The 138,457-nt window shown below is 40.8% G+C and overlaps 16 protein-coding genes, 1 long non-coding RNA gene and 1 other non-coding gene across 29 annotated transcripts in view; 9 read left to right on the forward strand and 9 right to left on the reverse strand.

The window, feature by feature from the left end:
• Positions 1–4,851: 4,851 nt before the first annotated feature.
• On the reverse strand, positions 4,852–5,639 carry LOC120290709 (protein DOUBLE-STRAND BREAK FORMATION-like). The gene is made up of 3 exons (XM_039307076.1): positions 5,578–5,639; positions 5,258–5,465; positions 4,852–4,953 (listed from the first exon to the last, which is right to left on the reverse strand). Exons 1-3 carry the CDS (start codon positions 5,637–5,639, stop codon positions 4,852–4,854), a joined length of 372 nt encoding a protein of 123 aa, XP_039163010.1.
• Positions 5,640–6,784: 1,145 nt separating this feature from the next.
• Positions 6,785–10,678, forward strand: LOC104432615. Its single transcript, XM_010045086.3, has 4 exons — positions 6,785–7,430; positions 9,521–9,684; positions 9,765–9,847; positions 10,332–10,678. The coding sequence occupies exons 1-4, from the start codon at positions 7,219–7,221 to the stop codon at positions 10,404–10,406; spliced, it is 534 nt and encodes a 177-aa protein (XP_010043388.2). The 5' UTR covers positions 6,785–7,218; the 3' UTR covers positions 10,407–10,678.
• Positions 10,679–13,961: 3,283 nt separating this feature from the next.
• LOC104432617 (transcription initiation factor TFIID subunit 15b) lies at positions 13,962–18,003 on the reverse strand. Of its 3 annotated transcripts, XR_723380.3 has the most exons (7): positions 17,607–18,003; positions 17,382–17,472; positions 16,439–17,147; positions 15,611–15,761; positions 15,452–15,533; positions 15,021–15,232; positions 14,531–14,904 (listed from the first exon to the last, which is right to left on the reverse strand). XR_723380.3 is itself a non-coding variant. In XM_010045089.3 (6 exons), exons 1-6 carry the CDS (start codon positions 17,920–17,922, stop codon positions 15,124–15,126), a joined length of 1,455 nt encoding a protein of 484 aa, XP_010043391.2. In that variant the 5' UTR covers positions 17,923–18,003; the 3' UTR covers positions 13,962–15,123. The 3 variants fall into 3 exon arrangements, 2 of the variants coding, with proteins under 2 accessions (XP_010043391.2, XP_010043390.2); XM_010045089.3 differs by having other exon boundaries at positions 13,962–15,232; positions 17,382–17,469; XM_010045088.3 differs by having other exon boundaries at positions 13,962–15,232.
• A 2,060-nt stretch (positions 18,004–20,063) lies between these two features.
• On the forward strand, positions 20,064–23,020 carry LOC104432618 (cinnamoyl-CoA reductase 1). The gene is given in 8 exon segments (XM_010045091.3): positions 20,064–20,255; positions 20,377–20,448; positions 20,451–20,548; positions 20,663–20,848; positions 20,955–21,117; positions 21,764–21,784; positions 21,787–21,949; positions 22,743–23,020. Coding segments are annotated over 8 exon segments (966 nt in total). The 5' UTR covers positions 20,064–20,137; the 3' UTR covers positions 22,888–23,020.
• Positions 23,021–23,050: 30 nt separating this feature from the next.
• Positions 23,051–27,439, forward strand: LOC104432619 (gamma-interferon-responsive lysosomal thiol protein). 2 transcript variants are annotated; one of them, XM_010045092.3, is made up of 5 exons: positions 23,051–23,804; positions 24,538–24,603; positions 25,031–25,171; positions 26,555–26,647; positions 26,783–27,439. In XM_010045092.3, the coding sequence occupies exons 1-5, from the start codon at positions 23,523–23,525 to the stop codon at positions 27,002–27,004; spliced, it is 804 nt and encodes a 267-aa protein (XP_010043394.2). In that variant the 5' UTR covers positions 23,051–23,522; the 3' UTR covers positions 27,005–27,439. The 2 variants fall into 2 exon arrangements, with proteins under 2 accessions (XP_010043394.2, XP_010043395.1); XM_010045093.3 differs by lacking the exon at positions 23,051–23,804 and adding an exon at positions 23,819–24,343.
• Positions 27,440–28,288: 849 nt separating this feature from the next.
• LOC104432620 (protein LIGHT-DEPENDENT SHORT HYPOCOTYLS 5) lies at positions 28,289–31,147 on the reverse strand. Of its 3 annotated transcripts, XM_010045094.3 has the most exons (3): positions 30,182–31,147; positions 29,398–29,546; positions 28,289–28,936 (listed from the first exon to the last, which is right to left on the reverse strand). In XM_010045094.3, the coding sequence occupies exons 1-3, from the start codon at positions 30,788–30,790 to the stop codon at positions 28,861–28,863; spliced, it is 834 nt and encodes a 277-aa protein (XP_010043396.2). In that variant the 5' UTR covers positions 30,791–31,147; the 3' UTR covers positions 28,289–28,860. The 3 variants fall into 3 exon arrangements, with proteins under 3 accessions (XP_010043396.2, XP_010043397.2, XP_010043398.2); XM_010045095.3 differs by lacking the exon at positions 29,398–29,546 and having other exon boundaries at positions 30,182–31,144; XM_010045096.3 differs by lacking the exon at positions 28,289–28,936 and having other exon boundaries at positions 29,419–29,549; positions 30,182–31,143.
• Positions 31,148–42,090: 10,943 nt separating this feature from the next.
• On the reverse strand, positions 42,091–55,552 carry LOC104432621 (rab3 GTPase-activating protein catalytic subunit). Of its 3 annotated transcripts, none has more exons than XM_010045098.3 (22): positions 55,036–55,552; positions 54,505–54,548; positions 54,335–54,398; positions 53,402–53,516; positions 53,258–53,325; positions 53,079–53,176; positions 52,262–52,433; positions 51,621–51,843; positions 50,825–50,951; positions 49,971–50,077; positions 49,753–49,845; positions 48,761–48,889; positions 48,450–48,583; positions 47,482–47,568; positions 47,301–47,374; positions 45,844–46,030; positions 45,677–45,748; positions 44,960–44,999; positions 43,925–44,202; positions 43,192–43,369; positions 42,767–42,978; positions 42,091–42,584 (listed from the first exon to the last, which is right to left on the reverse strand). In XM_010045098.3, the coding sequence occupies exons 1-22, from the start codon at positions 55,093–55,095 to the stop codon at positions 42,288–42,290; spliced, it is 2,859 nt and encodes a 952-aa protein (XP_010043400.2). In that variant the 5' UTR covers positions 55,096–55,552; the 3' UTR covers positions 42,091–42,287. The 3 variants fall into 3 exon arrangements, with proteins under 3 accessions (XP_010043400.2, XP_010043401.2, XP_010043399.2); XM_010045099.3 differs by having other exon boundaries at positions 47,491–47,568; positions 49,971–50,080; XM_010045097.3 differs by having other exon boundaries at positions 49,971–50,080.
• Positions 55,553–57,456: 1,904 nt separating this feature from the next.
• Positions 57,457–64,394, forward strand: LOC104432622 (ubiquitin-activating enzyme E1 1). 2 transcript variants are annotated; one of them, XM_010045102.3, is made up of 7 exons: positions 57,457–57,775; positions 58,016–58,404; positions 59,130–59,347; positions 60,928–61,722; positions 62,049–62,917; positions 63,006–63,438; positions 63,547–64,394. In XM_010045102.3, the coding sequence occupies exons 2-7, from the start codon at positions 58,029–58,031 to the stop codon at positions 64,141–64,143; spliced, it is 3,288 nt and encodes a 1,095-aa protein (XP_010043404.1). In that variant the 5' UTR covers positions 57,457–57,775; positions 58,016–58,028; the 3' UTR covers positions 64,144–64,394. The 2 variants fall into 2 exon arrangements, with proteins under 2 accessions (XP_010043404.1, XP_010043403.2); XM_010045101.3 differs by lacking the exon at positions 57,457–57,775 and having other exon boundaries at positions 57,879–58,404.
• Positions 64,395–66,284: 1,890 nt separating this feature from the next.
• On the reverse strand, positions 66,285–70,247 carry LOC104432623 (LRR repeats and ubiquitin-like domain-containing protein At2g30105). 2 transcript variants are annotated; one of them, XM_010045103.3, is made up of 10 exons: positions 69,887–70,236; positions 69,679–69,773; positions 69,288–69,449; positions 69,021–69,131; positions 68,807–68,907; positions 68,300–68,437; positions 67,939–67,987; positions 67,722–67,787; positions 66,856–66,975; positions 66,285–66,773 (listed from the first exon to the last, which is right to left on the reverse strand). In XM_010045103.3, the coding sequence occupies exons 1-10, from the start codon at positions 70,095–70,097 to the stop codon at positions 66,663–66,665; spliced, it is 1,164 nt and encodes a 387-aa protein (XP_010043405.2). In that variant the 5' UTR covers positions 70,098–70,236; the 3' UTR covers positions 66,285–66,662. The 2 variants fall into 2 exon arrangements, 1 of the variants encoding a protein (XP_010043405.2); XR_001984651.2 differs by having other exon boundaries at positions 66,756–66,773; positions 67,877–67,987; positions 69,887–70,247.
• Positions 70,248–78,128: 7,881 nt separating this feature from the next.
• Positions 78,129–83,027, forward strand: LOC104432624 (inactive receptor-like serine/threonine-protein kinase At2g40270). 2 transcript variants are annotated; one of them, XM_018868719.2, is made up of 11 exons: positions 78,129–78,437; positions 78,536–78,672; positions 78,786–78,924; positions 79,644–79,715; positions 79,812–79,955; positions 80,047–80,187; positions 80,374–80,981; positions 81,394–81,510; positions 81,595–81,785; positions 81,868–82,000; positions 82,164–83,027. In XM_018868719.2, the coding sequence occupies exons 2-11, from the start codon at positions 78,561–78,563 to the stop codon at positions 82,787–82,789; spliced, it is 2,283 nt and encodes a 760-aa protein (XP_018724264.2). In that variant the 5' UTR covers positions 78,129–78,437; positions 78,536–78,560; the 3' UTR covers positions 82,790–83,027. The 2 variants fall into 2 exon arrangements, with proteins under 2 accessions (XP_018724264.2, XP_010043407.2); XM_010045105.3 differs by lacking the exon at positions 81,394–81,510 and having other exon boundaries at positions 78,139–78,437.
• Positions 83,028–83,560: 533 nt separating this feature from the next.
• LOC104432625 (pentatricopeptide repeat-containing protein At2g30100, chloroplastic) lies at positions 83,561–86,822 on the reverse strand. Its single transcript, XM_010045106.3, is given in 3 exon segments — positions 83,561–84,127; positions 84,129–84,595; positions 85,337–86,822. Coding segments are annotated over 3 exon segments (1,527 nt in total). The 5' UTR covers positions 86,093–86,822; the 3' UTR covers positions 83,561–83,823.
• A 19,037-nt stretch (positions 86,823–105,859) lies between these two features.
• On the forward strand, positions 105,860–108,147 carry LOC104432627 (SAGA-associated factor 11). 2 transcript variants are annotated; one of them, XM_010045108.3, is made up of 5 exons: positions 105,860–106,065; positions 106,405–106,458; positions 107,170–107,481; positions 107,671–107,723; positions 107,816–108,147. In XM_010045108.3, the coding sequence occupies exons 2-5, from the start codon at positions 106,417–106,419 to the stop codon at positions 107,817–107,819; spliced, it is 411 nt and encodes a 136-aa protein (XP_010043410.1). In that variant the 5' UTR covers positions 105,860–106,065; positions 106,405–106,416; the 3' UTR covers positions 107,820–108,147. The 2 variants fall into 2 exon arrangements, with proteins under 2 accessions (XP_010043410.1, XP_010043409.1); XM_010045107.3 differs by having other exon boundaries at positions 105,865–106,065; positions 107,671–108,147.
• Positions 108,148–113,582: 5,435 nt separating this feature from the next.
• On the forward strand, positions 113,583–115,308 carry LOC104432628 (probable N-acetyltransferase HLS1-like). The gene is made up of 2 exons (XM_010045109.3): positions 113,583–113,995; positions 114,125–115,308. The coding sequence occupies exons 1-2, from the start codon at positions 113,810–113,812 to the stop codon at positions 115,130–115,132; spliced, it is 1,194 nt and encodes a 397-aa protein (XP_010043411.1). The 5' UTR covers positions 113,583–113,809; the 3' UTR covers positions 115,133–115,308.
• Positions 115,309–118,445: 3,137 nt separating this feature from the next.
• Positions 118,446–120,307, reverse strand: LOC120290904. The gene is made up of 2 exons (XR_005548685.1): positions 120,041–120,307; positions 118,446–119,972 (listed from the first exon to the last, which is right to left on the reverse strand). It is a non-coding gene; the product is annotated as an uncharacterized LOC120290904 (long non-coding RNA).
• A 4,832-nt stretch (positions 120,308–125,139) lies between these two features.
• Positions 125,140–127,708, forward strand: LOC104432631 (zinc transporter 6, chloroplastic). Its single transcript, XM_010045110.3, has 2 exons — positions 125,140–126,082; positions 127,234–127,708. Exons 1-2 carry the CDS (start codon positions 125,396–125,398, stop codon positions 127,549–127,551), a joined length of 1,005 nt encoding a protein of 334 aa, XP_010043412.2. The 5' UTR covers positions 125,140–125,395; the 3' UTR covers positions 127,552–127,708.
• Positions 127,709–128,556: 848 nt separating this feature from the next.
• On the forward strand, positions 128,557–128,630 carry TRNAI-UAU. The gene has a single exon. It is a non-coding gene; the product is annotated as a tRNA-Ile (tRNA).
• Positions 128,631–130,168: 1,538 nt separating this feature from the next.
• Positions 130,169–135,327, reverse strand: LOC104435295 (potassium transporter 1). The gene is made up of 9 exons (XM_010048073.3): positions 135,137–135,327; positions 133,841–134,084; positions 133,195–133,440; positions 132,626–132,676; positions 132,286–132,546; positions 132,150–132,202; positions 131,911–132,025; positions 131,576–131,830; positions 130,169–131,473 (listed from the first exon to the last, which is right to left on the reverse strand). The coding sequence occupies exons 1-9, from the start codon at positions 135,179–135,181 to the stop codon at positions 130,467–130,469; spliced, it is 2,277 nt and encodes a 758-aa protein (XP_010046375.2). The 5' UTR covers positions 135,182–135,327; the 3' UTR covers positions 130,169–130,466.
• A 2,659-nt stretch (positions 135,328–137,986) lies between these two features.
• LOC104432632 (ran-binding protein 1 homolog a) overlaps positions 137,987–138,457 on the reverse strand; it is a 3,493-nt gene continuing 3,022 nt past the window's right edge. Inside the window, exon 4 of the mRNA XM_010045111.3 lies at positions 137,987–138,457. This exon is cut by the window's right edge and continues 215 nt beyond it. Within this exon, the coding sequence (XP_010043413.2) occupies positions 138,440–138,457 (18 nt within the window). The 3' untranslated portion in view covers positions 137,987–138,439.

A 138,457-nucleotide genomic window follows, 5' to 3' on the forward strand; every position in this document is an offset into this window, starting at 1 on the left:
AATTGGAATTGCTGGTGCTTCCACCTTAGAATTGAACAAGGATTTGGAGACAGTGAAGGACAAGTATCACATATTCTTGGGTGGTTTGTCATGGGACAGTATCAAGCATTAACACAAAATAGCTTTCGGTCATTTTGGTAAGGTTATTGAGTTTCAAGTAAAGTCATTTTTTGGAAACTCTAAATTAATGCTTGAAGGGCGTAATTACCATTTTGGCGTGCTGTTTCCACATTTTGAAGAATCATCATCACATAGGTCAAGATCCTTTCATTCTAATATTTGAAATTTGGCGTCACCAGTGTGTTCTCTTTAGATTTGATTTGATCTTGTTAGACATATTCCATGAATGTGTGCTCTTATACTTTTACAGAAGATGCTTACAGTTTTTCAAAATTACCTATGTAGAAAATCTTTAAAAATGGCATAGTGATTCCATGTGGCTACTTAAAAAGAAATAGAAAAGGAAAACCATAAAAGAAATGGAAAGAAATCGGGTTAATATTTCTTTTATATATTTATTTTTATTCTGGGGTTTCAATACCTATACTTGTTTTTGCAATAGAAAGTCGGACGTGTGTAGGTGTTTTCTCTCTCAAGTTCGTGATTATTTTAATAATCATCCATTTAGGATTGGAAATCGGGGCGCTCCTCTATTACTCAAAATAGTTTCCATTTGTCCTTAATTCTTCCTATTCTCCTGCTAAAATTTGTTTAATGTACATTCATGAAGCCAGTTTATAACTATTTTTATTTGCTATTTAATTTGTGTTTGGCACCACCTCTACAGAATCTTATCGAGCTTGCCCATGTTGGACAAGGTTATATATAATTGTTTTCAGCGAAATAATGAATGATGTCATGTGGGATTTCTGTGTTTTACCACTAAAATTACACTCTTTTTACCTTATATTATTGTGCTTATAGATTTTGAAAATAAGTGTCATTTGACTTTAGAACAAAATTCTTCAGTATTCCTCACAGTGTTGTCCCATCATTCTTGGGAATATGCTAGAGTGCATACAATCATTAGTCGGTTGGTGATGTCCATGCTAATATGCTCAAGTAAGTGTAGACACAAGCCTATGTTGGTATTTGGTGGCATGTCTTTATTTATGATTGCTTGGGAGTGCAGCGTGGGCCTCTATCTATGTATATGCTTATACATGTGTTGGTATTTACTGCATGACAATGTGTATGTTTGATAAATACATGAAGATATGATAATTCTCTCTCGTTCACGCGCATATAGAACTTCTCTAGCATTAGAATGGTGGCAGATTCTTGCCTTTTTGACGACGTGGAATTATGCTTGGTAGAAACATAGGGGAATGGAGACCCAATTTAGCAAGTACAAACTGAGAGAATAATTGGGTGACAACTATTCAATTGACTAATGATACACCCCAATATTTGCCATTAATTACTTTTCTGGCTAAATTAACGTAATTGACATTTAGTGAGTATGCTTTTTGCATCTTGCCTTTTGTGATATTTTTATATTTCACATTTCAATCATTTAAATGTTGCTTAAAGAGTTAAAGTCTACTTTTAGTTTTACATGTGTAAAACATTGTTGGTATTATATTTATGACTACTAAAGTTTTAGTCCAAACATTTTTCTTGTCAAAATTGTCGTAATTCTATTCCTGAATTTATTAGATTCACACTTATGATTGAAACAACCAAAAATGTTTATATTTTATAATAGTCACAAATTTATGGGTTAAAGATTATAATGTCTCTTTTGCAATGATCGAATTTTTCATGCATAACTTTTGATAGAATTATTAAATATTATTTTATTGCATAATTAAATTGATTACATGTTTTGTATTGAGTATGCGTTGTTGAGACATTTTTGGTGATTTATATATAACACTAAGAGGAAGTCTTACAATTATTTTGTGAAATTATTAATTTATTTTGGATTTCTACTAACCTCTGAGTTTTGGTTAACATTTTTGGAGCAACATGTACTATTGACAGCAGTAATGATGTAAAAAAAAAAGTTCTTTGTAAGAATATTTACCTTGCCAATTTATGTTGAATGTCCATTCATGCATGATGATAATTAGAGACTTGATTGGCTATTGCATTGGGAAAGAGAATTTCCTTTAGCAATTGTTGTGGAGATGCAATTTATATTTTTTTTTGGCATTTGTAGCCAACATAGATCTATATTGAATAAGATTGATATCTTTTGTGAAATACTTTGTTAAAGAGTGACTATTGTCAAGTTTATAATATTTTACATAGTGCATTTTCCATTGTATCATAATGAAACAGTGATGTTAACTGGATCTTGGATTCAGATGAAATAAAATCCATTAATGAATATGTGTTCACTTGGTGGAAGTGCTAGACATAAAAGCAGTCAAATGAAATCATAGGGGAAATGTCAATCCTGCTTAATCAAAAGTCGACTTGGTTGAAGTAGATGATTTGACTAAATAATTGCTATAGTCATTCTCATGCCAATATTATGGCTAATCGAAATTATGGGTGGTAGACTCAAGTGCTACTAGGCATATATGTGTAAACAAAATGCTTTATCCTCCTAAGCTCCAATGGGTGAAGGAGAATAAAATATTTACTATTCTTTGATAAATTGAGAACTATTCAAGTTCTTGAGAAATATTTCCTTGCATTACGCTTCTTAATACCATCTCTAAACAGAACACTTGCAAAAGGTTGGATTTCTCTGAATGTAGAAGCTTGCTGCTTGCTTCTCTCCATTTCTTTCCTCTTCAAATATTTCACTGCCTTTGCCTGAACTGTACATACCAGGATGAGTCAAACTACAGCATGACTATGCTTAGCATTATTAAAATGCAGTTGAAGGTACTCACCAATCAAATAAGTGCTAGTAGTTCCAAGTCAAGATTGAGAGAAGTCCCAAAAATTCTTATGGTAATATCCAAGACAAACTTTCGACATGGAGAGTTTAATCAGCAGAATTTCACATCCGACACTCCATACGGTCAAATATTTCCCTAGACACACTGATTTATCTGATTCAGGCTTCACATTGATAAACATCACTGCTGACCTAAAGATGGTGAAATCTGCTAAAGATGGAACATATGACTCCACAAATATTGACCGGCAAATTGGATGTGCAGCAGCACCATCAAGTTACTGCATGGTTAACTCAAAATTGGGAAGTGTTTCAATCCAAGTGCTAAAGTATGCCCAAGATCTGGCTACCTACAATTTTTGCTTTCAACAAAAAGAACAATTTTGCATGTTGAGAATCAGAATTGATCAAAAAATTTAAGGAACTAAACTAGATAATGCTGTGTAAAATCTTTAACAACGATGTTGTCTTATAGGTCAAGAAAGGACATCATTAAATAATACAACCAGGGTACTTCTTCATCATCACATCTAATTTTAGGTTCACTTTCTTAGCCATCATCACTTTTGTGAGCCAAGGGATACATTTATCCCTACTGGCAAAAGTTGGAAAAGGTAAAAGGAATAGGCTCTGTTTTAGTGAAGTTACATTATTTTTGGATGCATCATTTAAGTTGCTCCATTTGATCAAGTCTGTATGCAAGTATTCTTAGCACTGAGCGGTTATGGAGAATGGTCGTGGGAATGGAAGAAATCAACTGTCCTCATTCTGCTGTATTTAAAGACTACAGAGCTTTGAGTGGAAATTTCATTTTTCATGGAATCTATTAGACAAACTAATATGAGTTTGAACCAACATGGTCGATTGTCACTGAAGCACCATGCCCCTAAAGTGCATCATAAAAGAAAATTGAGCGAATTCTTTTATGGACTATATCCTTTCGGTAGCAGTGTAAAGTACTATATCAAAGAGAGAACATTCATGGACCACCGGTATGATAGAGGCAGGACAAGCGGTAGAGATAAGATCAGATTAAAATTGATAAGACTAACGCTTTACTATACAACATACCACTGCATGAACCAGTGGATGCAATAGCAACGTCCTTGAGACTTGCTATACTCCGGACATCTCCAGTGAATTTTTCTAAGCTAGAAGTGTCACACCTCCGTAGACATAGAAGGGCATTTTCACATGCCTGATTGGCAAGGAGAGAAAAACCAAAATCATAGTGAAGACTGCATGCTATAATTTCGGAAGCATTGAAAGCAAATGGTCCACATCCATATAAGTTAGACATGCCCCTTTTAAAGCGGAAAGTCCTCAAAAACACTGGACTGTAAACAAATAAAAGACTGGCATGACAAAAGTAAGGAAACTGCTACCGGCTGTGCATTATCGAGTATAATAAACATTAAAGAGCTACAGTACATAGTCCTGCGTTCTTGTTGACTGTCCTAGTTTGGATTGTCAATGCATAGCAAAGGGAAACTGCAGCAAGCAATTTGTCAATGTAGACACTATACATTCATAACTAACTTCTATACACGACGATGCTTCCTAAGTATGCAGCAAAATATAGTTTCATTATGGATGGAGTTCTCTTAAGGAAGTCCGAAGTAGTCGTCTTGATCTACCACTTCCTAATACAGCGGCTTACTTGACGAGTCAAATAGAACTTGAGGCACAGACCAGTGAATCTGGTAGATAAGATACAACAGCATTGGAATACTAATATCAGCTTGAAGATGCATAGTTCCAAATCTAGTCATCCAAACTGCTACCAACCTAGACTTGGAAATAAGATATCAACACCCATCCACCCTCCGCCCCCCCTCCCAAGGGCGGTGTATGGCAGTGGCATTGAAGAAATGCACATTGCTTCATTTTCCACTCAGTATTACATTGAAAACTTTCGCAGGTCATTGGGACTATTGCAGCAATAGTATGCTACCTTCGTGGCAATGGGATAAAAACCATTGTCGAGCGCATCCTTAGCGAAGTTCCCCATTCGGTATGACCGACTTGTAGCCATTGATGAACTCCAGATTTTTCTCCCGAAAAACGAGCGTTTCGTACCTCAGCGCCATGCAACTCTGATAAGAAAAGACAAACCAAACTCAAAAGGGCAAAAAAGAAAAGGCCCGTCAAAGACTGCACCCAAGGCTGTAGGAACGCGATGAGCTTTCGACTAAGGAAGCCTCTATATCATCCAAAATTCATCAAGGATTTGGCTTCAATGTCGTCGAATGGTCGTGATAGGAAAAAGAAGAAAGCGATGACATAAAATCAGCTCATCAGTTCGTCGTCCAGAAACATCCACAGAGCAACTCGTAGGTCCCTCTTTCAGGTTTCTTTATTCATGAATAACAGAAAGAGGGACACGTCCCTGGAACTCGCCTCGAAATCGCCAACCACTGCAAAAGCTCGAACCAGGAACTCGAGGACCGAAAGCACGTGGACGACGTCCTCTTCCACGATGTTGCGAAGCCTGCGAAGAGCCTCGGATCTCAGGAACCGCTCAAGGCTCGATCGCACTCGGACCGCCGAGCACGCGTCCTTGGAAACCAGCGAGGTCCGGAGAACGCCGAGGGTCGCGTCGTCGAACCTGCGAATGGCGACGGAAGTTGCGGTTTCGACAGGAACGAGACGCCGGCGGCGGGCGAGCGTGCGTGCGTGCATGCGTGCATCGGCGTCGTGAATCGAGTGCCGGAGCGAACCTTCCGAGCTCGATGAGGGAGAGGAAGAGGGAGGCTTCCGGCGACGAGAGCGCGCCCGCCATTGTCGAGATCGCGAAGGGAGCTGCTTCCGTCGATGGCGCCACTTTCTCACTCTCCCTCCCTCTCCTCCTCGTGCCCTGGGAGAGAAGGAGAAACGCGAGAGTTTGACTGAAAATAATGGTCGGCCCGGCTCCACGTGGAGCCACGTGTCGCTTCCTGATTGGGCCGGCCCAAGGTGACTCGGCGTGGCCGGCCCCATTCAATATTTTCTCGCCTTGTGGTCTTTGCCGGCTTTGCGTCGCCTTGTGGTCCTTATGTGTCATGGGTCCATCACCTTCGTAACGTAACTAATGAATAAAAATCCTGACTGATAATTGATAAAGCATCACATATTTAGGAGCAAAGTTGGCCTATAACATTTTGATGCTTTTCCTAAAAAACTATTTTTCCAGAGAAAATATTTTCCACTTTTTAAATTAAAAAATTCATTTTCCTAATTTTTAGTATGCAGATCTTTTTAGGGTACATACCCCCGAAAAACCAAAATTAATTTTTTTATCATAAAAAATCTCAAACTAGTATATTTTTAACAAATTTGTACTTGTGACAAATTTATTGTCGGTTGATTTCCATTAATTTTTACTGTTAATTTGCTAAGTTTGATGATAAGCGAAAGTTGATTGGTGTACCGGTTCAAAATTTTACTCTCAGTTTGTTGAGATTATACTAATTTTGTGATTTTTTTATGGTGTTAATCCAATTGAACAGATAGTATTTTATAAAAAATGTACTAATTTTAAACAGTCAAAAATTAATTTGAAATAAATTCGTCACAAGCGTATTAATTTTAAAATAAAAAGTTAGACATTTAGGATAAATTTATGAGAGACATACCGATTTGAAATTTTTTATGGTAAAAAACTAATTCAAAAATTAATTTATTACATATATATGGATTTTCGAGATATTAACTCATTTTTTTTTTTTATCATGAATAATTTTTCCTTAACTGATTATTTTTAGCCAATCGAAATATCGAATAGTCCAGAAAACCGATTCGCATTGGAATGACTTCAACAGGAAGCAAGAATTTGCGCGCTCTCGAAGACCAAGACTTCCGCGGCGACTCAAGACTTCAAAAATATTTTTTTAGACGACATCCGCGGCGACTCAGAAAATAAAATAAAATTAATGGAATTTTAAAATAGCGCAAACCGAGTCAAAAGAAAGAAAGAAAGAAGCTCGGCGTCGCGGCGGCGGAGACGAGACAGCAGCGTCGTCTTCTCCGGCGAGGGGAAAAAACCGCAGCGCACGCGAGCGTCGGCCGCAATCGGTACTTCCGGCGATGGCCGGACGCAATTATCTGCCGCCGCAGAACGCCGCCAAGCTCCGCCACTCCTCGACGACCCCCGCCTCCCCTCCCGCCCCCAGCTGGCGGCGCTCGAGGACCGCGCCGCCGCCCAGCGCCGCGAGATCCAGTCCCTCCTCGGCGAGAACCAGCGGCTGCACGCCACCCACGTGGCCCTCGAGCAGGAGCTCTCCCACTCCCGCCAGGAGCTCCGCCGCCTCTCGTCCGCCGCCGCCGAGGTCAAGGCCCGGAGGGACGCCGAGGTCCGGGAGGTCTACGAGAGGTCCTTGAAGATGGAGGCCGAGGTGCGCGAGATCAACTCCATGGCCGACGAGCTGGAACGGGTGAGCCGCGACGCGCTGGAGCTCGGCGCCGAGCGGAAGGAGCTCGCCGTGCAGCTGCGGTGCCTCGACGAGGATGTCCTCCGGGCCGCGGCTGAGTCGGAGCAGGTACCCCTGGTCAAGTCCGAGATCGAGGCCATGCGTGAAGAGATTCAGAGAGGAAGGTAACTCGACTCCGCCAATGATTTGTTCTTCTTCTGAATTTTCTCGTTGAATTCCAATTCCGTGACATTGCTACAAATTCATGTGAATTAAGGGTTTGTGCTTGATCAAGGACAAGGGAGATTTTTTTTTCTTTTTCTTTTTCTTTTTAGCCTTTTTCGCAAAGCACTATTGTACCTTTTATCTCGGATGATGAGCTCGCGGTTCGTTATGTCCTTTCTTGACTGACGCTTGTGGCTGAGGTACTTGATTGGCTAGCTCTTTATGTGATCACAGCAGGTTTAGATGGTGTTTGGTGTTGGCTCGCTCAATTAGGTTTGCTGGAAGGTTTTAAATTGGTTGAACAGCAGTCAGGATTTGGTTGGACTGTACCTTGGATTGTTCGATCCGCTTACCATCCCTTCCATCTTTACAATTGCTGCTTGACTTGAATGTGGTGCTTGCAAGAAAAGAACAATAATCAAGCCTTTGTGGGGTCTTCCATTTTGCTTGATAAGATGGAAGTTAAGATCTTTCTTATAGTTTCATCCACGTCTTTCCAGACCTTCTTGTGCCCCTTTCTGGACTACGTCACTATAGGTTCACATCTTTTATGGAGACCTTTTGTCGGTGTTGTAGTTCAGAAAGTCTCCTTTTTTTTCTTTTTTTCCTTCTTTCAATATAAAGAGTGGGGGAAGTTTTAAAGGTTGTGGTGGTTTAGTCGCCGTACCTACACCAATAGCTACCACTAATAGTGATTGAATATGGATCCTACTCCTAATGAAGAATTTTCTTGTGAGTGTGCTATTCTGTCAATAGCTTCTCAGGAGATGTTCTTCAATGAAAAACATGCTGATCAGGAAACACTTTGCTTGAATTGCAGCCCTTTTTAAGCTTCAGGAGGATTATGATCTTAGAATGAAAGATTTGCTAGAGATTCTGGTTAACTGGCATATGTGGTTACCGAAATTACAATAATTTCCAAATTGTAACTGTTCCCTTTCTGGGCAAAACACTTAGAAAAAATTAGTATTGAATACTCAATTAGAAATTCGAGGGAGAATCATTCGGATCACCATAGTTTTGTAAGGTAGAATCCACCTCTCTTGAAGTGCTGAGGAAGTTCTTACTCTCACTATAACTGAGAAAACATTTGTAGAGGCTGGCTGATGTTGAAGTAAGTTTAATATTTAGATTTGCTTGTGGACCTAGTGGAAGAAGACTAAGGAGGAGAGAGATGATTTCTTTATTCTAATTGTTTCCTGTGTCATGCATTTTAACAAGCTTGTAATCGCTCTTAATATACTAGTTTGTATTATATGAATCTATGATGTCTTCACCGCCAGGTATTGTATGTGGTATTTTCCTTATGTATGGAATTGATCTATTGCATTGTTCACGGTTGAATGCTTGTTGCATACTATTGTAGCCACAAAAGTAGCTTGCAGGTGAAGGATGCATTGTTTAGTATTTTGTGAGGCGAATGATCAAATCTACCTTTTCCCGGTATAATTATCCCCCATTTGTCTGAGACTTTGATATGACTGCAGAGCCCTATCCCATATCTTTCATTAGCTGGCTTAGAGTATAGTGGCACCACACCACATGAATCCACCAAAGCATTAAATGAACATAGAGGGTTCTTTAAAAGCAGAAAATTTTGTGGAAGAATTTTTAATATGATATCACATGACTTAAATGTCCCTGACTCAAAGCCCATCCTAGAAGAATATCGTCGTATCCTTTAAGAAATATGTCATGAATCTTTTTTCTCCCCATATGATATAATTAGAAGAATATATTTGAAAATGGATTCAATTAAAAAACATCTGATTGACAATATTGCAATGGATCTTCGTAAGGAATCTTTCACATGTGACTCCATTGGCATCTTTGTCTGACCTGGAAACAATTTAAAAGGAATAGGTCTGTTCTGTGCAGAACATATCTAAGAAAATCCAATGCTTTCAGTGCCTGCAGTTTCGGAGTGTATGTTCCTCCTAGTCACAGGTCGTTTGAAAAAGCTTAAGATGTTTACTTCTGGCAGTAGGAAGATCACTTGATTCTACTGTTCTATATCTTCTGATGTACATTGTTTTTTCGATCTGGGTAGAGCTGCTCTTGAACGTGAGAAGCAGACACAAGTTAGCAATCTGGAGCAAGCCAAGGTGATGGAGAAACATATGTTATCTTTGAAGCACGAAATTGAAAAGCTGCATGTTGAACTTGCTAATGCAGAGAGAAGATCAAGAGGGGCAGCAGCAGCAGCAAATCTAAGTATGTACATTGTGTCGGCCACTTCCTTTTTATCTGTGATATCATTTGTTTGTACTCAATTTTCCATCTTCCAATTTTAGATCCTGGATATGCTCAGAACTATAGTTCGCCCGAGATAGGATTTGGAGGAAGTACTTACCCCAACACTTACGAAATGCATCAGGTACATGCTCTCCCATTTGATTCTCTTCCTCGATTAATTTTCTTCTATGTCGCTCCCCGAAACATTTCGCAGTTGTTGCATTTGCTGGAACATTACCTATACCAATGTCTCTTTCTGGTGTTGTTATTTTTGTTTTAGCCTTCGTGGTAGATGGTTTCTTTGAAAGGGGGGATCAAGATGAAAGGAAAGCTGGAATGGGAAAGATACACTTAACGGAAGCTAATGTTTGAAAATTGATTGAGCTGTTTTCTTGACGTTACTGCAACAGATGGTTTCGTTATTGATGTATAGCATAATCAAGTTCGTCCATAATGAAGCTGCCTTCAGGATGAGGAAGCATCTTAGATGTAGGATTGCCGCTAATAGTGAAATCACCCGAAAAATAGTCTTAAACAAACAGCTCTATGATGTGTTGACAAGATTCATGACATTAGAGGAAGATCTATGACTTGACTTTCTATTGATTATCGATGCATAATTTCAGGGTCATGTCAACCCTGGAGGAGGTGACCAATATGGGCCTGGAATCATGCTGCAAGAAGGACATGCACATAGATGAGATCCCTGCGATGATGTGGAGAAATCAGGATTCTCGAAATATGTGAAAATAATTGGGTCGATTCCTGAAAAGGAATGTGTCGATTTTTTTGCTCCCACAAAAACTGATCGAGCTCTGCAAATTTTCTGCGACTTCTTCCTTGTATATCCATGTGCACTTCATTTCACAGCCTCGTTCTTCCTAGAGGTGAAGGGCATGCAGCTTAGGGTGCGCATGAGAACATTTCTTGGCTGGGGAACAATTTCTTTTCAGAAATAGTTCTTTTCTATTTCTATTCTGGGGAACAATTTCTATGTGAAAAAACCCGTTTCGTAACTACACAAAATTTTTACTCTAGAAATAGAAAAAGAATAGAAATGCGTTTGGTAAAAAACAGTTTCTTTGTTATATTTATTTGTTTTTTATTGTTACCGGTAAACCGCCGCTACCGCCGGACGCCGCCGCCGCCGCACGTCCCCGCCGGCCAACTGCCGCCGCCGATTGCCGCCGCCGTCAACCGCCGAACGCCGGCCGCCGGAGGCATGGAAATAACGCTTTGACTGATTCCGTGTTATTAGATTTAAAGGATAGACAATCTTAAGACACTCTTAAAACGCATGGAAATAACACATGATCCTTGAAATCAAATCGAATGTATAATGTTGTCTCTAAACTTTTAATTTGTTTAATATAATCCTTAAATTATTGATAAATACTCAATATAGTTATTCTGTTTGTTCATTAGATGTTATTTGATAACGTAAATTATATATGTTGAGTTGTACTTTTTAAAATTATGAGTTAATATGTTTATTTTATTTTTTTATCCATCTACTTTAAAAAAATGGAAAAAAAGATACTATGGTGCTAATGTCTCATAGATTATTATATCTCGATTTGAGATGAACTTTTTTTTTCTATTGTTCAGCATTAAGACTTAATGAATGGGAAGTCATAAAAAAAAAAAATTCTTCAACATCGGATATTTTTATATAATTCAAAGATTACATTAAACATTTTATATATTTTAGAGATTATATTGAACATTTATTAGTAGTTTAAAGAAAAAATTAAATAAATTAAAATTTCAAAGATGACGTTACACCCTAAATTATATTGTGATCATTTGTGCCATTCTCTCAAAATTATCTTGGGTGTCTCATATATTGTCTCAACTATTCTTCTTAAAAGGGAAAAGATAAACGTAAGCATAACTTTTTTTATGTGAAGGAAAAAAGGATAATCTGAACCATCGTATATTGTCGCGAATCAAGATTAAAAACAACTGAAAGGGCAAAAGCAAACACAAAAATCATCGATGGTTCACTTTTCCTCTTGGTTGCCGAACAAATGCTTCACTTTATCAATGCAAACACAAAAATCAACGCTGACTTGGTTCTTAAGCAATAGCTACAAGAAATGAAAAAGATTATCAAAAAAATCATAAACTTATTGTAATGTCAATTCAATCATATATCTTCTTTTCTTTTTTTGTCAATTGAGTCTTAAATATATTACATTGATGTCAATTCAATCAATTTTAACTGAAAATTTATGACATAGACACAACTCATTTTACGTGGCGTGATCTACGCTAATCTCAGCAATTTTAATATATTTCAATATTTTTTGATTTTTTATTTGTTTTTTTTCTTTTTCTTTCTATCCTTTTTCCTCCACCCGATCACCTAAGAGCTCGTTGGCCCTTGGTGAAGCTCACCCCCACCAACCATTGGCAAGGCCGACCTTGACCGATGACAACAAGGTCAAGCCTCGCCAAGGCCCAACAAGGTCGACTTCATCAACCCTTGTCTTGGCCAATCGTTGTGGACGAAGGAAGGGAAGGAAAAAAGAAAGATCAAGAAAAAAAAAGGGAAAAAGAAAACAAATACATAAATTAAAAAAAAAACTATATATTTTTAAACATTATCCATATCAATATCAACCGCACCATATAAGATAGCCAACGTCCATGTTAGAAATTCTCAACTACCGAATGAACTAAATTGGCATAAATGTAGAATAATTGAAAAAAAAAATAAGTTAGAACTATATTAACACAATTGCAATAAATCTAAAGCTTTTTTGATCATTTTCCCCATGAATGGCTCATCTTTTAGAGACAAGCTTACGCATTTCTTATTGAATTTCATGTCCAATACAAGATTTTTCACATAAATGTCTAGTTTGTAGAGGTGGCAAATGAGTAGGCTTGATTAGATTTGGGTGGGTTGTAAATGGATTAAATTCACCCATTGGACTCACACCGATCCATTTATTTACTACACAATTTTGATGACTCATACCTAACTCAATCCAGGACCAACCCAAATCGACCCACATAACTCTTTTTTTCAAAAAACTACAACAAATTAAGCATTCAGCAGATTTAAGATATATTAAAATGAACAAGAAAACATCCACACAAATAACTATGGTGCGACTCCGCCCCTTCCTCCAACCGGCACCGCCGTGAACACTGGGTTCGCAAAGGCCTCCTACCGACCAACCCCACTTTTCACCTGCCGTCCGCCACAGCCCCGAGCTGACGCTCCGGCATGAACAACCAACACTCCGTCCTCCACAGAACTCGCCCTCTTTGCTCTAATTTTAAACCGCAGAGAGATCCTTGATGCTCTAGCTAACACACGGCACAACGATAGACCCGTACAACATAATATGAACAACTCGCAAAGTTACGAACAAAATACATTCAGAAAGTGGCACTGCGATCGAACCTAGCTTGAAGAATCTGCTAGATCTCATCTATAATCGAAAAACCATAGAAACTCCAAACCTTTGTCATTCAACGCCAACTAGCGAAAAGAGACCATGAAATGCCTCCGCCAAAAGGAAAGAAAGAGGTGGTATTATCCGACAACATTAGAGAGGCAAGCCTCTGTTGCTAGTCGAAGTACTCAAAACTCACGGGGCTTCAACGAGAAGTGCCCATTGGTAACTTGGGCCATCGAGACGCGAGAGGTCGTGCGGGATTTAAGGGACTAGCCAAAAAGTGATCGTTGTTGCTAGGAAAACAAATCGCGGAAGCAAAAAGAGTCCAGGGTTCTGGAATCTAATTAGAGAAGACGACAACAACCAGCGAGAAGGATTGCAAAGAGGTAGAAAGATGGAGCCTGAGTCCCTAGCGCTAGTGAGATGCAAAAGAATTCTAAACTGAAACCATTTGGACCCACTGATTTTAAACTTTAAATTTTAAAACCCACTAAGGATAGGTTCCTTAAATTTGAAGTGCCCCATACATAACAAATAAAATAAAATTGAGTTATATGAGTTTATAACCCATTTTGATAGGTCTATATAATCACAATAGCCACACATGCGAACTGGAGATTTCCAGCTTGATTCAACAGGTTTTAACATTATGATTGGCTTCCACTAATCTTTTCAATCTAAAGAGTGGTGGAAAGACGAGGAGAAAGAGATCGAGGGATTAGGAGAAGCGATCACACGCACAAAAAAGGACTGAAAAACAATACAAAGAGAAACAATTGAAGTAAGACGACTTCCCATTGAACTTCGGTGCCACGAAACCTCTAGTTTGACTTTACAAATAAATGGAACTAAACCCCTTATTCATTGTCTTTACAATATTTGAGGATTCCCATACATCCTAATATCCTATCTGCCATTACAGAGAACCAGCTTGGAAATTTTAACTCCTGCAGCAAACTGCAAAAAATGGCGCCGCCAAAAAGAAAAAACCAAGAAGACCCATATACGGCAGAAAATGGAGAAGGTTAAGAACCAGTATGCCAGCCCCCCGGACAAAGATCTATTAGCTTGGCTTGGTATTGAAGGCATCCATCAAAGTCACCCAACGACCGTGGATGCCCATCTTGTCCTGACCCCCAGTTGATTCACGTCGTTCTCAACAAGCCTATAAATATACAATGATCATCGTTGACCGCTTTTCACAGTCGGTCACATCATTTAAAAAATGGAAAAACAAAATTCCTGTGTAACCCCTGAAAGATGGGTCAGACTTTAAATTTCCCGCAACCGATCCCTATCCCTGTAACCCTGACCCAATACCGAAAATAAGATGATTTAAAGTTCAAAAGGAAGGGGTGTAGAGACCAGTTATCATAGTCATCATTACCTACCAGCTAAATCAAATATGCAGCTGAGTAACAGATAAAATCAACCTGAAAATAACAAAATTACGATTTTCTGAACCATCGTAAGCCCAAGATATAAGATCGAAGATGAGACCGCCCATTAGAGAAATGTAAAGTGGTTTATGCTACAAGCGATGTGTTCATATGTCGCCAGCTAAAATCATATGTCGCCTACCTACTTGAGGTAGGCATGTGTTCATGCCATCTAGTTTACCGATTACACCAGCATCTTACCTTTCTATGTGATTAACTACGAGAGAATACGACCATCCATTACTGGACCACTTCCGGGAAGAAAATTGTGGTTTTGAAAGAGCAGTACTCACCTGAAGACACTACCTACCTTAGCAGCAAGCAATTGGGGACTATTCCACTTGCCTCTAAAAAAAAAAAATTCACACAACAGAATCAATCCAACGCCTACTGTTAAAGTCCATCCAACTATTCCAAGATAAAAGGAGAATAGTGGTATTGCCCAAGTAAGTGAACAACCTACCTCTTAGTCTCCAGTCAAAGAACAATCCAGCCAACGCAACACACAACTAAACTCTCGAACCACAATTTCTAGTATACATAATATCTCCCATGCTGAAGTATTATCAATAAGGACGTGAACGATTTCCACTATGATAATGTCGATCTGGCCCAGAACCTCCACCATCTCTGTTGCGTCTATCCCCACCACCACCATAGCCACCTCTACCACCCCTGTTGCATTGCAAAGACAAAATATGAACCAAGATGAGTAACCACAAACACTACCACAGGAATAACAAACAAATCCTTTGGCCCTGGCTCCATTAGGCACTACTTTCAAAACATAATAGCTCTATTAGGCACGCACCAGTACAGTTCAAAAACATTGGATTTGAAATACAATGGCCTGATTATTAGAGTTCAAACATATGTGCATAACATATGACTTACCCACGATCATATGCAGGTGGAGCTTTTGGAGCTGACCTCTCTGCCATTGCAACATTTATTGTGTATCCCCTCATTTCATAATCTGGAGGGAAAGAACAAAATAAGTTCTTCTACAGAGGTAAGAAGATTCAATTAGTTCACTAAAGAACTGCCACGTACTGTTAAAGAAACCGCCGGCAGAATGTGCAGCGGATGGATCTTCATATGACAACACAGCATCCCCTTTGTTGTTCCCTTCCTCATCAGTGTAAATTTTTACATTCCATGGCCACTGGTCCTTGTAGCCTCGCTTCTGCTTGATTCTTCCAACCTGCAAGGTAGGTACAGTATTATCATGCTTCTGACTAGCATAAGTAAATCCAAAGCACGTTTCAATAACAGTATAGTTACATAGGGACAGAATATAAGAATAAGTCGCTGAGGAGGAATCAATCATTGAAAGCATAAGTCACCAGCATCTCACTATATATACCATCAAACTCAATGACAAGTTGATATTAAATATTTGAGTCTATATTCTCACTAATACCATCGCCAAAGACCATAATTATAAAAATAACCCATTTTAAAGTCCCTAAGAATTCGACCAAAAAAAAAAGTCCCTAAGAAAAGCGCTGGAGAACATAACAAACAACAGCATCGAAGGGATGCTGCAGAATGTGCTGTCAACATCATTGAGGAATCAATCATGGAAAGAACATAAGAATCAGTCACAGAGGAACCACTCATCAAAAGCATATATCACCGGGTATCCATACCATCAAAATTAATGAAAGTGGATATCACATAAGCATTTATTACTAACATTGTCACCAATAACTAATTACAAAAACAACCCATTTTAAAGTCCCTATGAAAAGCATAGGAGAATGGAACAAACAATAGCATTAAAAGGACGTTGCAGAATGTGCTGTCAAAATAAGGGACGAAAAGTTCACTGCTACTTTGTGCAATCCATGTATTCGACTCAAAGAAAAGGAATATTACTTGACCAATTCCTCCAAAGAGGTCCCTCAGTTCATCAGTGGTCACATCTGGTGGCAAATTTGATATGTAAATCCTTGAGTTGTCACAAGTATCCCCACAGTTCTCATCACACTGCTTCACCTTAGCAGGGGCGGCATCAGCAGCAACAGTTCCACCACCTCCATAACCACCCCCATGGTGCCGGGGAGCGCCACCGCCAAAGCCCCCATCAAAGCCTGAGGGTGGACCCCTTCGACCTCCAGTCCTTGCATCTCCCATATCACCACCACCACCATAACCACCGGGTGAGCCACTGTACATCGGAGGGTATGATGTTGGCCCCCCACCATAGCTTGATGGAGGAGGAACAGCCTCAGTACCATAATTAGCATTTCCCCCATAAGCATTTGCAGGAGGCAAAATATCTGCACCCGCCCCACCATAAGATGGGGGTGCAGGTGGAGGAACCTGGCCAAAACCGCCATCTTCTCTCCCCTGATTACCTCCATAAGAACCACCACCACTTCTTCCGTCATAGCTACCACCTCTGCCACCCTCGTAATTTCCACTTCGGCCCCCTCGATTTCCACCGTATCCTCCACCGCTACCTCCTCGGTTATAACCACCACCTCCCCGGTCATTACCATTACCACGCTCACCGGAACCAGTGGGACAAGCCGCTCCACATTTGTTGCACTCGACTCTTCTGGCAAAGTTCAGATTCCCACAGCTACAAAATGTGCATCGACAAATAGGTTATGCCAATCAAAAAGGAAGCTTGAGGTTTAGATTCGTTGAAGATAAATTACATTTCCCGAACCATTACATCCACCCGGAGGACCATAGGTCACAACAAGGGGGAAAGGTTTTGATCTGTACGTACCGGAAAGGTGTTCGCATCTAATGAACTGAATTTTTACGCTAAGCGAAACAATCGGCTAAAATTTAACAAAATTAAACATACCCGGGGTTAGGACATAGCCAATCGCCATCTCGGCCGCCACCTCCTCGGCCCCCTCCTCTGCCGCCACCGCCTCGGCCACCGCGATCTCCTGCTTTACAAGCGGAATGACAGAAAATCCAATGGAAATCAAAAGTAAAAAACAAATACAGAACAGCGGAACAGAGGAAACAGAAGAGAAGGAATCAGATCCGTCAATTGAACACGCAAAAAGATAAAGACAGGTACCTCGATTCCCTCCATATCCTCCACCGCCGCCGCCACCGCCTCCCCTACCGCCGCCGCCGCCGCCGCCTCCGCCGCGCCCTCCGCCGCCGTAACCACCTCCCCGAGCGCCGCCACCATAGCCTCCATCGCCTCCCCCATAGCCGCCCCCTCCACCAGCGGCCCCGCCATAGCCACCGCCACCGCCACCGCTGCCCCCATGGCCTCCCGCACCACCGTAGCCTCCAGCCCCGCCTCCGCCGCCATAGCCACCGTCGCCGGCGTATCCGCCGCCGGCGCCGTAACCTCCGTCGCCTCCTTGGCCGTACATCCCCGACATATCTCCGAGACTTCTAGGGCTCCCTCGATAGAGAGGAGAACGCGAGATGGAACTGGCTAGGGTTCTGAGCCGAGTCGGCCAAAGATATTTCTATATAGCCAACTTGGAGCGGCCAATTAAAAATCTCCCCTTGCACAAATGACCCCCGTATTTTCCACTATTTGCATTTATATTTTCTTTTTCCTTTTTTTTTTCAATTTTTTGCCACTTGTCGCGTTCACATTTCTCATCTGTCTGAGTCAATTCCAGATCGAGGTGGGTAGAGTAAACACCGGGCAATTCCCTTGGCCAAAAGAATTCTGAACTTATTATTTATTGACCTAAAAGGGGCTAAGATTTATTCATCTCACCTTAATATGATCACAGAGCTTTACAGAATTTCATGATTAAGGTTTCATTTCCTTTGCGACAAGTATTTTTTGACATTTAGATCACTTAGAAAAATGAATTAACGAAAAATCTATACTTAGCGAGGGCGGCCTTTGTCAGTAGTTGCCTTTGGCTAGCTGTTTGATTTCGCCTAAGCTTGGTGACTAGCTAAAGGAAGAAAGAGAGGAAAAAAAGAAAACAAAATCAAAAAAAAAAAATCAAAATTTTGTTAAAATATTTACTAAAAATTATTCATATCAACCAACTATGCCAATAAGATGATTTATATATATGCTAGCGATTTTCTGAACGACCAGATGAATTGACAAAATGTAAAAATAAATTGATAAAATATGAAAATATTTATGATTCAATTAGAAAAATTAAAAGATAAATAACTAAATTATCAAAAGTATAATAGATTTATAATTTTTAGATAATTTTTTCGCATCTTTAAAGTTTTGTGGAGCTCCTCCACAAGCCAAATGACTAGATTCGCCATTCGACAATGACTTATGTCTAGTCAAAAGAAAAAGGCGGAAAGAAATGTGTGATGAGCTTTTTGCTCCACCTGTCATTTTGGCCCTGCATGTTTTCATTTCTCAAATCTGTTTATGAATAGATTTTTTGTTTTTATGTTCCTGAAATACAAAAAGAACAGAAGTGAGAAACAAGAAAAAAATTGTTTTGTTCTTAAACAATTTTGAAGAAATGATTTTTGTTTCTCCTTTCTTCTTCTCTCTCTTCTCTTTTCTTCTTCTTTTCTCTTTGGCTGGCCGCCTCGGCCATGGCCGACGGCCAGAATGCCGTCGAGGGTCGGCGACTCGCCGAGCATCGCTTGACCCCAGCGAGGCCGAGCCTCGCCGTCGTTGGGCAAGACTCGGCCTCACCTGGGAGGCTGCCTGGGGCCGAAAGAAGAAAAAAATAAAAAAGAAAGGAAAAAATGAAAAATAAAAAAAAATTATTTAAAAATTAAAAAAAAAAAAAAAAAATATAAATTTACCAAACGTGTTTCTATTCATTTTTTATTCTCGGAACAAGTTTTTACCAAACGCATATTTTTATTCAAAAATTGTTCCCTGAAACAGAAACATTTTTTTTTATTTATGTTCCTTGGAATAGTTTTTGAACAGAAACGTTACTAAACGCGCCATTTATTGCCAGACTACACCATGATATTGTCTTTATCCTTTTAAAAGTTCAACATTAAAATATAAGGCAAAAGTCATAAAAAAAAAAAACTCTAAACCATATTCTTCCCAAGACATTTAGCCTAAACTTTTTTTTCATGATATTAAGAATCTCAAACTCACACCTATATAACACATTAGCTCTCCGTCAAAATTCTATGAGAACAATTAAAAATCTATCTATATGGACGCAAAAAACTTAATATTAGCATGGTACTCATGTGGCTTTAGTAGAGTTATTTTAACAAAAAAATTATTTAATGGGAGATAAATGTGTTATATAAATATAAATTTGAGATTTTTATGTCGAGAGAAAAGGTGGGATACAATGAGCATATTTTGAAATGCCTTTTTTGCTTTTTCGCTAAAATATAATAACTAGATAAAGATAAATCAAGACGCGTGAAATTTGAGAAACTGCAGAGAGCTGTGAAATAAATTTAGAAAAAGTAAGATCAGAGGCCCACCATAAGCCCGTACACAGAAAGCAATGATGACGCGAAATGAATTCCAGAAAATGCCACCGGCGGATCGTAGGCCCACGTGTAAACCCGGATTAAAGAGCGATGGGCGATATTTAAAGGAGCCACGATCGGGTCGGAGGTCCCAGTGCAAACGTCGCCGAAACCCAGGTTGATCCGCCGGCGAATTCCGCGATGTCGAAGCAGGGAGAGGCCGTGTGCGTCACCGGCGGCAGCGGCTGCATCGGCTCCTGGCTCGTCCGCCTCCTCCTCGAGCGCGGCTACACCGTCCACGCCACCGTCCAAAATCTCAGTTCCTCTCCCTTTCCGGCGTCACCTTTCGCGTCGCGTTTGCTCGGTTCGTTCTGTCCTTTCGTGATTGCCGGAAGCTAATCCCGCATCGGTTTTTTTTTTTTTTTCCCGCGGTTTTGCAGAAGATGAAGCCGAGACGAAGCATCTGGAAGCCATGCCGGGAGCGGCCTCCCGCCTCCGCCTCTTCTGCATGGACTCCTCGACTACGACTCCGTCCTCGCCGCCGTCCGCGGCTGCGCCGGCGTCTTCCACCTCGCCTCTCCCTGCATCGTCGACCGAGTCCGCGACCCCGAGGTTCCCTTCTCTTCTCTTCCGCCCGTCTGATTACGCGGATGGATGCCTTTTCTTGGCGCCCTTGGCATTTGGAAAATTTCTTACGTGATTGCTCTTGAACCGGTCATTTGGCAGAAGGAGCTTTTGGACCCGGCCATCAAAGGGACGACCAACGTCTTGACGGCGGCTAAAGAAGTCGGGGTTCGGCGCGTGGTGGTGACGTCCTCCATCTCCGCCATCACGCCGAGCCCTTCTTGGCCTGTTGACCGAGTGAAGGCTGAAGATTGCTGGACTGATCTTGACTACTGCAAGCAGAATGGGGTGAGTTGATTAGACCCCCTTCATTTTCATCGATTGTGAGCTGGATGAGAGTGCCCATTACATTCCCACTGTATGTGACTTATAGTTTCCCCTGTTTGAGCTATAGTTGTGGTATCCCGTTTCCAAAACACTAGCCGAAAAGACTGCTTGGGACTTTGCTAAGGAGCATGGATTAGATGTGGTTGTGGTGAATCCCGGAACGGTCATGGGTCCTGTCATCCCCCCGAGACTCAATGCGAGCATGTTAATGCTCCAACGCCTTCTTCAGGGTAACTTTCTTCCGCTATTCTAGACTCTCGATGCGACCATCATCTGCTGCATCTCTGGTTGTCTTCATCTGTCAATTGTGCCCTTAGGAAAGTCGATCTTTCTTATGTTTGAGTAGATGTAAAGTCGATGCCAGGAGGTTAAAATTCCAAGTTTTGTACCATAGCTGAGGAAATGAATTGACGTCCATAGATAAGCTTAGAGATTTTGTTTCAACTGTTCATAGGCACAGGCTCAGTTATCTGTTATGTACCACTTGTTAAGTTTTCTTCTTATAATTTCCCTTAGATACTAGACTAGATTATCATATCTTTCGCCTGCTGCTGGTGACTTAATTAGGGAAAATAGAAAATAATCATAAAGAATGTTGGGCAGGCACTATGGTTCTGCCAAATACTACAAACAAGAATATATGCTTTTGCTGGTTTTAAGTTTACACGACAAATGTTGATTGATGAATGTGATGTTATGAACCAAATATTAATGCCAGCAATGCATCATTCTCTCAGCTAAGTACTAGATATTTGAAGGTGACCTGCAAAATGTGATGGAGATAAGTCTAGTAGTCCAGTCTTCTGAACTTAATGCCTTTTACTTCCACATTGAATGAGTGTTAATCTTAATAAGCAATTTCATACCTTTCCACAGGGTGCACTGACACATACCAAGACTTTTCATGGGATCTGTTCATTTTAAAGATGTTGCCTTAGCACACATTCTGGTTTACGAGAATGAATCAGCCAAAGGAAGGCACTTGTGCGTTGAGGCTATATCACATTATGGCGATTTTGTGGCCAAGGTTGCTGAGCTTTACCCTGAATACAACTTGCCGAGGTAACTAGTAACTAATTTGACTTCCTTCACATGCAAAACAGTTCTACTCCAGTCTCATGCAGGAGTTCTAGCTCCTTTTTAAACTGCATCAGGATCTTCAAATGCATCTCTAAGACTTGTAGTTCTAATGATCATTTTTGTTTTCTTTTCTTTTAAGCTGAATGTTTACTTGGGGAGTGTTCTGGTCTTACAAACAGAGCAAATTAAATTTCTTAATATGCCTTATACCAGTGAGTCATGCCTTACTAGTTATAACCTGAAACATTTGGCTGTCAAATAGATTGCCCCCATCATTTCTTGTGTCCTGATTTTGAAGACCCAGAATTTTGGTCAGGCTTTTGTGTTGCCTTAAAGGCTTTAATTTTTCCTTTGGGTTTCAAAGTCTAATCTAATGGACAAGAGACAGCTTCCCTCACTAGTCAAATTCAGACAACTTGGAGACTAAATGTGTAATGGCCTGCCTATAATTTATCGGTAGAAATGGGTAAGACTTTCTTATTAGCAGCAGCCTCTAGACTGTTATTAAAGAATCTTCCCCATAGTATGTTAATTGCGAAATGGGTAAGACTTTCTTATTAGCAGCAGCCTCTAGACTGTTATTAAAGAATCTTCCCCATAGTATGTTAATTGCTGCTAACGAAATTGATAGGAAAGGTTCAGATGCAGATGCTTCTGTTTTCAGTCTGTTTTGTGTCCATTTCCTCTGTCATTGGTAGCCTAGTACTGTACAGGATGACTTCTGTAGGATTTGTATGTGGCTGATGTTGCTAAACTCAGTATTCTGTCTCGATAGATTACCCAAGGATACTCAACCAGGGTTATTGAGGACGAAGAACGGAGCTAAGAAGCTGATGGACTTGGGATTGGAGTTTATCCCCATGGAACAAATCATCAAGGATTCTGTGGAGAGCTTAAAGAGCAAGGGCTTCATTTCATGAACGCATCTCAGAGAATTCTTGGGAACCAACATATGTAGTGATGTATCCTAGCTGTGGCCTGTGGTGACGCCGTACTAATGTTGTGATGAGCGATTGAGTTATAATGGATGAATTGCCAGTGCCCTGGAGAAAAGGGTGAAAAGTCTTTCAACGTTATCTTTCTTGCACGGTCCTAGCAATGATTTCATCGCCGATATTCACATGTTAAGTCGTGTCCAATGGCGTATTCGATACTCAAAAGTGATCGGCGCCAAGGCCGTCAAACTACGATAAGATGCCATGTAACTATCATAGGACCAAAGCCCCTTATCCACCCAAGGTCGGAAATCGGGCTACATGCATTTGTACGACCGTGATGCTTCTAATAGATGTATGTGGTATAAAAAGCGGGCCTGGGACATTTCTATGGCAGCGGAATGGTAATTCTCTCGCGTCACAAGGGGACACGTAGTTCGCGACGAAATATTTCACGGTCCAGATTTTATCCTCCCGATGTCTGATGGATATTTTTTTTGGAGCTTACTCCTTAAAAGAGCAATTTATGTGCAAGAGGCCAGAAGGTATTAGCGGGACTTGGCAGCCGAGTTGGTAGAGGGATTCGGCCGGTGGTTAAGCCTAATCCTAGGCAGTCGCGAATGGAGAACCGATCGGCGGCCCGTCTCCGTGACGCTATCTGGACCTGTTCGTGGCTGATCCTGTTGGCTAGCCCATTAGCGGCGGCCGCGGTCGGTCCCGGTCGGGAGGGAGGCAAGGTGGAGCTGGCGCTCTACTACGAGACCCTCTGTCCCTACTGCTCCAATTTCGTCGTCAACCATCTTTTCAAGGTCTTCGACAGCGGCCTCATCTCCATCCTCGATCTCAAGCTCGTCCCTTACGGGAACGCCCGCATCGGTGCCAACGACACCGTCACTTGCCAGGTCCGATTCAGTTTCGCACGCGCTCATTTCGTTTTCCTCCTTTCTGCCTTTTCCTTTCGTCTCGCTGAATTTCCACGATCGTCGCTCTGGCCGGCGGACACCTGTCGATCCATCTCCGCTCGTCACCGAACGCTCGTCACGTCGTCATCGTCATCGTCATCGTCGCATGTCCACTGGACTCGGAGCGGGTCGATAAAAGCCCCGACCGAGCCTCAAATCCTCGAACGATTTTAGCTTGATCGTAAGCGCGATCCGACATGCATTCCGCGTCTGACCTAGCCCGCCGCTCTCTCCTGACCTGCCTGTGCTTGATCGGCGTTCTCTCCACTTCTTCGTCTTCCGAAATCGCCTTACCTTCAGAGTCCTCCAATAAGGTGTCCTTGGGTTTGTATTACGAGTCCCTTTGCCCTTACAGCGCCGATTTCGTCGTCAATCACCTCCCCAAGATCTTCGACAGCGACCTCGTCTCCCATGTCGACCTTCACCTCGTCCCTTGGGGCAATGCCAAAATGAGAGGCAACGCCACCTTTGATTGCCAGGTCCCGACTTGCATTTTCCGCCCGACTTTTCTATCTTCCGTGATGCTCTTTGTATTGATGAATATCTGGACTTCGCATGAACTTTTTTCCTGTTTTATTAGTGTCTTGGGCATCTCCGGTTTATCGATTTTTGTATGTATTTCTTCCGTTCCGCGTCCTGTCTGGCTCTTATGCTTGTCCTGTGATTGTTGCAGCATGGACCGTGGGAATGCCTGCTCAACACCGTGGAAGCATGCGCAATCGACGTCTGGCCCGACTTGGTAGGGAACCGGCTCTCAATTAGTCGATTTTTTTTTTTTTGTTCGCAGCGCTTAATTTTGTGGAATTGTCTTTGCGCGTTTACCATGTTGTGTGCTACCTTGCAGCCTTTGTTTTTTGGATCAATATTGTCATGGAGTATTGTAGACATGTCTTTGCTGCTGCTCTCTTCACTACCCCATACAAATGCTGGGTGTTCCTGAATTCAGAGGGTTCATATGCCTGCAAATTAGATGCTAATCATGACCATTGCGATGTGCATGCCACCCTAATGTGGTTTCAGACCTTTAGGAGCATGGCACAATTGTATACATCTAATGCTCATTACATAGTCATCATGTGGTGTAGACAATACGGGGATTGGTGTTTGATGTATGTTTCTCCATTCAGCTTTCTTATAAGTTGGTTATTGTGGATCTTTCACTGCAGAGCGAGCATTTTCCTCTTATCTATTGCATTGAGAAGTTGGTGTATTCGCATGACTACGCCCAGTGGGAATCCTGCTTTGAGCCTTTAGGATTGGATTCAAAACTTGTCTCAGACTGTTATGCTGGTGGGCGAGGGAAAGAGGTTAGTTTTACCCCATTTATCTGCTATCGTTTACACTAGATTATGCATGTTAGTCTTGACATTTTTGTCTCCATATGTGAGAGTATATCTTGTAAGTATTTACAGCGTAGAGTCTAAGAGTGTGTTTGGTAACATTTCTATTCCTGAGAACAATTTGTTTTCAGATATAATTTTTTAATATTTCTTTTCCCTGAAACAGTTTTTGAGCAAAACACGTTTGATAACTATGTAAAATTTCTACTCCTAGAATAGAAAAAAACATGAATGTGTTTGGTACGACCTTCAAATTTTGTTGTGGTGTAGAATTTCTTTTAATTTTTTTAATGATTTTCCGAGTTTTTTTTTTTTTTTTTTTTTCTCTCTTCTTTTTCCTCCTTTAGTTGGGGAGGTTGCTGGAACTCGTCTCTAGCCAATCATCAGCCATGCCGAGGTTTGGCGACCAATTAGAAGAGGAAGAAGAAGAAAAGAAAATAAAGAAAATGACTTGTTCTAGAAATTGTTCCCAAAAACAAAAAGCAACTTTTTTGTACTTCTTGTTCCTGTTCCAAATCTATTCTCCAGCCATTTTTCTATTTTGAGGAATAAAAAAATTAGCTGATGTTATCAAATAGATTTTTTTTTCTTTTTCTATTTCGGAGGACAAAATAATAGAAATTTTAAGAAATAGAAACGTTAACAAACACACCCTAAAAGTTCAGCTAGATTCATGTGTTCTAAGGAGTTACTGTTTATTCTTCATCAGAGTAGATCATATTTTTTTGGTTATCCTTTGAAACCAAATGAACATCTGCCATAATATGTTGACTTTGACAAATTGAGTAATGATGAGATGTGGAAATTTGTAGTACTCACCTGAATTCTGATTTCAACACTTGGACATATAACTGTGGTAAAAATAGAAGGCACTGAAACCTGCTTGTGATGAATGCTTCACTTATATCTTCAATTAGCAGACAACTTTGTTATTGGGAGAGAGTCTTGTAGCAATTAGATATTTAGGAATTAATTAAAGTTCATGATGGAATTATCTTTTGGCACTTGCAGTGGAAAATTGCAGTCTTTTTAACTTTGCAAACCATATTTTCATCTCTTATTTTATATATCCCCAGTATCAGCTTGTTTTTATTATTTTTATTCCGGAAAAAAAAAGTGATGTGTAACTGCACCAAGTCAGTTGCACAGTAGTCTTTTATAGACTAACAGAAATGAGAATTGCACGATCTCGTGGGTTGTACAGGTTAATCATTGAGTAGTTCTATACACTGTCCTAGTTAGAGCATATACAATTTTATTATTTTAAACAGTTTGCTGGTAATATTATGCACAAATTATGTGGTGGCACTTGAGGCTATCCTCAAGTATCCTCTTTTAACTGATCTGCAGCTGGAGCTGGAATATGCAGCTGAAACAAATGCACTTCAGCCCCCTCATCAGTATGTTCCTTGGGTCGTGGTGGATGGGAAACCGCTTTATGATGTAAGTTTTATCTCTTTGTTTGTTAATATTGGATTCACTTCTTCTCATGGTGAGGAATTGTGCTTAACGCAAAGATCAGTATCTTATTTTCAGAATATAAAAGTAAGCTGTCTCATCCCATCTGTCTTCCTGCAGGATTATGTAAACTTTATGAGCTACATCTGTGAGGCTTACAGTGGTACTGCCAAGCCCGAGGCATGCAGTAAACTCTCTTTGAATCGGGTCCAACTAAGGGAAGCACGTAAAAGTCTCCCAGTCTGTTACCTGAAGGAGAAAATGTCATCACCGGCATTTAAAGTAGTGAGATCAGCTGTGGAGTCAATGATGGGTTGGACAAAGATGCTGCTTGATGCGTAAGAGGTTTGCGGCCCTCTATGTTTTCAATTAATCTCCGTGCTTGAACTTGTTCGGAAGCAAGTCCCATGAGAAGGGTTAAAGTTCTTGAGTTGTGTCCTAGTACTTTCTGGATCATAGTTGTTGTCTTGAGCTGTAAATGTTTGTGCTGTTTTGCTGATCTTGACTTTGTTTATATCTTTATATGGTCCACATATTTTAGAATTGGCATGGTGTTCAGCTGCCTCCATATCCTTCTACCCTTGCCTGGTTGCAAGTGAAGGCTAAGGTTTTAGGAAATTGGACGCTTTTGAATTTGAATATGTAGCTTTGATTAGTGCAGATTACAGAATCACTAAAAGCTTTTCAGAGCTCCAATGACCTCGGCGCATGTGCCTATTATGCATGTGTACCCCTACCGAGGAAGAAGTTTGAATATGACGAACCCAGGTTACTGAAGCTTCGAACTCACGCTTTATATTTTTAGTAATTTGGAATTCATGGTGCTGTTCATGACCTTTCATGACCGTTGATATAAATGTCTGTCGAGATGTCACTGCTTTTGTTTTGTTTTTTATATGAAACGAGTGGTCGATCCTGAAGTACCAAAAGAGAGAAAAACATGGGTTATTTCTTACAAAACAAGTCATGCCATCTTCTCGGCACTTGTTGGCATTTGCTTGAATTGCTTTGCCAACATATGTTATGCGACGTCTGACCCGCCTGCATTCTAGCCTTCCCTTCCATCTTCGACCCTCTAATTGTTGAATATTCGATGTGCACCAATAGCGATCAAGTTTTGCACTTAATTCTATGGTAAATCGTGAGTTGCAGGACCAGGTGTCCTAAGATTAGAAACTCGTATTCCGAAATGATTGAGGAAGAACCCCTTTCTTTGTTCAACGCAAACAATAAATTGCCCATCCAAGAAAACCTCAAGGACAAGATACAACTATTGGGGGTTAGTTTAACTTTCGTTGTTGTTACTGAATTTCAACTTCGGTCACTTGCCGAACCGGATTTAATTCTTTTTGCGACATTTTTCTAGCTCCAACGAACGACGAGACAATTGGGAAGACAAATCTTTAGCAGAGAAGATGCCAATGGTGAACGAGACAATCATCACATTTGTGATTGTCACCGGACAGTAACCTTTACCGTAGGTAGGTCACGATGGTTGCATCGTTAGATACTTGTCTCATAAATCCGTTCAATAAGCTAATCGCGAGGCATTAGCCTTTGTTGGGAAGTGCAAAAGACGTCGGGAGTGGGTCTCGTCTCATTGCAATGTGACATCATATGAACCAATCATGTAATGTGGGGCATAAATTATATTAAACTAAGCTCAGTGGTCCGTGTGAAATCAAGGCACCACCCCACTCACTTTGTTTATGATAAGACATAATATGATAATTGTCTTCTAGAACGATTTCGCCATCAATGATCGGAATTGTGATGACAGCTAATCTTTAAATCACGAGACATGATTCTAAACCCCTCCCAGTCACAGGCCTTCTATTAGCAGTCGGTAGTAATACAACCCCATCACTTCCTTTCTTCAGTTTCACAAGAGCTAGCCTTCTTAATCAGACTTGCCGATCAATTAAAGATCTTGCCTATTCGGTTGAGCTTTGGTTTAACGTTTTTCTTTCCCACCAAAACATCAAACGTTATCTAAATTTTAAAAAGGGGAAAAAAAACTTCAAAAGATGTTATACGGGAAATTACGGGTCAAATAATTATATATTTTTGACCAAAATTAAAAAGGCAAAGTGTGTTCCTCGTCAGAATTAGGTTGAACTAAAAGCGAAAAGTAAAATCCTATTTAAACATTGTCCAATGTGCCTGCCTCTTTGTATTCGACAGGCAATTCAACGTTCCTAGATGTTATCAAATTTGAGAAGACCCTCCAACAAACGAAGATGAAGTTCCTGCTTGTCCCCTGCACTGAAGCTCCTGCAAATCCATGAACAAGAATGAAGGAACGGACATTCCTCTTCATTGGAACCGGGAGACACACAAGATGATAAGTTTTATTAGGGAAAAAAAAAACCGTCAAGAGGCCGACAAAAAGAGGGGGGGAAAGCAGAAGATATTATAAAGAACTCAAATCATTGGAAGGTTTTAAATGAGCAAAAACCAATGAGAAATTAGGTGAGTTGGACTACGAAAGGAAGAGTAGTATTGTTAAAGTAGCCAGAAGAAGTCGCATTCGCGACTGCATTATACTTTTCCGTTAACATCAAAAGGGGCAGAAGAGTGAGAGCGACCCGATGCCGAGAGAATTAAACTAAACACGATGATATTATCCGAGTGACATCAACATAGTAAATATAGTTATGATAGTTATGATAGGTTGTATAATCTGATGCAATTGGATGGGAGACTTCACTTGAGAAATCGATCATGTCAAGAACCTTGTTTTTATGTCTTGCTTGGGGGGAGTGACTGATGGAAGCGTCTTCTTGGTAGACCAAATTAGAATAAAATCAAGGATAACATCCGGTGGGCAATCTTGGAGTCGATGGTTGGCTACAGTTCGTTTATCCAAGTGTGTTGGTTTAGACTACTGCAACAAGACCAAGCAAACACGGCAAGAGTAAAAATAAGGTTGTAAAATGTCCTCTCAGCTAGCAAGCGTTTTCATCCATTTTATGACCATAATAGAAGTGAGGACTCATTGTCCTCAATGAGAGAGTAACAAGAGACCGCCAAAATTTGGCATTAGGGTTCTCGGTCACCTATGTATCTACGTCTCATGAAAAGATGGTGGAAACCAGATCGACAATGGATGGCTGAATAAGCAAGGCTTAACCCGTGTTGCTACCTTAGAAGATGAAACGTTACAAATTACCTTGCCTTACGTTTTTCTTCAAGTTGGATCGTTTTGTAAATGCATTGGGCACTAATTAGATCATTGGACTATGATCCGACCTCCGAAACCTTGAGAATTGAAGGAAACTTAGACCCGAAGTCGAATGAGCTCACTTTCAGGAGTAAAAAGGTAATTAATCTTACTGAAGGAATGCACACGAGACTAATCCGCAGCACTAAATCTTTACTTGGAATGATTGCCAAATGATCCACAAGAGCATACCCTATGCTAACAAATCATAATATCACACCAGCACCAGCACTACTGTGATCATCAGCCTCTGAATTATTGTTAGTCATTTTGCTGCTTTCTCCACTACTTCCTACCTGATCACTCCCGGCGGCCACCGGCGCATTCCCAGCGGTGACCTTCGCCACTGCCACCGCGGCGACGGCAGCCCGTTTCCGCTTCTTCTTCTCATAGGGAATCCCTCTGGCCTTGGCCTGGCCTTCCTTGACCTCCCTCAAGTATATCCGGACCGCCCTCGCGGCGAAAGGGTTCAACTCGGGCCGCCCACCGTTCTCCTCGAAGGCAGCCCGGAGGCGGCCAATGAGCGCGTCAAGGCTGCCCCAGGCCTGCTTGAGAGGGCAGGCGCAGGGGCCAGGCGGGGTGGGATTGCCGAAGAAGGGGCAGCCGTTCATGTGGACCTTGGTCTTGCCGAACTGGTCCAAGTACTTGAGGAACTCCAGCACCTGGGCCCCGCTGCACCGGGCCAGCGTTAGCGGAGGCTTGTGGTTCTGGAGGTACTGCAAGAAGGTGTTCCAGTCTCTCCGCTTCTGCGACTCGTACCTGCTGGGTGGGGATGCCGCCGCCGCCGCCGCCTCCTGTGGCGATGACGGTCCCGGAATGGTTTCGGCAGTCGTCGAGGTTGTGGGAACTACTAGCACGCCGTGCGGGTCGGGCGGCGATGCTCCAGCGCCAGATGCTGAATCCATGACGGATCAGTGATCGGCGATGTGGAATTGGAAATGATCGGTGTGTGTGTGTGAATTGCTGGCTTTCGTGTTGTTCGCTCTCTCGACCAGTTTATAGGACTGACAAGGCGGAGAGAATCGTTTTCTGTGAAAAGCATGAAGGGGGAGAGGCTGCTGATGAGTGGATCCTTTCACGGGCAGGACTCGTTCTCTGATCTTATGCCTCTTTTCTATTCTTTTTTTCCCTTTAGAGAGAGAGAGAGAGACTAGAGAGAGAAGTTTGACAGGGGAAGCAAGAAAATGAGGGGAATCAAGAAAATGAGGAAAGAAAGGAAGGCCTGATGATGGGTGTGAAACGAGAGCCGTTTTAGACGACTAACGAATGGAAGTACATAAAAGAAAAAAAGGAACATTAGCAGCCAAGAATGGCGTGTCCTATACTGATGAATTAAAGCATGCGTGAGCCGACAATCCCTCGTTCTTCTAATCAGCATGTGATGATGATGCAAAACCGTGAGTCAAGTGGTGAAACCCACTGCCCTTAATCCTCGGCATCATCTGGACCAACACTTTTGAGAAGGTTTTGAGCACACGACTCCAAGTCCAATCCCAAATTATTATTACTTATTTATCATGTCTTGACAACCCACATTTTGTTGTAATGCTCTTCAGATAATGTCGAGAGATAATATTTCCTTATTAACAGAAAAACATAGGTATTTGTTACATTTATCTTCACAAATCCTTAGAAGCTAATGCTGATTAATCATGAATTAGTTACACAACAGTTTAAGTCCTTCCGTTGAGTTTGAGTGAAAAGACTTTAATTCATAATATCGATGAAAAGCTCACTGGATATAAATCATTAAATTTGATAAGCGTCATGTGGGATCTCAGTAATATTTGATAGCAATTCTACCCTTCCATACGAATGAACTCACCGGAGTGGTAAGGACGAAATGAATCACCGGGATTCTAAATGATTAAGGGATGTCTAAGAAGAAGGTATAATTTCGGAACATGAACTGAACCGTTCGGCTGTCATTGGGACAAGGAGTGCTTTCTGATTGCGCAAAAGGTAGGATCAAGAACACGTGTATCACGGCTATTACGGGAGAGGGCTCATGGAAAAGTCTTCGCCTTTACTCCGGTCAAACGAAAAGTCAGGCAGAACTCATCTTTCTTTCTTTCTTTTTTCCTTTAAACCTGAAGGGGAAAAATGAGATGCAAACACGTCTGCCTTCACCTCCTGGTACTTGCCAGAGCCGACCGTGTCCTCAAGTTTCTTCCTAACAAGACAAAAACTCCTCTGGAAATCATTTCATCGGAATTTGGGAGAACGAGGATAAACGTTTAAGTCCAGAGATTCCTTTCTGGGGGACAGATGCGCTCTTCATCGGACTTTTAAGTTCCATACATGTGCACTAATAATATGAGCTCGTTAATACAGGAGATGCACAAAGGACATCAACAAGGAAATAACTCATCTTCCAACAATGACGTGTATCCAATCTGAGACAGCATCTTGCATCAAAACTAGCTAGCTAGCTAGCTAATAAAAATCTTAATTTCCTTTGATATCGGGAAAAGTATCAAAAATGTTTTAACTCATTGGACAATTACAAGTAGTTTAACCTTAAAAGCTTCTAGCCGTTTGGTAAATTACGCTTTGAGAAGCAACTTTGAGAGAAATGCCGTTGGATAGAAAATGCATTTGAAAAACTCTTTGGTAATTAATATGTTTTTTTTTAATTTTTATTTGTTTAAAATTAAAAACAAAAACAAAATCAAATATATAATAATAAAAAAAAGACCAAACCCTTCACAGGTTTGACGAAGGGCTATAGCTACCAATGGCCGTTAATCGAGGTCGCTTGATATCGAGCGACCTCTACCAAGGGTCGTGCAACTCAAGCAATGTGCAACCCAGGTGGTCATCGTCTAGGTCTCGTGGCCTAGAGCAGCCCTTGGTTGAGTCTCACGAGGGTCGCACGCACGACCAATTGTCACAAGACCTAGGTGACGGCCACCTAAGGCCACAAGACCCGAGTGGCAATTACTTGGGTTGCGCGCTACCTAGGTCACCCGACCTTAGGTTACCTTGATCAATGGCCACTGGCATCAGATCTGGCTTGCTGGCAGCCATAACCCTTCGCCGAACCAACAAAGGGATTGACCCTTTTTAATAAAAATAAAAATGATGAGGGATGAAATAAAAAATTTGAAGAATTGGTAAAAGTAGTTTTGGAAGAAAAAATGAGTTTAGTATTTGACCAAATACTAAAAGCCCAAAGCTAGTCTCTACTAGCATTGGGCTTTTAGCCTTCCCAATGTTATTTTAAGTGAAAGTTCAATTAAAATAGTTATTAAACGGTTTAGCATTTCTTTAAGAGGCTTCTTGGGAATGCTGAACCAAACGCACCCTAAATCTATTTCATTAATACAAATTCAGTCATAAAATTTTCAATTAGATCAATTTCATCATAAACATTTTTACATCGGTATCAATTGAGTTCATCTACCAATTTAGGTCATAAATTATAAATTTGGATGTCGGCAACCCTACATGATTTAATTGATGCGACGTGGACAAAATTTAGAATTTTTAATAATTTGTTCAGAATTTTTACATTTTTTTATTAATTTTCTCTTCTTCTTTTTAAATATTTTTCCTTAACCTTTATGCCGACGTTGGAGAGGTTGTTGGCTAACCATCACTAGCCATAGGCTATTTTGGGTGAGGGCCTCTGCACCCTTGCCAACCACTAGTGAGGCCCACCACGCCCTTGTTGGCCACAGGTGAAGGCTCTTGCCCGAGGCATCACTGCCCTTGCCCGCCACGAGCGAGGACCCTCGTGCCCTTGCTTGTGGCCGACAAGGGCACAAAGGCCCTTGCCTGTGGCCGGCAAGACTCGTGACGCCCTTGCCTGGTTTGGACGAGGGTGTGGTGGCCCTTGCTGGCCAACAGCTGAGGGTTTTGGCCCTTGTCTAGATCTAGAAGGGGGCTTGATGCCCTCACTAATTACCGACAAGGACGCAAAGGCCCTTGCCCAAACCAACCTATGGCCAACAATGGTCAGTCGACAAACTCGTAGGCACTGGCCAATGGGTAAGGAAAAAAAAAGAAAGAAAAGAGAAAACATTGAAAAAAAATTGAAAAAAATACTAAAAATTATAAAATTTGTTAATGTCAGCGTCGATTATGCCACATAAGATTGCCGGCATCCACATCAACAATTTTTTGCCTAAATTCGCTAAATAAACTCAATTGGTACCAATATGAAAAGATTTATAACTAAATTTGTTTAATTGAAATATCTATAACTGAATTGATACAAAATATAAATGCAATAGGTTTATGACTTTTTTTATATTTTTCTCCTTTGATATCGCATAAGAAAGTTAAATTTCTGTTTGAATGACCATTCAGTAGAGCCTCCAGTCCAAGATATCTCGCAGTTAACTCCCAGCACCACCATTTGTTCTAAGCATACATAATACGGTCATCAACATGAGCACAGCCATACATCTCTATGCTCTCTTCCGTTTGCTTTTCCAAAGATGCATTTTCGGTGGGGGATCTTCCGTTGATCATGCTGGATCTTAAGATTAGGGCAACACGTGATTAGGGTTTTCGCTGTGGTTAAGTAGAGAAGCTCCAGGGGTGATTAATTTCGATGTTGGAAAGCTGCAATCGGTTGCCCGTGATGTGCTATGTAAATAGTGCCGCCTTGGTTTATCAAATTAGCGTTTTGTAGCTGTCTAACCTATGATGGATTCACGTTTGGGGGTGTTTTTCCAGTGTATGAGTCCAAGAAAAGATGCTGCAATTGTATATATAATGCTTTCTTTGGGGTACACTTTCGCGATCCGGACACAGCATATTTCGTAATAATCCAGGAAAGCTTTTAAAATGAGGAAACCAACGCCCTTGAAAAAAAAAAAACTACTTGCAATTGTAGGTACTATTGCCAAATGCAAGGCACTAAACATAAAGATGCGAATATAATAATGGAGCAATCAATCTCTCCACGTTTTAACGTGAATTGACTGCTAGGAAGTTGATGAATTTAGGACCTTTTAGCCCATAGAAAATTAATTGAATAGTACGGTACGTGAGATTCCTTCTTTTGAAAAATCCCCAATTGCTCAAAAATTCTATTTAATTTATTTATTGCAATTTAAAACCTTTTGGTTCCAGGGCAAAATAAGAGAGACGGGCAGTGACTAGCCCGCTACCCCATAGCCATCGGGCGTTTGTCGAGATTTCCATAGATTTTTTTTTTTTTTTTTGGTGAAGGCAAGTAATTAATATAATGAGGAAAGTCAATGTGTACAAACAACCGACTCCAAAAACTTACACTCAAATAAACATGCTCAATCTGAGTTGAAGGGAGCCGAGAAGAAAAAGCCAAAAGGCACCAAATCAAGTGGAGAACCAGGAGCCAAGCGGCAAAAATGCCAAGCAAAATGACCTAGCTACCAATAAGATACCTAGCCAAACGGACTAGAAACAGGGGAAGAGAAGATAATAGGATCCAACTCCCACAAGCACTGTAAACACCTGTTTCTAGCGGAGTCCTCCACATTCCTGTAGGTAATAGCCTTATCTTGTAGATTTCCATAGATGTTATTATTTAAAAAGTATACATTTTACCATTAATTAAATAAGATATAAAACATGTCGAGTTCCACGCCTTCTAAAAGAAAATTTTGATAAGTCCATCATAAGTACTTCCACCTTTAGATTTCAATTCAATTTCCCCCATTGAGGGTTGACTTGTCCAAAGAGGATCTCCCAGCATGTATAATATATATACTGATTTTGAATCTTTTGAATACAACTCATCACTAAAATTTCGAGCCATGCCTTTTTGCATGTGTAGCTTGTTACGACTTTATTCCAATCTTTAGCTCTGCCTTCGGCATCCCCTCCTTATGGTTAGGGAAAGGATATTCTTATTCAAAAAAACCGAGCAGCTGCTACACCTCAAATTTGAGCGTTTTTAAGGCAAGTGAGCATTCTCTTAAATAAATTCTGACTCTAGTTTCATGAGCAAGAATCCTCCTTGGACATGCTCCAGAAAGAACTTTCAAGAGGTTGCAAGTTCGTAACCATGGTTGAACTCTTCCTCAGAGCTCACAACAAGTTATGAAGTTCATCCGTATGTATGGGGGTAAGTACACTATCAGTGCTAAAAGTTGTGTACGATACTCACTTTAGTGCCAAAAGTTTCCATCGAATCACTTAAGTGCAAAATCGAAGAAAAAATGATCAATTTGGTAGAGATTTTGGCTAAAATGATTAAGGGGTTTTTATATTTAAAAAAAATAAAAATCGAAATGGTTTTTAAACGACATTGTTTTCCGTTCTCCTTAAGAAAACGATGTTGTTTTGCCATCCTACGTGGATGGCCTCACAAAAATGACAACGGCACAACTCATTTGAGGATTTTTTTTTATTTGGAGATTGAAATTAGGGTTTTTTTGTCCGATCCTTGCCCAACGCCAACCTAGCTTGCTCGGCCACCATCACTCAACCTCCGTCGTAGTTGCTCACCACAGCAAGACCAAAATAAAACAAAAAAACAAAAAAAAAACAAACAGAAAATCCCGAGAGGACCAAATCTCGCGTGATGAGACATCTGCTCAGCATGAAAGGAAAAACACAACACGCGAATCAGCCAAAACCAAAACCTAAGCTAATGAAATCACGACAAATGATAGGAATGCGAGAGCCGGTAGGGGAAGGGGAGGGACACACAACACAAGGAAACATTTTGGGGAGGGAGAGGGAGGTGTTAACAGCGAGGGCGGAGGAGGGGATGGTGGGGCCACGGCCGCCACCATCGTCGCAGCTGGCTTCACCGACGATCTCCATGGCATTCTAGATCTTCGCAGCTACCATTGGCCGGATCGATCATGCTTCTAGAGATTCTTCGAGCTCACGCTTTCTCTGCGCTGGCGATATTCCTTGGGAAAAGGTGGTGGTGGGGCTGAGATTCGGGGATTTGAAAGGTCAACAAGGTGATTGAAAATGAGGGAAAACTACTAGGGGAGGGCGGAGGCAAGTGCGTGGTTTCTTTTCTAGAAAACTATTGGTGTTGTGCTGGTGCGCTGTTGGTGTCACTGTCGGCCGGTGTTGGTATTGTTCTTTGGGGAAGAAGACGATGGGAAGCCCATGCCATGCCCTATATAGCACCGATATGGAACACGCGACATGCGACACGACACGGCACGATACATGTTATTTTTCAAAAAATAGAGAATTTCGACACGTTTCGACACGTTATATATTAAATATATATTTATATATATGCAAAAATAAATAATAAAAAAGAGCATATAATTAATTTATACTAAAAATATTAATCCAACATTTGTTAATATCATTTATTATTTTAATTTGATAGAGATGAATGAGAAATTCAAAAATTGCCAATACAAAAGAGTAAATTTGAAGGAACATGTCCTATTTTCTTACATTTGTTGGAAATTAATGAGATTTCTTATAGTGCCAAACCAAGTTCGGAGTTCATGATATAAATTGGCTTGAGCTCCTCTGCAAAACAAAAACAAGGTTCGAGAAAAATGAAAATTCAGGACAAGAACTCTCAAAGTACAACCAAAAGAAAATGAAATAACTAAATGCGCCATGGAAAATGTGACCAAAAGATATAACTTGCAAGTGACGCCTGTGAGAGGTGGAAAGAAGTAAAAAAAAAAATCACAACTTTAACTCTGCGGGGGCACTAGAGCGACACCGGCAAAAAGAGGGGTGTTCCATCGTCACTCATGAGAAAGTCAAAACTTATAAGTGAGAAGCTCATTCAAAGACTTTAAAACCATACGTGCCGATTGCATAATCTTCTATAAAATTCCATCATCACTCATTCTATGTTTCCCTAATAGAATAATTTTCAAAACTTCAAATCAATGTCAAGTAGAAGCTTGAGAGTGGAAATTTTCTTCTTTTCCCTTTATTTTTGTAATTTTTATTATTTTTTCATATATTTATATTTTGACCCCTTAAGTATTGAAGATTTTTAAAATTAACCCTATGCGTGTCGGAGTCACGTGTCGGAACTTCGAACTCGCGTATCGGAGCATGTTGGGAAGAGAAGAGTTGACCATGTGTCGGATTTTTCGACACTCATTGACCATGTGTCGAAACGTGTCAGAGCGTGTCGAAGTGTCGGATATGACACGAAAGCTTCCGGAGAGTGTCGGTGCTTCTTAGGCCATAGGTCATGCCTCTCTCTCTCTCTCTCTCTCTCTCTCTCTCTCTCAAATTGGGGATTTAGGATTTTGAATTAGGGGAAAGACACCAAATGGCGTCGTTTTGTTATTTAAATGATGACTGTGCTCTCCGGCGAGCTACATTAGCTTCAAAAATTAATATAAAAAAATGTCACGTCGGATTTCTGGCCAATTTAATCAACATTGTCACTGAAATAATTGTTTTTCAAATTTGTTGGCACTTAAGTGATCCAAAATAAATTTTTGGCACCAAAATGAGCGCCATACACAACTTTTAAACCTATCAAAGATGAGCTAGACAATGTTACCCGAACTTGTCTTCGTGCTATGAAAATTTGGATAAAAGTACACTTGGAGTGTCAAAACTTGATACAATGGAACACTTTAAGCACTAAAAATTAAAAAAATGACATTTAAATGCCACTTTTTTTCAAAAATAGAACACTTGAGTGTCAAGTTCGACAATGGTGGCCTGGCAATTTTTTAATAATTTAACTCCCATGTGGCATGCTGGAAAATTGAGTCAACAATGAAAAATCAAAACGATGTCGTTTTGTCCTTTTTTTTTTAATTTTAATATATTAAATTAAAATATTTATTAAAAAATAAAATTCAATACATTTAATTATTTATTAAAAAAAAAAAAAGAGGAGGAAGAGGAGGCGAAGGCGAGGGTTGAGCCCTTGCCGCCGCCTCCCCACTATCACCGAGGAATAGGGGAGGGTTGGCCGAGGTCAATCGGCCTTGGCTAAGGGTTGGCCACCTTGGCCGACCGGCGGTGATGGCCTATGAGCCCTCCCTAGAAGGCGGCAACCCTTGATTTGGCCGGGTGAGGGTCGACAACCCTTGCCGAACCTAGTGGAGGGCGTGACCCTTGCCCCAAATATTGGTGAGGGCTCGCAAGCCCTCACCGTTGGTTGGCTAGGGTGGTTGGCCCTTGGCCAAGGCCTAAGACCCTAGTTGACCCTTCCCCCATTGTTGCTAGCTCTTCTTGGCGGCGAGGACTCAGCCATCACCGCTTGCAATCTCCATCTTTTTTTTTTTTTTTAGTTTTAAATTTAATTTATTTAATTTTATATTAATTATATGCACATGTCAGCAACAAAACAATGTTATTTTTACACTTATCTAGTCACGTTAGCATACAAAACGAGTCATTTTGTACTTTCCTCGCCGAAAAATTGCATGGTCAACATTTTGACTTGATTTTCTCAACATTGACACTTCGTTTTGCACTTGCCTCATCGATAAATTGTCAGGTCAATATTTTGGCCAAAGTTTCTCACCGTTGACACTTAAGTCATCAATTTTACTTTGATTTTGGCACTTAAGGGCGCGTTTGGTTGTGTTTTGTTTAAAAATTGTTCCAGGGAACGAAATAAAAAAGTATTTGCATTCCGGGGAACAATTTTTGAATAAAAATACGTGTTTGGTAAACTTGTTCGGGAATAAAAAATAAACGAGAAACATGTTTGGTAAATTTGGATAATTTTTTATTTCTTTTATTTTTTCTATTTTTCTTATTTTTTCCTTTTTTTTTTTTTCTTTTTCATTTTTTTCTTCTTTTGGCGGTCGTCGAAGCCAAGGCCTTGGCCGGCGACCGGCGGCGAGGGCCGAGCTCGCCCAGCGGCGGGCAGGCGCGGCCTCGCCGAGCCACCACCAGCGAGGCGCGGCCTCGCCGGGCCACCACGAGCGAGGCCGAGGCTCGCCGGCCGCCGGGCGAGCTCGGCCTCGCCGGCACAGGGCGAGCTCGGGGCGGATCCGGGCGAGATCGAGCTCGCCCGGGCCGGCGCGAGGTCGGCCTCGCCTTGATCCGGCGAGGCCCGAGCTCGCCCGGAGCCGGCGCGAGGTCGGCCTCGCCATGGCTAGGCGAGCTCGAGCTCGCCCGGCCATGGCGAGGCCGACCCTCGCCCGGCTACGGCGAGTCGGCCTCGCCGGGGGCCGGCGAGCCTCGCCGTGGGTCGGGCGAGGCCGCCGGCCCCCTCGTCGGCCGGTCGCCGGCCGTGGCCGAGGCGGCGGCCGGCCTCGGCCATGAAAGAAGAACAAGAAAATAAAAGAAAAAAAAAAAAAGTGTTTCGATTTGTGTTAAGAGCAAAAACACAAAATTTGTGTTTCTTTGTTTTCTGTTTCTTTTTGTTCCGGGAACAAAAGAACAAAAAAAATGCGCAAACGCACACAAACGCGTTTACATTCCTTTTTTTTTGTTAACAAAGGAACAAAAACAGAAAAACTGTTTAAAAACAAAAAAAAAACGCAAACAAACGGGGCCTAAGTGTCCGTTCCTAACTTTTGGCACTAACTATCCCTCTTTGCCAAGTTTTGACACTCTAGGTGCCACTCTGAAAATTTGAGATTATACAATTCATGAATGCTTAACGGCTGGATTAATCCATGATGCCTGGCCTTCAAGATTTTTTCTCTAGGACCCTCTGCATTCAGGACAAAAGATGTTCAGGACAAAAGATGTCACTTTCATGGCCCCATTGTTTTACCTCGACCATTTTTTCTTTTACACATAATGTAAATTAATGACCTCCTAACTCCTAAGCCGGAACCAAATAAAAAACAAATGGAGTACGCACCGCGTCGTTTACTGGAAGGATCGACATGAGCAGGTAGATAGCAGTGCCGTAAATCGTCGTTCAGTCATTGGTGCAGATGTATAAAACTCATGGTAAAATCTTCATCTTGCCGCTTCCGTTGTTACCGTTTCCTTTAGATGCACATGGGCGGCTGTATTATTTGCTGTCTCGTCTCCTCAGATGATGCCGATTACAAATTTGAGCTAAGATCACGGATGATAGTCCCTCTGTCGTGAGGTTGAGTGTTGTGCTTACTAACAGACCCTGAAAAAGAGATCTGTCTTAGAAAATGAAACCCCAAAAGCGACGATTTCCGCATTGAAGCCCACGAAATGACATGGAAAGGGAGGTCGAATCCAGGTGCAGATATCACAGTGAGGAAAATTCCATAGCACGTGTCTAAGAAATATAATGCTATGTTTCGTCAGGAGGCACCGATCCTCATTTTGGCCCTTATGAGTCCCCTTTGGATCACGAAATGTCCCGTGACAGTCAATGAGTTGGTTTGAAATCTGGCCCGTATCGAGTCGAATCATCAGTTTCCGCTTTCCTGACAGGGGATATAATTATTGAGCGGAGAACAGCATTGGATTCACTCGTTTATGGCTTCAGTTGGACCCATCCTGGATTCAATGTTCATGGCTTCAGTTGGACCCATCCTGGATTCAATCGCATCTGTCTCTGTCTCTGTCTCTGTCTCTGAGTCACCCAGTGATATCGAATTCTGAAGATCTTTCAAAGTCACACAGTATAAAGTGTTTCTGTTCTCGCACATCAGCGCAGAGAGTTGAAAATTCAAAAGGATTTTCTCAGATCTTGATCCCACTGAATGAATCATCTCCCACATCGCCACATTATCATTTCTATTTTAATTTAAACTTACATATTTCAGTCCTGGGCTCCTCTACGAAAAGGGGGCGCCAATTATTGGCAAGAATAAAGGTGGAGGATGGACCATGTCATGTTAAAGGGACGACATTGACGATCGCGGGAGCCTGTTAATCCATTAGTTATAGACAGATGTATATATCTAGGTTAGCAGAATACATCACTGACAAAGAGCTTATTCCGATCTTTCAGTATCCATTGTTCTAAACTTATCCAAGGGCTTCAACTTTCGGAGTGCGTCTGCCACTCGTCTGCCACTCGTCTACCACTCGTCTACCACTCGTGCTCTCTTTCGGTACTGTTTCCGGCCCCCAAGTGATGGAGATGTAAGATTGGACTATACGAAGGCTCAGACAAAGGCAAATGCTCCGATATTAATAACATGTAAGACAAAAATCGAGCAAAGGCCTAGCACGCAAAGTCAAGATACTGCAGCTATGTCTGAGAAATAAGAAGCATTCATCTTTAGACCGTCCAAAGATCATTTCAGGCCACCTACTTGGGTTCAAGATCGGGTGTGTCCTGATCTACACTTCCATGCAAGAAATTCTGATCTTGCTGCCAAAAGAGAATAATCACAATTCAAACCGGTACCAGAACCTACAACCTTATGAACTAGACCTTTTTTTCCAGATTAGGATAGCAAAGAGTGATTAATTGTGTGCTATCTAAATGCATGTGCAATGACAATGGTTGGGTAAGTCCATCCCACGTCCGCATAAATGACAATAAGGATACAACCAAATGAATAAATGGAGAATATAGAGCGCCCCCAATGGAGAAAAAAACTAATCACATGAGGCGACAGAAAGCGCTACACGAAGATCGTTTGAGGTCCCACATATGTACATTCGATATGTTTCTATTTCTTTGTTGTAACCTCTAGGAGTGTGGCTTGCGTAGTGATTGCCGCTCACTCGATCACGCTTGGAGAATATGATCTCCCTGACAATTGGTTCATGGCCGTTGAGAAGATTGCCCATGCTTAGAACTTTTCTCCATGATTGATTAACAGTTGGTGGAGTGAACATACTTGACACAATCGGCCTCTCATGATTTCTCACCTGAAGCTTCATGCTGAACTCCTGCACAAAATGAAAGAGACTCAGGATGTTGTTCCATAATAAAGATAGTTTAGAAAAATCTAGTAACGAGTTCAACCAGACACTGAAAATAATCTACTCGCCAGACTTCATTTTCTTTAATTGTGCTTAACTAGTAACTCTACAGCCATCGGAAAAAAAAAAATCAGTTAGTAGCATGTTACCATATCTCCATTTTCTTCTACTGAACCTGTCCCCATTCTTTTTGAATAAAATTCTTGATAGCTGGTGAAAATAGCCTCTGACATGGATGGCGCTTGCAGAAACTTCCGATGAAGCGATGCAGCTATAGTTAGTAACTTCTCGACATGTCCAAAAATAACGCTTAAACGCCTTAGATCTTCGATTGCCTCGCTACCAGCAGACAAGAGATTGGCTGCAAAAGTATGAGAGCCATAAGCAATCATGCAGATGTAAAGATACGTGAAAGCAGACAATTAAAATGAACTTTGGTCGACAATTTTTTGAAGAATGCAATGAAATAAAGCCAGAAGTTATTCTGGTTTACAGACTGAAAACTGGGGAGATATTTTCCTCGTGAAAATGGCAAAAGAGTAAAATGGACATAAGGAAACAGTAGAAAGCATACCCTGCAAAGGCTTCAGCATAGATGCCGCGGTAAGGTACAGTTGATCTATTTTGGTCTGCATCTGCTTCAAACCTCCAAAACTAGTTTGGTTTAATGTATCAGCTGCTGCCATGAAGGAGGTGCAGACCATTTGCTCAAGCAGCTGGTGGGGCCGTATCGTCTCTAGGTAATGGAGGATCTATGCAACCAAATGCAATGATAAGGCACAAAACAAAGCACAACTTAATAAAAGGCTGAAACTAAGTTCATCAGCATCAAAGATACATCCTTTTGTTCTTTGGGTCAAGATATGGAAACAATTTAAGCATGATATTTAGAATATTATTTGATGTTGATAAGATAATAATTTGATACTGAGAGGTTATCATCTTTGGCAGCTAAGCTACCGACCCATGATCTAACCGGCAAGAAAGAGGTTAAGGAGATATGCAAGGTAAGCACATGTCAAGAAGTTCAAAATCACTCCAGGATTTCACGTTCTTTTGTTGGCAATCAGATGTATTCTTTTTAAGCAAAATAATTCGAGTGCAATCCACCTTATTTATTTTGACATGCTTCACTGCATCAGCAAAAAACTATTGAGAACACTCATCTAAGAACACTAAATTGTTTCAACATTGCATCCATGAACAACCAGGAAATACTTCGAAAGGGACCTCCCTTATAACTGAAAAAAGGTCATGCCTACAAAGTGTGAAGTGAACATTCCATCTTTCCCTCAAGGAAAAGTTACCTTCTCTCCTTCTCTGTTTGGATCAAGAAGTGGTTTCTGCTCAGAAGTTGGCAGAGCAGGAGCATCATTCCAAATCTTCCGCCACAGGTTTCCATGTTCAGACATTCTCTGTGAAAGCCGTCCTCGAGGAGGCCAATCGTTTTTTGAATCCACAGAAGCAAAACCTGAGGATGGTTCACTCTTTAGAGGATCATCTATCTCCCAATCTCCCGGTGAATGCCATCGAATAAAATCTTCAAAAACAGCTTCTGGATTTGCTGCTTTGAATGCCGACATGTCTAGATTCAGCATTTTCAGACCATTAGTACCAATCATATGCCATAATTACTACATTAAAGAGAAAAGTATAAGTAAACTCAACACCTCCAACTTTACAAATATATCCATGCAGGAGCTCCATGTATGCCGCTATGTTATGACTAGCCATTATATGGTGAATAAAAAGAGCCAAGGCATTGAATTCAAAAAGGATTCGGAACTTAAAGTTGTCATGCTAGGAAAGTACTTGCAATCGAAAAAAATCACACCTAAAGTTTGATGTGAGAACATGATGACAGTTGGACATGGATATTCGATGCATGAATATGGACAGTAACCCTGGCTAGACGAGATTTTTTTAAAAGCTATCGGATATCATTGTCGGCAGAACGAGGACAATGAGATTTTGATATACATTTTCCTCTCCCAACATAGAAACAATATTTGCCAACCTTTTACGTGCATTAGTAGCCCCCAACAGGGCAAACAGCATGGTTGATAATGATGGCCCAAGTTTTCACGTCAATTAGTTATGCATTTCATTTACTAAAATCCATTCAATGTCTTGTCTGCATATAGGATATCATAACAATACCATCAGATTTTTCATCAAAGATATTTGACAGGAACTGGTTAATGTCACTATACATGCTAAATGACATTCATTAAGTTTATCATGAGTGTTCATATTCATAATACGAGGTCAGAAATTTGTCAATGTGTTTTCAAGGATAATTGTACCAATCCACGGAGGACACTTTATTAGAAGATAAATACCTGAATATAAGATCTCTTTCTCCAACTGAGCAGAAAAACTCTGCAAATAGAACAGAAGATAATTCAGTCCACATTAGTTGCAATTAGATGAGGAAAATATATTAGATTGATTTGGAAATTGGAATATGGAAAGATATGAGCATGCAAGGGTCAGAGATAAACTGATCAAGACAAATGAAAAAGAAAAAGTTTCAATTTTTTATATGTCTCATTGATCTACCATTTCAACTCTTCCTTGTTTCAGCACCAACATATTGTTCCGTGGATCTAAAATCCAAAATAGGGAACAAAAGGGGCGTTTCACTGTACAATATGGGGTCAAAAAGCCAAAACAAATAATTTAGAACTTACAAAAAGAAAGCTTACGTTTGAAATAGATGCAGGCACAACAAGCTCAGAGTCTCCAGTTACCAGATCATAATGCAGACAAACAAGATGACAACCCCTGTTGACACTAGATACGTTTCTGCCATAGGTACAATGTAAACTCGAAAAGTACTATAATTAACTGTATTGATTCCATCTTTGTTTCCTTTACGTACAGCTAGACAAACTATCTGACAAAATGAGCTACTCAGGTGTTTTCACATGAAGAAGGTATATAAGGGCAGGCTAACATTCCAGATAATTTAAGGATCTCAAAAGGATATTAACGATGCAGGCAGCTGAATAATTCAGTAAGGGAACTTGTCACTGAAAGTTTAAGCATGGACTTACAGAGGAATCACTAAAAGCATCAACAGCTTGCAATCGTTCTTCATGCATATCTTCTGTCATTAGCGGTGCCTCCTATCAAGGCAATGAAAGATTTCCAACTGTGTCATTACAAAAGTCATAACCAACCAGATGCAATGAGTTCCAATTAGTCCAAGAAGTTGAAAAACCTGTGTGAATGGGGCATGCAAGCTTTGATGTGACTTCAGGAGCATCATTGGACCCACCACACCAGCAGAACCCCTCCTCATATAATTGGAAGATTTAGAATCAGAAGAAGGTGTGAAATCATCTGGCTTAGTATCATATGTTGGCCCACCATTTACAGAATTGGTAACATTGGTTGGTGTTGAAGGACTGTCAAAATAAACAAGAAAACTTCAAGTAAAGATGTGCTTGTAGGATGACAATTGAGAACATGCTTCTAGTAACAGCTATTTGTATGTAAATTTCAAATCACGCGTAACAACCTCACGTTTCTTTAAGGAAACATCATCCATCATAAAAGCCCATCAACTAGCTGCTTTACCTAAAGTTTAGTGGTGAAATAGAAAATACCTTGCCCCAAGAAGGGAAGATAGGAACAGATTGCTCGTTACATTTCCAATCTATTATTCCAGTTAACCAGATCATAAGTTAATTAAGGACATTCATACTGCTTCAATTCATTCATCATTTGCTAACCTTCATAGCAAGGAACCACTGTTTTGGAGACCAACGAACTGAACATACATTTTTAAGATTTGACAGAATACTAAAGACACATAGTTTCTCTGCATGCACAGCACTGCTAAATGTGTCATCTGCCAATTACCAAAATAGTAGGATCTAAAGTAAACATCAAACTCATTTAGACAACTTTTTTTACACACCCATTTTGAATGGAGTTAACACTTTTCAGCCTTTGCACTAGCATTGATATTCCAGATGACATTACCCGTATCCCCAGCAGTTATTAAGAGATCTGAGAGATCTCCTGCAACATCTGTCCTAGCTATAACAGAAGTGAGTCAACCATCCAATAGGGGAGATCTACAAACAATTCAATCATACATAGGTCTGACTCAAATTGAAAATGTACAAACTACAAACACATCAAATGGAACAAGATGAGAAGGGGAATATTGAGAATAAGCAGGCTTTATTACAAGAAACTAAAATTACTAGGATTGTGGAAAGTTGAGTGACAGCTTATAACAAGATCTGCTTAAGAGATTAAAGTATGCATGCTTGCCTAAAATCGGGCATAAATTTAAAGAACCATTTTGGAAATTCAATCATGTCTATCCAGAGTAGTTTGGCAGAGACCCTACGAGTTATTATGTACATATTATTAGTTTTACAACTCAAGCCTTTATGGTAGGAACATCCATCGGCCATAAGCTCAGCCAAAACAAAAGCATGAAGGTACTAAGACTCTCGCATTGTTTGAAGAGTGCGGGTCAAATATATCGTCCTTATAAATGGAGCAATGCACAGTCTTAACCTTAGCCGAATGAGCTAAAGCTTAATGATGCACTTTATAATGATAGTACAAGTACTTATAGGAAACCTGCAGAGCCTCATCCCAAAAGACAGGTATTAAGCAGATAAAGAACAAGAAGCATCCCTCACTTGCTTACTTCACCTGTTGCATTTTTTATCAGAGTGCTCGCCAGGGTCCGGTGTTTTCCATGAGACATCCACAACTTGATCATTTTCCTGTTTGTACCATCAGGAAATAAAAGGACATTTCATTGACAAGAATAAGAATATCATTATTTAGTGAAATGGGACATAAGAAGCACCAAATGCTATAAAAAATTCACCATGCTTACTGAATGATCATCTTCAGTTCCAATACAATCATGATACTCTTCATTCAGTTGTTGCTTCTTTTCAATGCATATTGCAAGCTGGATGTCAAAGCAGCAAAGTTGAACAATTTTAGCCTCATTATCTACCAACAATATGAGGACAATTGGATGCAGAATATCCATTCTCCCCAATTTGATCATATGCCCTCGACAAATAGAATAATAGCCCAGTTCACATTAAAAATAAAGAATAATGAATGAACAAAAGCAGCAGCAAAGATGAAACTGCATTTGCAAGCACAATATCAAAGCCACAGCAAATAATTACCAGTGGCAATCCTAACCTTATGAAAGTCGGGGATTAAAGAGTTGTAAAAGAAATGCATATAAAAAATATGAGCAAAAAGCCAGTTTTTCCATCTTGAGAAGAGAGCTTCACAGTAGAAAGGTCTACTATCATCACAGAAGGGATTTACTTTTTCACAATAATACAAAAATAACAAAAGATGGACGATATATTAATAAGCTAGAAAAGCCAAGGCAGCAAGAAAGAGTTAGAAAAATAGTCTATAAGAGCAAGGAGATTGCACACCAAGGGAAAGAGTTCATATCCTCAGTATTATAATATTTACTGCAAATATTATCAGGAGATTGCTTCATAGACCTCCAATGTTTAACTGCCAGTGTATTTGATATCCATGCAAATTTAACCACAAGTGCCCCATGTTATCTCATCTCTGTGGCACATAATAATTATTCTAGATTTAATCCAATCCATGTTACAATTCAACTTGTTCTGGACAGTCTCAATCTACAAACAGAGAAAATAATCTGACTAGCATGATTAAGGAACATAACAAAACTACAATTTAAAGAATGTGAACATAAAAAGATTCAATGTGTGGAACTTTAAAACATAAGCTTACTGAAGGAAAAACTAAACAAGAAAAAAAATTTCAATTAATGGCAATAATTATTACCATTTGTAATTTCTGATTTATTAAACACGTCGATAAGTCAATTGAACCACTGCCAGGCATTCGAGGCAATGGCTGTGATTCTTCCCAACACCAACGAACTTCCCGGACGAATTCTATCCAGAATGAAGCAATAGCTACACACCAATGACAATACGTTCTTCAGAAAAAGGAAATACATGATTTGAAAGGACACCCAACAATCTGAACCAAATTATTGACAGCTAATATCTCTTTCTTTTGTAATGGTATCTTCTATAAAATGTTTGTTTGTAAATTCGTTCACCAAAGTGCAACATATACTTCGAACTTACCACGGATGTTACAATTGCCAAACCACAGAGAGCTTAGACAAAACTGAGCAAAAAGTGATTCAAGAGGTGCACCCTTTATAAATCGTGAATTCTTATGCTCGCTCTTTCTAAAACCTGAAAGTTTGACACCTGCAGATAATGCAAGGAGAACAAGAATACAGTGACTCAGATATCCAGTATATATGGTTTCAGATCAAGAAATTTTTATTAATCACAGCAGCATGAGGAAATGCACACCCCTTTGATTGTTTTCTAGCTCCAACCACGTGACAAGGCTAAATTTATTAAATTTTCAGCCACAGTTAAGGACTTGTTTCATCGGGCAACTCATCTCATCACCATTTATTTAACAATTCCTCTTCTTTTGGCCCATCAAGGAAAAAGGCTCAGAAACAAGCAATGCATTAAAACAAGCAATGCATTAAAACTTAACAGTTCAGCTGGCTCCAACCAGAACAAATTCATTACAAGTTCCATGACAGAGAAGACTTCTAAACTTCGTATGATCAGCTAAACTAGTGAGATAAACAGTTTGGCTGAGTTAACTATCAGTGAAACATGTAATCAGCTAGCACTGCACCTTAGAAAGTAAAACTACCTGCATGCTATTAAGAAACAAATTGCCAAGCAACCGCAAACTATGAACTCCTGCAACAATCCCATCAAATACTACTTCTTTGAAGGTGGGTCATCTTGCCGATTGTATGTATTGCATTTTCCCCCTATATAATAACTCATTTTATTTATGTATGTTGACCTGTCTGACGTGTTATCACAATGCCTTCCCTTTGAGTGTTAATCAATAAAAAAGATGAACTGAAACATTATGCTATCTTCCAGGTTATCACCATGCTTAAAAGACATACAATCTTCAAGAGAAACCATTTATAACAACCCCTCCCTCCCCCCCCACCCCAAAAAAAAAAAAAAAAAAAAAAAATAGAAAAAATTAAAATGAACAAAAACCATTCCGCACGTGAAATATTGGATACCATCTTGAAATAGTTCTTTCAGCAAACGGTCAACAACCGATGGAGGAGGAACGACCATCGATGACTTCAAATTATCCATACCAGGCTTTTCCACTGCAAAAGGGAGAGAGAGAGAGAGAGAGAGAGAGAGAGAGAAGAACAGTGGAACCTTTTAGTAGTATCATTTCCAGCAAAACAAACATAGAGTAGATTATACAACTAGAGCATAACTGACAAACCAGAAACAAAGTCCTCCATAAATTGAGCCTCAAAAGACATATCCAATGCATCAACTAGCAAAGACAGCTGAGAAGCAAATCCAACATTGTTTGTTCTTGGTCCATCACTTCTGGTTAAAAGTAATAGCTCGTAAGTAGTCCCAGAGTATAACACAACAGACAAAGCTTCTGAAACTGGATAGTTTACAAATCACAGAGATTCTGAAGATTAACAGTTTATAGATTCTTTGATTTTGTAACAGTGAACTAAAGCTGCAAATGTGTTTCTAAGGTGATAAATATGATTTAAATACTATAACAATAGGCCCATCAAACAGCAAGGGTATATAAGATAGAAATACAACCATTAACTAAGCATAGGGGATAATGAGGAGATGGAACTTGAAAAGTAAGCAACTTTTGTTATGTTCCATATTTTCCAGTGAACTACAAGTTGAAGTTACTGCATTGAGAAGAAACAAATATGACAATGCCAAGTCTTCTGATTTGATACATGTTGGTAACTTTATTAAAAAAGAATACATGGTGCAGTAACTTTCACAACAAGTACTGGTAGGCAAGAAATGTAATCCGTTCAAGTTAAACTGCAACTGTAGTCTATATCGATATGTTTGGACTTTTACCATCGAGGAGCATTTTTTACTAACAAGCATCAACTTCAATCCTTAACAAAAATGAAAAACAAGCATATTCTTATTTTATTCTCCTTTAAATTCTGAAACCATCGGTTCCAAATCAGGATTACAGGCAGATCTAATTGACCAAAACATTCTGTAATCTGTGTCTAAAGCCTGAAATAGATCAATGATAAATCAAGAGCTCTAGTTATTACAACAAAAGAAGTAGATTCTTACACTGTTGAAGAAATATTGGGACTTAACATCCACTTTTGAGCTTCATGAGGAGATGCATTCTCAAGTTCTGCCATTTCTGAAGAACTTTCTACCATCTTGTCAGTCCATATGGTGACCAATTCAATTCCTATAGACAAAAATTAGTCAGGTTAGACTTGAGGTGTACATATTACGTATTTTGTTAGCAACTAAAGACAAACCCCACCCCACATGATTGCCAGCCTTTCCTTGTTAATCCCCTGAGTGGGCTTGACAATTTGACATGCACACAGAACTCTTCAGTTCTATATTAAAAATATCTTGCATTTGTATATTTTACCCTCCCCCCCAAAAAAAAAAAAAACACACCGCAAGTATTTCTCTTGAGTCAACATGTATGCAGGTCCATGGGAAGTTGTAAATATAGATCTTGTCAAAGAGGATTCAGTTGAATGCATAGGCTGCTTAGAGATTCCTCATAATCAGGAATAAGAGTAGTCTCTGGGTCTGAAAAAGTGACTTCAAAGCATGAGTTCTAACTACTCGAGTCAAATCTTTAGTTCCCCATAAGCTAATAACTAATTTTTAGTCATAGGTTGACGTCCAGATATTTTGGGGCCACTACATTCAGAAGAAAAATGAAGAGAGCTCTGGATAATCCTTTGAGCATGCTAAAAGATTTATTACTGTTGGGGCACAACGCTTTAACTATAAAAGCAGAGCAGATGTCAAGACACACTGACTCAAAAGGCGGTTTCACATTTCAACCATTTAAAATGAGATAATGACACTGAAGATTTCCAAACTGGAAACGCACCTCTCACAGGGTCTTCTGCAGAGTACCACTCACTCCAAGGACAATCGTCATCCCATTGTGTTCTGGTGTGAGTGTCACCTTTAGGACTCCCTCCAGATTCAACAAATTCAGCATCCGCTCCACGAGTGGCATCGTCGTCATCATGAGAAATGGTTTTGTAAGTTAGCTTCATTGTGAAATGGACTTGGAAAAAATGTGCAGAGAAGTCCATTGTCGAATAGGCCTTCAACATGAGAAGATACACCAATTACTTAGTATAAGGTAAGGAACTTAGAAGGGCACAGAAGCAAATATGTAAGCAATTCTCCAAAACCAACAAAGTAGTGTACACATGAAAAGCATGAACCTTCAAAGAGACAATATCTCGTAAATTATAGGCCTAAAAAAGTAATATCAGGAATTTCTTCTAATGAGAAAATGACATCATTCTGGCATCTCTATTTTATAGAGGACAGTCACAAATCTAACTCGACTTCAAGAAGATTTTTCATGCAAAGAAATGTCGCATGTCGAGGGAATAGAAAGTCATATGTTTTCTCATCCCTGAGATTACTGAAATAAGAAAGAGAAGAAACAAAGTGCCTAATTTAAGCAACATTGAATTAATACAGACTCACTATCTGTATGAAGAGGGAACTTACAAATTTAGAAACAAATAATTCAAACAATCCTTCCAAATGCATCAGTTTCACAGGAACTTGACTGCTGATATGATCAGCCTCAAATCTTCTAGTGAAAATTGTTCCCATACTTTGGATTCCAATATATGATTTCCTTGAAGGATCGTGCACAGGAACAAAGGCTGGCCACATACTGCATTACCAATGTCGGAAAGATTTAAAAAGTGTCTACTTACTTAATTGGGAAGTGAAAGAAGGAGAAGTGTGCATCACCAAGTAAGATGCAATGTGAATGAGTCCTAAGTGCAAAGCATCAGTCATATTGTTCAAGGAGATAAGCAAATCTCATAAGTTGGTGCCAGGGAAAATTGCACTACAAGTTCTAAACTCTATGTACGAAATCCAATGGAGACCTAAATTTTTCAATGGATTGAATGAAGTCCTAAACTTTACCAAAAGATGCAGTCGAGTCCTAAACATTTAAAATGTCAATTAAGTCCTAAACCTTTTCTGAAAAATGTAATTAAGTTGTGAAACTTACATTAAAATATACAACGAAGGACACCTTGGAGGCAATGTTTAAGTGACACGTAGGTAAATTTAGATACCATTCACTGAAAGGACTTTATTGCATTTTTGAAAAAGGTTAAGAGTTTATTGAACAAACCAATTGAAAGGTTAGGACTTGATTGCATTTCATACACAAGGCTTAAGATTTACTATGCACTATTGCAATTGATACCACATCTAGAAAAGTGATGCTCTAGGATAACTTGACACTGAAATCAAATGAGCTTCTTAGTATTTGTATACTTAAGGCTTCATCATAAATCCCCACCTTGAGCAATTTGATAAAGCAATTGCAACCGAGCTCAAAAGCTTACTAGACTCTGGAGCATCAAGAATGACACCGCTAGCACTTTGAGGAGCAATCACCTGATAATTCAGGCAATGGAACATAAGCAAAAAGTGCTGCATAGTTATAATTTTGCCAGCAAGATCTACAACAAATTATACCAAAAAGTCTTTGACACCAAAACATAGTTGCAGATCATGAAGAGAGCAATCCCAGTCCGCTATTCTTCCTGCATTAAGAGGATACTATAAAGATGGATTCATATGAACATCCGGCCATGGAATCAATTAAAGAGACTGAATTACCATCACTGTCGGTTTCAAAGTGGTACTCCATGCAATAGCTTTTCATTGCATACTTCAGCTCTGACTTCACTTTATACAAGTTCTTAGATGGACTTAAGTGAACTGCACCTTTTTTCTACATAACAACAAGTCAGATTGTATTCTCTTGGTGAATCTACACAATTCGCGAAGTAATCTTTACAACAGCATATATGTAAGTGGACACAAAATTGATTAATGAAGTGACAAACAGCCTTGAACCATTCAAAAAGTCCTCATATGCCTGTTTTGCCAGATACTTTGTGATCCTGACTGATTTTTAATTTTGTTAAGAATCGGTTTGAAATTGAATGGAGCTTAACCCAAAATGCAATGATAAAAGACTTTTAAATAGAACATTCCTCAGAGCTCAAAGGGGTAACACAGGCTAAAACTAAGTCCTAAAGAGTGCTGCAATCTGAGCAACAAGAAAAAATTGCTTCAGTGGCTTGGTCCATTAGTAGCAAGTGCTACAAGTGTAACAACTGGAATATATCCCATTTGCCAGTTTTGACAATGTTCAGCGACTAACAACACATACTGTTGGGATTAACGAAAAATTTTAAAAAATAAAATAAAATAATAATAATAATAATAGAGTTGATGAAGATTCCCTCAATGCCACTTAAGAAATTAGGGTGCCAAATTAGAATAACTTTACCAATGTGAAATACAGGCTTTTCAATGCCTCTAGAATGATTTTGGAAGTCTTATAGGAAGAAAGGTAAAACTATATTTTTGATACAATAGCCATTCACAAAGCTATTCCATCACAAACGAACGAACGTCCAAAACTCAATTTCACAACCAAAAGAGTAGTCTCTGTTTTTGAAAAAATAAAATAAAAAATCAGTATCTCTGAATACAAATGGCCTCAATATCAAGGTAGATAGATTTTATATAGAGTGGACCTACCAACAAGTTTTTTGGACCATTGGCCATCCATTGTCGACAAACGGCCTCGATGTCGGATATAAATCTAGAGACAATCAAAATTCACCAGATCAGTTAATTTGGATTTCAGAAATCCATCAAAGAAACCTGGTCCATTAGCGCCATTAGACCACGTCATCAGTCTGAAGTACCTCTCCCATGAAGAAGCCAGAGTAAAATCATCAAACCGTTCAAGCTGCACCAGGAAAAATACATAAAAATATAGTTAAGAATCTACTCATTTGAATTGACATTTTTCTTCATGCAACCACCGCCCAAAATTATTGTGATTTGAAAGAATCTAGCAAAATGGTAATCATTATGATTATACAGTAATTCTGTTATTTTATGCAGTTACAAACTTCTTTCATTTCAGCAACTCAACGGCCTTAATCTGTCTTTAACTCTCCTGAATTTAACACTAACAGAACCACGGAGACAGCCCGCCTCTCCAAGCAATCATCGGTAGCATTAGCATTTTGAGCTCCAAAAACAACAATACAGCACGAACTTGCTTAATCCCGCGGGAGCCACGCATACAAACTAACTATCACGCGACGCAAACGGCCATTATCCAGGAAATTCAGACTAACGCAGTATGACAGACGACACGAGCCGCATTGTGACAGAAGTTCCAAACCCTGAAAACTGAAGCGTAAAGAATGATCACGTCGCGAGCGTACCTCCTCTTCCTGCGGCTCGTCCTCTCCATCGGACTCGATTCTTCTGCTAGTGGACGCCATGCGAGTTCGGCTCGATTCCGAAGCTCTTACGCCGACATCGCCGGAACCGATCTCCAATCGCCGAATTCAGTCCAGGTTACAGCTGAAATTCATCAAAACAAAAACAGAAGAATCCGCGCCTTCTCAATCAGCAGCGCGATCGGAAATGACAGCCCAAACATCCGTCGGCGACGCGATTTGTCGTGCGAGATCGAGACCGATGGAATTCTTGCGGAGATTGCGACGTATGCTCCGGCGAATCAGAATCGATGGCCACTGAATGAGTATCGAATCGGAGCGCTAGCTGTTTCCGTTATCCTCTGGCGATCGGAATACCGGCCGGCGCCGAATGGAGATAGCTCTGAATCCCGATCCAGTCCGTATCGAATGGGAACGAAAGTGAGAAATTACGAAGGCGGGGTTCGGTTTTGAGATTCTTTCTTTTCTTCGTTTTACTTTCCCGGGTTGAGCGAAATTCCCTATTTCCACGGACAATTTCTCTGTCGTCATATAACTTCATTTTTTGAAGTAATTAAAAGGATTACGCGGTATCCCACCATCTGGCAACAATTTGACAAAAACGGTCGCTTGTATAACTTAACATAATTAATAAATAAAGAATATCTTCATTAGTGATAATTATTCGTGTTTAAATAGTTTTGTGAATGAAAAAAGAAATGTTGTCCAATCATTTTTATAAGTGATATAAGAAATTAGATAATATTTTTTAATTAGTTATTTTTTATGAAATAAATTGAAATCTTTTTTTTTTTTTTGTGACTCGAAAACGACCGTACAACTAACAAACGACAGTGTAAATCCGGACTAATCGAGCCACCACAGGCTTAGTCGCGGGTGAGACGGGTTTCGAGCCCCTTCCCTTGAATGGGGAAGTAAAATTCTAACCATCGCGGCCATCGTAGGCTGCGATAAACAGAAATCTATTGTTAATCCTTTCGATTCTAGATCTCAACTCATTGGCTTTATTTTGTGATGATGGAAATAAAGAGATAAAATAAATATTTACCCTGTATTGGTGGCGGAGAATGCATTAAGTTGAGATGAATGATTGAAATTAAATGTGCATTTGTTTTACTTTTACTAAAAATATCAAGATAAAGAGGAATATTTTTCATGGAAATCATTTTTAAGGACAATGGTTAATTTTTATTTGTTTGGTGATTTTCTTGAAATTGTTTCTTTTGTCAAAAAATGAAATTGATTTTCCCTAATTTAGGTTGTTTTTTTGGCCAATGAAATATGTTTTTCGTAAATTGATAATTCACTATTAAAACACTTGAAAGTCAGAAAATAATTTCTTAAAAATAATTTTCTTTTGAAGAGATGAACTTTAATGCATCATTCGCCACCAACAAGCCCCTACAATCAATTTAATGTTGTTTTGCTGTTATCATAAATAAGAAGGGCTAGTCACGGACTAAAGTTATCGTTATTTACCTTTTCTAAAGAGTAGTCATAAATTTGCATGTACAGATTTGAATTGGGACGCTACCGTTGCGTAGAGTAGTGAACATTTGATTGAGCAATTGATGTTGGTGACATTGATTTGACGTTTCGTAAGATTTCTAGCATGGAAAGGCGATCCAACTTATTATATATTTGTTGAAAACAATACGAAAATGAGTCTCGTCACGTGCTCTTCGTACACTAATTATTGTCACCAGAATAAAAAATGAAAAAGAAAAGAGTGGAGACAGAAGGGATTTGAATTGCCACCGAGGGTAAACACTTGCATTCATCTCAATGGACACCTTCCGACTTGAAAAGAATTGAAATGATGATAATTTAATTTTAAGATGTAAATTTCAACTCTTATATCCCGTAAAAATAATATGGCTAAAAAGTAAAAATAAATTAGGTTGATAAAAAAAAAAAAATTCATTAGAAATCTTAAAATTTGTCATGAATGTATGATTTAATATAAAAAATTTAAAAAATATAATTAAGTCATAAAAATTGTTAAAAAATACAATGAAATGTTAAAACTTTTAAAAAATACAAATTAAGTCTGAAAATCTATTAAATTGATTAAATTAAGTAATTCCGTTAAAAATATTTTCGAAAGTTTTAGAATCGAATTGCATATTTTAAAAGTTTTAGGATTCGATTACATTTTATGATAAGTTTTGAGACTTAATTGTATTTTTGAAAAGTTTTAAGATTTATTTTATTTTTATGATCAATTTTAGAATTTTTAAGGTATTTTAGAAAAATGCGACTAGGGTCGGGGGGATGATTTTTCTCTCCCGTCCACAGCATTAGCAAAGACGCCTTTTTGGTCCGGCGACACGGGGGCCCCACTCTACACCCAACCGCGGGCTGACTTATCAGAGTGGGAGAAGACCCCTCCCCTCATCTCGCGTTCTCTGCACAGCACCGAAGCTCTGTCTCCTTCCTTTATTCTCTCTCTTGGGAAGCAAGAGAGAGATGACCACCTCCTCTACTGATATCCCCCCGTCCTTTCCTCTGAAAACCCTAGGAGCGGCCCCAATCTGGTAAATCCGCACCCCCACCCCCACCCCTGCGGCCTCTCTCGTCTTTTATATGAACCCGACCGCACCTCGCCTTCCTCTCCCAACAACAACAATCGCAGGCGCCATCATCCAAACCCTCCCCGCACGAAACCCCCGCCGGCCGCCCGTTCCCCGCGGATTCCATCCTTCCCCGCCGGTCCCAATCGGTGCGTTCCTTCGCTGACCTCCCGACGTCTCCTCCTCCTCCTCCTCCTTTATTCCTTGCTTCTTCGGCCGAAATCGGAATCGCGTGTGCAGTCTGCTGCGGCCGCGATGCCGTGATGGATGTGGTTTTCTGGGGGTTCCGATCTTTTGCTTGAGCTGTTTTGGGGCGCGCGGTACTTAAAAGGTTATGCGATTCGTTGCTGTTGTGGTGTGGTGATGGGTTTCCATGGCTTTGTCGGCAGGTTACTTTTCTATATGCTTCCTAGAAAGAGAGCTGGTGAAGGAGTGGTTCTAGAAGAAGAAGACGACAGCAGCGCCGCGAGTGCATCGTTCCACAAGAAGCCTCGGATCAGTGGTCTCGGATCTGCCGTGCTCACCGCCACCAACACCAGCGACGACTCCCACATCGCTGTCCAGGGTAGCAGCGACAGCGGCGGCGTTTGCGATAGCGGCGGCGGCGGCGGCGGGGTGACCGGATCGTCGATCATGGCTTTGGGCGACTCGAATTCGACGGACATCGATGAGGATCTCCACAGCAGGCAGCTCGCGGTGTACGGCCGCGAGACCATGCGACGGCTGTTCGCTTCCAGCGTTCTCGTGTCGGGGATGCAAGGCCTCGGTGCCGAGATTGGTATCCGCGATTCCCTTCTCTACTCTTGGAAGACCTTGGTTGTGATTTCATTGATTGTTTCTTTTTCGTCTGATCTTATCGTTTTGACTGGATTACTCTACTGTTGGGATGAGATCAGTGGATCCAACGGAGAACTTGGATTATGCTGCTTATGAATCTCTCTTCTCAAATGATGTTGCTTTAGTTTAGCCTGAAGTTAATGGTTAAACCCCAACACCCTCACCCTGGCGAAACAAAACTCAACAGAACAGAACTCACACACACACACACATGCGCCCGCGCATACCACGTGTGAAGAGAAGTAAACTGAGGAATTTAGAAAGAGTAGATGTTGCAGCTGTAGACTAGGATGGACTACGTCTTCCACTATTGTTTAGCACCATTTGGCCTTCCTTCAAGCCTTATAATTACTTTGTAATTATTCCAGTAGTGACGCATGAGCGATCTTTTTCTCTGTTATTGATCTATGCAACATGAATCTGGTGTTGCCTGCCTGTTTTGGATCCACGAGCTATGATAGACTCTTGTTTGACCTAATGAAATGACAAAAAAGGTAAGCTGTTACCCTTTGCCTGATTACTGACATTGTGCCTCCGACATTTGTTTATTAACCATCGTGAGCATGATCATCTATTTTTTTGTCTGTTCTCGTGATGGGCCTGGATTTTGAGTGCCATGAATGGACTAATTTTGCCGTTCTCAAAATGCCACCTTTTTTTTTGCAGCCAAAAACCTTGTTCTTGCTGGTGTCAAGTCTGTGACTCTACATGATGTGGGGACAGTGGAACTCTGGGATATGTCGAGCAATTTTATTTTCTCTGAGAATGATGTTGGCAAAAACAGGGCTCTTGCTTCTGTTCAGAAATTGCAGGAGCTCAACAATGCAGTGGTTATTAATACCATAACAACAGAGTTGACTAAGGAACAACTTTCTGACTTTCAGGTATGCATTATGGATTATCAGTTATATTTTTGTTCATGCCCATCTTCAAGTTAAGAAGGATGAAATAAGATGCATGACGTGCGTGGCGCATATCCTTGCTTATTCATAAAGAGAAACTGATTGATCGCAACTGTTCGTCGTAGATCATGGCAATGCAACCTCATTTGTATAATTATCTACGTGAAGATGCTTATTTTTCAGTTGCAGACCCAATGAAGTTCTGAGGCTTTATTTCTAGTAGTCAGATGTACTTCTTAGTGGGTATTGGATTAAGTTCCCTACTTCCCTATGTTGACAATATCTGGCAGTCTCTGAGAACAAGCTGCTTTTGTTGTAAAATTTTGATGAGTCCCTGCTGATAAGAATGCCGTTACTTATTCTTTTTAATGGAATGTTATGCTCTCTCCTGATAGAGGACTATATGGAACTTCTTTGTAACATCAGTGATTTTCAATCATCAGAAGATGAAGTTACTAATTTCCTTGGTTTCACTGTCACTATTGGCATTTCGCAATATTCTGTTGTAATGCAATAAAAATGATGATCAATCAAAGGATTAATGAGCTATTTATTATTGGCCCAAACTATGAATATTACAGTAATAGAGCATAACTCTGCTGTCATTTGACCAAATAATTGTCCAACCACTCTACTGCTCCTTCTGAAGCTATCAGATTACCTGCTGTTTATGGACTTGATCAGTTACTTTTTGTTGTTAGGATGAATGGTTTGATTTTCTTCAACTTTTGGCTCTCATATTAAGGTTTTGTGAGTTGTAGAGATGAGGGTTTGACCTATTGGTGGTTTAAGCTAATTAACCCCAAGAGTTCTTAGGTTTGAATTCATGTGTACCCTTCTGCTTACTTGTCATGGAACGAGCTTGCACTCTCATGTCCAATTATTCTTCTTGTCTTGCGAATAAATAAGCTGAGTTCCCTGAGTCAACTTTTTTCGGTTCATCTTAGTATATCCATATAATGTAAGTTGTCATTTTAGTTTCCTTATTCCATTTCACATCTTTTGTGTCTTTGCTAGTCGTACTTTTTCTGCCAAGCCACAGGAGACAGTTCTGATTATAAGGTTTAAGATGGACATGGATTGTGCTTCAATTATCTACAATTGGCATGATATGAGATATAGACTTAACCTTGGTAATGAAAATATCAGTTGATTACTGAAAGGTCCTTCAAATTTTATTCGCTCTTATAGTGGCATTGAAATGTATTGTGAAAAGCTAATGCACTGTTTTACCCCTTTAATATCAAAAGCTGCTGATAGCAGATAATAAGTAAAACAGAACCTGACTTTGCCAGGGGATTGATAGCAGATGATAAGCAAAACAAAACCATACATTGCCAAGGGATTGTTGCTGGTATTCTGTTCTGTATCCAGGAGTAATTTAGTATGGGTTGAGTAGCGCCACCCCCCCACCGGCGGGTGGGCGCGCTGGGGCCCTTCTTCTCTCTCTCTATAAAAGGACACCGAAATCAAGCAATTGTTACTCATGTTTTCTGAAGGTAGTAGTGTTTGTGATTTTATGGGATTCTTGCATCCATTAATCACTGTATGTTGTGGTGCAGGCGGTGGTATTTACGGATATCAGTCTGGAGAAAGCTATTGATTTCAATGATTATTGCCATAGTCATGAACCCCCAATATCTTTTATTAAAGCTGAAGTTAGAGGTCTTTTTGGCTCTGTCTTCTGTGATTTTGGCCCAGCATTTACAGTCTTTGATGTTGATGGGGTGGAACCACACACCGGCATCATCGCATCTATCAGTAATGACAATCCTGCTTTAGTGTCCTGTGTTGATGATGAAAGGCTTGAGTTTCAAGATGGGAATCTTGTAGTCTTTTCGGAAGTTCACGGTATGAGTGAATTGAATGATGGAAAACCAAGGAAAATCAAAAGCGCAAGACCCTACTCATTCATGCTTGAGGAGGATACCACGAATTACGCTACTTATGAAAAAGGGGGCATAGTTACACAAGTGAAAGAGCCTAAAGTTTTGAATTTTAAGCCACTTAGAGAAGCACTTAAAGATCCTGGCGATTTTCTTCTTAGTGATTTTGCTAAGTTTGATAGGCCACCGCTTTTGCATTTGGCATTTCAAGCCCTGGACAAGTTCATCACTGAGTTTGGGAGATACCCTGTTGCGGGTTCAGAAGAGGATGCTCAACGGCTTATATCTATTGCCACTACCATTAATGAGAACTCGGGAGATGGGAAGCTAGAAGACATAAATCCAAAACTTCTCAGGCATTTTGCCTTTGGTGCCAAGGCAGTTCTGAATCCCATGGCTGCCATGTTTGGTGGGATTGTTGGGCAAGAGGTTGTGAAGGCGTGTTCAGGAAAGTTCCATCCATTGTTTCAGGTACTCTATTTTAGAAACCCCCTGTGGTGGTTGTGTTCAAATGATTGCATGTTTAACTGCATACATTTTTTCTTTTAGCATCTAGTCATCTACAATATTTAATGATGATTTCGATGAATATCAGCTTAGTTCTCTACTTTTGTATATCATAATAACCCAAAAAAGAAATGCTGTTAAATCAGTTGTGTCAAGAATATGCTTCTATAATTGTAATGGAATTTTTCTACCACATCCTTGAGATAGGACTATATCTCGGCTGTTCAATAGTGAATTTTTGCGATTTTTTTGGGCTTGTATTTAAGAATATATGTTTTTTTTCTTTGTAGTTTTTCTATTTTGACTCAGTTGAGTCTCTTCCGGTGGAGCCAGTGGATTCCAGCGATTTTAGACCGCAAAATTGCCGTTATGATGCCCAAATTTCTGTTTTCGGGTCCAAGTTGCAAAAGAAGTTGGAGGATGCCAAGGTATTCATTGTTGGATCAGGCGCTCTAGGTTGTGAGTTCTTAAAGAACGTAGCCCTGATGGGAGTTTCATGCGGCGATCAAGGTAAGCTGACAGTCACTGATGATGACGTTATTGAGAAGAGTAACCTAAGCAGGCAGTTTCTGTTTCGAGATTGGAATATTGGACAGGCCAAATCCACCGTTGCTGCTTCTGCTGCAACATCAATTAATCCTCGTCTCAATGTTGAAGCACTGCAGAATCGCGTTGGCCCTGAAACGGAGAATGTATTTGATGACACCTTTTGGGAGAATTTGAGTGTTGTTATCAATGCATTAGACAATGTTAATGCCAGGTTGTATGTTGATCAAAGGTGCTTATATTTCCAAAAGCCACTGCTGGAGTCAGGAACTCTGGGTGCCTTATGCAATACCCAAATGGTTATCCCCCACCTAACTGAAAACTATGGTGCCTCAAGAGATCCACCCGAGAAACAAGCACCCATGTGCACTGTTCATTCGTTCCCCCACAATATTGACCATTGTCTTACTTGGGCTAGATCTGAGTTTGAGGGTTTGCTTGAGAAAACTCCCGCCGAAGTTAATGCCTATCTATCTAGCACATTGGAATACACAAATGCAATGACCAATGCTGGTGATGCCCAGGCACGAGATACTTTGGAACGTGTTCTTGAGTGCCTGGAGAAGGAGAGATGTGAAACATTTGAAGATTGCATTAACTGGGCTCGTCTAAAGTAAGTTTCTTATCTTGTGCGTTCATCTCGGACCTCAGACTTGATTTGCACTTATAATATATGGGCTGACGTTCTGCTTTCTTGACAGGTTCGAAGATTACTTTGCCAATCGCGTGAAGCAATTGATATATACATTCCCTGAAGATGCGGCAACCAGTACAGGGGCCCCTTTCTGGTCTGCCCCAAAGCGATTCCCTCGCCCTCTTCAATTCTCAGCATCTGATATTGGTCATCTCCATTTTGTTATGGCGGCATCGATTCTTAGAGCCGAGACATTTGGAATTCCAATTCCTGACTGGGTCAAGCATCCCAAGAAGTTTGCTGAAGCTGTTGACAAGGTGATGGTTCCAGATTTCCAGCCAAAGAACGATGCAAAAATAGTGACAGATGAGAAGGCTACTAGTCTCTCCAGTGCATCTATAGATGACTCTGCAGTCATCAATGAACTGATCAAGAAATTGGAACAGTGCTATAAGAATCTGCCTCCAGGTTTCAAGATGAAACCTATTCAATTTGAGAAGGTATGCTCTCTCGCCATGCATGCTTTCTGCGAGGTGCTCTGGGACTTCAATTAGTCAATATTATTATATTAATTAGTTAACCAACGGAGAGCTTTGTGCATTGTGCAGGATGATGATACAAACTTTCACATGGACTTAATTGCTGGGCTGGCCAATATGAGAGCAAGGAACTACAGCATTCCAGAAGTCGACAAGTTGAAAGCCAAGTTTATTGCTGGGAGAATTATTCCTGCCATTGCAACCTCCACAGCAATGGCAACTGGTCTTGTTTGCCTGGATCTCTACAAGGTTCTTGCTGGAGGTCACAAGTTGGAGGACTACCGCAACACATTCGCCAACTTGGCATCGCCTTTTTTTTCAATGGCTGAGCCAGTACCTCCCAAGGTCATCAATCACCGTGATATGAGCTGGACTGTTTGGGACAGGTGGGTCGTCAAAGACAATCCCACTTTGAGGGAACTTCTCCAATGGCTGAAACATAAGGGGCTTAATGCGTACAGCATTTCTTGTGGAAGTTCCCTCCTGTATAACAGTATGTTCCCTAGGCATAAAGATCGAATGGACAAGAAGGTGGTTGATTTGGCTAGAGAAGTGGCCAAGGTAGAAATCCCTCCATACCGACGTCATTTGGATGTCGTTGTTGCATGCGAGGATGACGAGGACAACGATATTGACATCCCCCAGTTATCCATTTACTTCCGATAAGCTGCATGTACTTTCTTAGATGCATATGGTCCTAAGCTGGGTTACTTTCTTAGACTCATCGCATCCTATCTGTAGTTGGCATCGTCAGAGTAGATATTAACTGTTTTTTTTTTTTTTTTTTTTTTTTTGGGTTCCTGGGGATGTTGTTACGAGCATACAAGGATTACCTTGAAACCTTCTTTATCACACCGGAGATTATTTTCTTTCTCATTATCTGAAATTCTTCTATATCGAATTTCAATTTATCGCAACACTATTTCCGTGAATTTTTCTTGATGGTTGGCCCTTCGTGATGGTACTTGTAATCTTTTGAAATGGCTCGAAGCATGATCCAAGACCAATCGGATGGGGCTGTGTCATGCACGAAGGGCAGCCCACGATTGATTCATGCCAATGCGCAATATGGATAAAAGCCCGTGACTGTTCACTTACTTCATGTTAGACGGCTTTTGACACATGTCATGAGCTTCCCGAAACTAGAGGCCTTGAGTGGCCTACTTTACAGACTTGTAATGATGGCATGTATTCAAATACAACAATTGAGAGACGATTAACGGATGAAATGAGACCCGAACTTGTATAAATAAGGGTCATTCCTTCTCATTAACTTGTATAAATAAGGGTCATTCTCTTTCATTGTGTTCAGCACGTTCATAGTAAATATACTCACCCCTTTGTTCATATGATCCTTGTGTTCGTGTGTGTGCGAGTGAGGCTAATTTGGGATAAAAATCTTAAGACAGCACAACTATGCGATGGATAAGAAACAATCGACACTGTGACAAGTTGCATGAGCTATCTCATGTGATGTATGTTTTAATGATATGTAATTTTTTGTATCTCGTTGCCGAGACGGAAAGGTTGAATTTTCTACACAAGGAGAAAGTCAACACGGTGCTCTAATCATGGAGAGGTAAAGGTGTATCTACCAGCATAATTGCACGTGAATGGATTAAGTGAAATTAACGCAAAAAAATTTAGTTGGTGAATCAGCGAAAGAACCAATCATTTTAGATCTCATAATATCTTAAAATTTGGCCGGGATGTTCTATTAGCTTAGGTATGCACAATAAACTCTAGGATTAGTTGTTGCCACTATACCACCTATTATTTTGTTCTTAAGAATAATTTTCATTCAAAAATTTTTTTTTTTTTTTAGAATAATTTATGAGTATTTGAAGGTATTTGGTAAATGCCCAAAAATTTTATTATCGGAATAGAAATACATTTAAAAAATTTATGTTTCTTTTAATTTTTAATTTTTTATTATATCTTTATTATTTTTTTCTTTTTCTTCCTTCCTCCTTTGTGGCCGATCATTGGCCACAGGTGGTGGCTAGCGATTGGTAGGGAGAGGTTTGGTGAGCTCGCCAAGCCATCGTGAGCCTTGACCTTGCCAAGATAGCACAAGGTTGATCTCGCCAGGTGGCGTGAGGTTGGGCCTTGCAAGACCAGGTTGAGATTCGACGAGCTTGCTAAAGGCTTGCCTAGCCAACCTCACTCAAGTGGTGCAAGGTTGGCCTCACCCAAGCGGCGCAAGGTGGGCCTCACCTTGGCTTGATGATCTTTGGCGAGCTCGTCGATCTTGCAACAACTGTTTCATAGCGATAGTAGTGGCTGATGACCAACTAGGAGGAAGAAGTGGCCGATGACCAACTAGGAGGAAGAAGAGAGAAGAAGAGAAGAGGCGCAAAGAAGAAAAGAAAAGAGAAAAAAGAAAAATGAGTTTAGTTCTAAAATTATTTTTGAAAACAAAAAAGTTTTTTTTTTTTTTTTTTTACTTCTTGATTCTATTCAAAATATATTTTCAAGAATAAAAATTTATCAAATAAATTTATATTCTTTTTTTTTCCCAAAATAAAAGAATAAAATGGCAAGTTAACCAAGAAACTCTAAATGAGTAGACAAGTAATAGTGATTTGGGGATCGTTAGATGCTCCGTGATATTCCGCTATTGCAGCAGCTCTATTATAGATTGAATCCATGCTGCACGAGTTTTGGCATTATCTATTCTGAATATAGAAAATTTTAAGCAAGTCTCCACTCATGCCTTGCAGCAGTCTTAAACTAAGAGCTTCGGTTTGGAAATGTGGACCCCCACCTCCCCTTCCAGTTTGTTTGGAAATGTAGACATTTTTGTCAAATAAATAACACGCCTATTGTTTTCTTATCATAGTGTAACAGTGCTACATACGATCGTCTCGACCAAGCACAAAACCATTTTAAAGCAAAAACATTATACGCCCACGACATTATACCACAGAAAATCTCCGTTGGAGGGTGCATCTTCAGCTCCCATACGATCACACTAAACAATCCAGGCCAAAGAGCACAGGCAAATCCCGATAGAAAATTGTTGTTCTCAAGATAGATCTTTCATTTGTTCGTGTGCCTGCCATATATAATCCACGCATGGGAAGTTGTTGTTCGATGGAAGTCAATACTTCATTATTTCATTAAGATGGTCGACTTGCGAGATTAGAAATCTCACATTTCCTGAGATCACAAGAATTGGATCATCACTTTTTGTCGGCACTTTCATCGAATTCAGCAGAGCCCACGACTCGAAAATCTAGTTGTTTTTGATGCTTTGAGCGCCGACGTTGATCAAAACCTTCCCATCCTTCAATCTGCCCACAAAAGCTATTATGAGATGACAGGATGTCACTTAATGAACCATCAAATGGTAGTGGTAAAGGATGGGGTACAAACCTGACGAAGAACGTCCGCCGTGATTTCTGTGTTATGGAGGTCCAACGTAGAGAGCTGGATGCATGTAGTAAATAGCACGCCAGGAAGTGATTTGAGCCCGTTGTTACTAAGGTGCAATGCCTGCACAGCACCATCCACACGACCAATCATCAAAAAATCAGTAGGTAAAGCATGAAAAGGTTGCATAGCGGCCATCCCTCCAACTCACAGCCAAGCATAGAGAAGCAAAAAGTCGGCACCAATCACAAATAGGTGCTTGGAAGAACACAAATTAATCAGCAGAAGCTACTAGAAATTTTACTTAAGTTTCAAGGAAGAATCCTTGAAAGGATCATACTTCTATAGTTATTCTGTCGTAAGCAGGACTCTTCATGATCTATGGTAACTTCCACTCAAAATCTAATCTACCTATCTAGAAGAATTGACAGTTGCGAATGCCTATTTGGTGCAACTTTTCCACAGCAGCTACAACTGTGGAAAAGGGTGCTACAGCTTTTAAAACATACATAATCAAACAAACAATTTGCAGTGCCAAACAGCACAGAACAACTACAGCTTAACCACAACTTTACAAAACAGACAAATGTGTGACATATGAGGTATATGCATCAAAATTTACCACCAGAGTCCTAAACAAAAGTAAAAAGACACACACACACACACACACACACACACACACACACACATTTTACAATATTTTCCTTGCTGTATGCAGAAAGACCAACTCATAACTTCCCTATGTTTGTCTTCCATCTATATTCCTCTTAGATGAGAATTCAAGTAGATACCAGTGGAAATGACTTCAAAAAGATATATAAAAGTTTCAGGGAGGGAAGAAACGGTTGGAACAAAAGGAGGATAAAGACCTTTAGGTTTCGCAAGTTGCCAAGAGTCTCAGGCAGCTCCAACAAAAGATTTGACGAAAGGTCAACCTGCAAAATGTCAACCTCTGTCAAGAAAACCATACAACTTTACATGAGAAATGAAAACCTAAACTGGATGAGGAAAGTAGACACTTTACAATTCATGTTCTAGAAAGGCTGAATCATTTGATATGAAAAGGACAAGAAAAACCAACATAACCTCTACAAGGGAAATGCAGTCGCCAATTTGCAAAGGCAGGGTGCTTATCCTGAAAAAGTAGAAGACCTGCCAGTTAAAAATACAGATCTAATTCAACATTTTCCCCCCTTATCAAATCATTTCATGAGATGAAGAATTTTCCAAATACTTGATCTCAATTCCTAGCATGAAAATCCGAGGTTGCATTTGAGATGCAGTCTCTAAACTGAATCTGAAACAAATCTCAGAGAACTTATAAAAAATAAGATGAACCTTTTACTTTGAAGGAAATGATACACAGAAGAGAGTGGTGGTACATTGCCATCCCTTATTGATTGCAAAAATAAGTATCAGCACAAGAGATTGTCCTTAGCATATTCACCTGTTATTGTTGACCTTCAGCACTTCAAGCTGATTCAAATGTCCTATTTCCACGGGAAGGCTAGTTAACTTGTTGTTGGCAAAGTAAAGTTGCCTCAAAGAAGTAATAGCACCTAGTGCAGGAGGAAGAGCTGTTAACCTGCATCAAACCGGCATCAGTATTGGAAGCTAAATCCATAGTCATAAACCATTAAAGGGGAACAGAACTGCCACTAGTAATGTGGCCCCAACAAATTTTTGAGGAATTAAATGGAAAGCAAGAACAACTATTTTTCCAGCATCTATTGTGACACATACTGCGGTAAGACAAATAAATCAAGCTCTCATACAGCTTCCAGTTTGACCAAACTTGATCCTCTCCCATCCTTGTGCCAGTAACTGCTAATTTCTAGAGTCCACATTGTCTCGCATAATGCCACTAGAATAGCACATGCAATGGACAAAGCCCGTGCTCCAGCTACTATACCACAGAGGTATCAAATAAACTCATCAGGAAGGGACTACTCACTCATTCTGATTCATGGATAGAACCGTCAGAAACTTGAGAGATGATAGACCTTCCCAATTAATGGACTGATCAGATAACCCATTAGCATCCATGAGCAACTTCTGCAAGTTGGAGATGCAGAGGGAAAGAAACTTTTGAGCACTTTTAAATGTTCTTTGACGAAGAAATGCTACTGAAATGGAGTAGAAATGACACGATATGAAGACTTTAGTACCTGCATGGAAGTCAAACTACCAATTCGTAGAGGCACACATTCAACAGAGTTGTTAGAGATATCGAGGATCCTTGTGGAAGGTCCACAGGCCCACACCTCATCTGGTATGAACTTTAAGCTCCAAGCATCAAGAATTAAACTAATATAAGTTTGAGAGCTTAAACGTGAATCTCATTTTGTTCAGTAAAATCAACTAAACAATTTCGAAGCCTTTAGCCTCTTAAACAACACATTTTCTTCTGCAGGCAATAAGGGAATCATCCATACCTCCAGATTGCGTTCAGCCAACGCAACGACTCCAGTGATTTTCCACCGTTCCAAATGCGTCTTATCAACCTTAGCCGCAGCCTTTTCTTTTGCCACATTGGAAGAACGGTTTGTCCCCCTTACAATTGGCTGAGCTCGCGCTGCTTTCAAAATCGGACCTTCCTGTAGGAAAAGATTCTACCATTTCAATCTCCAGAGACTCACCGTTCAATGCTCAACACTTCCGTTAGCTGAAAGATAAAATTTTGAGGGATACAAAGGACAGATAGCAATCTAAACACCAGCATATCGAGGCGCAAGAAGCCGAAAGCTATGAAATGAACGCATCCACACGAAACGAAGGCAAGATTCCGAACGCTACAGACACGATCAAAAATCACAGAATCCTTACCCCTTGATGTAGCCCTTGCGAAGCCATGAGCATGACCTTAGCCCCGCTCTTCACCTCCGACGCCCGCAGCGTCATCGAGTCGTCCAAGATCTTCCCTTTAATCGATGCACATTCAGTCACGCATAATAACGTCGAAGGAGAGACGGGGGACGAATCTCGCGCGCGCGCGCGCGTATAAATCGGAAGGAGACGGGAAGGCGAGACGGACCTTTGAAGATGAGCTTCTGCCCGCGCGGGAGGACGTTGGTGAGGGGCTGGAGGAGGGACTTGACGTCTCGGATCGACGAGTCCGGCGACGCGGCGACCGGTATCGATCTCCCGCTGAACTTGACCGTGAAATTGACGCTTGTCTCCGCGCCCGAATCCTGATGGCTACTCGTCGTCGTCGTCGGAGGAGGAGGAGGACTGCGATCTTCCATTTTGATTTCTGCTCAGTGCTCTGTATCTCTTCTCGAGGAAGAAGGAGAAGACGGAGAAGAAGAGGAGGAAGAAGAGGGGGATGAAAGGACCAAAATAGCCTTGTCCAGGGATTTAGTTTTCATTATTTTCTTAGCTCAGGAAGACCGCCAATGTGAAGTTTTTCAGGATTAAATGAAACTAAGCACGTCTTTTTTTTAGGGCGATTATCGTAAGTAAGGTAAATAAATTAAAAATTAAAAAAAAAAGATTGAGCACGAGTAGGGAATTAGTTCTAAATCGAATTGTCCTTTGAGGCTGGAGAATCGAGGTGTTCTTTCATTGTAAGGAGGAGGCACCGAGCCTAGTTTTCAACGCGAATATTCTCCAATTATGCATGTATGAAGCTTTCTGTCCCTTCGGCATCTTAGAATATCGGTTACTGCAGCACGAAGTTGCGAGAATCCGGTCGATTTTACCGAAGGCTCGGATCGATCAAATGGCCAGAACAACTCGAGCTTAGTATTTACAGGAATGAAGGCAGCGTTCCATCACGGAATCTCGATCATCAAGAGCAGAGCTGAAGGCATGTAGGATCATGACTACAGTGGGAGGCGACTCTTCCGACAGGAATCGACCCCGTGTTTTGACTGGTCATCGATCGATCGAATTAGGTAGACGGGATCATTGGTTGTTCTCTCCGTCGAAAGTGGAATATGCTCAGAGTCAATTCGGGAGCAGAAGAAGATCCCGATTTCTAGCTTCCCGAGCGGGGAAGAAATCGAGCAGCAAAGGCCTCTTTTGTGGTCCGAAAAACGTATTAGAAAGTAGGAAGTGTGTCTGACCCTCCAAAGGACACGCATAAGAGGACACCAACTAATGTAGGATGAGCATAATTCGGGCCCACCTCCTAACCTTAAAACCAACCGGTCATCAATTTTGGAACCGAAGATTGATCTATTAAGCTTCAAACCGAAGAGTTGAACCAACCTAGATGGGTTTAGTCTAGTTCCAAGATCAATCCGGAACCAATCAATAATTTTTTATTTTAATTTTTGTACTCCTTAAAAGCGATTGAGGACTAGATTGAACCGATGAGTTCAATCCGGTTTCAAGATCAATCTAAGATTAACCAATAATTTTTTATTTCATTTTTTGTACTTCTTGAAAAGGCAATTAAGAACCGTACCGACTTAATGAGTACGATGATGAGCGAGGTCAGCTAAGAAAGGCAAGCTATTGGGGTTCAAGTGAGGTGTGTGTCGAATAGAATGAGTATCGAATATCGAGTGAAAAGCAACAAGCCAAGCAAGTATCAAGCGGCGAGCGGCACGAGTGACCAAAAGCGAGCAAGGCGAGTGGTGAGCGGAGAAGATGTTTCTTTTGATTTTGGAAAACTGAAGACTAAAAGGACAAATAAGATAAAAGAGAACGAATATTAGAGGATGATGCCATAAGGAGTTGTTTATACCTTTTTGGACGTCGTGAGGGTTCCTTACAAAAACATTTTCCTCATTCATAAATTATGACTATTGACACTATACTAAAAGACATTAAAAATCTAAGTTATTAAAGAATAATATAAAATTATTTGAACTCCCCATTAAATAGCTGAGTTTAATGTTATTGATACTTGGGTGCGTTTATTTTAAGATTTTTTCTATATAAAAAATATATATATATATATATAAGGTTGGGCCAATCGACCCGAGTGGGCTAGAATTCTAGGATCTAGGAAGTAGGACCCAAGATTGATCCCGGACTGATGCTCACCCCTAAACTGATGGATGCGTCTGATACTCTAATTGCTATTTCCTTAACACACGTAAAAATTTTCCCCACAGGATTTTTTTTCCCCTGATGGACACTACTCAACAGGGATGTTTCAAGGGACAAATTCGTGGTGAAGAAATGGCAGATTACTTGCGAAATCCGTGTTAAGTTCCAGTATCACACACATGCTTTTCCCTTTCCTTCCCAAGTACACCACCTCGCGATCAAGAAACACAACATACGATCCGTCCTAGTGGTTTCTGCATAGTCATTGTACCCCTCGGATGAACCTGGTTTGATCTAAAATATACGTACTTCCATTAGGATGGTCTTAAGTCAGTTACTCGAACATCGCGTTGGACCAATATTTTAGCCTCTTTCAAGGTGAGGGAGTTTGACGGGATAGGCCCAATCATGCCTCTATTATAATACTTGAAAGAGCTGTAGATGTTGAGAGCCTCGTCCATGACATATATAATTCATTAGTGGTCTAGAGGCCTCATCGAATGAAAGGGTTCCATGTAATGCGACCTGTGTTTTGGCATATGCTGGAATTTCTAGCAGATACATTCGTTACACCTTAAATGACGATCCTGGTCATAGACAGCATCAAGAAGTACTTCTCCTGGAAGCTGCCAAAGGAGGACGATGCCTCGAATGGGAAAACGTGTCTGTGGAACAGAAACGTGTAGAAATTGTGGACGTGTAAGGCTAGCCGTAATCTGTACAATTTTTTAATGTTATCTTTCACATCAGGAATTTGCTTTCTAGCGGATAATTTTAGCCATAAAACATGCGAATCCTTAGGGCCTTGGTAGACCAAACCCTTCTGATCAAAATCAATCAGCATAGTTGAGCAAGACTATAAAAGGCTCCAGGCAGGCGGCCCCCCTCCGGGGGGAAGTGGACCCTGTACGGAGCTTTTATCTTCAGGATTTCCCACAAAAACCCAAGGAACAAGTCCAGGGAGGGCAATGAAGACAACCCCAGGAGAAACGAAGCTCCTGGGGGGTGGGCCGAGCCTCCCCCGAGCCCAAGTTAAAGTCCTGAGCAGGACTATAAAAGGCTCCCGCCATCAGGCAGGCGGCCCCCCTCCGGGGGGGAAGTGGGCCCTGTATGGGGCTTTTATCTTCAGAGTTTCCCCCACAAGAAACCCAAGGAACAAGCCCGCCTCCCCCCAAGCTCAAGTTGGGCATCAGGGTGCCCAGTTAGCCTCAATTTACAGGGATTTAACTGGGATTACGAGATAACGTCCCCATTGGGTATCCCCGCCAACTCCCAACAAGGGAGGGGACCCACCTTCGGATCCCCATGAAGCCCTTCTCCTAGCATACTAGGCTGGGTTCAAGGAAATGAAGAAGGCATGTTCTCCCCTCGTGGCAAAACTATGATTTAACCACCATCTCGCCTTTTCAAGCAGTTGAGCTGGGTGATGAGCAGATTCGAGTTTCATTCTCCAACTATTTCCATGGAGGATTTATCTGATACTTCCTTTTCTGTAGCCCTCTCTTTGCCTCCGGGGGCAATTCAGGCTTCCCTTCTCCAAGATGACAATTTTCTACCTGTGCTTCCAGTGGAACAGAACTCACTGCACTTAACGGTAATTAATAGCAGTTTACTGGATAAGTTATTGGTTGATATGGTCATTGACGGATGTGAGTTGTTGCCAAAGTGAAAGCAATTCTTCTTCACAATTCACTGAAGAAGATGATTCATGGACCCTGAATCTCACATCAGTGATATCAAGTGAACCAACTTTAAGCACCATCTCAGCTGAAGCATCCATCGTTCTGCCTAGCCAAGATATGGAAGTCGATGACCAACTGAGCATTTTCCACCCCCTCAAGGCCTATGGAGAGGCCAAAGAGGCTAAACAACAAGTACTAGTAGGAGAAATCTCGAGACAATTGAGGGAAAAGTGTAGTCCGATGGGCACGACCCTTGAGCGCGTCGCATATTACTTGATCGAAGCTTCAGATGATGAAGGAGACTACCTTAGACGGTTCATGAAGAATTTGGAGGCCGCATTTCATGCCTTCTATTAAATATATCTGGTTGGTAGGTTTGCTCATTTCACTGCAAATTCTTTAATTCTAGATACAATTCCTGAGGACACCGATGGACTAAACATAATTGATTTCTAATCGGAGAAGGGGTGCAATGGCCACATCTTCTTGAGGAACTCGTAAGACAAGGACAAAAGGCGGTTCATCTGACATCAATAAGGTGGATGGAAGAAGATTGCAGTTATGCCTCAACCCCAGAAAGGCTCGGAGGGATAAATAGGTGGATGACTGAACATGCTCAGTCACTTGGATTGAGACTAAAGATGGAGGAAACCAACATACAAGAGCTTGGAGCACAGCTAAACAAGAGCAGAGGGAGGGAATGGCTAGCTTTTAACTGCATGCCGGGGCTCCCTCACATGAGAAAGAGGAGAAGCGTCATCAATCATGCGACTTGAGTTTCTAAAAGCCGCCAAGAGTTCTATTAGTAGGAGTGACCGAGGGATCATAACTGTTGGTGATGGGATTGGCATGGAGGATGATGCGATGAGAGAGGAATGGATATGGAGCTTTCCTGGAAGGGAAATTGGTGGACCTCCAAGCCTTGTTCGAATCGATGGAGCTTCATTTTCCAGGTCCTGACCAACTCACTGAAGCAAGAATGGCTTTGGAGTGCCTCTTTGTGGGTCCTTATGTGTCTTCCCTGACAACTTATCAGAATTGGGAAGAGAGTGGTGAGACAAGTAGAGTTGTAGTTTCAGAGATGGGTTTGGAGGCTAGGAGAATCAGCAGAAGAGAGCACCATCTAGTGGAGGCAAAAGAACTTGTGAAACTGGGAGGTGGGGATAGTCCATATTGGGTCAGATTTGAAGGAGCTGAAGATAACTGAATGGCATTGGGCTATAGAGGAAGCACATGTTAGAATATCTAGTTGGACATAGTTTTATGTGAAAGTTACTACATTCATTCATCGAATTAGTGGGTAAATAATGTAAACAGGAATGCATCAATACACATTCATTTAGCAGATGACATCAGTTTTCTCACTCTGTGTTGCCAAATCCACTTAATCAGCAATGTTCAAGAACCAATGACTTCTAATGAGCCGCAACGTGTGAAGGCAAGCAAGCCCGTGGATGTTCGAGGCCCATCAATATCCTAAGCCTCATGACAACGATTAACACCTAGATTTCAAGCTAGGCCCAGCAAAGATGCGCATTCAAGCCAGAAGAGATGTACGGGTACTACTCCTATTCAACCTCACATTTTCCCGGATTTTGCTGATATGCATCTCCCAATGGGGAAGAACTGTGGCGACCCAGACCTTGAGGGTGAACAGCGTGGCCAGGATGGGAGGGGAGGTTGCACCGATGGGTGGCTGTGACCCAAAAGCTGGCGAGGCTAAGCGCATGTTTTTTGTCCCATATCGTCGGGGGAGTCTTGAATTAGTTGATAAGACTTGGATTCTTTACTTGTATAACGCATTTTAAAACTGTGTAGGCAGAGGCTCAAAATGGACAATGCTACGTAGTGCTGCGGTAGTGGTACCCTTGTGGATCCTCACAAGAACCACAAGCCTGGAAGGCTACAAGTCGTTAGGTGTACGCATTGAAGAAGATACAGAAAGCAACACTGCAATGATTGATCGGCCTGGCCACTATCTTTGAGTGCGAGTGTGTGAACCTCCAAAGCTTTGCTTTTACGAACAGTCTCCACAACCTACACAACTCTCTTTCAGTGCCCCTCAAAGAAATGGAACCCCTACCGATTATTCGATTCTTGTACCTTTTTCTTTTGGCTTTTTTTCCTTCCTATGTGGGAAGAAATTCAGCAACTAGTCTAGTCCCACCAAAACGACATTGACACGGCAATATCCAACGAAGTGTTAAGCCATTAAGATTCAAGAGTCGGCTCACAAATTACCGAGCAGGAGAATGTCAAACAGCCAAAGCATGTTTCTTCTAGTGCAGCAAACTTTCCTAGAAATTCAGTAGACCGCGTGAAACTTGGGCCAACAAGATAATCAATAAGATACAATCCAGTTGGGCTATGGCATGACAGATTCAATGTCACAGGTCGAACAGGTCGCAGAGCATTTTCCTAATGACTTCATGAGGTCATTTAAAGCATAAAAAACAAATGGTTTGAAAAAAAAAGGCCCACATCAGATGAGGAGTCTGAGTCTCACTCATCCATCATAAATGCAACACCTACATTAAGAAATAAGATTGAGTAATCAGGAGCAAGATCATACAGATGAGGGCCCACTTCGACACTGTTAAAGAATGGTGGTGATTCGGTCGTGGATCTTGCTGTTGTTGCCCCATTTGTCGATTGAATATGCTAGATAAGAGGAGAGCAACAGAGGAGGGCCTTCGCGAGATGATCCAACCTTATGTGACCGATTTGCCCAAGAAAAACCGGACAAACATATGCGACCGAAAAGTTAAGATGAAGATCGTGTACGGTGGTGGACGGTCTGATTGCAAGTTCTCGCTGCTTCTGTTCTGATGTAGTCACACATACAGCGAATTGGCCCCTCATGATCCCTTTTAAACCTCATTGTATATCACTCATTTTAATGCCCGAGCTGCCGGCAGATCGTGTACAATATGGGCGGAATCAGTTTCGGTGCATTCTCAATTCAGAGTAAGGCTTATAGGAATCTATTTGCGTGACGAATTTTGAGTAAAGTGTGCGCAAATGGAGCAGAATCTTGCCAGCATTCCCGCTCTTTAAGATACCCAAATCACATTAGAATAGGAGCAAAGGCACTATCAAGATGTAATAAAGCTTCTCTTTTCTAGTTTTAACTTAAACTTTCCCAATGGGTGTTGGGAAGCCTTGGAAGATTAAGTTGAAGCAGGTGGATGATTACCCAGCGTAGTGGGAAGAGCAACCGTCGCTGTTGCTTGAATATGCAGTCTCAATCTCTTGCCAGAGAGGGAAAAGCATTTCCCTTGTTTTAGTTCATCTGACTTTAATTTTTGCGCATCACATTGGGGTCTCATTCACACTCTCCAAAGATTAGAAATCAACATCGTCTTGTTCTTTCTTCCAATAAGCGAGTGAAATCTGTCTGCTGAATACTTCTCTTCCAAGCCATGATCTGAGCACTGGACCACAGTTTTTCGATGCGGGGAGTCGACCTTAATCAGCATACTTTAGTGGGGTCACGTCAGAACAACTGAAATCCACAAGCAGACACTAGTTTTCATTCCTTTTCTGCAACTGGATCGAATCCGTCTACCTGCTTTATTCTATAGAGGTTTTTACATAATAGACTTTCTTTCTTTCTCGTCAACTTTCCACTATTCTCGACGCTTGTAGCCGTGAACAGTCTACCATAACTCTTAAAAGTTCAATACTATTCCTGAAGCATACTCATTGTTCTCGAGTTTGCAAGACCGGAGAAACTTGCGAGCTCGCAAGAGATCGACCGGCGTACTGTGCTAAATCACCGCACATAGGATTCAAGGAACCTTCCCTTTTAACTCGAGTCATGAGAAAGTATTGTCTTCCAGCAATCCGTGCAGCTCGAATCATTAAAATGACAGTAGCCAGCAAGGTACAGGTTCAAACCTTCCTACCTCTCTCCTCCCTGGTTCCATCAGGGAGAAAGCGATGGCTTAATTAATTTTTGACTTGACAAAGTGAAAGGCAATCAAGATCTGTATTTGTCCGTTTTGACATTATTATTGTTGCTGGCCAAGCTTGCATAATTTCCCATAATTCGATGTCCTTGTCTCCAGAAGTTAGTTGACGCAGACCCGTTCCAGTAAAATGCAAGATCTACGGAATCAATAAACAAAAGCCATTTTCGTTAGGTAAACGGGGGTGGTAGAATGATGTCCGAAGCAGGGCTGCAATATTGAATTCAGCAACCATAAGGGAAGAGGTCAACCGAGGCATGTAATGGAAACGAAGTGCGACATGTAAATTTAAAAAGCCCCGAGTTTCTCGCATTCAACGCCAAACAATCTTTTCTCTCCGCCCCATTATTCTCAGCACCTTATGTCGCAGAATAATGCAGCGCGCACATGTACATGACCTGGTATTTCTCATGCAGCAACAAACGTTTCACACTAAACAAATCCCTCCGAAGACTTTGATTGCATCCGAAGGCAAAGGCCCATTCGCATATATCCGCAAGGACTTGGCTTTGCCTTAATAAAATTATATTTTCTCTCAACGAATTTTCTCTTTTTTTTCTTCTTTTGGCTTTACAGACCTGAAAATTGGGCAAAGAAAAGGAAAGGCTGGAATAGCACGTGAGAGGCACGTGGCTGTGGGCTGGTTAAAACGACACGCTTTGGGAACAACGCACAGACATCCGCCTCATTCCGGCGCAAGGAAAAAACATTAAAAAGCCAGGTTTTTAATGTTTTTCTAACTCTGTTTCGTTCTTGATTTCTTACCATGAAAAGTTCACCGACGTGGCGGCGGTGGTGGACGCGGTTTCTTCTCTTCCTCTCCAAAGCTTAGCTTGCACCTGCGGAGACTCTCCCCTCCCTTCTTCACTTTGAGCTCCTTCTCTTCACGTTCCTTTCCGGTCCGCAGGCACTCTCACGCCAGCCGAAGTTGGTGGGCTTTTCAACCTCTCTTTTTCATCGTCTTCTGCGTGTCAAAGTTGACGGGAATACAGAAGCTTGTCCTCCTTCCTCCGTTGTTTTCTGGACCAGGCTCGAGGGGGGACTACGAGGAAAGATGGATGGCGGGTCGAGAATGAATAGAGCCAAGCTCCGAGTCGCGGTGTTGATGGCGGTTTTCTTAGTCTGCGTCGAAAATCTGAGCTTCTGTTGGTCTCTCAACGGCGAAGGTACGTGATTTATATACATGTCCCTCGCGGTTGTGCTCTCTGTTCCGTTCTTATCTTTTTTTTCCTGGAAAGATGATATGAATTATGAAGGATGGAGATGCGTCGCGATGCAGGTGTAGCGTTATTAAGATTTCGCGAGGGAGTGGAGAGAGATCCTTATGGGGCTTTATCGAATTGGAAAGACGATGTCGGAGTTGTGGATCCCTGTTCGTGGTTGGGTGTGGAGTGCTCGGACGGACAAGTAGCGGTCCTGTGAGTTTGATATCTAACTTTTTCTGCTCAGGCAACATGTGAGGATTTGCAGTGCCATCACAATGCACGCTGCTAGCATACATAGATAGGAATGCTACATATGTCTATGCAGCTTTCGTTCATACATAGATGTAGGATCGAAACAGTTAGGTTCTTTGGCTATGGATGATCATTGAAGAAGTCTAAGCTGCATTTTCAACAGATAGGTTCTGATAAATCTGGAATATGTCAAACTTGTGCGGTGATTGTATGGTCACAATGCTTCAGACACAGTAAAAAAGCATCCATTTAATCAGTTTTCTTCAGAGAAGAAACGGTGAAAATTCTTCACGGTAGAATTTTCTCAACCACGTTGCTCGACTGTGCCATGGATGGTCTGCTTGTTAATGAATACCTATGGTTTACGCCTTCTAAGTAGTGCAGATCATGTTCTAGCTAGACGTGCAATCTTTCAATTCAGTCACGCTAATAATTCTCAATATCCTCTTTCATACATGTGCACTGCTGGTCTGTTCATGTCATAGTCGAAGCATTTACAGCTGCTCAGAATTTCATGCTTTAGATCTGGATTATATACTTCTTTTCCATCTTCCTGCCAAAATTGCAATTAATCATCTGATAAATAATGATTATAATTCATCTCCATTTTTATGTTACTGATTCCTGCATCTCTGATTTTCCATTCTTGATCTAATTATTTTGCCTCGCAATCCATGCAGGAACTTGAAAGATCTTGGTCTTGAGGGAATGCTAACTCCTGAACTGGGGAAGCTGACTCATGTAAAATCCATGTAAGCATACACATGCTGCTGGTAAAGAATAAAAAAAAAAATTGATACGTGCTGATAATATAGGTATTTGATTTAATTTTTCTCCTTCCTCTACAGTATTCTACGCAATAATTCTTTCCGGGGAAACATCCCTGGGGAGATTGCAAAACTGAAGGAGCTGGAAGTGTTGGACTTGGGATATAACAATTTTAGCGGCTCTTTTCCATCTGAGCTTGGCAATAATCTGTCCCTCACAACCCTGTACGTTGATTTATTAACTGTGCCGTTCACTTCCTTCTAAATCAGAATCCGCTGGATCTTTATTAAACCGATTGCTTCATCTCTAATGCAGATTACTTGACAACAATGAGTTCATGGGTTTTATCTCTCCTGAAATTGATGAGCTGAAGACAATCTCTGAATCGCAGATGCATGAAAGGCAAGAAAGTAGTCTTGCCATGGGAGCGGACTCTAATAGCATGACTATTATCCGGTAAAAGATTCGGAGCTTATAGCTGATATGGTAGTTGCTTAGCTTCATTTTACGCAATGTACACTTTTTACATCAGATGTTCAATTGGAATTTGACATAAATCAAGGTCAAACTATTACTTTATAGAGTTTTTACGATACTATTGGATTTGTATCTCACTAAAGGTAATTTCAATATTTATTTTAGGAATGGTGTTCATCCTCAAACTGCAACTTACAGGAGGCAGATACTGGCAACAGAGGCCTCGAAACCATCCAAAAACAGTGGGGACAAACCTAATAAGAAGAGTTTTGAAGCATCGCCATCTCCTGCTCCGATACCTTCTTCACATGGTCTCAAGTCACCTTCACCATCACCTTCACCAAATTCACATCCACGAGCACACTCAAGGGGTCCATTTTTCTCACCAAAATCATCAGTTGCTCCATCACCCTCCCCGTTGGAGCCTATTCCCCCTTCCCCATCAGAATCTCCTCGGAGCATCTCTCTGACTCCTTCACCCTCACCAATTGTTACACCCGTTCATGCACCGACATTACCAAAGCATCCCATTGTTGCACCCCCAAACAACTGGATCACAGCGCCTTCTCCTATTTCAACTTTTGGTCTAAATCCTAGTACTCACTCCAACAGGAAGCATCAAATGGTTATCATCACTACGGCAGTAATTGCAGGGTCAGTAGTAATCTTAATATCAGCTGCTGCCATGTTCTTCTTCCGACGCAATAAGGTGGTCACAGTGAAACCTTGGGCCACAGGGTTGAGTGGGCAACTGCAGAAAGCTTTTGTAACAGGTAATCATTGTTCTTGAGGGAAATAAGGGCAGATGCCAATAGCTGTAGTAAAAGTAAGAAGTTCCAAGCAATTAGTTTAGCAATTCAGTATAAAGATAGAAGCATAAGTCTATCAGCAAGCGGGTTAGGATCTTGAATTCATTATAGAGAGTTCCGAGAATGTGAGACCAGGGTACATTTGTAGTGATGGCATCTGAACTATTCTGACAAGAGAGTGAGAGACTAATCTTGCTTTCCCAAAACGATAAAAGCTCTAGCATGGAAGATTGATCTTGTGAAAGCACATATATCTTGAGCAACTGAACCTTCTGAGGATAGGCTTGAGAAAATGGTAGTTCAGAAGAAAACCCCCTTGTCTTTGCCTGTAATATCTAGTCTTTTTCACTGAAAAAGGTTATAATTATCCTAATAGGGTCAAATTTTGGATTCCATAATCTACGTCATAGGAAAAGTGAAGGGGAACTCCCACCCTCCTTTACTGTGTGGCACATATACAGAACAAACTTCATCTTCCAGTCCTTCCACTCAGGTGCAACCGTGCAAGAATTACTCAACTTTTCCGGACCAGTATGTTTTTTTTTTGTCTGTTAATGGTGGAGTGTTTTCACTTCAGGGGTGCCCAAACTACAGCGGTCCGAACTTGAAGCAGCTTGTGAGGATTTCAGTAATATAATTGGCACTCTATCAGATGGCACGGCTTACAAAGGGACATTGTCTAGTGGAGTCGAAATCGCTGTGACCTCAAGTGCGGCTGCATCTCCTGATAACTGGTCAAAAGACTTGGAAGCCCAGTTCAGAAAGAAGGTAATTGAGCAACTCTTTTTTATCTGCTCCTTTTGAGCTAGGCTCTTGTGGAAGTTAAACATTTGCGCTGATCAATCCTCAGATAGACACATTATCAAAGGTGAACCACAAGAACTTTGTGAACCTTATTGGCTTTTGTGAGGAAGAGAAACCTTTCACGAGAATGTTGGTTTTTGAGTATGCGCCAAACGGAACCCTCTCTGAGCATCTGCACAGTAAGTATTTTTGACTTGCGAACATCCTTGTATCCATGTAATGAGATATCAACCAGTGGGAACAAGCATGGACACATTCTATGGGGTCGGGCTCATGCATTACAGAATGTTAAATCCCAATGGTATCTTATTGGTTTTGATGATTCTTTTGTACATCATGCAGTCAAAGAATCGGAGCACTTGGACTGGGGAATGAGATTACGGATAATAATGGGCATATCTTACTGCCTCGAGTACATGCATGAGTTGACACCGCCAATAGCACATGGGAATCTGCAGTCTTCATCCGTGTTCCTGACCGAGGACTATGCAGCTAAATTATCAGATTTCAGTTTCTGCAATGACTCAGTAGCCACAAAAATTGGATCAGCTGCTGTCGAATTCTTGGAAACACCGACAGTCGATCCAGAGAGTAATGTGTACAACTTAGGTGTCATTATATTCGAAATAATAACCGGCAGGATCCCGTACTCGATGGATAACGGTTTTCTAGTCGACTGGACAACTAAGTATCTTAGAGGGGAGATGCCCATAAAGGATATGGTGGATCCAACTTTGAAATCTTTTAAAGAAGATGTGCTCCAGAAATTGGTTGCAGTGATGAGAGAATGTCTCAATCCTAATCCTCACGAGCGACCAAGAATGAGAGAGGTCATGACCAAGTTGAAAGAGATCACAACAATGGAACCTGATGTAGTTTCCCCAAAATTATCTCCCCTTTGGTGGGCAGAACTTGAAATTATGTCAACAGCATCAAGCGAAGAGGTGAAGTCCGAACCTCGGGGGTAGATTATAAGACATGCTGAAGGTCTTCGATCTTTTACCTGGTTTCTCTGTTGGGCATCGGAAGCAGCTTGTGCAGAGTATACACTAAGCTTTTTTTTAGAGGTTTGCGGTTCTTGTAGATAAATGAAAATGAATATGGGAATCGCTCTGGTTTGCTTTACTTTCTGCAATGCAAAACCCGATTGTTACGTCACGCATGAGATCATGCCAATAAAATCACCATAGATTGTTTTCTTATATTGGCCCCACCTAAGTCCATCTCCGTGGTTCTCACTCCCTTCTGTTCTAATGCTTCCTATTACTTGGAAGCTCTTCAATTTTGGGGAGCATTTCTTCCCGAAAGAGTAATTTCTATACAAAGATGGGCTCTGTTGGACACAAGCCCTGGTTTCCCTATTCTCTTTGCAGACCCAATAACAGGTGGTGAGGATAGTTATCTGTATCTCTCGTACTCATATTAGAAGTTACTGTTAAAATACATCCAGCAGGTCAATGCTAGCTCAAACTGCGGATCACACATCTTTGGTTCTGGCTACCCAAGAAAAAGTCTACCAACTCAATTCCAGATCAACTCTAATGAACATAACCAATTAAGTATTGTTCACCAGATCATAGCTCCATCTATTCATTACATAGCAGTAGCAGAAGGATTAGTGCTTTACAGACAGACTAAAGTCATGTTAGATTACCAAGCATAAATTATAATAAGTGAATCAAGAGAGACAGCAATGCACATAAAAGCACCATGGAAGACGAGTAAATATTAGAACTATATAATGCTAAAATATACCTGTAGGTCGTAGCTCATGTATTTATGTATTAGACAAAATATATACCGAACAATTCCTCATGTTTACAGACACCACCGTGTAGAAAATGCGTTCATTTCGTAACCAAGGACACTGATACATTGTACAAAATTTACAAATCGAGAAACCGTGGCTAAACAACTTGCATGTAGCGCTGTATCTTAAGAAGTCATTGACCCCAAACATAAAGTGATATATAGGAGTCTCTGAGCTCTTTATCTGAACCATTTAAAGCATCCGCACGATCCAAAGCTTATGTTTCTTAACATAGACATAAACCAGACAAGGTCCAATCAAATTGGCATCGGAAAGGCATTTGCAAAGCTTGAGATAAGCACCCACATCTCCTGATTGTTGAATTCTACTTCTCAAGCCCTGCAGCACAGCTGCCCGATCCAAATAGTCTGGATACACACCCAAGTCAAGCATTTTAATTAGAGCATCAGCAGCGTCATCAAAGTGTCCACCTTTAATATAACCTCTCAACAACCATGAGAAGGTTCTTTTCTTCCGCATTGAACTAGCAGTCTGTTCTAGTAAGCAAGCGTCCTATAGCATTGACCTCCTTCTGGGAAGCACAGATAGCTAAAACAATGTCATGAAGGTCACTATCAGCTTCCTTACCCACAAGCTTCATTTCCCAAAGTTGTCTTTCTGCTTCAAGGCCATGACCAGCACATATATACATGGCAAGAAGCCTCTCATGAACCACTCCATGAAGAGAGGAGCCTCCCTCTTCTATGACCCATTTGGATAAGCAGACGCCATCAGCCAGGAGATCTGACTGATATTTATCAATTAGCACAACGTTTTCAACATCAAGATTAGCTATCAAACCATCCTTAGCAAGTCCTTTCAGCCTGCGCAAGGCTTTAGCAAATTCATTTAGCTCTTTAACAACAGCAGTCATTGCAATGAGGTAGCTGTAAACCTCTGGCCTTAGCCCTGATTCTCTGAGATGTATCACCAATTTGACAGCATCCCTGTACTTGCCATCAACCTGCCACATACAGAGTTCAGGAATTGAAGTTTGGTAAGAAGTCCAACCAATTTGCTTGCCAGCCAGAGTTACCAAGGTCAGGATTCCTTTGTGTTATTTAAAGCACAAGCTTTTGCTAGGGCTTAGCATTCAGTTTAGTTCAACATGGTATCCAGGTAGGTTCTATGTTCTAAGAACCTGAAACCCAAAGTAAAAGTGGAGTAAAAAAATGGTGAAAATTACATGTCCATTTTGCTGGGACTCAAGAACAGAGTTACTGCATCTTGTCATTTCTCAAGTCACCTATAGCTAAGAATAGGTGTAAATGCAATTAAAAAAAAAAAAACAGAGGAGGAAAAGACCAGTTCACATGCTGAAGTAGGAACATTCTGATTCCAGAACCGATTCTACAATGGTTAGGGCTGGGAAGGTCCACAGTTCTGCCCTCAGAACCGACCCGCCCATGCTCACAACAATGTTTCAATTATAAGTGACATGCATATGCCATAGTAACTATGTTTCATGAACCGGCTATGTGATTTTCACATGGAACCCATTGTAACCAGTCAATAATGCCCACGCATCCAGCTACTAAAGTGATGCAGAAAGTCATTGAACACATTCCCCCAATACAAAAGACTTGCCCAAACTGCTGCAGAAAGAACTATAGCACCCAAATACACTTACCAAATAACAGCCTATAATTACTAATACAAATTTCCATTAAACAGGACCATAGATCAGAAAAGCAAGGACACTCACCATCATCTTCCAAGCCAGATACCCAGTTGGGCCTCCTTTATGACCCTCACCATCATTATCTGAATAAGCAATGCCACGCCTCAACACTTCCTTGACGAACAGAATTGCCTCGTCCTTCTTTGCGACCTCCCAATACAATGAAATCACCTTCTCAATCATGCTAAAGCTAGGCTTTAAGCCGACACAGTCCATGTCGACCAGGAGGTTGACCACATCACCGACATCATGCGCTCCTTCGATCAACTTCTTCATCCAACCGCACATTAGCGCAACCATGAGCTCCATGGTCTCCTTATCAACCCTATTCTCCTTCTTCAACCACTCAAAAACCTCGAGCGCACACCACGAGTCCCTCCCCTCTTGAGAGAAGTACACAAGCACTAACTGCAATTCCCGCGCCGAGAGACGGTCATTCATCTCCTCGAGAACATCAGACGGCTCCCTCGTCATCCGCTCCAATTCCTCGATCGCCTCGAAGAACCCATCGCCCATTTCATCTTCATCGTCGCTCGTCACGAATTCCTCCAATTCCAGAGACTTGCTCAGCGAGAATCTGGGGAACCTCCTCGGTCCAGCGGTGAAAAAGGGGTGATTTTTACGGCCGCGAATTCTCGACGGCATTCTCAGATAACAAGCCACGGCGCAATTCCGCTTACATGTCGGAAAAAGCTGATTCGCAGCCGGTTGATGCGAAAAGGAAGGCAAAGGCAAAAACCTCAATTTCGTGGGAGAAGCAAAGCCATATGCAGAGGCCATATTATCAAGTCTTCGTCAGACGCAATTCTTCGAAAGTAGAAAAGATTCGACCCCAGGAGATGACCGAGATAAGAGAGCAGTAGTGACGTCGAATGCAAGGCTGGAGACACCAGGAGATAAAGCCCGCGTCAGCCGAGGGGCATTCTTGAGACACCCAGTTGACCGGAGCTTCGCCTAAAAGGAGGAGACCTTTTGCTCCCTCTTCCGAGAGATTTTCAGCAGCACCCAAAGGGTAGGAGTGAACTCCAAGTTCAGCCAATTGGAAGGAAACACAAATTCCAGCATATATTCCTTCCAATGACCAGGCGATTAAAAAATGACCGAAGACCGATGAGAGAGAGAGAGATGGATAGAGAAATGCTAACCGACGGGATCAGGCCAAAGGGAAGGGCGAAACGGAGACCAGAAAACCGAACGGGTTAAGGCTCTGGTGCGGTGGGGGAGGATAATTGGTGCTCATGGTGATGATTAGTGAGGGCTCTCGGGTTGAGGTCGAGGTCGTCTGCGCTTCAATGGCTGTCCTTTGCGCTTCGCTGCCGGACAAACGAAGAAAACTTTGCTGCGACACTGTCAGACTTCGGAACAGGACAGTCCAGTCGGCGTCCGACCCATTTCTTCTTTCGGCTGTATTATGTGTCACTCGGTCATGTAATTCACGTGTAGCCCGCCCATTCTCTAGAGTGGGCCGGGCCAGGTCAGGCCCAGCCCACTAATGTGGCAGATCATGGCCCAAGTTCTGGTTAGTCCCTGCCTTCAATAAATTTCGATAAATTGGTCCCTCACGAGTGCGTGACATTGACAACTACCTATTTCATTCCAGAAACAATTTATCTATTCCGCACTTGTTTAAAATAAAAATCCATTTGATAAACTTATTCGCTTTTTATTTTTAAAATAAATTTATATTTCGAAATAGGTTTGGAATAGAAATCGTAAATAAAAATTTTCTATTTCTTTATTTCGGAACAAAAATAGGAAATAAAAAGTTTCTTATCGTTTGTCAATCGATCATTCATCCGTTGTCGCCGACCACCGTCCGTCGGCCGCCGCCCGCCCGCCCGCCGCCCCGGATCACCCTCGCCACCGTTGTCCATCATCGCTATCCACCGATCGTCCGCCATCGTCCGAAATGAATAAATTTTGTGTCATTATCAAACGAATTTCTATTTTTAGAGTACAAATTTTGTGTCATTATCAAACGGTTATTTTTGCTTAAAAACTCTTCTAGAAATAGAAATAAAAAAATTTATTTATGTTCAAAAACTATTTAAGAAAAAATGGTTGTCATGCGCGCCCTTATCAGCAAAGCCATTCCTCTAAAAAAACCCCAAACCTTACGTCCAATCCCAAATTTATCCTCAACTTTTCTTTTATCTCAAAAAAACCTAAAATTTAGGTCTAGTACTAAATCTACCTTGAATTTTGTTTTGTCTAAAAAAAATCACTAAATTTTAATATATTCTTAAATATACCCCATGGTCCAGTCCCAACTTAATGTAACATTACCACATTGATAATAGATATACATTGGTAAGGCAATATGGAAAATTATCTTCAAAATAAAACCATTCTAGATGTAAAAAATTAGGGATGACGAACTGCAACTTTTGGATAGAGGGTTAACGGGGGCAAATTTAGGACTAGAATAAAAAAATTGATGATTTTCTTTTAGATAAAAAAAATTGATGTAAATTTAGGATTGGATCTAAAGTTCAGGGTTATTTTTTCTAAGACAAAAGAAAAGTTTGGGATAGATTTGGGACTAAACCTAAATTTTGGAAAAAAAATTTAGACAAAAAAATTGTTTGGAACAGATTTGAGAATAGACCCAAAGTTTGGGGTTTTTTCTGAGATAAAACAAAGTTCGAAGGAGAATTGGTACTAAATCTAAAGTTTGCGGTTTTTTTTGGGGAATTAACCCCTTATCAGCATGAGTGGTTTGTAGTATTCATCTGTTGTCATAAGACGTGGTTTCATAAGAACACACTAGGGGTAAACAATAGTATTTGATCCTTAAACTTGTACATTTTTCCTAGAATATGTAGATGATCGGGTTGTTAATATATTCTCTCAACTGGATCAAATCAAATCATTAAATTATTTAATTACTTAATCGAATCTTTAAACTTACCTGATATTTATAATCTAATCACTTTGACCATAAAATTGATTTGGAACTTTCATGTTGAAAAATCATTTCACCACCGTGGACGATTAAGCAATGAACGTGACTTAAAAAAAAAAAAAGAAAATAAATATCACAGTTAATATGCTTGTGTCATGGACCGGTTGATCCAGCTTTCTCTTACCTTAGGAATTTCTTGCTAAGTCTATCTTACCCACCCACCAACTCACAAGGATTAGAGAGAAAAGCTCTGAAATTTTGTTGCTAGTAAATTAACATAAATGAGAAGAGCAGACCCTTATGCTGGTGACTAGTTTCACCTGCCGCCTAGTCCGGTGGCATCACCTCTCGATTCTCCAGTTGTTCCAAGAAACAGCTAACCGGAGGCCTCTATCTGACCAGGTTCTCGATTCTCCAGTTGTTCCAAGAAACAGCTAACCGGAGGCCTCTATCTGACCAGGTTCGGATGGGTTTCATGAATTCCTGCCGATGATGCTCTGTCAGGATGCTCGGATGTCTTGTTTAACTCATGAGGCCAATTTTATTCGTATCTCAAAGCAGTCCCTATAAACAAAACAAGTTGGGGAGCCACTGCTGTTTTCAAGCTGTCCATTCCATCTAAATCATCTTGGTTCCCTCATTTTGAAACTTAAAGCATGTGAGAATCGGATTAGTTTCATGCTTTGCTGGTCACTGGTCAAGTAATCTCACGAGTAAACGGTTTCTTAAAAAATTCTACAGGATTATTTGTTTGCTGAGGTGGCTATTGCTAATGCATTGCAGTTCTGGGCAGCATCAAGGTGCCTATTAGCTGCTACAATTCCAAGTCGTACTCATGCTTCTTGTGGGATATGGCATTCGCAAACTGTTAGGAATGACTGATCCCCGAAATACCGGATACGACACTAAATCGAATCCCTAAATCAATGCGGAAGACGAAGCCCGGGAAAACACGTATCACCGATCGTAAAGCACACCACGGAGTCGAGCGTACCTTGTTAGCCACAGATTAAACACCGTCGTCAATGGAGGAAGAGAATCCGGTCGATGAAGCCTTGAAGGGAAGAAATTGGAAGCCGTATGCCTCACTGTTCTTCGGGAGAGAAAACGCGGGAGAGAAGCGTACGTTAATTGTGCCAAAGGGTGCGTCTCTCTCTCTCTCTCCTTCTTTTTATACCTTCCCCATCCACGGGCCCTATTCCCGTGGGCCGGGCTTTTTGGGCCCAACTTGGGCGGACGGGCCAACTCGGGCCCATCTCATAAATCCATCATCTCCCACTCGCACATGGTGGTACAAAACCAACATGGGCGGACAGCCCTACTCAGCCTCATCGGAGAAAAATCCATCATAGACTTTCTCTTAACATGGTGGACCGAACATAATCCTCTTTTCCTCTCTTCAACATTCATACCGGTGAATAATCCGTGCGAAAAGCATACTTTGAGAGCTCGTTGCCATACATATGTTAGGAATATATAGCAGCTCATAATGGGCATCACACTCCGAGTAGATTTAGTATGCAGTACCCTAGATCGATTGATCACATTTATATCTCTCTTGATCTCTTTCAAACAATGATATATATATTGTATTCACAATTATGATTATCACAAAGACAGTCATAATTGGTTAACCGGTGAATACAAAACTACAATGTGATTTTCCAAAATCGGTCTTCCTCTTTCCTTCAAACTCTCAACTTCGTTCAGCTTGCTTTTCTAGAAATGTCCCATTAGATCGAATCAAACTCATGACTATTGGCAACATCCTAAGATAGCAAACACTAAATAGAAATCTTGAGAATAAGTAAGAGTCATGAGGGGACTAAAAATTGAGGAACTCTTTTCCTCAAGAGTCTCACACGACATAAAAAAAAAAAGTTGAGATCAAACTTTTGCCACTCTTATTGGTCGTCTCATGCATACGTAGTATGAAATACGTATTACGGTATTAACTCCTTTCCCATGGAGCGTATGTCTACACCTTTCAATACCGTACAGATGATAGTTCAAACATATCCAATGTCTAACTTGAGTTTACGTATCTACTCATTCACAAAATTCATCGAACTCACATCGGCATCTTAGACGGATAAAGTAAAATATGTGGATATTTTACTTTCGGACATCACAAGTATTATGTCCTCATCTTAACACTTAGTTAAGGCGACATGTGTATTTTAAGCTTGAGCTCTCGATTATCACCTAGATAATAAGCTTAAATACTGTCTCATCTCTATTTATCACATAGCAAATAGAGGCGATTACCCGTGTGAGTGGGCTAATCTTTTATCTGTCCGACATACTTCTTAACTTAAAAATAATGCACCGAGCATTAAGATGCATAAAGATCACATAAAGATTCATAGACATTAATGATGAAAACACAAATTCATCAAATGTGAACTCTTAGGAAAATTATAATATTCAGTACATCATCCTCTACGCAATCCTAGAGATTTCACATGGCCACAAAACACATCTCTAGGTATTGGCTTTGTCATAGGATTTGCTACCATTCTATGCGTAGTATGTATTCTAAGTTCACATCTTTTCGTGCAATCATATCCATGACAAAATTATACTTGGTATCTATATGTTTGGTCTTGTCATGATATTTTGGATCTTTGGTGTACGCTTTTGCTGCTTGGCTATCATAATTAACCAACAATTAATCTGCAGCACTTCCAATAACACCTAAATGATCCAAAAAAATCTCTTAAGCCAAACATCTTCTTATATAGCTGCGATAATGCCACGAACTCAATTCCCATCGTGGACAAGGCTATACACTTTTGTTTCTTCGCTCCAACACATGGTGCCATTATTCGGTAAGAGAACAAACCTAGAGGTAGATTTCCTTTCATTTAAATCTCCTCCCCAATCAATATCGAGAATAGCCTTAGAGTCGCGAGATCCTTTCCATAATAACTCAACATATAATCAGCAGTCCACTTTAGATACCTCAAAGTATTCACTTAACGGCTTTCCAACGTGCTTGACCTGGATTGGATTAGTATCTACTCACCATTCCAACGCAAAACATATGTCGGGTCTTGTACGCATCATAGCGTACAACAAGCTTCTAACAAGCACTAGCATAAGGAACATGTTTCATTTGTTCCTTCTCTTGTGGAGTCCTTGGACACAGTCTATGGCTCAACCCTTCACCTTTTGCAATAGGAGTATCTATGGGTTTAAAACCCCATATCCTTCAATTCAAAATTGGAAGACAACCAACTTTTGACAGTATTGACAAGCTCCATATTGCTTCCGGCAATTAGTATATCATCAACATATAATGATATGATCACAATTTTGATCCTAGGATCTTTTGATATATACACAATGATCCTTATCTATCATTGTAAAGTCATATGCCATTATGGCATTATGAAAACGTATATACCATTGTCTTGATGACTGCTTAAGACCATATATCGACCTCCAAAGTCGACATACCTTTTCTTCTTGGCCTTTCACTATGAAACCAACAAGTTGTTCCATATTTATTTATTCCTCTAATTCTCCATTGAGGAAAGTAGTCTTTACATCCATTTGATGTAACTCAAGATCCATACCAAACACTATTGCCAGAATTATGCGAATCAAGGTAAATCACACTACAGGAGAGAATGTATCTTTATCATCAATATCTTCCTGTTGATTATACCCCTTCGCCACAAGGCGAGCCTTATGCCTTTCAATCGAGCCATCAGCCTTTCGCTTTATTTTGAGAACTCACTTGTTCCCAATAGCTTTGTGTCCTTTTGGAAGATTAACCAGTTCCCAGACTTGGTTTGACTTCATTGACTCCATCTCCTCTTTCATTGCATAAATCCATTTTTCCTTACCAGGGCATTTAAGAGCCTCATTAATATTTCTTGGCTCATCCTTATCTCGTGGAGCAATTATAAAAGTTTCCCCTTCAATGTCAAAACGTCGACGGGGAATACTTTGGCGACTTGTTCACTATATGGGAGAATGTACACTTAGCACATCATTCCCCATTATGCTCCCACTCAGATTAGATAATGACGATATCATCTCATCATGTGGTTGTAATTGAGAATGAGTTGAATTCAATTCATCACTTCTCATATTACTCCCACTTGGACGAACTCCACTAACATCATTATCTTGATCCAAGGTTTTAAATAGGAAATAATCTTCTCCTATTTCGCCCCTCTTAGGAAATTCATCCACTAAGGATGTGACATCCCGTGATTCAAAATTCAGTTATGCTCCCACTTTCCTGCTCACCTATGAACACGTACCATTTCGAGTGTTCGCAGTATCTCATTAAAATACTCTTATTTTATCTGGGACTCAATTTCCCAAACTTGTGAGAGGACATATGAGTATAGGCACCATAATCCCATGACTCAAGAAAACCTAAGTCCGATTTTCTACCTGTCCATGACTCATATGGAGTGGAACTAACTGATTTGGAAGGCACTCGGTTAAGTATATAGGCAGCAGTTAACAACGCATCATTTCGAGTGTTCGCAGTATCTCATTAAAATACTCTTCTTTTATCTGGGACTCAATTTCCCAAACTTGTGAGAGGACATATGAGTATAGGCAGCATAATCCCATGACTCAAGAAAACCTAAGTCCGGTTTTCTACCTGTCCATGACTCATATGGAGTGGAACTAACGATTTGGAAGGCACTCGGTTAAGTATATAGGCAGCGATTAACAACGCATCACCCAAAAAGTGATATGTAAGTTAGCATGCGCCATCATAGACCTAACCATTTCCGGAGGGTTCGTTTCTTCTCTCGCAACACCATTTTGTTGAGGAGTATATGGAATAGACAACCGTATTTCTATTCCTTTTCATCACACTATTTTCTGAACTCATCGAGATAAATATTCTCAACCTCGATCGGATCTAAATACTTTTATTTTCTTGTCTAATTGATTTTTCGCTGGTTCATAAACCTTCGAAACAACTTATGCTTCAGATTTATGATAAATCAAATAGATATATCCGAATCAAGTAGAATCATCTATAAAAGTGATGAAACAAACAGCCCATTACCTTCCTTTCACATTCATTGAACCACGTACGTCCAAATGGATTAAATGCCGAGGAAATTCAGCTCTTTTACCTTTTCCAAATGGTCTCCTTGTCATTTTCCCTACTAGGCAATGCTCACATATGGACAAATCAACTTTTTCAATATTGCCCAACAAGCCCTTTTTGGCTAGTCTTTTCATATGTTGTTGGCCCATATGACCAAGTCTAGCATGCCATCATATTCACATCATTATCATATAAGATAGAAGACGTGAAACAAGGGGATAACATATTGACATCATCACAAAGTCAACATTTAGTACAATAAAACCATCTAGAAAGTGACCACAACCATAGCGGTTTGTATCTAAACACAAATCTACACATTTATTATGGAAGTTCATACCAAAACCAAGCTTAACCAACATCAAAAAAGCAGACAATTAAATTTCGACGAATCTCCAGAGCATTTAGAACATCATGTAGGAACAAGTTGCGTCCACCACACATGTTCAGTTGGTAGGTGCCAATCCTTTTAACTTCAGCTCTGGAGTTGTTTTCCACATAGATCCACTCAGTTCCAGTTGGTATTCGTCGGAATTCCACGAAGGATCCTTTATCCTTCGCTACATCGTCTGTTGCTCCCGAATCTACAGTCCACAAATGATTGGATTCAGCCAATAATTCAGAACTTGACACATAAGCAAAGTTCTCAAATGTACAAGAGGTGTATGCCTTCTTTGGCTCACGACAATCGCAAGTATAGTGACCTTTCTTGTCACGGTTGTAACATTTCACCCTTGACATTTTCTTAACTTGAGGACGTTTTCCTCTCTTGTGTTGGTTAACTCATGATCTCTTGCAATAAGGACTTGATCCTTTACATTCCCACATATTGAACGAATTAATACGCTTGCGCTTACAGCTCAAAACTCTTTATGAGCTAGAACCAGCATTGCAAATATCTATTCTCAGCTCACATCCCGTTAAGCGATCCTCTACCAGCTCAAGGTGGCGCACAAAGATTCTCAAGATCTTCCATAACATGGTCAAGAGCTTCTAGTGCTTCTTGCTTTTCCAGCACATATTGAATCTTCATATTCAATATTTCACAATTGTAGCCGTTCATATCAGCAATTACATTCTTAGTTGCTTGAACTATCGTTCAACACATCGACATACATGCACGAATAATTAATGCCTATCAATTATGCATCCTTATTTGCATAGACCCATCATATTAATGAATAATTTCAAGTAAGGCTTCGTAATCAAAAGGTCACTATGTTTCCAATCATCCTCCAAAAATCCTAACTTAAAATTATCATTAATATGATTGTCATATGCAAAATCAATTCTATGAAGTTACAAAAACTTCTATAACTACCCACAGACTAACTACCCACAAAGAATCGCAGAATGAAAGCAAATATTATCTAACATTCAATATAATAACAGTGCTTTCACATAATACAACTATACATTACATCGAGCAATATATACAAAGAAAAAATATCAACTTGGAAAGAGATATTTACATCCATAAAACATCTCATAATTAATCTAAGAAATAATTAGGGAATGTCCCTTCTAATCTATTAGTCAAAACATCTGAGAAAACTGAAGGTACATTTGCCAACCATGGAAAATCTTTTGGAGAGTTTTCATGTCGCCACCAAGGCGCATTCACTCGCGCCACGTAGAGCACAATCTAAGGGTTGAAGTTTTGGCCAACTCAATCCTATAAGATTCTCTTACAAAAGCTTCCACCAGCCTCCTATAACCCGGACCACGTTGACCTCCCATAGCCGATCTAACACTGCTTGCCATTCAGGTGGAAGAGTGTTCAACAAAGCCGGCACCTTATCAAAATCCGGCATAAGATAACCATTATTGATGATTTCCTGTATCATCTGATTGACCTTGACCATATGTGATACTAAATCACCATCAAGCCACCGAAAATCAGCTAACTTTTTCATCAGCCTTTTCAGTCTAGCTCTTCCTTCGTCCGGTCTCGGGATTGTAGGTATCCGTGCATTACGCATCATAGTTTTTGCAACAAATGCAGAACTAAAATGGATCACTTATCATCCATAATAAACAAAATGGAAAATACATAAATTTCCATGATTCATGCAACAAATGCAGAATTAAAATGGATGACCTACAACCCACACAGACATAATTGAAAAAGAAACAAATTCTTTTTTTTTTTCCGGGTCAACGGTCAAAGTCAACGGTCGGTCAACGGTCGTCGGTCAACGGTCAACGGTCTGTCAACGGGTCGGGTCAACGGGCGCGGGGTCGGACCGGTCGCGCCGGTCGGACCGGAAGGGCCGGTCGGGCCGGTTCGCGTGAACCGCCCGCACGTGCCGCTCACGTGCACGGGCTGACATCACCAAGACGTCATCCGGCACGTGCCACACGCGTGCCGGGTCTCGCGCGGGTCAGGTCGCCGGTCGGGTGCCGGCGGTGACCGCTCGGCGAAAACGTCGTCGGGGATGACGTCATCGGTGACGTCATCCAAGCGGTTACCTACCGTTGGATGACGTCATGGTGACGTCATCACGTGACGTCAGCACGCGTCGGTCCGCGGACCGGCGCGTGCGTTTCGCCGTCGCCGGTGCGCACGTGCGGTTCATCACCGGCGCGTGTGGCGCACGCGCCTGGCCATAGCCAACGCCAGCGCGTGGCGTCCACGCGCAGCGGCTTGTGGCCGCGCGTGTGGGCGTGTGCGGCGTCTTCCGGCGACGCACGACATATCGCCGGACTCGTCTCGTCGTCGCCTTTCACCCAGTGCCTTCAGAATTTGATTTCAACTTACGGAAACTCAGAAAAAGGACGTACGGTGCTCGGGTGTCGGGATTTCACGCCCGATCCGTACGGCTGAGAATTTTTTTACGAAAAATCAATCAAAAACATCAAATTGATCGGAAAACGTGAACTAGGGCTCGATACCAATGTTAGGAATGATCGATCCCCGAAATACCGGATACGACACTAAATCGAATCCCTAAATCAATGCGGAAGACGAAGCCCTAGGGAAAACACGTATCACCGATCGTAAAGCACACCACGGAGTCGAGCGTACCTTGTTAGCCACAGATTAAACACCGTTGTCAATGGAGGAAGAGAATCCAATCGATGAAGCCTTGAAGGGAAGAAATTGGAAGCCGTATGCCTCTTTTGTTCTTCGGGAGAGAAAACGCGCGGGAGAGAAGCGTACGTTAATTGTGCCAAAGGGTGCGTCTCTCTCTCTCTCTCCTCCCTTTTATACCTTCCCCCATCCACGGGCCCTATTCCCGTGGGCCGGGCTTTTTGGGCCCAACTTGGGCGGACGGGCCAACTCAGGCCCATCTCATAAATCCATCACAAACATTAGGCAACAGTGAATTCTATGAGAAGATTTGGGGATCACAGCTTCATAACTCGAGCTACTTTGTGTCTGCATTGCATTGACAAAAGAAGTAAACTAGGTTTGATTGGATCGCATTGTTTATATTAACTACATCAGTTATTTGATCAGTGATCTACTCTGTCAGATTTTCGTTGTTGGTCTCCTTCTCTAATTTGTTTCCACAAAAAAACTTTGCTTTAACTTCTGAAACTGAAATCATCTTCATCTCTCTTTCAGAGAACTTCTTAGAGGGCCACTCTTCTATGCTTCCACAATTAGGTTCGCTTGTGCATATTACTGGACGACTTCGCCAAGTGCAATTGCAGTAATATACAACCTCTGCGCTGGAGATGGTGTAGTAATCTTAACTCCCATTTTTTCTTTTGTTACGCCAGCAGGATCAATAAGGTACTGCAAAATGAAAGGGTTGACGTATGGAGGACTCGTTCAATGTCATGGGATGTACCCTTTCCACTTGATAAATACTTTTAGAGTGGTTAATGCCAAAATTGATAATTGGTTGAAGGTATCTCCTTCATTCAATAGATGATATTATCCTTGCTCGAGGTTCAGATGATATCCGGAGATATTAAGGGTGCGACATAGTGTTAATTGGCCTCGTTCATCCTAAACCCGAAATGAAAAAATGGGCAAGCTTATGCTTAGACACCTGTTTTACATGTTTTCATATTGAAAGGCGGTTAAGCGATCATAAAATTCCTTACAACATTAATAAATTTTTAGCTGGTAGCATTGCAATGGTCTCTGCTGGGTTTTTAGCCTAGCTCGGGTAGTCTTTCTTTTTAAGCTTTTATTATTCAGCATTGACCGCAAACTAAAAACTGTTTTGAGTGGTGGTCTGACTGGTCCAATTTGCTCTGTTTACAGGTTTATGTCCTAATTTTTTTTGCATTTGGTTAAAACCAAGGAAGTTGGGAGATTGTTTCAGGTTTTCTGATACTCTGTCTACCATCTGCACTGGTGAATCACATCCTCTGAGCTCTGAGCTTGATGACAATCTCACAGCTCCCTTAACTAGTGGGACCCTTCCTTTTTAGGTCAGGGATTGGGAATGCGTCTCGGCCAAGGTGACATTCATCATAGTAGTTCACGTGAGTATCTTACACAGTACTATAAATTTTGGAGCATTCGAGTATTATCTAGCGAGAAAATTTACTCTCATGTCATGTCATAGTTTTCGTTACTATTGTGTACTTGAAGGAATTTATTCTCTTATTATTCCCTCAAACAGATTGGTACAGCATTATATTGTGGGAATTTCAATGTCTCTGGAGATAAAGGTTTCACATGACATTCTTCCATGCTGTATATAAGGCTTCTGTTATGAACCGATTCTTATTTCCTCACTTTTACTAGGGAAGCTGCTGACCGGGTGAATTGTAAGAAATGATTTAGATGGTTTTTATTTAATTCTTTTTCTCTCTCTCTTGAAGGGTAGGGGGAGAATAATCCTTCCAGTGTTTGGTGACTTGTTGACTTCTTTTGTGGTATTTGCAGAGATGTGTTCATTCTTCTTTGAACAATGCTAGTATACTAAGGCCGAATGAAATTAGTTCATGAAGCGACATGGAATATTATTGTTGGATGATTAATTTTGCTACTTGTTTAAATGCTGCTTAGAGTCAGTCATATTATTTATTAAATCAAACTAGTGAACAAGCTTTCTTATTTATTTTCCTCTTCTTTTTTTCTTGGCCATGAAAGAGTGTTTGATCTGTTAACTGCTTAGTTGCCCTGAGGCCTGAACTGAAATTTTTCAAGTAGGTTCTCAGAATGTAAACTCCGAGTACGAACAACTGGTGGATCTGTCATGACAGCGGCATGTGTTTTCCTCAGAAATTTAGACTAAGTTTAGATTTCCCATTAACTTGAGAAACTAAAGTGTCTTAAAATAAAAATGGTGATCGAGGACGTGAAAAAAGATAATAGGCATGAGACTGCCCGACACTCTATCAGAAAACAGTATTCAATACCAGATGCTTTAGAGATTTTCCTTTTAGCTGCTTCAGTTCTTTGAGCAATTTCCAACTTTGCATATTTTACAGCACATCAAGGTAGTGGAAGCCGTTTGTTCGCACCGATAAGAATGCTTTGGCATCAGGAAATGAATTGAAAGCTAGAGTACTGCTAGAGGATATAGGAGTTCTTATTTTCAGAAAACCGTCAGGCAGTAGCAAGAATTGCTATGCTTAACCGTTGTCGGACTCTCTCCCTCACGAATGCAAAACAAGCTTCCACAGAGTACATAATCTAGACTAGCAAGAAGCCGTGTGAATTTTACCTACATTTTCTGTCAAGCCAATGCAGGATAGTTTTAGAGCTCAATAAGTAAAGTGAACTGACACACATACAGAAAACATCTAAGAGAAGCTGTCGCACCATATATCCAGCAAAAGAAAGAGCATGCTGCTTCTGCAGAACGTAGCATGTCCTCTGCAGCAGGGAAGCCACGGTCGGTCCGCACCCATCCTTTTACACTACTGATCACTCTGAGAATACAGGGGAGAGCCGTAGCTCTGGATGGTGGAGTCAGTGTGTTGCGTTCCTGAATTCCTTGCGCTCTTGAGACGTGGAAGAACAATCATGAATATGAGGAGAAGGGAGAAAACGAGGACGAGGATGAGCATCGTGAGCTCTCCATGAAGAGCATATCGACTGTCGGCTGAGAAGCGAAGGGCGTCTCGCGGCCCTGGTGGTCGTGCGTCGGGAGGCATGGCCGGTGAGGTCTCCGGAACGTGGCGGGAGGAGAGGGAGGAGGTGGCCATGTCGGTCTCCCTCGCTCTTGCCCGTTGCTTCGTCGTGTCTTTTCCTTCCCGTCGGTTTAATGCATGTTGACTCCTATGTAACACAACAAAACTCTGAGTCTCTTTTCACATCTCACCCGTGCACCCATGGAATGGAACGTAACATCGGGATTTAAAGTCCTGCAACTGAAGCGTGGGCCTGTTGAGGGGATGGACACTGACACACACAAGGATCTTTCGTTGCCTTCCCTTCCTTGTCTTTTGTCCTCCTTAATATCAGTGTATTAACACATTTCTTGCCCCCTGGGCCCTGGCCAGTCATCCTCTCCGCTGGATCGCAATATTGGATTTTGATTCGGCGGATTGTGAGGTACTTTTGCATTTTTGTTGTCGTTTTCATTTGCACCCTTCTTGAATTCCGAACGCTCGGGGGTCGGTTGCTTCCACAGGGTTTTTGTCGAACACGATGTCGCGACTGTAAAATGTACAGAAGGAATTTACCCACTCCAATGTCCCCATTTCCATTTCGGAGGCACGAGAATCGACATTGCATCGCATTCGTCATGGATTCGTAGCCGTGAGAGATCATAGGATCGCAGTCGCATCGTGCTGTTTACACTTGAGGGATGACTTTATCGGGAACGTCAAGCATTGAGGTCTTTAAGCTTAACGCGGTTTCCTTCCTCTCGAAGAAAGGAACATGGCAGGGTTGGAAAAAAGGGGACAGCCTTTCACACTAGAGCCTTGCTATTTTGAGATTTAGCTTGTAATGACGGAGAAAAGAACAGAACAGGAAATGTTCAGACCGGAGGGGAGGATGACGAAAGTTCTTTTTCAAACAAATATCTTCTGGTCCTTTAATCGACACGTCTATTCATGTTATGCCAAAAAAATCTATGCCAGGGATTAACCCGATGCGAAACATGTGTGGCGAGAATATATCGATGGCGATGTGCATGAAAACAGCGTCATGAATGGAGTATTTCAAAAAGAAAAAAAAGAAGAAAAGAAACAAGAAAAGAAAACTTAGCGTTGAAGAGAAGTTTCAATTCGAAAGCTAATTTCAACCATCTATGATCTAGGCCGTACAATCCTTATGATTAACAGTTGAGGTGATTTATGTGAAATGTAGGTCGTGTTCTTTAATTAAGTCCACATGAGACGGCTGACTTTATTCTTATATTGACTTCGATTGACCCATAATACAATCAAAATCCGTTCCAAACATGAGCCGTGTTTTTAAACCAAGTTCCCAATGAGTCCCATCGAAGAATATGAGAACCCGAAATTCAAGTAATATTTGTATTTATATAATCAAATTTCAAGGAAGCAACCTCTAATCCTGTGAAGTAGCTGACTTCAACTTCTCTAGTCATTTTATGTCCATCTTTTCTCTTCAAGTCCGCTCATCATTTTATGACATCTTTGCACGTAAGAGATGAATTTATGTCTACTAACATTAAACAGCTACAAGCAAAGACATTGCAGTGATTTTGGTGCATCTAAGCCTTGTTTTACCTAAATTACTATTGATATCTCCCGGATATTAATTTGACTAGTTGAGGAAGTCATGTTTGGTTCGGCTTTAGGGAAATGGGTTTGAGTAAGGGCAAATACCTTTGGGGTAAAATGATTTTTCAAAATGTTTTAGTGTTTGGCAAATTAAAACTTTAAAGTGCATTGAAAAGTGACTTTTGTATAAATACCATTTGATAAATCCTACATTTACAAAGGGCTTTTATTAATTTTTGAAAAAATCAAATCAAATCCAACAAAGCACCACTATATTCCGTTCAATGGCCGGCCCAACTGCCGGCGGCCAGATCTGGTTGCGGACGAGGCTACTAGAGGTCATGCCACCTTAGGCCGCCGCTTGGGTTGCATGAACCCAGGCGGTGCCACTTGAGGTTGTGAACCCAAGCAAGGAGGCTTGAGGTAGCATGAGACCCAAGCAGCACCGCCTGGGTTGTGCAAACCTAGGCGGTGTTGCCTAAGGTCGCATGAGACCCGGGCCACCTTGCCTGGGTTGGTGAGACCTAGGCAACCATCGCCTAAGGTCACGCGAGACCTAGGTGACCGCTTGGTTTGCACGAACCCAAGCAAGGTGGCCTAGGTCGCGCGCAGCCTCAAGCAACCCCACTAGGGTCGCACGAACCTAGGTGGCAGCACCTAAGGTCGCACAAATCCAAGCCGCCGATGGTTGGCCGGCCTCCAACAGACTCGCTTGAGGTCGGCCTTCGCCAGATCCGACCTCCGGAAGATGAATGGTCACAACCAAAGAAAAAAGAAAAAGTCAATGAATGAATAGTAAAAGTGAACTTGCATTTCCAAAATGCCAAATAGTCAAACTGGTACAAACCAACTTTGATCTTTCAACATTCTCAATGTTGATATTTGTGCAATGGACTTTCAAAAATGCTTGCCAAACACTATTTTCCTGGGCTTTGGAGGCTCAAAGCCTCTTGGGAAAGCCAAAGCAAACAAGCTCGAAGGATGTCAACCTTGGTAACTGATTAGACCATTTTAAGTAGGACTAATCGTTGCAAGATTGGGTTGGTTCCACCTTGGAACAAAAAATTGCATCGGATAGGGTTGGTTCCCAATTTGTGAAACTAGAAACCGACAATCCTAAATTTAGTATACGATAGCCAATTCAATCCTAAACATTTTCACAACTTGCCAATTCAATTCTAAATCTTTGAATTGTGTCAATTTAATCCTAAACATTTTTAATGATTTGCTCAACTAGTCCTAAAACTTTTAACGAATTACTAATTTAATCTTTTTGGCTAATTTTGGTTGAACATTGTTGACATTGCGGCCTGCTTAGTGCTAGCCTTTCTACGTGGCTTAGCCAAAGTTGACATAAACAAATTTTAAAATTTTCAAAATTTTTGAATTTATTTTTTATATTTTATATTTTCTTTTTCTTTTTTTCCTTTTTTTTTTTTTTTTTACAAAGGGCTAGCAACCTTCGCAAGACATTGAGCAAGGTTGGTGGGATCATTGACCCCTAGGCAAGGGTCGACAACCCCCACCAAGCCTTAGATGAAGGCCATGAAGCCCTTGCCAACTGCGGGTAAAGGTTGTAGCCCTTGCTAGATCTGGCGAGGGCTCACGACGCCCTCGTCAAATTTGGGGAAGCCAGGGTGTCACAACCCTCGCTAGGGGCTAGTGGAGGTTGTCGGCTCTCTACCAATTGCCGGTGGCCTTGCCGGTTGTCAAAAGATGAAAAAAAATAAAGAATAGAAAAGAAATATAGAATATAAATAAAAAAATTGTCCATGTCAGCGCCAACAACATCATGTAGGGTAGTCGATGTTGATGTACAACCATGTTATCGATGTTTGGTCAAAATTAACCAAAATGACTAAATTAGCAATTCATTAAAAAGTTTAGAACTAGTTTGGCAAATCATTAAAAGATTAAGGATTAAATTAGCACAATTGAAAATTTTATGATTGAATTTGACTGTCATATAATTAGTTTAAAACTTTTTGGATAAATCTCCCCGTATGTACTTTGGGCCGATTCAACCCTGTTTGTATGGTTTCTTCCCATATACAAGAGCTAAAACAATTCATGCGAAAATTACCCAAAATTGGCCGATCTAGTTTTCGGGATGGACTGGGACTGATGCTTACCACCAATTTTAAGTGGCAATTGTGATTGGGGGTTCACGCTATTGCACTTTGGAGCAACGCAATTAGGTTAGCTTCCTTTTTTTTTTTTTAGTTCTACTCTATTCCTACTCTATACTCACTCTCAGATTGTGATTGGGGGTTCACGCTATTGCACTTTGGAGCAACGCAATTAGGTTAGCTTCCTTTTCTTTTCTTTTTAGTTCTACTCTATTCCTACTCTACACTCACTCTCAGACTTTTGCCCTGCCTCTTGCAAGGCGTGGGAGTCGAAACCCACTCTTGAAACTTACGTGTCCCCACCCCATCCTCCCTTGAGAATGTGGGGATTTGAACCCCTCACCTCCCCCTTCCATGTTGGAAGGGTGACCACTGGGGCGAATCCTAGTGGTTAGGTTAGCTTCCTTTAGAAAAGTGTTTATCTACACAAAAAGGAATAAAAAAATAACTTATAATTCCCTCTTATATAAATGATACCAATAGACATTCCATTCAGGGCGGCAACCCTCTCCCGATCTAGGTGAGGGTTGTCAACCTTGCCCAAAGCCCCTAAACCTTACCACCTTGGTCTGGGGGTCCTTGGCGAGGACCGCTAGGCCGACGCTAGGCCCGACGAGCCTTGCTCAGATCTTGGAGAGGGTTGCCGCCCTCTCTCGTGCGACCCTCTCTCGTCCCTGGCGAGGGCCAGTAGGCTCTCATCTCTGGTCAATGGGGATCACCGACTCACCTGTGTGTTCACTTTCTTTTCTTTTTTAAGTTCTAATATAATTAAATTTGAATTTAAATTGTGTTCAGATAAAAATACCCCTTATCGGCAAATTTTTTGGCCAACAAGCAAGCCGACGAGGTAAACTGTTCTTTGAGACCAATATAACCAATTCAGACTCTTATTTAAAATGAAATTCAATTCAAACTATTATTTTTTTTTAAATGAGGGCATTTGAGATCCTTATTTGAAATTTTCTTGTTTAATTATGATAATTAGATCCTAAATATAAATAGAAAAAAAAGAAGTAGAGCAAATAAATTGAGACCCAACACTTTAAATTACGATTATATGACTGGGAACACTTTTATTTCTTTAGTAAAAATATGGTGAATGTAATTATCTAAAGATGGAAATAACACCGCACTAAGTATTACTATATCAAGAACATCTATATAAATAAAGTATAATTAAGGGCAATGTGGTAATAAAGTAGTAGTTTTCTTAACCCGCTTTAAGATTGATCGTAATAGAATGGGCTTTATTATGCTTTCGACGCAAGAGCCGATGGTCGAATTTCAATTTCCGTCCTAGTTCCCCTTCAAATAGCCGGCTAATTACGGTTGCAGGCTCATTATTAAAGAAAAATTTACATCATCTATGTTACATTGTTTAATTATAAGGTTAATACCTTGAAAAATCTCAAACTAGTACACCTATAATAAATTTACTATAAACTAATTTTTTGATCACCAATAACTTAAACCGGTACACATTTAACAAATTTATTCCAAATTTGTATATTTGTGATAAATTTACCCTATATTAATTTTAATTAAATTTTATCATTTGAATTATTAAGTTGAATGACATGTGATAGTTAACTAAGGTTGCGTTTGTTTTGATTTATTTTTTTCTGTTTTTAAACAATTTTTTTGTTTTTTTTGTTCTTATGAACAAAAAGTTTAAATGTAAACGCGTTTGTTTGCGTTTTTCTTAAAATTATTTTTGTTCTTTAAACATATTCTGACGAGAAAACAAGAAAAAAAAAAAAAATTGTTTCTTATTTCTAGAACAAAATTTAGGAACACTTTCTTCTTCTCTCTTTTTCTTCTTCTTTTTCTTTCTTTTTCTTTGGCCGATCGCCGGCCTCGGCCGAGGCCGGTGACGCCGTCGAGGGCCGACGACCTCGCCGGAGCATCGTTGGCCCCGTGGCGAGGCCGACCTCGCGCCGAGCTGGGCGAGCTTAGCCTCGCCGGATCTGGGCGAGCTAGAGCCCACCTAGCCAAGGCGAGGTTGAGCCTCGCCGGCCCTCATCGGCCGGTCGCCGGCCATGGCCGAGGTTGGCGACCGACCAAAAGAAGAAAAAAGAAAAAGGAAAAATAAATAAGACAATAGAAAAAATAAAATAAAAATATTAAAAAATTAAAAAAAAATAAAAAATTATACAAATTTACCAAATATGTTTCGTTCATTTTTATTCCGGAACAAGTTAACCAAACGCGTTTTTTGTTCAAAAATTGTTCTAATGAAACATTTTTTTCTATTTTCGTTTCCGAAATAATTTTAAAAGAAATGTTATCAAACGCACCATAACGTATCGATTTATAATTTTACTCTATTTGTCATGGTTGTACCATTTTTATTTCGTAAATGTACTAGTTTAGAATTTTTTGGCGGTTAACATAAATTTATCACAAATGTCTTAATTTGAAATTTTTTATTATCATTTGGGATAAATTTGTCATGAATATATCAACTGAGATTTTTTGTAATCAAAATATCAGTTTGAAGTAAATTTATTATAAGTATATTAGTTTTTTTATTTTTCAGAGTATTAACTCTTAACCATATTACACCCACCCGCTTGTGGGCGTGCTGGCCTGGGCCTTTTCACCTCTAAATGCGGAAGAGAGGAGGTTTGAGACCTGGTGTGCGCATTGCACGCCTTACATGTGACGTTGTGGGAGGTGAGTCCCTGCGAGTCCTTGCGATGCCGCCTCGGGTTTACATCATTAGTTACCGAGTATACGGCGGTTCCCGGGTCGTCCAAAAAAAAAAAACTCTTGACCATATTACGTGTAGCATTTTAATTAAGTGTTTTTTCAATTAGTCTTTGTGAATTGCCGAAGGGTTGTGAGTAATGGCCTGGATTTCCAGTCAAAGCAAAAAGTCTTCCTCTTCCTTCAGCTAGGGTTTTGAAGCGGCCTTTCCTCGTTTTGCTTTCAGCAGCAGGATCGCTGGAGAACGCCGCACCCGCGATCCAGATCGCTGACAGATCCGCGGCCGCCTCTTCGACGAGCGATTTAGGTAAGGCGACCATGGCGAAATCTTCTCGCTGGATCATAGCGTTAACGCGTAAACTTCTGTAGTGATACGATCTCCGCGATTGATCTCGAGATGTAGCTCAGGCTCAGGCTCCTGTACGGATTCCTATCTGTGTTGCCAGCATTTGGTAATATCGGCATGGTGTTCTTGATTACGCTATTCAATTGCTAAAGAGGAAGAAGTAGATTCTATTCTTACACTGTCCAGGTCGGGGCTAGAATCCCTACCTTCCGTCCGCTTTTTTCGAGTTGCTTTATAAGCGATTGCGGACGTGAGGTTTTTAATTGGCATGAGCTGAGCTTCGGTTCTCTCTTTTCTCAGTTAGCAGGCATCATGTCGGCATCGCGTGAGGATAATACATCGCCTGACGCCCAGGTAATTGTCTTTTGCTTTTTGACGGGCAAATGTGATGCATACAATTATCTGCACTAAAGAATCATGTGGTGCGCGATGAAGGGGCGAAGGGTGTGGTTGAAATACATGAAGTTTGTTTGGATTTGTCTGTTCCTGAGGCAGAAAACCGCCTTTGTCGTTTGCTTGTACTATTTAGTACCTTTTGATTCTCGCTAAAGCTGGAAGTTTGCAAAGAAGTTAATCTTTTGAAATGAAGGGTCGTATTGTTTAGATTGCGTTGATGCTTTGCGGTGGATTTCCGTTTAGGGTGCTCGTTAGAAGTAACTCTTGATGTGGTTTTGTTTCTTCTTTCCATTTCACTGCCGACAACTCGAGTGTTCGGATTATTCTGAGTGGTTTCAGTTCCTGCAACAATTTCTCACTGTGGATGGAATATTGCCTTTCTGTATCTGTACTCAAATTAACTGTTCTGCTTCCCCTGTTGCTTGATTTCTATAGTAGCTTTGTCTCTATCATGTTCTCTATGGAATGGCTAAATCCTCTCATTCTTCAAGCTTCAGCAAGATTGCCTAGAAATAGTTTTTTTAAAATGAATCTTGAGGAAGCACCCAATTTTCAGGAATTAGTCAATTATGTGATGGTGTTGACTCCTGTAGAAACTATTTTATTAGCTAGATTATTAATTGTTTGCTCTCTCATCGCATTTTTCTGCTCTTTCCTCTTTCGCACCAGCTTTCATCTCATTTTTTTGGAGATCTCCTCGATTCTATTATTGTTGATATTGCCTCCGAGTGTCATCGAATAGCAAAGTTGGGGCTTGATAGAAACTTAGAAGATGAAGAGGAAGAATTGAGGCGTTCCACCCAAGCTCGTGTAAGGGCTGCTGATCCTAGTAATAGTGGTGAAACAAACAGCAAGTATGTGGTTGACATTTTTGGGCAGACTCATCCCGCAGTAGCCAATGAAATATTTGACTGCATGAATTGTGGACGATCAATCATGGCTGGAAGGTTTGCTCCTCATTTGGAGAAGTGCATGGGGAAGGTGACACTCTGTTCCTCAATATGCTTTAGGTGTAAACTGAATGCACTGAAATTGGCTCTTACTTTGAATTGCTTTGTTTGTTTCAATGCTCGGGTGAGTTTATAGTCGAGCATCTTAGGTTGAATAGCTTTATGGCATTTATGACCAGGTTCATAATTGTTTACTATCTAGCTTCTTTCCGCCTTTCAGGGCAGAAAGGCTCGCTTAAAGGCTGCAAGAAGTAGCACGACAGCACAAAACCGGTATTCACGAGGCAGCCCTGCTTCCACATACTCCCCTTATTCAAATTCCACCAGCACAAATCGGTTATCAAATGGGTCGACCGGTGTTGCAGGTGAGGACTTATCAAATGGAACCTCTGAAGAGCCATGAGGAAAGGACAGAAGAAACTTAATGACAATAGACTAGGGGGAACTCAAGACTGTCTATGTTACACCCACTTGATGAATGGTTTGTCCATTGACATCATCACTGATCTGTATATGCAGTTTACAATCTTTGAAAAATATAAATGATAGATTGTGTATACTTATTAAGCCAGTTTAAGAACACCTTGCGGTGGATCAAGAGTAAGCAAGCTATTACACCGCTTGGTTCTCCTAGCTTTGGCAATTTCTCTTCCCAGAGGGTAGGAGCCCCATCACATACCAAGAAGGTAATACTTATTGATGCAAAAGTAGTCGCTTATTGATTTACCATCATGTTACAGGCTTTCAGCTGTTTCTGTGGAAAATGTTTAGATAGTAGTGAGTTTCTTGCTACATTTTGGGGCCATATGAAGGGGGTGTGTGCTAACTTTGGGGCCATATAAAAGGGGTGCATGCTAACTTCAGAAAGGAATGTACTAGAAAAATATATACAAGTGCTCACTGTGTTCACAACCTTCAAAATTCATCTGTTGATGTCAACCTTATGTAGACTGACTCAATGGGAGTAAAAATGCTATAATGAAGAGGACCTTAACGATAAGTAGGCACTAACTGTTAATATTCGCAAAAGTTGTTTGAGAAAGATTTTAAAATTTTTCAGTTGGTTTTTTATGGTTAACTCACTCTCTAAGCTGTCACTTTAGGATTTGTGGCTGCTCTCTCCCTGGCCCCTGTTATGCTAGATTAAAAGTTTCTTTTTACAATTTGGATGTAGTTAGTAGTGGTGTACAGGCTAATTGGTTGTGTGGATTACCAAAGTCACATCAAGCTACAATTGTTAAGATCACTGAGGTTGGATCGCTACAATTTCTATTCGAACAAGGCAGTAACCCTCTGAAGCAACTCTAAGAACCCTCGCTACCTATTGGGCTAAGATTTACTAATGCACGAGTAGTGAAAGTGGACATCCAGGTCTAGATCTTGATCACACAAATTTAAGAGTCAGTGGTAGTCACATCCGATTATTTTGGCATGTACATATACTCTCATATATAAGCGTAACTTCCATTAATCTGAAGTTTCTGCAGTATCTGTTTATGTGAATTCTTAATCTTACAGCTGATTGAGTGTATAAGATGGCAATTGGATTAGGGAATGATACCTCTTGGAATTGAAGCTCATAGGACAGATGCTTCAGTGACATGATTTTCCCCCCTTTTGGAATGTTCACGTCCTTCATTTGAATTTGTTCATTTGATTGTGTCTTTTCATTGCCGTCGAAACATGTTGGGACAATAGAAATATAATGCTCGATTGAAGATTTTGCTTCTTCCCTTTTTTTTAACACTCTTTGAAGTTGTGGGTGCTGATGCTTTTCCCAAGATATTCCTTGCACAGATTGCAGGTATCTTGGTGGGTTATCGGCTTCTTTCCACTCAAGAACTTTTTCATTCGATAACCTTGGATTTGAACTATGGTGTGTTGTTTACTTTGGTAAGGTTGAAGCAGGGTAGTGTGAACCATTCGGCGCACCAGATCAGGCCACGTCCTTCATAGACATATGAATATGGAATTCCCATGTATCTACGCAAAGGATTTGTCGAATGAAAACGAACCCAAGCCATTTCCACTTGTTATTGCCATGAATCTCTTTTATATCCGCCGCCTGTTGAGATTCGGTGGTACCGTAATGTTAAGGAGATGTTCCCAGCAATGCGAGGTGGCATTGTGTGGCCAAAGTTGATGATGTTGGGCATGTGAGGATAAGGATGATTGTTGACAAAGAACTGTGAATGCACGCTTGTGGCAACTGAACTTGGTGTTGAGATTTGAGATCTGTCTTGATTCGGAAAAAGATAGGATCCGCCAGAAAGCCTGGTTCAACCAATCACGGTCCTCCAAACTCCCGAAGCCCCCATACATGCCGGGCCTAGCTTTCGAGAAGATGTGGGTACAGCTAACGACACATATGGATGAGAATTTATCGTCCACTTTCGTTCGCATGTACTTGTTCAGTCGAGCCAAAAGATCTATCCATTCAATTACAAAAGAAGAAGAGGGGATGATGAGATGCCAACTAGATTTGGTGCGAGGGACAGGATAGACCTCACTACTAGTGGCGCTTCATCACCTTTGCTCTACACAATTGGTGTATCGTGTCTACACAATTGGTGTATCGTGTCGCTCACACGAGGAAACTTCAGACAAAACATGCTATTTCATTCCTTCGCCCTCAAAAGTTCAATTTTCTGTTCGCCGATTGGTTCTGCCATACACACGCATAAGGCAATAGAATACTGTGCAGGAATTTTTCCACGTGGAAGCATTAGCATAAATCAAAATCGTCTAGAGAAAAGCATGCAGCACAGTGCAGACAGCATGATGCATGCAAGGAAAAAACGCGGACGACAGAATGAGCGCTGCCCGGAGCACTAGGAGAACACGAACGTCTGTGTATCGCCTCTTTTCCTTTTCATGAATTGAGTGACAAAGAGAAGAGGATGTCACTCTCGCCCTTTTGGAGATAGTGGGAGGCCGTCCGGGTCCCGATTCGTTCGTCCCGGGACCAGAAGGGAATTTCTCCCTTCCATGCTGGTACACTTGGCGATTGGGTAAGGGGCTGCGCATCACATAATGGGCTTCTGTCTTTTACGTGTCTTTTTCCGGTAAGAATGGGAGGCCTTATGATTAGTGAAGAAAGTGCTGGTGTGGGGTTGTTGGAACTAAGTAGGTTAAAGATTGGCCACAAAGAGAAGGGGAAGGTGGGAATTGAAAAATATCGCACGGCGACGAATCCTTTAGTTTGGACGTGGCATATATTTTTTTTATATTTAAATTACCTATTCGAATCCCATCTTCTGCATATATTCACGGAAGATTGATTGAGTCGGAAATTCAATTGCCTATTTTGCCTTAAAACGGAAACCGAGCAAAGAAGGACGTTTGATAACCTCTTTATTTGCGAGGGGATAGAGGTGGGCGGGGTCGAGAACCGAGTTAGTACACATGCTGAATCGAATCTAGATCATTATAGAAGTAGGTCTCGCTATATCCTTATGGTTTTGGATCGACTTTAGTATACGAATTAGGTTGAGTGAGATCTTTGTCTAGACATGATGGGTGATAATGAGCGATGGGGGAGAGATTGGGTGGGATGTGTGGGAATTTGTCCTTTTGCGGGGAGTCCACATCGCAAGCCCAGCTGCAGACGCAGCGCGTGGTGCCGTATCTCTCTTTGGGACGAAGGCCGCCATCTATGCCCGAGGGTTGGCGATGAGATCGTTATCTCGACAGCATGTGTATCACATGAATTTGTAGATATTTCGAAGCTATAATCCCTCGAAGTTACATGGAGTATTTGTGAGGTGCTGAGAGAATAGGTGTGCCTTTTTCTAATATTCTTCGTGAAAGTGAAATCATGGGCCGGTGATCTTGATTGATTCAATTTCTGGTTCTGTACTTTGAGCTAGCAATTTTACCGAGCAATCTAGAACCTAAAATCCACAAGGCCGGTTCCTAAGTTTTATGATAGAAACCAGAACTGAACAAGTTTTGAACCTATTTACCTCTAACCCTAAGTAAGTTATTTTACCATTTTTTTTCAAATATAATGTATTTGTTGGAATTGAATAAGTTACTCTCAAGTAGAATGGATTGTATTCTTGTTTAACACGTGTATTTTATATATAATAAAATAAAATGAAACAAAAGGAAAGAAAAGCCTCAATTAGTTCCTGAATTAACCCTTGAAATTGCAAACTGGTTTTAGGATCAATATGGTGAGTTTCCGGTTCCAATGATTGGGAACCGAGCCCAAATGAGGTAGGTTACAAGTTTAAGATATAAAACTTATCTACCTTGAGACCGATTACTATAAATTAAATGAACATCTTCTCATGCCCTCTCCTTGTGTAGCCTCGAAACTGATGCTTTGAAACCAAAGGGCAAGATTCCAATGTAATTTTTGTTGTTAGCATTCGGGCTACCTTGATTTATTTTAAGGGTTATGCAACAGTTCTATCTCTATTAAATAGAAAGACCAAGGGAGGGTAGTTGAACTTAGGTGAAAAGGTGGTTTCCCATTTAAAATGCTCCCATAATGCTTAAAGAATGCCGCAACAAATCTAGTTCCACCCTTTCCTAATGATGCCTCTCTGGATCAATGAACAAATACGTGGGTGCTCAGTCGATTCCACCGTTGCACGAAAGCACGTTTTGTCGAAAAAAAAATGGGTTAGATTCAATGGTATATTGTTCTTTCTCAAATGGAAAGCTAGGAGGGCATCGAAATAATGGGATTAATGACTTTCGCTTTCATAATCTAAGTGTCGAGCGGGACCATCCCCCCAAAGGCAAAGCTGCAGCAGCAGGCAAATCAAGATACACTAATGGGCCACCCAATAAAAGACGCTCAGTGTACCCTGAAAGCGAAAGGGGCTCGCCCCTTTTATTTTAAAGCAAGGGCCGATTTTAAAATTGCAAAAGAGAGCCTTGGACCAGCAATTGGCCTAAGCCTCTTAAAGTCGATCGATTAACTTAGCACTTAATCATTGGCAGCTTCTGCTGAGATACACGTAGCTCTGCCCCCAGCGACATAATATAATCTAAGGCCCTTCGTTCTGGTGGAAGAGAATCCGATCCTTCGGAACCACAAGCTAAATGTCGCCCCGTGAATTGATATGAATATCTACCGACCGAACTTTCCTTTTTAACCGACCAAAAAGAATTTGAGTCTGAATATCTGGTTAGAAAGCCGTAATCTAGTCGAGCGCCGTATATCCGGAGGAGATATTTTATGGGGGCTAAAACATATGGAGTCCGTCCATGGATGGGTACGTATCCCATCTACCGTGTAGGACAAAACTGGATATGAGAAATATAATCGATGGATTTCCACTTTTCCGCCTTGGATTTATTGAGTTTTCAATGGTTATGGGGAAGGGAATCATGGGTTAGCCACCAACGCGCACGCCCCAGCGTGCCCGGTGTCGTGAGGCTGAGGTGATCCCAACGTGGACGGGCTTAATTAAGCTAATGATGGCCGGATGCTAGAAGACAAAAGCACACGTTCCCTCATTATCAATCACCTTTTTGTTGTCTAGGATTATTGTTATTAGATGCCAATGGACAATAATGATCATTAGACGTACAATGGAAAAATTGATTCACCATACTCCTGATGGTTTCTATGTCTAAGCAGGTGACGACTCAATTCGATAAGACCGGAAAGTAATTACCCAAGTGAGAAAGCTCGAATTGCATGTAGCTACCGACAGACTTCTAGGATGCCGATGGGACGAGAATGAATTGGATTAAGAATCCAAGGGAGGGAGTATCATTAGGCGGTATAGGTTTAATAATGATGACGAACATTAGTGGTTTTAATGAAGGAGATTATGATGTCCCAAGTTTTACATCAAATGAATGAGGTCCCCTGATTGTACACATAAATGAGATCCATTTCAAAATAATCATCATTGTTTGTGGTTAAGTTCAGTATTTCTTTTAGGTTTGGCTTCATTTAAAATGGATCGGGTCGATGTAATGACATTTCTTTAGGAGTTTTTCTTTTTATATATATTTAACATAAGTAAACCTCTGTGTAGAAAATCATGTACTTTTTTAAGTTGCTTTTAGATATTATCATCATGGTAAGTGAAGTCATCAAAACCCCTCGCTAGCTAGGTTTGATGATGATAGAAAACACAATCCTCCCTCCCTCCCTCCGTCCCTCCGTCCCTCTCTCCCTCCCTCTCCTTCCTCTCCAGTATAAATCATAGCCGAAAGCTCTCCCCTTCCCTCCAAGTGCAATACACAGTCACTGGCATTTTGTCTCTCCCGAAGTTTGTTTCTTTCTCATCTTATTATTTAATCTCCCTCCCTCCCCCCTCTCTTTGCATAAGCCAGCGCAAGTACACCTAGCAGTACTATCGCAGAGCCCCCTTTCATTGATCAATATAATGGTTCAAGGACCGTACAAAGAACTCAAGATACGAAGCTACGATGGTGAAAAAGATCGCGCTCGCGTGGAAGAGCTCGAGCGAGGGTGTGAGATTGTAGGGCCAGCTGATCGCGTCTTTCTCTTCACTGACACCTTGGGTGACCCCATCTGTAGGATCCGGAATAGTCCATCTTTCTACATGCTGGTAAAAACAAATCCTTATAATGAGCGCGTCATTTCTCCATTCGATGATGAATGATGATCTGTTTTTCTTTTTTTATTTATGTCTTATCCAAGAGCTGACATTAGTAAAGTGGGCATTCTGGTATGTTAGGTGGCTGAGTCGGACAATGAATTGGTTGGTGTCATCCAAGGCTCTATAAAGTTGGTGACAATGGCGAGGCCTCATGGGAAGTCAGGTTTAGCCAGGGTGGGCTACATACTAGGCCTGAGGGTCTCCCCCCTCCATCGTCGCCAAGGGATCGGTTCGAGGTTGGTGCGCTCTCTGGAACAATGGTTCGCCTCCAACCACGTCGAGTTCGCATACATGGCCACCGACAAGGAGAACAAGGCCTCCGTCAAGCTCTTCGTTGACAGCCTCGGCTATGTCAAGTTCCGGACACCTGCTATACTCGTGAACCCTGTTAGCCCCTACAGGGCTCTTCACTTGCCTTCGCATGTCGAAATCAAGAAGCTCGGGACCAAAGAAGCCGAGCTGTTGTACCGGAAGTTCATGAGCTCAGCCGAGTTCTTCCCCAAAGACATTGACAATATACTCGAGAACAGGCTGAGTCTGGGCACATGGGTGGCTTACTACAAAGGAGAAGCATGGGAAGACATCAGATATGATGGCGCATCGACTGGCTCGGAGTATTGGCGAGGTCCAAGGAACTGGGCCATGGTGAGTGTATGGAACAGTGCGGAGGTGTTCAAGCTTAGGGTGCAAGGGAGAGCACCCCTGTCATGCTGGATATACACCAAGAGTTGTAAGTTGATGGATCGATTCTTTCCATGCTTTAAGATCCCGGCGATACCGGATTTTGTCGACCCATTTGGATTTTACTTCATGTACGGAGTGCACTGTGAGGGTAAGTCCTCAGCTCAGCTGGTTCGGACCCTGTGCCAATTCGTGCGGAACATGGCTCGCAAGTCCGAGGACTGCAAGCTTGTGGTCACGGAAATTGGAGCAAGAGACGAGGTGAGGCTTGACATCCCACAATGGAAATGCCTTGAAGACTTGTGGTGCATCAAGGCCTTGAACAATCAGGAGCCAAGCAGCTTACATGAGATCGCAATGAGCCCCCCAACAAGAGCCCTTTTTGTAGACCCTAGAGAGGTATAAGTACAACCCTAAAAGAAAGACATGTAGGGCTCGGCCACAAAATGACCGAGACAGCCATCCACAGCCTTGGCCAATAATGTCTAATGAGCATGGTGTACATTAAATTCAGAACTTTGGTTTCGAAATTCGACTTGGTTTATGAGATTATCGAATGAAACGCATAGATATCGATTAAACCTCTCAAAATATATCGATTAAACCTCTCAAGAAATATTAATAGTATGCCGACATCCCATTTCATGTTGAGAACGTGACTAGGCTAATATGAACAAGACAATAAGATGCCGCATTTTTCCGGAAACATCATATATGGTCTGTACATCTTTAAGTGGTTCCAAGTACGAGCCAGAAACCCTAGGGCCCCCACCTCATGCATGCATGATGTCGTTCCTTTCATTGTTCCTTTCACATGGTCGATGCACAATCTGAAAGTAGATTTCCTTAATTGGGTGCCACCATCCAATGTCTCTGTTCGAAACCTCCACTTTGTGCACCAATCTATGTACGTATGGACCAATGTAGCCCCTCCTCCTTGGTGGTCCAAGATGTTTTGGGTTCCCTTGTCCTCACTTGGGAAATTGTAACTTTCAGGACACTGCAAATTTGAGAAGCTGGTCCTCTCAATTCTCCAAGACTGAAACTCTATCCAAATGAAGGAAACAAAAACAAAAGGCAACGTGAATGAAGATGAAGAGGCCTTTCGAACTTTTAGGCCAAGTTGATATGCATTTTCATGTAAGAAAGAGCACACCCGATGCGTCTTTTGAAATTATTTACGGAAGACGTGGGCTAAATTCAAGGGGCAATAATGATCCTCCAATACCCATTGCTTTCCAGTTCAAGAGTAAAAGAGACAAATCAAAGTTGGTTGGAGGCTCTCGAGTCATCAATAATACGGAGATTAGGTAAGGCAATATCGATTGTTCTCCTGCCATGGATGGGAACTCTCTCCGAGCTGTCTTGTCCGATACTTTTTCGTGCTTCAGAGGCGCCTTCGAGAAATAATTAGGGTCACTTGTAGTTTGTCTCGACGATGATTAGAGTGATAATAATGATGGAAACGCTGGTGACGCTTTGAATGGCCTCGCTAGTGCGCAATAAGCAAATGAAAACGATGGTAATTGCAGCAAACTTAGGGGTTCGTGATTCGCTGTTGCCCGGACTTTTCTGGGTTTTTCGGGATCTTTCTCAGTGATCAATAGTGCGAGCTGCCGGCATGGCAACAATTAGAGGTCGATTCCTGCATCGCTGACTTATGTGGATGGAAGGTCTAAATCATGCAGTTCCATCGATTAATGTGTCCTGGATATAAAAACTACACGAACAAAACATCAGCGTCAATACAATCAGTGAACACGCAAATTATGTAAAATATATACGCATCAATTCCATAATAGTACATAATCGCAATGAATGATGATAGTGATTTTTGAGAGGAACCCATGAATTTGTCGTAAGGTTAGACGTGATTAGATGAATATTCTTTCTTTTCTCTACTTTCTACACATACAACTTGCTAGGATACACGTCTCCCTTTGCTCTCAACTTCCTAAATACCAAGTAGGGTTCCTCTAAAAATTAAATAAGAAAGCTTCTAACCTCGCTGTTTTCGAATCGACTAATTTTTTCAAGATGGGCTAAGTTGGATCTCACGGGGAATTTGTTGGTCTAAAGTCGCAATCTTCATGGATTGAGAGCTTACATTACGAACTAGGCCCATCAAATTTAGAGAAGTTCTCGGACTCCCATCCTTATTCCTTGCCTTCCGGGTGAAATTGACGGTCCACAGTTCAAAACACATCTATGGGCTTGCCTCGAATTATCTAATCGTAAGTGATGTTTTTAGGCATTATCTTCTTACCAGTTCGATTAGTTTTTATGCGCAATCTTGTTAATTTGCGTGCGAAACTTAAAAACTTGTGAAAGAGATTTCATCGATTAAGCACGTGGAATCAACCGATAATGATACCTTATCTACAAGAGTTCCTAAAGATTAAGGGCGGCACTTTTTTCACTCATCTTTTGACTTAGACACTTCCTTTTTTTGGTGATATTTCGGCCATACTATCCCTCGTGAAATCTTCTTTTTCTTGATACAACTTTACAAAAGTGATTTTTTTATGTCGTCAAAGCTTCTTTTTCTTCTATGTGGATCCCACTTTCCTTCTTCCTCTTTCTTTCCACGCCTTTGATGTCGCATAAATCATCTCACTATTTTCTTTCTTGCAGGCCATTCTTTTCTATCTACGCCTCCCCCTCCTTCTTCTTCTTCCACAAATATCTCCTACATCTACAATCAAATAAAATCACTAATTCGAATCCTACTTCATATTACCTAAAAGAATACAACTCGTGTATTGCCCTCGATTTTTATGCCTACACATGGTGGAGACATCTTTTCTTTCTCTAGACATTCATATGTGCAAGAAGAGGAGAGAAATATACATACATACATACATACATACATACATACATACATACATATATATTTTTTTAAAAGGAAGAGAGAGAGAAGCAATGCTTCTCAATATTACTTTCCATGATGCAAGAAGAGCTTGCATGTGACAGAGAAAAATGACTTGTTGGGGAGGTCACTGGAAAGCCTAATATCGGTGCTAACAAAAGTGTGGAGGATGATGGGATTGGCATCATAGAAAGAAAATAGAGGATGACGTGATTTGTGGAAGAATAAGAAGAAAAAATGAGTGGGAGGTGTAGAAATAAAAGAATAACTTGCAAGAGAGAAAATATAGATGATTTGAAGAAGTAAAGACTAAGATGTCAAAGGAGTGGAAAAAAAGAAGAAGGAAAGTGAGACCCGAAATATATTTAAAAAAAAAAAAAAAAAGAGGAAGAAGAAACAAAATAAAAAACATTGGCCAAGTAATTTTAAAAAATCACCGTCATAGAATTGTACTAGAAGTGGTGGGCTCCACAAGGGATAGCATAGTCAAAACACAAAAAATTGAAGTGTCTAAGCCTTTTAAAAAATGTCTAAGCCAAATGAGGAGTAGAAAAAGCATGGCCCAAGATTAATCATTGGATTTTGGTCTTTAATGCGACTCTAAATTATGGATCTGTAGTGAATGCTCGAAACTTGATAACTGAAATAGTTGAGAAAATGAGATTGAATAGCATGTCGTAGATGGGGAGCCCTATCAAGATGATCCAGAGCTTACTGGGCCTTACAAATGCGTTTATGAACCCAACCCACCTTATCCTCCGGCCCAAAAATGGGCGGGTCTTTGCCTGAATGCACCCTCATCCCATTTCTTCAATTGCGTGCTTCCTCGCTACATGACCACGAAAGACGAGTTCAAGCCGCACACGGGTTGGTCTTTGTTCAGATTGAATGCAGGAAAATTGTGTATTTCACTTTTACAGCCGCGCATCAATATCAATTTAGATATAAACTCGAGACATTAATTTAATAATTCTCCACTTTAACTCAACATTTGAAACCAATTTATAGTGATCACCTTCCACGTTACTCTCTCAATGCACCGATAGGCGCTCGCTCTCCACAAATACTTTGCTTGAGCTTCGCCAAATGAACAGTGTCATCATGTCTGTTGTTGCAATCTTTTTTACAATGACATTGCCCTTCACTAAGACATTTCAGATGAAATGGTACCTGACATTAATATGCTTCATTTGCTCGTGATAAACTAGATTATATGCCAAAAATATTGCATCTTGATTATCACTATGTATATCAACACTTTTCTAATCCAGCTCAAAGTCCGAAAGCAAATTTCGTGACCATATCACCTCATTTGCTATAGAGGTTAATGCCATGTCCTCTGTCTCAGTCGAATACAAGGTAATATGATCTTATAAGAATGCTTTCCAACTCACTACACCACCTACTAGTGTAAATATATACCTTGCTAAAGACTTGCAATCATTCAAGTTACTAGCGTGATCTGAATCCACATAACTAGTGATCTCACCGCCATTGTTGTTCCTTCGATACATTATACCCACGTCTGTTATCCTCTTTAAATATCTAAGAATCCACTTCGGAGCTTCAATTTAGTGCTAGATATTTTTATTACGTTAATTGAGTCATAAACTTTTTATATTTTGCCAATCGAGTTCATTCAATCAATTTTAACCGGAAATTGCCGACGTTAACATTTGGCATCCTATGTCATACAGTAGGTGTTGATATAAATAGTTTCTAAAAAAAATTAAAACTTTTCTTTTCTTCTTTTTTCCTTACTTTCTTTTCCTCTTTTTTTGCTTATTGTGGTTGATGAGGTCGTTGGCCATTGGGATGAGGGCAATGAAGCCCTCGCCTAAATTTGGGTGAGGCCATCATGGCTTGACCTCACCCAAATCCAATGAGATTGAGTCTTGCTAAAGGCCAACAAAGGAAAGCAAATATCTACCCAGCACATAACGAAGCATCAACCTCATACCAAAAGCCTAGAGCGCTATGGTGTAAAATTTGGAGTTTGCAGACCCTCCCAAAAATCAAAGTTTTTATATGGAATCTCTGTCAAAATGCTCTCCCCACAAAGAAGAATTTATTCAGACGAAAAATCATACCTGAACCGACTTGCCATCTGTGCAAAATGAAGCTCGAAACAATAGAGCATTTATTTCTGCTTTGCCCTGGACATCCAAAGTTTGGTCAGATCCACGCATCAACATCCCAATACAGAGCAAGGGACTAACAAGCATAGATCGGTGGCTCCTTCATTATAAGAGCGGCTTACCAAAAGCACCGTCCCTCAAACTAATTGCCGAAACGCTCTGGATGGTGTGGAAAGAGACGAATGGGGCCATCTTCCGAAAGAAGACTCTAGACCCGAATGGAGTAGTCACCGAAGCCCTTGCAAAGCACGAAAACTTCGGAATCTTGAACTCTAAACAGAAAAATTGTGGGGAGAGAAAACGTACCTCTGCAACGAAATGGAATCCCCCTACCTCGAGGTCGCTGAAAATAAACGTTGATGGAGGGTTCAGAGCGGGCACATCTATAGGAGTGATTACTGGAGTTTGCAGAGATGCCGCCGGAATTTTATTAGGAGGATTCGCACGCCAGGTGAGAGTGCAATCTGCACTTCAAGCGAAAACCCTAGCTCTGCTCGAGGGGATGGAGTTCGTGCACGAATGGGAGAAAGATAAAGGAAAAAGTGAAAGTACAACCATTGAGTCTGACTGTTGTTGTTTAGTTCAGGCATTGTTGGGGGAGAACCAAGTACCGTGGAAAGTTGCGGCACAAATCAAGATGGGCCGAGCCTCAATGGCCTCTTTGCCTCATTTAAGCCTAAATCATTGCTTTAGAGAACAAAACAAAGCTGCAGATTGGGTCGTTAAAGCCCAACTCAATCAGTCCCTCCCTCTGAACTGGGTCTCAAGCCCACCCCAACTGCTGTTTGATGTTCTTTGTTCTGAAGCCCAGTTGGGTTTGTGTTCTACTTCACCTACTTAAGTTGAAATGAAATGAAGCTCTTTCAACCAAAAAAAAAGGCCAACATAGGCAAGCCTTGCCCGAGACCAACCCTCGCTGGTAGTTGCCTTTGGCCGATCGCCAACCATTGCTAAGGCCGAACGATTGGTGGATGAAGAAGGAAAAAGAAAAAATAATAGAAAAATATAAAAAGTTCCTAAAAATATTATTAAAAAGTGTTCACGATTGCCCCGACCGTGCTACGTAAGATGATCAACGTTTATGTCGGCAACTTCCTATCAAAATTGGCCAAACTGATTTAATTGACAAAATGTAAGAATGTCTATGACTTAATTGACAAAATGTAAGAATGTTTGACTTAATTGACAAAAATACAATAAATTTATGATTTTTTTGAATAATTTTCCCAACTTAATTCGAACGCAATGTCATTTCTAGCAACACATATTTGTGTATTTTCGATTTATTTGACTTGTGTGAAATTTAAAAAGATTGTCAAAACTTAATAGCATGTGTGAACAATATGAGCTGCCTAGATCAAACCGAACTAAATCAATTGGTTTTGGGCGTTCTCCAGAGCATGGATCAGATATCCAATTTCAAAATATTGGAAACGGTGATTTTGGTCTGATTCCTAATTCTATGTGGGGAATCATCAACCCAAAACACTCGAATCAAACTGATTATTATTATTTGTTTATTTTTAATTTCTTAAAAAACTGTAAAAACTAAAAGGCCCTAACCTTTCGGTCACAACACAAATTCTCAGCCACTTTTTTTTTTTTTTGGGTGAACCGGGCAACTTTAAGCAAATAAATTAAGCATTATTTATTCATGAATGTGCAGATGCGTTAGGGCCTTGGCCCCAAAATGTGGGTGGGTGACGAGCCAGAGTTTCCAAACAACAAGCCCATGGCAAGAGATAAGGGGAAAGGCATATCCACGATCAACTAGCACAAGTACAAAATGACCCATTAATAAAAGGATTCAGCCAGATTTAGTTGTTCTTACTGCTAAAGCCAGTGCATCAACTGCTCAAGCCCAAAGGAAGAAAACCCTCCCACGGAATTGACTTTCTTACCCGCCCCAAGCCCTATGGGCTCAGCTTTGTAATGACGCTCCCTGAAACAGGTGAAATCAAAGGGCATTACTTGAATGCTACTGCAGGTACATGCGAAGAAATGATCAAAAGGGCTGTATTTGCCAGAGAATTGGGAGTTCCTATCGTAATGCATGACTACTTAACAGGGGATTCACTGCAAATACTAGCTTGGCTCATTATTGCCGAGATAATGGTCTACTTCTTCACATCCATCGTGCAATGCATGCAGTTATTGATAGACAGAAAAATCATGGTATACACTTTAGGGTACTAGCTAAAGCCTTACGTATGTCTGGTGGAGATTTTCAGCTAATGATTCTATCCAAAATCCATATTTTGGGCAAAACAAGAATTTTTATTCTCAAATTATCTCCGAGGGATTTGCAGTCATTGTGGAAATTCCATTTTCCCTAAGATTAGTATCTTCCTTAGAAAGGAAAGAAATAGCAAAATCTCATAAATTACGAGCAATTCATTCCATATTTCCTTTTTAGAGGACAAATTTTCACATTTAGATAGTTTTATGACAAAAAAAAAAAAAAGAAGAAGACAAAAAGCAAAAGTGTTTTCAAAGGACAACTAGCAAAAGCAATATTACGCTTTCATCCACCGGTTCTTTTTGCCCACCCAGAAACCGGATCAAATTGATTGATCAAATCTAGTATGGTCAATAGGAGTTGATCAAATACTTAAAAAAGTTTCAAATGCACCATCAATGCGAGAAAGTAAAAGCTCAAGGACTTTCTTTTTTTAATTAGTGTGCAATTTTATCCCTAAATTTTTAATTTATTCAACGTGTTTTCTAAATTTTTAGTAAATGTTCAAATTAGTTTTTAGACTATATGAAAATGTTAAATTAAATAAATTAAAAGTTCAGGAATTATGATGGATGACATTATACATTGGGTTAAATTTAAGAACCTCATTAAATAAATTAAAAATTCAGAGGTCATATAACATATTTAGTCAAAATTTATGGAAAGTGTTCATAATTTTGACCATGCTAACGTAGGACAATCAACGTTTATGTTGGCAACTTCCTATCAAAATTGGCCAAACTAATTTAATTGACAAAATGTAAGCATGTTTATGACTTAATTGACAAAAGTACAATAAATTTATGATTTTTTGGATAATTTTCCTAACTCAATTCGAATGCAATGTCATTTCTAGCAACACATATTCGTGTACTTTCAATTTATTTGACTTGTGTGAGATTTAAAAAGATTGTCAAAACTTGATAGCATGTGTGAGCAATATGAGTTGCCTTTGGTTCTGGGCGTTCTCCCCATGGGTCAGATATCCAATTTCAAAATATTGGAAACGGTGATTTTTGGTTTGATTCTTGATTATATGTGTGAAACCATCAACCCAAAACACTATAATCAAATCAATTTATTATTTATTATTATATTTTAATTTCTTAAAAAACTGTAAAAAGTAAAAAGCCCTAATCTTTCGGTCACAACACAAATTCTCAGCCACTTTTTTTTTTTTTTTGGGTGAACCAGGCAACTTTAAACAAATAAATTAAGCATTATTTATTCATGAATGTGCAGATGCGTTAGGGCCTTGGCCCCAAAATGTGGGTGGCTGACGAGCCAGAGTTTCCAAACAAAGAAGCCCACGGCAAGAGATAAGGGGAAAGGCATATCCACGATCAACTAGCACAAGTACAAAATGACCCATTAATAAAAGGATTCAGCCAGATTTAGTTGTTCTTACTGCTAAAGCCAGTGCATCAACTGCTCAAGCCCAAAGGAAAAAAAACCCTCCCACGGAATTGACTTTCTTACCCGCCTCAAGCCCTATGGGCTCAGCTTTGTAATGATGCTCCTCTTATGGGCTCTTCTGGTTTTGAGTAGTTTTATGACCAAAAAAAGACAGAAAACAAAAGTGTTTTCAAAGGACAACTAGCAAAAGCATCCACCGGTTCTTTTTGCCCACCAGAAACCGGATCAAATTGATTGATCAAATCTAGTATGGTCAATAGGAGTTGATCAAATAATTAAAAAGTTTCAAATGCACCATCATTGCGAGAAAGTAAAAGCTCAAGGACTTTTTTTTTTAATGAGTGTGCAATTTCATCTCTAAATTTTTAATTTATTCAACATGTTTTTTGAATTTTTAGTAAATGTTCAAACTAGTCTTTAGACTATATGAAAATGTTAAATTAAACAAATTAAAAGTTCAGGAATTATGATGGATGGCATTATACATTGGGTTAAATTTAAGAAACCCCATTAAATAAATTAAAAATTCAGAGGTTATATAATATATTTAGTCAAAATTTATGGACTATTTATATGTATATATAAACACTCACTATTTGGACTAAGTAGGTAAAAAATGATCGCACGATAGCAAAGGCTCTATCGTTAATATTTTCCTAAAAATAGTTGCTAGTATCATTTGAGATAATTATTGAATGAAATATATTTTAATCATATTTATAATTCGCCGGAGGTGGTAGGTCCTTCCGCTACGTGTCCCAGTTTCTTCATGCATTTTTGCCGGTATGCAGGGTTCTTAAGTCACAAAAAAAAAAAAAAATCATCGACTATAATTTATTCTAAATATTTCCGCGGAAGCCGATTTCTTATTTTTTTTTCATTGGTTGGCTCTATCCGTTTTCCTCTTGACCATGGTCAGTCTGTACTCGAGAGACGTGGGGGAGTTTTTCCAAATACCATTCCCCAGGGACTCTCCAATTTCCACGTCTGTATTCACTAGGATGGGATGGAGTCGAAAGCGAGGAAGAAAAGAAGCGCATGAGGCTCTGAAAGTTCGCCAAAATTCCGAGTTAGAAAAAACGGACGGGGGGTGGGATCCCGGGGAAATGTGGTGAATGCGAAAGGGCCCAGCTTTTCCGCCCCATAATTGCTGAATGACGACTTTTCCACCCGGAGAAACGCTTTCCATCAATCAAATCAGACGATGTTGGAAATCAAACGAAGGCAGCACTAGGCCTTATGGAGCCTCCACGATCCCGCTGTCCACATCCATGCGGCGCCCCCCTCGTTAAATCCTAGGACAAATGTTGTTTTCGGATCGACCGCGTCATAAAACATGAAGTTCCCATTCACTCCGTCTTTATTTTCGAAATTAATATATTAAAAATCTTAAAATTTAAAATAAAAATGCAATCAAATCTTAAAATATATCATGAAAGCAAAATTAAATTTCAAAACTTGTCACAAATTTTCGAAAAGTATAATCAAACAAAAAAATTAATTGAATTAATTTGATAAATTTTAATTTTATATCTTTTGAAAATTTTAATTATATTTTTATGATAAATTTATGGACTTAATTGTACTTTCTAAAATTGTATACCTTAATTGCACTTTATTACTTTATTGATAAATTTGAACACTCTTACCCATTGAATTTTCAATCCTCGAAACCTTTCATTTTTTTTCACATGCCAGTAACTTAAAGCAGCTTCTTAAATCCAAGCGGGTCCCACCCCGGTTTCCCCATCGTCTCCAATCTCCATCGCCTCCTCCGCACCATAAGATCTCTCCCCAAGTCCGCCACGAAACAGGAACCGACAAGAAATACATTCACGAGCCGCCGTCACTGACTCGGCCGACGACGAAGACGACGAGGAAGACGAAGGAGGAGAAGGAGAGCGAAAGTTGAGCAGCAGCAGTAGAAAGCAGATTTGAACGGTAGCTGGACCTTGCAGTTCCAGCAGAAGCAGGAGGAGGAGGAGGAGGAGGAGGAGGAGGGAGATATGGGGAGGTGCGTGACCGACACGGCGCGGGCCCTGGCTTGCCGGAACACCGTGGCGGCGACCCATCTCAAGCTCATATCCCTGCTCGTCATCTTCGTCACCAGCGTCGTCGGCATCTCCTCCCCGGTCCTCCTGGCCCGCTACTTCCAGGGCAAGCCCGCCTACGACAAGGCCGTCCTCGTCATCAAGTGCTTCGCCGCCGGCGTCATCCTCTCCACCTCCCTCGTCCACGTCCTCCCCGACGCCTACGACGCCCTCTCCGACTGCGCCGTCGCCTCCCGCCACCCCTGGAGGGACTTCCCCTTCGCCGGCCTCGTCACCCTCTGCGGCGCCCTCCTCGCCCTCCTCGTCGACATCACCGCCAGCTCCCACGTGGAGCAGGGCCACCACCACCAGGCCCCCTACAAGCCCATCGGGACCCACGAGGAGAAGAAGCTGGCCGAGCTTGGGGTCGCCGAATCGGGCGACGTCGGGGCCAGCTGCGGCGTCGATCAGGCCGAGGAATTGTTGAAGCTGAAGCAGAGGTTGGTGTCGCAGGTGCTGGAGATCGGGATAATATTCCACTCGGTGATAATTGGGGTCACCATGGGCATGTCTCAGAACCAATGCACGATTAAGCCTCTCGTCGCCGCCTTGGCGTTTCACCAGATTTTCGAAGGCATGGGTCTCGGCGGTTGCATTGCTCAGGTGGGTGGGTCGAAATTCTCGCTTTCTCTCTGCTTCTCAGTTGCTAATTTCTCTTGTTTGGATCCTTCGACTCGTGGGAATTTATTAGCCGATTGTTTGGTTAAATCTGTGTGGAATTCAGGGGGCTCTGTGCCCACTTGTTTATTGTTTTTCCTTTTTCGTCCAGCGGTGGTGTGATTAGCTGTGGATTGTCTTGAAATAATTCGCAGCTGATTATGGAAGGTACTGCTAATAGAGTTCTATTGGTGAATTCTCGCTAGTTGGTAAGGATGGAAGATGTGATCCTTGTCATGCCGAATCTCTGTGAAGACTAGTACTTCCACTTCTCGTATAGTTGATTGTGCAATGGAATGATCGCCAAATGTTTGATGATTTGTCGTGAAGAGTGGAGAACACCAACTCGGGCAAGTCATATGAATGTGGATGAATCCATTGTTTCAATTGCTTGTATTCCCAATTGACTTATCAAGTGGAAGTGGGAGTTGGGTTATAGCCTTTGCTAGATCCCGACTGTGGAGGTGTGGGTAGCTTGCTGCCATCGCCGATAGTCCACTCACTCCAAATCTATAGCTGTCTCTCTCGTGATGTAGATACACAGACCTCACTGTTGTCTGCGAGTTTGGAAGTTTTGATTTATTTGTTCAATTTGAATAGAACCATCATAGGTCCTCTTCTCATAGCGAAACTCATGCAAATGATGATACTTTTTCATTCCTGATTGGTAATTATGAATGACCGATGGCAACTCTTTAACCTTTTTTGGCAAAACTTACATCTTTTCTTGGTTAGTAACTTCCTTGAGTGTTGATAAATCATGAATCAGTAGAGTAGTCCACTTGTCATCGGTGCTTCTTTGTCCTTTCGAAGTGGCGGTGCAAGGCCGGCCCTTATCTCTGCATTATCATGAACTTTCTCATGGATCCACTCCAATATCGCCCAATAATTAGAGATGCCGCATGCTCCATTCCTGGAATTTCCATTATTCCGTTTAATGCTCAGTATGCATTTGGTCTGATTTGTTATTTTACTTATGCGAGTCCTGATCCTGCAGATAGTTCTAGATACAGTTGCATGACATTTGATCTCGGATCCCATGTATCAGTTGATCAATCATATTATCTAATTGATTTACGGACTTGAACTAATGACAGGCGGGTTTCAACTTGGGGACAACAGCCTACATGTGCTTCATGTTCTCAGTGACGACTCCAGTGGGGATAATACTGGGGATGATCGTGTTCTCGGTGACGGGTTACGACGACAGTAGTGCTAACGCTTTGATCATGGAGGGCCTATTGGGATCTCTGTCGTCCGGCATACTCATATACATGGCACTCGTAGATCTCATATCGGCGGATTTTTTCCATAACAAGTTGATGGAGTCATCTGGGCTGTGGTTGAAGAAGGCATCATTTGTTGCTCTTACTCTTGGTTCTGCATCTATGTCCGTCCTCGCCCTGTGGGCTTAAATAGATTTTGTAGATAAATCAGGCAATGAACGATGCCATCATGTAAAACCCAAGTTGTCGAATAGAACATGGATGAAGCATATGGAAAGGAAAAGATGTGTTATTGATCTCTGGGGTTGAATCTTAATTACGAAGTCATGCACGAGTCATAGCTTTATCTTCGATTCAAGCTTTAATTGGAATCTGTTGCAGCATTTTCTGGCGCTTTATGTATGCAATCGTCATGTGTATAGTCCTAGAGAAAAAGTGAGGAGTGACTCAAGTGAGTGGGAAGCCCAGTAACACCACCGAAGCATTTTCCTGCTCTAAAATAATCGAGCTTTTCCTTTAGTTCTCCCGCATGTCTTTTCGGTATTATTCTAGTCGCCATGAAAGATCCATGTGCAATCTGACTCTGCATGGTGCCCCTTTCTTTATTGTTTCGACGAACGCGCAGATTGCCCCTGACCATCCCATCTTGGTCAGTGCGGCCTATATTTTTTAGTGTATCTTTGATGTTAGGTTTCTTTCTTTTTTCGATTCAGGAGTCTAGCTTTTAGATACTGGCCCCCACTAGCTAAAGCCGAAAGATCATGCGACGAGCGCGGTGCGGTGTTAGGGAAGATTGGGGACGGAAAGATTTCGATCGCGCAAATTGAGAGAGTTAAAGAGGATCCGATTATGGAGAAACGAGTTGGAGGAGGAAATTACTGGAGCGCTATGAAAATTGACGCGGAGAATCGGATTTAATCCAAAGAAATGGAAGAGAAGAGGAACTGATCATGTGCTATGTTCGTTCTAAAAGTTAGGTGAGGAGCGTGTTTAAATTCGATTACTTGCTGGTCACAAACAATTTACAGAAGCAGGAGGACGTGTCCCCGTGTCCACCAAGAAAAGGAAATAGACGCTACGTGTTAGTTGACTCGAGATGCCCACATGCAGTCAATTCGATAGAGTTGGGCCGGGAACTCGCGACGCAAGAGATTTATTATTAAATAATTAATCAAGTGGAAATGAACAACAGCTGGTCCCGTAGCTCAGTTGGTTAGAGCGTTGGTCTTATGAGCCGAAGGTCGCGGGTTCGAGCCCCGCCGGGACCACCTTTTTTTGTTTTATGTTTTACCTCCTTCGCATTGAATTCTCATTATTTCTGATCACGATTACTACCCCGCAATTGACATGACTAGTTAGATGGACCGTCAAGTGCAACTTCCATGTTCTTTTCTCTTTTTCGGTTCGGTGACTAGTGAGATAATGAGGAAAATAATCCCAAACTTGTGATTTCATGCTGCTACAATACTTATGTTGGAGGTTTCTTCTCCTTTTGTCTTTGTTTTATAGTCTCTCTTGTGTTGAGATTCCAGTGGATTTCCCGATTATCAAGCACAAAGTTACCATTCTAATGTAGAATTCTGTAGTGAATGCTAGCGCTTTAACCAAGATCATTCCTTCCTTAGGTTTGGAAACACATGTTGGGAAATATATGATTTTGAATTGGTAAAATAGAAGAAATTAGATTGTTAAAGCAATTAAGTCAGATTTTGCATGATACCATTTTTTTAATGATTTTTCCTTCATGATATTGTTAATGGTCACCAAGTCAGATCAACAAAGTATCAAATGAGAATATTAGATAACTATTTTAGTATTTTCTCAAGGTCAATTGTTGTAGTTTTGGAAAGAGAACTCAAAATGATTTCATACTAGTTCATAAATAAAATAAAATAAATAAATTAAAAAAAAAAAACCCGCGCGCACACTTGTATATATATATCGTTCATAAAGAGTATAGACAACTCTTACAAAAGTCCCTCTTTGAATGAAGTTGCAAAATGAACATATGTATCCATACAAAAGAAGTTACGAAATAAACAAATGCAACCATTCAGAAAATATTGCAAATTGAATGAGTATAATTTCTAAAGATAATTATGAAATGACACTTTAAAAATTCAGAATGATAAAAATAATAAAAATAATATTTTTAATAAATAAAATTCTAAATTTCCATAATTTTAAAATTACTTAATAAACAAAAAACAACATACGAACCCACCGCGGTGAATGAGATGGTTCGCGCTCGCCTCTCAACCGATGTAGAAAAGGGGTTCGAAACTTCTCACCTCCATTGCGCGACTCACCTGCGCCCGGAGGTGGGTTCTGCATGGATCACCCTAGTTTACGCGCCGGCCTGCCGAATGAAGCGGTTCCGGTTACCAAAAAAAAACCAACATACGAACTAATAAAGGTTAATAAGATAACCGTACATAATAAATAAATAAAATTAGTGCGCCTAATAATCACATACCTACATACATACGAGTATAATGGGTCTAACCTACACTCAACCTTTTTTTAATGTTTTAACAAAACCCTACACTTATTAAGTGATCCATCTCCTCTCAACTTTTCTATGGGCAAGGAAAACACACCTAATTTGTTTTACAAACAAACTTCCAACGGTACCTTTATCTTTTTTAATTGTATGATAAAGTCGTGAACTTAGACGTGCTTGGGAATTAGGATGCAGTGATAGTTAGTTTGGTTTTGTTGAGTTGGTTTCGTTAACGTCACTTACAGTTTTACCCCAACAAACTTCATTTTATGTATTTTGGTCCTTGAATAAGAAGTGTATGAAAGTTTGAACAAAAGAAGGCATATCAGCATGCACACATCTCAAAAATACATCAGCTCTCTGCGCTTCTGTATTCTATTTTCCCAATAACGAAACCCTTTTGAATTCTCATTTACAAGAGCATTCATTTGTACTTTAGCCTGTGACCACTTTTAACTTCCGACAAGCTTCCTGCTTTCAGATTTCCTCGTCTTGATTTTCTTAACTTTGTCAGTGTCGGTCAAGCCCCTGAGCTCCTCGGATTTTACTTCGTCTTGAGATCCCAGGATCTGAGGCCAACCTTTATTTGCCAGAGTGGAAACTAGATATGGTAAACCATACCAACTTCCAGCAAAGAAGTGTGAGGCACATTCAGCACATCATCAGGATCTCTGCAATTTTTGTTCAGGAAAGCATACACGACATCTATGGCTAGTTTCTTCATAAAGGGAGAGGATTTCTTCGCCTTCGCATTAGAGTGCCCCAGAATATAAGCAACTCCAGATTCTTTGGCCTTTAATATCCGAAGCGTCTCGTCTTTTAGAGGAAAAATTTCCAAATGGTTGATATCTGATGACGTTCCTCCGATGTCGCACTGAGCTTGCATGCTAAATTCATGATACAAGTCAAGCGAAGAGAGATCTTGAGCACTAGAGGCCTGGATTCGCTGGTTTCCAGTCTCTCCGGATGATATACTTACTGGCTTCGAGCAATCGCTGTCTTCAGTTTCCACAAATTGCAGTATTCCAGCAACCAAACTGTCTTCGAAGTTGTAGTTCTCTTGCTGTAAATCCTTGTAACCATATCTCACGATGCAACGAAACATGCCATACTCCTTTGGTCCGACCCTACTAAGAAGCAATCGTTCACTTTCGCCGACATAGGGAACTTGAACAGATTTTACGCAAACAAAGACCAGCACCTGATGAAATGCTGGCAAGTTTGTCACAAAGTGTCCGAAGATGGCCGGTATGCCTGTCACGAGATTGGTATATACGAGTCCAATCCCCGGGACTCGAACCATACCAAGGCTAGGCCCCAGAGAGATTATTCTGTTAATGGAGACTTTGTTCTCAATGTCAAATTGGTGTTTCTTCATGCTGCCATAATTCCATATATACATCACGACCATGAAAATCAGAGACAAAGCAAGAGGTATCCATCCGCCTTCTGGGACCTTGCAGATGGAAGACGAGATGTAAAGCAGTTCAACCGAGCCAAAGATCACAACGAATGAGATAGCATCAATTATTCGCCTCTTCCACACAATTATAATGATCAATCCCATAAGGCAAGTTGTTACGAACATAACAGTGGTTACTGCCAGCCCTGCAGTGACATTAACAAAAACAGAAACTTCGAATCAATAGGTGGCACATTTTGTGAGACATATTTGTGTATAGTTCGAACAGCAGAACACTGTATACTCACCATATGCATGACCAATCATGTTAGTGTCCCTCAATCCTACTGTCACCGCAAGAGAAAGAAACATCAGCATCCAGTTGACCTCAGGAATGTATATTTGCCCGTAGATTTTACTAGAAGTATGAATGATTTTAACTCGGGGGAAGCAGTTCAATGCAGAGCTCTGGCTTACGATGGAGAAGGTGGCTGATATTACAGCCTGACTTCCTACTACTGCAGCTAAAGTTGCCACAATAAAAACTGGCCAAAAGACAGGTTCTGCAATAGAAATGTTAATCAAAGTTAAGATTTTTCGGAGATAACTGAATTTAACCACCTAGTACTCAATAATTCCTTGCCTGGTATGGCCTTGTAGAAGCTTCTTTGAATATCTTCATGATGCTTCGAGAGAAATGCTGCCTCCCCCATGTATGCAAGGATCAGAGAAGGATAGACAAGAACTGTGAAGGCTACCTAAAATTCATGTGATAAGCGTTAAACATGAGGTAAATTCGAGATGGGAAAACCAATTCGAAAATATCCTTTCAAGATGCCAGAATAATAATGCTGGGTACATCAAGAGGTAAGGGACAATCACCCTAATCGAGACAGGAGAGAAATGGCCCATATCAGTAAACATCGCATCAACACCTGAGACAGCATGGGGATATTAGCTTCCATTTAGCAGAGTAACTGCAAGTACTTTTATTTTATTTGAAGTGAAAGAGAGGTACCTGTGATAGACAGAACTACTCCACCCAGTGATACCCATCCTTCTGTGCCCGTATTTCTAAGGAACTTCAAGATGTATACAGGAGATAGCGCGTGTATTATTCGTGTATTCCAGCGGAATATATTGTAAATCCCAATGCAACATATGCAAAGAAGCCATGCCATGACAACTGGGGCAAACAAGAAAGCAACTCTGTGTGTCCCGTGGTGCTGAAGAGAGAAAAGTCCCAGCAAAATGACACATGAGATTATAACAACATAATCTGCAGAGAGTAGATGGTCTATCCTCAGAGTTCATTCAGTTAGCTAGAGATTTTGGTATTTATAGAAGGGTTGACTTACTTTCGTGAAGTTCTGGTATTTTAAGCTTGACTCCCGAAACTGCTGAAAGAACTGAAAGGGAAAAGAAATTTAAATCTGAGTATTAGAAGTTGATCGGCTCAACATACATGGCCCCGACAAAAACATTATTTCTGCATAAATTCACTGGTTGAACTTAACGTCATAATAAAGTTGAATTTTGCATAATTAACTTTCCTCCTCTTGATGCACTACAAAGGCCCACCAATTACAAATGAAAACCAAAAGAGAAGCAAAGATGGCCTAAATCAGAAGCAGAATCCTTCACTTAAATCAAGGTCGAGCCAAAAAATCTCCACTTATGTCCTCACTTCTACATAAGATCTTTATGCATCAGGAAGCATACTAAGCTCCCCAATATCATTATGAGCTGAAACTACAAATACTTCGGAAGTAGAAGCTTGAAAACTATTGATATCTTCAGAAAACAGCAAAGTCATTGGATTTACTATTTTGGAAGTACATATTCATACATTGAAAAATAGTGTGCTTCGGGAAAAAAGCATTTAGAATTAAAGGAAAAATTGAAATGCCATGATGGCACTAGCTACCTGATATTGAGGGAGTCAGAATACCATCACCTATTGCCATACAAGTTCCTAGAAGAACAAATATCAACAGGCTTGTGCGAAAATTAGGGTGCTTCTCCAGGAAAGACTTTAAGGCCAAGCTTTGCTGTGAATCAACCGTTCTGTCCTTTGCATAAGAAGACAGCTTCTCATCGATATCTTGTTGATTTGGTAAAATGCTCAGTCTTGCATGTCGACAAAGCAAAGAATACAAGGCAAATGTCCCACCTACATCGTTATCATATTGCTGTATCAGTTATGTGGCTTTTCAACTCTAGATAATGAGCAACATACTACAGTACAGGAAAGTCTCACACTTTCAACGTATCAACAAGAATATGCCTTCCAAGTAATGAGAACATTTTTCTGCTAATATGCCCTAATGCAGGGCCATAAGCAGTCCATAAGTGCACAACTGTGATACTTATATAGACAAAAACTGATGGCACTACAGGCAATTGATTTGTAAGGTCATTTGACACAGCAAGGTTAGGTTGCTTAGCATGCATAGTCAAAAAGGAACCATCAGCAGCTTCTGCTTTGCATTCTCCAGCCAAGGAGCAAACATAGTTCCTTTTTGGTTGCTTGATCAAGAATCCAAATGTGAGGATAAAGCTCTGCTCCATACCTTCTCCGTTGTCATTGGCAGACATCACGATGAAGATATACTTGAAAAGTGCAATTAGAGTCATCGTCCAAAAGATAAATGAAAGAACACCAAAGATCTCCTCGTCATTCTCGTGAAGGCTCAGCTGTCCGGAGAACGTAGTCTTGTATACATAGAGAGGAGAGGTACTGATATCACCATATACCACTCCAAGGCTCTGGTAAGCCAATGTGAGCACAGTTGAAGACGACACCCTCTTCACATTCTAATTCAGAGAAACGTGATCATTACCAGATGTACCGTGAACAACTCACATGAATGGAAAGGACAGAGAGAAGAAGCTCCAACAGTTACTATATCAGATACCATCACAAGTTTACAAGCTTACTTGCCGTTCATAGATTATAAGCACATTCAATGTAAACCATCATACAAAGCACTTAAGTAGATAAAAAACTAGGGCCCTCAGATATCTTAAATGGAATCAAGTGCAAGGCAGTCTGCGATGTCATAGCAACACATGTAACTTATGAAAAGAAAAGAGAGAAGAATTTGCCTACAGCCTTTGCATGAATTCAAAGGACTTTAGACTAAAGGGTGTTGGGCAAATGCAAATACTGTTCAGTAAACACTCAAATACAATTAATCAAAGTCATTATTTAAAAGATAAATGAAAGAACACCCAGCGTCTTGCAGATACAGAGGAAAACTTGAAGCTCTGCTTTTTGCGGATGCACAATCACTTAAACAGCAAAAGACAACCTAATTCAGATAGAACCATACAGAGTGCAAAAGTTTCCAAAGATTAGTCCTTGGCTGCAGACTTGAGCAGTTGCATATTCCCATGCTAATCAACAAGCTCTGGGACTGTTAATTCATGTTCACGTGTTAAATTTGAGTCACTCCAAAACATTCCAATTTTGTTCAACTTGCCGAAGAATTATTTCAAATGAGAAAATATCATCCGCTACTCAAACAGTAGACTGCAGTATGTAAAGCAAGAGACACTCGATTCGGCGAACAAAGGTTCTGGTGAAAAAGTAAACTTAAAGAAAAGCATTGTATCAGTTCACTAAAATTGGGCGATAGAGCAACAACACTGAAGTTGAATGCACTGAAAATGGTGCAACAGTCAAGCGCAAACAAGAGTATTGTTCTGGGCAATCTTGCTAGTACCCGGTGTCTATGAGAATGAGAAAATGGCAACGAAAAATGGGAACAGAGAAGAGACAGACATTATCCATGAATAGAATTAAAAGCGGACAAATGAAACTCAAAAGGGAAACCGTAGAAAGATAATGGTAATAGAAACGCAACCTGTTGAGATATTCCCAATTCAGATGCTTGTTCAGGTGCATTCATGGCTGACGACTCTGAAGACTCGGAGAGTGGGGTAGAGAGAGAAGGGGGGTTCAAAGCAATGATGGACAAGAACGAGAAGCTGCCAATGTGTTTATAACGAATAAGAGAGAGAGAGAGAGAGAGAGAGAGAGAGAGAGAGAGAGAGGAGAGGGGCAACAGTTCCAAAAAATGCAATAAATGCTCTCTATCTGGTCCTCGCCTCTCGCCTCCTACCTCCCTCCTTCAGCATGACCACCCTTCCAAACAGTGCTCTTTGCATGAATTTCATCATCTTCTTGCTCAACCATGCACCCACCCACCTTTTTCATACTTTCTACAGCCGAAGTAAAAGCCCAAACCTTGTTTAGCTTTTCCATTTATATGCAGAGAGTCATGATAATTCATGAAACATTCTTAACCTTGACAAGTGATGCAGCATCTTTTTTGTTTGATTTCTTGCCAAGTTCAAGTATAATATATGGGCTTTTTATCTCTAGGATTATTCCTGAGCACCCTCGTGAGTTCAATTCTGGACTTACCAAGCACAGCGAAAAATACTCATCTCAAATGTAGAACCCTCTTCTACTCCTGTCATTAACAAAAAGTTCATTGTCTAAGAAAATTACTACGGCTAGTAATAGATCCAATCACTTGGGACGTGTCAAATTGAAAACTTTGCTTCCTTTCTCGGTGGATCAATGGTTTTCCTCTCCTTTCTTCTCAATCTCTCCAAAATCCTTGGCGTTCCTTTCATTTTCGAAAGAGCGGGGTTTAGTTCTTGTCTGAATGTCACTTTAATTTAGTTTGGCACTCATATTGGATAAACAAATTATGGTTGACTGACCATGATTGGATCGAACTATTGCGTATAATTAGGTGAGCCGGCTTAGGCATTAAAAAATCAGACCTAATTTTAAATGCTTCAATGTGTTGACTTTGCGAAAGTCATGGCATTGGCATGAAAATAGACCCTGAATTAAGACTCACATTAATCACTTTCGTAGCTGTGGTGTTGGTCAGCCTAAATTAGTGGAACCTTGTTCTAGAGGAATAATCTTATCTTATACAGTACCTCTTCATATTAGCTGTCTAGTTTGTACTTAATCCTTCCTATAGGATACCAAACGATCTAATTTCTAGAACTAGAGCGCGAGAAATTAATGTTTTCCACTTAGGTGGCATCGCATACCAATTGAGAGTGGCCACTGATTATTAAGCAACCCAAGACTCCGTCTGTTCATTGATTAGCAATACGAACTTTATAATCCAGAGCTGGGTCATGCTTCTGTATATTTTGCAAGTATATCACATGATGATAAGTATTGACATGACACGGTATGAACGTCAAGCTTTGCTTCCCCACAGTCGTTAAAATATCTTCCTCGGTTGCAACTTGGTGATCAACATGCCAGAATCGACAGAGATGGACCGTGGTTTGAGGTGAATAGTATGAGATGCTAAGATTTGATGTTATCTACTGAATAAAGAAAACTGAAAGGAACGGATGCTATTGCCAGCCTGCTCCTCTCTCCTTCTCTCTCTCACTCGCTCTTTCACAGACAACCTGCTATAATTGTGTACCTAATAACCTCGATAAATATGATTTAACGCATGCGTGATGAAGACACGACACTGTGGGAAAAAGATTATCCTTATTCAAGGAACATGATGGGAAGTGGGTCATCGAGCTCAACCAGTCTAGCCCACTTTAGCTTCATCGAAAAGTCCAAGTTTCAGACGGCATTATTGGGAAGGTGATCCATCATAGTTCGAGGCACGAGACATGCATCGCCGGCCAAAACCAAAGGACCATCATCTGACCCCTTTTCAACAACCGAATCCTCGTTTCGATCGTTCGTTTCTCCCAAATCAGTACGTTGCATGTCCAACAGTAACATAGTCCTTACTTGTTGGTACACCGTACCATTGTCCTTACTTGTTGGTACACCGCACGGAGAATTGTGAGCCCTACGTGAAAATAGGATTTAAGAGCGAGGAAAGAGAGGGAGATACAATGCACACAAATGGGGGTGTTGGGTGTAGTTTCCACGTAAAAGAAATGATAGATGTGAAGTATTTGTCATAGTGATCTCTTTTGTGAGTCTCTAGTCTGTTAGTTTCATTTGAGTGGTCACTGCCACTGGGGGCTAGAGCTGTCGGACGTTTTTTTGACATTCGCTTTCTTCATTCTCCTTTCTTTGGCTGCTTCGTGGACGCCATTGCCAAAGAGGAGGAGAGATCATTAGATCGTGAAGGGACTCAAAACCCTCAATACGAAACTCGAGCATAGCTAATTCCCACCGTGCGACCCTTCAAGCGTAGCCATATCCTTTCCCAGTTAAACAAAAACTATTTGTAACTTTCGTCATTCGTCTTTTTCTTCTTCTTTTTTTTTCATATTTCCATTGCCTTCCTATATGATATTCGCTTCTGCGATTGCTCTTCTTCGAGGAGCTCCACATAAGGGATTTGACCAGATCTGAAGCTGTCCAACTTTGAAATCCAACACATACGAGCGAAACGGCGGATATAAGAGACGCACAAACTTCAATTGGAAGGGCAAGATCCTATAAGTTCGCAATTTTTATCTGCCAGAGCAAGGCATAAGATATATATTTAACATTTCTTGTATAATAATTTGCTAAAACGACACCAATTATAAAGCAGCTATGGGGGCATGGCCCGTGACTCCCCCACCCTCTTGATCCATTGTTGCAGGCGCAGATCCGCAGCATCGTATGCGGGCCACGTAAACCATTGATCTTTGTTTCAAAAGCACTGCCGGCAGCTCTCCCAATAAAAACCACAAAATTCAGCCTCAACAGATATACTTTGGGTTGCTCAATAATTTAATTGATGAAATAATTAAACAAAAGATAACATTTCCCCATCGCATGTCTAGAAAAGGAATCTATCTGCATACATCATGCAGATAGATTCTTCACACGGTACAGAAAAAACCAGCACAACATATGCAAGTATGACCCGACTCAATTATGTTGGTGATACTGTCACTGCCTCTTACTGTAATTTCCACCAACTAATAATCAATTTCCAAGAGTTGCGAAGGTGAAAGAAATAGTGAAAACCTTCAACAAACCCAAGACCATAAACTCCCGTCTAATCCCAGACTCGATTCTATTTGTCCGGACCAATTTGACAGACCAGAAACTAGAGGACCAATCCAGACAAATGACTAGGGACCGGCAGAAAAAGACCTTCATAAAGCCACAACCTCATTGCAGCCGGTAGATCCTGGTTCAAAAGCAGTATCCCCCTTTAAGCCGAGGAACCAGG

This window comes from Eucalyptus grandis, chromosome 2, assembly GCF_016545825.1.
Source record: "Eucalyptus grandis isolate ANBG69807.140 chromosome 2, ASM1654582v1, whole genome shotgun sequence".
NCBI lineage: Eukaryota > Viridiplantae > Streptophyta > Magnoliopsida > Myrtales > Myrtaceae > Eucalyptus > Eucalyptus grandis.

Coding starts and splice junctions, on each gene's coding strand:
- LOC104432628 (XM_010045109.3), top strand. CDS start 113,810: ATGGTTCAAGGACCGTACAAAGAACTCAAGATACGAAGCTACGATGGT. Junction 113,996..114,124: donor GTCCATCTTTCTACATGCTG/GTAAAAACAAAT, acceptor CTGGTATGTTAG/GTGGCTGAGTCGGACAATGA.
- LOC104432627 (XM_010045107.3), top strand. CDS start 106,417: ATGTCGGCATCGCGTGAGGATAATACATCGCCTGACGCCCAG. Junction 106,459..107,169: donor ATACATCGCCTGACGCCCAG/GTAATTGTCTTT, acceptor CTTTCGCACCAG/CTTTCATCTCATTTTTTTGG. Junction 107,482..107,670: donor TGGAGAAGTGCATGGGGAAG/GTGACACTCTGT, acceptor TCCGCCTTTCAG/GGCAGAAAGGCTCGCTTAAA.
- LOC120290709 (XM_039307076.1), bottom strand. CDS start 5,639: ATGGCGGGCGCGCTCTCGTCGCCGGAAGCCTCCCTCTTCCTCTCCCTC. Junction 5,466..5,577: donor TCCCTCATCGAGCTCGGAAG/GTTCGCTCCGGC, acceptor CGCCATTCGCAG/GTTCGACGACGCGACCCTCG. Junction 4,954..5,257: donor CAGTGGTTGGCGATTTCGAG/GCGAGTTCCAGG, acceptor TTTTCTTATCAG/AGTTGCATGGCGCTGAGGTA.
- LOC104432620 (XM_010045094.3), bottom strand. CDS start 30,790: ATGGATTCAGCATCTGGCGCTGGAGCATCGCCGCCCGACCCGCACGGC. Junction 29,547..30,181: donor TGGCCGCCGGGAGTGATCAG/GTAGGAAGTAGT, acceptor TTGTTGCAGTAG/TCTAAACCAACACACTTGGA. Junction 28,937..29,397: donor AAGCAAGACATAAAAACAAG/GTTCTTGACATG, acceptor ATGGATTTGCAG/GAGCTTCAGTGCAGGGGACA.
- LOC104432631 (XM_010045110.3), top strand. CDS start 125,396: ATGGGGAGGTGCGTGACCGACACGGCGCGGGCCCTGGCTTGCCGGAAC. Junction 126,083..127,233: donor TCGGCGGTTGCATTGCTCAG/GTGGGTGGGTCG, acceptor AACTAATGACAG/GCGGGTTTCAACTTGGGGAC.
- LOC104432621 (XM_010045097.3), bottom strand. CDS start 55,095: ATGGCGTCCACTAGCAGAAGAATCGAGTCCGATGGAGAGGACGAGCCG. Junction 51,844..52,261: donor AATTATTTGTTTCTAAATTT/GTAAGTTCCCTC, acceptor CTCATGTTGAAG/GCCTATTCGACAATGGACTT. Junction 50,952..51,620: donor TGCAGAAGACCCTGTGAGAG/GTGCGTTTCCAG, acceptor TTTTGTCTATAG/GAATTGAATTGGTCACCATA.
- LOC104435295 (XM_010048073.3), bottom strand. CDS start 135,181: ATGAATGCACCTGAACAAGCATCTGAATTGGGAATATCTCAACAG. Junction 132,547..132,625: donor AATACCAGAACTTCACGAAA/GTAAGTCAACCC, acceptor TACTCTCTGCAG/ATTATGTTGTTATAATCTCA. Junction 131,831..131,910: donor CTTCTACAAGGCCATACCAG/GCAAGGAATTAT, acceptor TTTCTATTGCAG/AACCTGTCTTTTGGCCAGTT.
- LOC104432624 (XM_018868719.2), top strand. CDS start 78,561: ATGGATGGCGGGTCGAGAATGAATAGAGCCAAGCTCCGAGTCGCGGTG. Junction 79,716..79,811: donor CTGACTCATGTAAAATCCAT/GTAAGCATACAC, acceptor CTTCCTCTACAG/TATTCTACGCAATAATTCTT. Junction 81,786..81,867: donor AAGCCCAGTTCAGAAAGAAG/GTAATTGAGCAA, acceptor ATCAATCCTCAG/ATAGACACATTATCAAAGGT.
- LOC104432615 (XM_010045086.3), top strand. CDS start 7,219: ATGGAGGCCGAGGTGCGCGAGATCAACTCCATGGCCGACGAGCTGGAA. Junction 7,431..9,520: donor GAAGAGATTCAGAGAGGAAG/GTAACTCGACTC, acceptor CGATCTGGGTAG/AGCTGCTCTTGAACGTGAGA. Junction 9,848..10,331: donor ACACTTACGAAATGCATCAG/GTACATGCTCTC, acceptor GCATAATTTCAG/GGTCATGTCAACCCTGGAGG.
- LOC104432622 (XM_010045101.3), top strand. CDS start 57,894: ATGTGGTTTTCTGGGGGTTCCGATCTTTTGCTTGAGCTGTTTTGGGGC. Junction 59,348..60,927: donor AACAACTTTCTGACTTTCAG/GTATGCATTATG, acceptor GTTGTGGTGCAG/GCGGTGGTATTTACGGATAT. Junction 62,918..63,005: donor ATTAACTGGGCTCGTCTAAA/GTAAGTTTCTTA, acceptor CTTTCTTGACAG/GTTCGAAGATTACTTTGCCA.
- LOC104432623 (XM_010045103.3), bottom strand. CDS start 70,097: ATGGAAGATCGCAGTCCTCCTCCTCCTCCGACGACGACGACGAGTAGC. Junction 67,988..68,299: donor CTGAAGGTCAACAATAACAG/GTGAATATGCTA, acceptor CTACTTTTTCAG/GATAAGCACCCTGCCTTTGC. Junction 66,976..67,721: donor GCAACTTGCGAAACCTAAAG/GTCTTTATCCTC, acceptor GGTGCTGTGCAG/GCATTGCACCTTAGTAACAA.
- LOC104432617 (XM_010045088.3), bottom strand. CDS start 17,922: ATGTCGGGGATGTACGGCCAAGGAGGCGACGGAGGTTACGGCGCCGGC. Junction 15,534..15,610: donor TGCCGGCGGTTTCTTTAACA/GTACGTGGCAGT, acceptor CTTTCCCTCCAG/ATTATGAAATGAGGGGATAC. Junction 15,233..15,451: donor CCACCTGCATATGATCGTGG/GTAAGTCATATG, acceptor GCAATGCAACAG/GGGTGGTAGAGGTGGCTATG.
- LOC104432619 (XM_010045092.3), top strand. CDS start 23,523: ATGGAGAACCGATCGGCGGCCCGTCTCCGTGACGCTATCTGGACCTGT. Junction 23,805..24,537: donor ACGACACCGTCACTTGCCAG/GTCCGATTCAGT, acceptor TGATTGTTGCAG/CATGGACCGTGGGAATGCCT. Junction 24,604..25,030: donor TCGACGTCTGGCCCGACTTG/GTAGGGAACCGG, acceptor CTTTCACTGCAG/AGCGAGCATTTTCCTCTTAT.